Raw genomic sequence first — 144,179 nt, 5'->3', positions numbered from 1 at the left:
GGACATATGAAAAGGGAAGATCAAAGATGGCTGACTAAACTGCCAATCAAAGTCAGTTCAGGGAGTTCCCCTCCCTGCAGAGACAATCGACAGAAACTGCTACTATGTTTACACAAAGGATTAACCACTTGAGACTGCGGTTTCAGTTTGACCACAGGACAATGACTTTTGTTTACACTAACTTTCAAAGCTGTTTACTCAGCAATTATAGAAAGACATGCTTTTTTTCAAACCAAGACAGCTCCATTCAAACTCAGTACGATGAATGGGAATACATTCACAAACCCATCACGATAAATGGGTAATTCATCCAAACCCATCACAGAAAATGGGGACAGTTTGGATCCCTTTTGTTCAGCCCAGATGCACCTGGATCTGGGTGGGAAGGTTTCAGCCCCAATTGGGGTATAAGATAGCTTCTCAAGAAGCCATCTCTCTCTCTCTCTCTGCCACCTCGCCTCCGTGCTCTGCCTATAGAAGAACAGCTCAGAAGCCTGCCTAAAGGAGTGGAATACCAACAGTTTACTTTTAAATACTGGGGTATTTTCTACTTCGGGGCAGTGAAGATCATAGACCACAGGGGGCACGGGGCAGGCATTCATTGGTGAGCATATATTTTTCTGGCCCATTACAAGGCAACTTAGAATCGGTATAGGGGTGGGAATTAAGGGGAATTTTGTTAGAACTGTAATTTTAGTCGATTTTCCCTCGTTTTGTCCGTTCTCTCCTCCCCTATTTAAGTAACAGTGTTGCACTAGCAGAGAAGTGCTGTAGTGAACACTGAGTTCTGTATTAAAAGGGCTGTATTTAAATAAAAGTGTTGCACTAAGCAGGGAAGTGCTGTAGTGAACATTAAGTGATTTGTAAGAAGTAAAGTGCTGTATTTGGGTAACAGTGTTGCGCTAAGCAGAAAGGTGCTTCAGTGGACACTAAGCAGCTGTATTAAAGTGCTGTATTTAAGTAAAAGCCACTAAGCAGAGGTGCTGTAGTGAGCAAAGTGTACTGTATTAAAGGTGTGTTGCACTAGTTAAAGGTGCTGTATTTAAGTAAAGCCACTAAGCAAAAGAGTGCTGCAGTAAACGATAAGTGAACTGTGTTAAGCAAAAGTGCTGTACCAGGCATAGATGTGTTGTATTGATTATTTTTAAGTTGTTTCTTTCTTTTGTTTCAATAAATACTGGTCTGTTTTGCACCCGAACCACGAGTCACGTTTTTCTGTCTACATCGCTACCGAATAAGTCCGGCGGTCAGAACCAGGAATAGGGGAGCGCTTCGAAACTGCACGGGGGTCCCTGGAGCAGCTCAGAGGCTTCTGACTGGCCAGAGACAATAACCATAACCCCAACCCCGCTGTGTTTAATTCCTACAAAATGGCGACCGTGGCAGGGATGTCGGCAACGGTGTGCGATGTAGCAGACGGTAGTTTGAGTCTGGAGAGAGCAGCAGTTATTGGGTTTCTTTTTATCCCACTGGTTTTTTTGTGGTTAGGTTTCCGCAGGCTTGGGGAGGTTACCCACCGGCTTAGGGAAGCCAGAGCAGAGAGTTGGGACAGGGAAAGGGAGGTTGAAGAATACCAGGCCAAGGTAGAGCGCCTGGTGGTCCAGTTTAGTGAGGGCAAAAGCCACAAGAGGCACGAGTCAGAGTACCTGAAGTGCCTAGTTGCAGAGGCCAAGAACAATGAGATGAGGGTGCGGGAACGCTCACCTCATGCAAGAAATAAAAGAGCAGGAGGAAAAGGTTAGGGAGGTAAAGGCAGCATATAAGCTGGCCTGCGAGCAAGTGTTTGAGGAAGCAGATCATGGCCCCTGTAGGGCAGAGATAGAAAGCTTGAATATGGCTTTAAAGAGGGCAAAGGGGATGATATGTCTGATCAGCCCGAAGGCAGGCCAGTCGGATTTTACTGGCAACCCAAGTAAAACCGTCCCACAGGCAACACCCAGGGAAAGGTTGGTTAGGGAATCAGAGGTCCCACCACCGCCACCCACAGCTCCGAGAAACAGGAGGGGTATCGAGATGCCCCAACCCAAGGGAAAAGTCCATGAGGTTAAACCTGGGAGCCAGAGTAAGAGAGAGTGGCACCAGGAGGGGAACCGTCCCTCTCAGGCTAGGTTAAATTGTTACGGGTGCGGGAAAGACGGTCACTGGAGAAAGGACTGTCGGAATCCCTGGAAGGATAGCAAGGGAAAGGATCCCACAGCCCCAGCCCAAAAGGCAGGGCCAGATATCCCTCCCGCTGTGATCGAGTCATTTTTACAGTCCCTACGGTCTCTCCTGGCCAGTCAGGGAAAAATAGCTGCCACCACCGGTGCTGTGGCTCCCTCGGCCCCCTCTGCCGCCCCACTATGACTAGAACCCGCACAGCCTGTCTACCTGTGTGACCTCTGGTATGACGGGTGGAAAAGACCGCTTGTACAGATGGAGGTGGAAAGAGTTAAAGGGACCTATCTGCTGGATACGGGAGCATCATGTACCGTGATCCACGCAGCTAATCCCACCACCTCACCTCTGTCTAGCGGGGTTCCATACACCCTATCGGGGTTCACCGGTAAGGAACAGGCAGGAGTATTCTCCAAGCCGCTCTCAATCCAACTGGGCACGATCCGGACCAAATGGATGTGCATCCTGGCAAGGTGGGAGGCGGAGGGAGGGAAGGGGATCCTAGGAGCCGACTTCCTGGTGAGCCATGGGATCCTCGTGGATCTCCGCAATCATTGCCTGTGGGGAGCCAACACGGGTGGAGAGGGAGGTGCAGTAGTCATCCCCAGCAAGGAAGGGAAGGGGTCCCTGTGTACTGTGAAGCCTAAAGAAGGTTACGACCTCGGGCTCATGGTCGATGGTGTCCTGGGGGAATTTCAGGCAGTCGTGCAGGCTAATCTAGCTGTGTTTGCCACGCATAAACACGACTGCGGGAAGGTCACAGGGTTTGAGGTTAGAGTGGACGGGGACCCCATGGCCCGGCCCCAAAACAGTATAATTTCCCCAAAGAGGCAGAACCCGACATGGAGGCAGCCATGTCCTCTTTGGTGCAGCAGGGAGTGTTGAGGCCCATAGCCACCCATGTTAACTCTCCGCTTTGGCCGGTCAGAAAACCGGACAATACATGGAGAGCCATGGTGGACTATCGGGTGCTTAACAGCAATATCCCAGCCTGTGCACCCACGGTGGCAGCAGTGGCTGACCTGATAGGAAGTGTTCCAGCATCCGCGACCACTTTCACGGCGATGGATTTTTCTAACGGGTTTTGGTCCACCCCTTTACGGAGGGAGGATCAGTACAAGTTTGCTTTTACCTTTAAGGGGCAACAGTACACATGGAACTGCTTGCCACAAGGTTTTCATAACAGCCCCAGCATCTTCCACCAGTGTATGGCAGATAGTTTAAAAGATTTCAGCCAGCCCACACAGTTGGTTCAATACGTGGATGACCTGCTCCTGTTCACTGATTCAGGAGAGGAGCACGGCCCACTATTAGCCGAACTGCTGGAGCTGCTTAGGAAAAGGGGTTTCAAGGTAAACCCAAAGAATGCACAGATCAGCCAGCAGGCGGTCAAATTCCTGGGTCTGACTGTCCGCGCTGGAGAAAGGGCCATAGATAAGGCTAGGAGGGAAGCGGTACAAGAGTTACCGGTCCCTAACACAGTCAGGGGTGTGAGGTCATTTCTAGGGCTAACGAGGTACTGCAGAGACTTCATTGAGGACTATGCAGCCACAGCAGCCCCTCTGCTCCAACACCTACATAAGGGAGTGGAGTGGCTTTGGGATGAGGGTTGCCAGGCAGCATTTGTTAAACTCAAGGGAGACTTGCAGACTGCACCAGCTCTAGGGGCCATAGATGGGGGGAAAGAGTTCTTCTTGGAGGTAGCAGCCAGCGGGGATAGTCTCAGTGCTGTGCTGCTCCAGGAGCGGCACGGCAGGCTAAGGCCCGTGGTCTACTCCTCCAGAGTCCTCACGGATGTGGAGAGGAGCTACTCCAACTGTGAACGGCACCTTTTGGCCACACATTGGGCTGTGAAAAGATCTTTAATTTTCACAGGCACCTCTCCCATCACCCTCCTCACACACCACACACCCACCCAGATGCTTCTGGATGGGAGGATTAAAGATGGGACAGTGAGCAGTGCCCGCATTGCGCGCTCGACCCTCCTCCTCTCGCAGATGGATCTGAGGGTAAGGGGCCTTTGCGAGCCAAAGCTCGCGGCCAATGTGGTATATCCTGGAACAGCCCATCGGTGTTCCATAGAAGGGGTATGGGAGGTGAACATAGGTTTACGGGCCGGGATACATCCCTCAGGCCGTGAGATCTATGTAGACGGTTCCAGCATGGTATCTGTTGGCAAACGACTCACGGGTTGTGGAGTCTATGACCCAACGGCAAACATTGCCTTGGCAATCAAGCTCCCCAACACCATGAGCGCCCAACAGGCTGAACTGTCTGCGGTGATGTACGTGGTTACCCACCCCGAAATCTTCCCTACCCCGTACACGATTTGCTCTGACAGCATGTTCCCTTACAACTCGTGTACGGAATACCTGGCCATCTGGTCCCGTCGCGGGTATACCTCCGCCGACGGGAGGCCCTTAACAGTAAAGCCCCTGCTGGAGAAAATCCTGGCAGCCGTGGGGGAGGAAGGCGAGGTCTTCATCTACAAAGTGAAGGCCCATTCCTCCACAGAACCCCACAGCCAGGGTAACCAGCAAGCCGACATGCTGGCCAAGGAGGGTGCACACACAGGCACTTTCTGGGACCCGTCTGAGTCCGGGCCCGTGGCGGCAGTTAGAGGCAGGGATGGGACCCAAGGGAGCTTAGGGGTAGTGTTAACCCCGGATCTTAAAATGGTCCAAGCCCAGGACCGTGTCCTGAAAGTCGTCATGAGTGCAGTAATGGAGGGCAGGAAGTTAGAAGGCCCTTACGGCGCAGCCCCCCTCTCCATAAGGGAAGGCATGCTGTTCAGAGAGGAACAGTGGGTAGTACCCCAGCAACACCGGAGGGAGTTCCTTCAGCTGGCCCATGAGGGACCGGGAGCGGGACATCCCGGGCATGAGACCACCTGGCAACGGGTGGAACAGGCGGGATGGTGGCCAGGACTCCGGGAGGACGTCCGTGAGTTCTGTGCTAGCTGTCTCGTGTGTGCTGCAAATAACACCGACCCCCACAGAAGGAAGGTGCCCATGGGGCATGTTAGGAGGGTAGAGGGACCATGGCTGTTCTGGACTTATGGACTTTTTACATGCAGATAGCACCCTCCGGTAGTGGTTATTGTGTTAGCAGTGCTTGTATACAGCAGAGGTCAGTTGACCTTTCTTCCTGTTTGAACCCGGAAGTAGTTTCCCAGAAAGAACCTGGCAGTAATGGAGGATCTTCCATGAGGGATTCCATTCTCAATCCAATTGCATCTTATCTCATATGTTAGGCCAGACGCAATATCTGTGAGTATTTTGTTTGTTAACATGATAGCAACTTTGTCAGTGTAGTATTTTGACAATACTTTGTTTATAAAAGGTTAATATTTGGTAGTTACAGAAGTTAGTCCAAATGTTAGTTAGTTATACAATTAGTCTATTCTACTGTTGTAAATATGTTTATATCTTATGTAATATCTAATGTATAGTACTCAGTTTTATGTACAAAACATACTTTGTCTTTGTTTACAGTTTCACAAATTTGTTCAAGTAAAGCTTCAAAACAGCAAAAGGCTTCACGAGGAATTATTTGAATAAGTGTTTAACTTGCTGGATAACTAGATAGGAGCACGTCTAGCGAGGCCAGTACAGTGAAAAGATAGCAATACGGCTCGCTGTGAAGAGTGGAGCAGCAGGAACTCAGAGTAAGCCTTCACCTTGTACACCACACCTACCTCACATCAACATGTCAGAAGACAATTACGAAAATGCTTTGCAGCGAGTAGAAGACCTTAAACAGGCAGACGAAACTGTAGAATGTGACAATCGGTCTATAAGCTCTGGTTACTACAGATCGCAAGCTGGTTCACGGTCATCAGGTGGATCTAGAGTAAGCGTGGCCATCGCCAAAGCACGGGCTAAGCTAGTAGCAGCTCAAGCCAGAGCTGCGCATGCGAACAGAGAAATAGAAATAAAAGTAGAACAGGCCCGTCTCCAAACTGAAGTCCAAGCTGACCAGGCCCGTCACCAGGTTGCATACCAGGCTGAACAGGCCCGTCTCCAAGCCACATTAGACGCTCTGCAGCAACAAAAGGAGATAGATGCTGCATTAGATGAGACACAAGTATTCGAGGCAATTTTGGAGGGAGCTGATCCCAAGACAGCTTACAAACCTTTAATTCCCGTTCTGCGGCAGAGTCGACGACAGCGCACCAGAGATTACGTGAGCGACCATGCCGACATACAGTTTACAGGAGAAAGGGATGAAGGCCCGCACATCTCTACAGACGCAAGCACTTCATATAACATGCCCCAAGTTGCCAACCAAGATCAAAGTAGACAGCGTGCCTCAAGCCGCAGAGTCTCCCCCAGCAGAACGGAAGACACGGTGCAGAGGAATAGAACGCTGACTAGAGAAAGTCAGCAGCAAACCCCCTTTCGTTTCCTTGAGACCCCCAGCAGAGCCCCTACTCAAGGCAACCCTGGCACAGGTCCCAGCACCTGCGATCTTGCCAAATACCTTGCACGCAGCCAGCTGGTGACTACAGGGTTAACCAAGTTCGATGACAGGCTGGAGAATTATTGGGCTTGGAAGTCCTGCTTCCACGATGCCATATCGGGCTTAGACCTGTCAGCAGGAGAAGAGCTCGGCCTCCTTATCAAATGGCTCGGCCCAGAGTCCGCCGGACAGGCATGCAGGATAAAAGCGGTCAATGTGGGACAACCGCCAGCAGGGTTGAAGATGGCTTGGGTGAGGCTGGAAGAAAGCTACGGCTCGCCTGAAGCCATTGAAAGGGCTCTCTTTGACAGGTTGGAGAACTTTCCGAAGTTGACGAATAAGGAACCCCAGAAGCTCCGCGACCTTGGAGATCTGCTGTCGGAACTCGAAGCCGCAAAGCAGGATGGCTACCTACTCGGCCTATCGTACTTAGACACTTCCAGAGGGGTAAGTCCCATCATTGAGAAGCTTCCATTTAACCTGCAGGAGAAGTGGATAACGTTTGGATCAAAGTTCAAGCTGAAGCACAATGTGGCCTTCCCACCATTCTCTGCGTTTGCCAAATTCATCCGTAAAGAAGCCAAAGCCAGGAAAGACCCCAGCTTCAACCTCTTCTCCTCCCACCCAGCACTTGTCAGAAGAGACAAGTTTGACAGACATGGAAAAACACCAATATCTGTCCACAAAATGCAAGTGTCTTCAACTGAGAACACAAAAGTTCTGAAGAAACTTGAGGATATGAGCAAACAATGTCCTATCCACAACAAGCCCCATCCATTAAAGAAGTGCAGAGGCTTCAGGGAGATGCCCCTGGAAGATCGGAAACAATATCTCAGAGAGAACTCTATATGTTTCAAGTGCTGCTCTTCCACGAACCATCTCGCCAAGAACTGCAAGGTAGATTCAAAATGCACAGAATGTGAAAGTGATCGGCACATTTCAGCACTCCACCCAGGCCCAGCTCCTTGGAAATCAGAGTTGCCTCCTCCCGCCTCAGAGCACGGCGGGGAGAGAGAGGGAGCTGCTGGTCCGGAGATTACATCCAAGTGCACCGAGGTGTGTGGAGAAGGAGTGAGCGCAAGAGCATGCTCCAAGATATGCCTCGTTAATGTGTACCCTGTAGGACATCGCCAGGAATCTGAAAAGATGTATGCCATACTGGATGAACAAAGCAATCGTTCTCTCGCAAGATCCAAGTTCTTCAACACCTTCAAGGTCAAAGGAAGTCCGTCACCTTACACGCTGAAGACGTGTGCTGGACTTTCAGAGACAGCCGGCAGGAGGGCCTGCGGTTATGTTGTTGAGTCAGCCGACGGGAAGATTAGCCTCCCCCTTCCTACACTCATCGAATGTAATCAAGTCCCCGACAACCGTTCTGAGATTCCTACTCTGAATGCAGCTCATCATCACCGTCATCTGCGACGCATTGCAGACGAGATCCCACCTCTTGATCCAGATGCAGGCATGCTTCTGTTGTTGGGAAGGGACATCCTGCAGGTACATAAGATAAGGAAACAGATCAACGGTCCACATGACGCCCCTTTCGCCCAAAGGCTAGACCTCGGCTGGGTCGTTGTTGGAGATGTGTGCCTCAAGGGCACTCACAAGCCATCTCAGGTGAGCACACTCAAGACTTCCATCTTGGAGAATGGTCGTCCAAGCTACCTTACCCCATGCAGTAGTCAGATCCGAGTGACAGAGAAGTTCAGTCATACGGCTCAGCCTCAGAAAACCCCAGCGCTGATCTCCGCAGACAGCACACAGATGATGCTCACTGGAGAGAACCCGGGTCAGTCAGTCTTCTGTCGCACCACCAATGACCACAAACTTGCTCCATCGATCGATGACATGAGATTCATCCAGATTATGGACAATGAGTTCTCTCGTGACAGCTCTAACAGCTGGGTTGCACCCTTACCCTTCCAGAACCCCAGACGACGGCTGCCGAACAACAGGGAGTATGCCTAGAATCGGCTTAACTCACTCTGTCGCACACTAGAGAAGAAGCCAAAGATGAAAGCACACTTCCTAGAATTTTTCAAGAAAATGCTTGTCAACGATCATGCAGAGGTAGCTTCTCCACTCCAGGAAGGCCAAGAGTGTTGGTACCTCCCTTCCTTCAGAGTCTATCACCCCAAAAAGCCGGAACAGATCCGCGTGGTGTTTGACTCCAGTGCACCATATCAGGGAGTCTCTCTCAACGACATACTCCTCACAGGGCCCGATCTCAACAACAGCCTCTTGGGGGTACTCATGAGATTCAGGAAAGAGCCCGTCGCCATCACTGCCGATATCCAGCACATGTTTCATTGCTTTGTGGTGAGAGAAGACCACAGAGACTTCCTCCGCTTCCTGTGGTAGCGGGACAACGACTGCAATAGAGACATTGTGGACTACAGAATGCGTGTCCATGTCTTTGGGAATAGCCCGTCCCCTGCTGTCGCCATATACGGACTGAGGAGGGCTGCCAAGGAAGAAGGCGACGACTTTGGCAGTGATGTGAGAGGGTTCATCGAACGAGAGTTCTATGTCGACAACGCACTGAAGTCATTCCCGACCGAAGCAGAGGCCATCAGTACCTTCGGACGAGCTCAGGAACTACTTGCACTATCCATTTGATCGAGCGTGGCATCAAGAAGCCCTAGCAAAACTGAAGTCAATGGGAATCAAGGGGAAAACTCTCCATTGGTTGGAATCATACCTAGCACAAAGGAAGTTGGCCGTGGTTGTTGGAGGTCATTCATCTCAATCACATGACATCACTGCAGGAGTTCCTCAGGGCAGTGTCCTAGGCCCAACCATCTTCAGCTGTTTCATCAATGACCTTCCCTCCATCATAAGGTCAGAAGTGGGGATGTTCGCTGATGATTGCACACTGTTCAGCACCATTCGAGACTCGTCAGATACTGACGCAGTCCGTGTCCATATGCAGCAAGACCTGGACAACATTCAGACTTGGGCTGACAAGTGGCAAGTAACATTCGCACCACACAAGTGCCAGGCAATGACCATCTCCAACAAGCGAGACTCTAACCATCTCCCCTTGACATTCAATGGCATTACCATCGCTGAATCCCCCACTATCAACATCCTGGGGGTTACCATTGATCAGAAACTGAACTGGACCAGCCATATAAATACTGTGGCTACAAGAGCAGGCCAGAGGCTGGGAATTCTGTGGCGAGTGTCTCACCTCCTGACTCCCCAAAGCCTTTCCGCCATCTACAAGGCACAAGTCAGGAGTGTGATGGAATACTCTCCACTTGCCTGGATGAGTGCAGCTCCAACAACACTCAAGAAGCTCGACACCATTCAGGATAAAGCAGCCTGCTTGATTGGCACTCCATCCACCACCTTCAACATTCACTCTCTCCACCACCAGCGCACTGTGGCTGCAGTGTGTACCATCTACAAGATGCACTGCAGCAACTCGCCAAAGCTCCTTCAACAGCACCTTCCAAACCCGCGACCTCTACCACTTAGAAGGACAAGGGCAGCAGACGCATGGGAACATCACCACCTACAAGTTCCCCTCCAAGCCACACACCATCCTGACTTGGAACTGTATCGCCGATCCTTCACTGTCACTGGGCCAAAATCCTGGAACTCCCTTCCTAACAGCATTGTGGGTGTACCTACACCATATGGACTGCAGCGGTTCAAGAAGGCGGCTCACCACCATCTTCTCAAGGGCAATTAGGGATGGGCACTAAATGCAGGCCTAGCCAGCGACGCCCACATCCCATCAATGAATTAAAAAATTTTTTTTAATCCTCAGGCTGCACAAGATAGCCTCTAACAGGCCAGCAGTGATGGAGGCATTCCTCCCTGAAGATCGTGCTAAGGACGTCAAGGATCTAGACCTCTTCACTGATGACCTCCCCCTACAGTGTAGCCTAGGAGTGTCTTGGAACATAGCAACAGACACGTTCATGTTCCAAGTCTTAGATGCCAAGAAACCCTTCACACGTAGAGGAGTGCTCTCTACAGTCAACAGCCTATATGACCCTCTCGGCTTCTTAGCCCCATCACCATACAAGGCAGGCTGCTCCTCAGGGAACTCTCCACATGCGCTGAAGAGTGGGACTCACCTCTCCCTGAAGAGATGGAAGCAGAGTGGGACAGATGGAGAGACTCACTCCAAGCCTTACAGGAGATCCGAATACCTCGCTCCTATACGTCTTTCTCTCCCTTAAATGCCCAATTCAAGGAGCTTTGTGCCTTTGCAGACGCATCCGCTAAGGCCATTGCAAGTGTGGCTTATCTGAAGGTCACCACTCAAGATGGACAAAGTAAAATCGGCTTCGTCTTTGGTAAGGCCAAGTTGGCACCCCAGCCAGACCTCACCATACCCAGATTGGAACTGTGCACAGCAGTATTAGCAGTTGAGATTGCAGAGTTCATAGAAGAGGAGATTGATCTGAAGTTCGACAGCATCACATATTATATAGACAGCAAAGTGGTGCTAGGATACATCCATAACCAAAGTAGACGGTTCTACGTATACGTGAACAACAGGGTCCAACGTATTCGACAGTCCACATCCCCCGACCAGTGGAGGTACGTCCCTACAGACCTGAACCCAGCTGACCATGGGTCTAGATCTGTAACAGCGTCCCTACTCAGCAGCACGACTTGGCTGTCAGGACCTGCTTTTCTTCAGGATCCGTCCCCACACTTCTCCGAAATCAACGAGTCATTCGACCTCCTCAACCCTGTTTCTGACTCCGAGATACGCCCACAAGTCACAGCGAACGTTACTCAAATCTCTAGGGATCTGATGAGCACCAAACGCTTCGAGCGTTTCTCTAAATGGAACACTCTCATAAAGACGGTAGCACGCCTAACCCACATAGCTCATACCTTCTCCCAGTCTACACAAGAGAGTAGCTGCCATGGGTGGCACATCTGTCGTAAGAGTCCCTCTGAAGAGGAGCTCGAGAGAGCCACAATCCTTGTGATAAAGAGTGTCCAACATGAGTGTTACTCAGAAGAGTTGAAGTGCATAGCAGCAGAACGCAACCTACCCCCTCACAGCAGTCTATGGAAGCTGCATCCTATCGTCGACGCCGACGGACTTCTCAGAGTTGGGGGACGCATATCGCAGTCTCAACTAGGAACGAATGCAACCAAACCCATCTTCATTCCAGGTCGTCATCACCTGGCCACTCTGCTTGTGCGTCATCATCATGAGGCTGTGAAGCACCAGGGCAGACATTTCACCGAAGGTGCCATCAGAGCAGGCGGCCTCTGGTTGGTTGGAGCTAAGAGATGTATCAGCGGCACGCTTTTCAAATGTGCCACCTGCAAGAAACTCCGTGGGAAGACGGAGCACCAACAGATGGCAGATCTGCCAGCCGAGTGGCTACAAGTAGCACCACCTTTCACCTACGTAGGCATAGATGTCTTCGGACCATGGGACGTGGTCTCACGCCGCACCAGAGGAGGACACGCCAATAGCAAAAGGTGGGCGGTGATGTTCTCATGTATGTCCACAAGAGCTGTACACATCGAAGTTATAGAAACAATGAGCGCCTCCAGCTTCATAAACGCTCTGAGAAGGTTTTTCTCAATTAGAGGCCCGGCAAAGCAAATACGCTCGGATTGTGGCACAAACTTTGTTGGCGCTTGCAGAGAGCTGATAATGGATGGATCCAGTTCCAGCTCAGAGAGTGTGGAGAAGTATCTCCAAGAGCAGAAATGTACCTGGGTATTCAACCCACCTCACTCATCCCACATGGGTGGCGTATGGGAGCGTATGATCGGCATTGCCCGCCGTATCCTCGACTGCATGCTTCTCCAAGGTAGATCGTCGTGCCTCACACATGAGGTCTTGACCACACTGATGGCTGAGGTCACCGCCGTGATGAATGCAAGGCTCCTCATTCCCGTATCTTCAGACCCAGAATCGCCCCTCATCCTCACTCCGGCCATGCTTTTGACCCAGAAGACAGGTGTTTCCCCTTGTCCTCCAGGGGAGTTTGGGAAAAGAGAACTCTTCAAGGAAGAATGGAAACGGGTTCAGAGTCTGGCAGACACGTTTTGGGGCAGGTGGCGACGAGAGTACCTCAACACACTACAGAGCCGACGCAAGTGGCAGGACAAGAGGCCAGATCTCAAAGAAGGAGATGTTGTCTTGATGCGGGACAATCAGGTAAAAATGAATAAGTGGCCTATGGCTATCATCGTGAAGTCCCATCCCAGCCAGGATGGAAGAGTGAGAAAGGTGGACTTGAGAGTCATCAAAGAAGGAACAGCAAAGATCTTCTCTCGGCCCGTCTCTGAGGTGGTTCTTCTCGTGTCGCCAGAGGACTCCAGTGACAAGTAGAGTTCGGACTATGTGGAGTCGTTAACGACCCCAGATGGGGAGTGTTCTGGATTATGGACTTTTTACATGCAGATAGCACCCTCTGGTGGTGGTTATTTTGTTAGCAGTGTTTGTATACAGCAGAGGTCAGTTGACCTTTCTTCCTGTTTGAACCCGGAAGTAGTTTCCCAGAAAGAACCTGGCAGTAATGGAGGATCTTCCATGAGGGATTCCATTCTCAATCCAATTGCATCTTATCTCATATGTTAGGCCAGACGCAACATCTGTGAGTATCTTTGTTTGTTAACATGATAGCAACTTTGTCAGTGTAGTATTTTGACAATACTTTGTTTATAAAAGGTTAATAATTGGTAGTTACAGAAGTTAGTCCAAATGTTAGTTAGTTATACAATTAGTCTATTCTACTGTTGTAAATATGTTTATATCTTATGTAATATCTAATGTATAGTACTCAGTTTTATGTACAAAACATACTTTGTCTTTGTTTACAGTTTCACAAATTTGTTCAAGTAAAGCTTCCAAACAGCAAACGGCTTCACGAGGAATTATTTGAATAAGTGTTTAACTTGCTGGATAACTAGATAGGAGCACATCTAGCGAGGCCAGTACAATGGCAGTCGATCCAGAGCGACTACATCGGGCCCCTGCCCACCGCCCAGGGAGGCTACAAATACTGCCTCGTCCTGGTTGACGTGTTTTCCAAATGGGTGGAAGCCTTCCCCTGTAAAACAGCCACAGCACTGGGGACTGCAAAGATCTTGGTACGGGAGGTGTTCTCGTGGTGGGGACTCCCCCAGTTTGTGGAGTCCGACCAGGGAAGCCACTTCACCGGCCAGGTCATGCAGGACACCCTCACGCTGCTTGGTATTCAGGGGAAGTGGCATGTAGCTCACAATCCCCAGTCCTCAGGGATTGTGGAGCGCATGAACCGCACCATTAAGGAAAGGTTGAGGAAAAAGACAGTGGGCTCACCCCAGAAATGGGCAGAAGCCCTGCCTCTAGTCCTTATGGGGATCCGGGCCAGCCAGTCCAAGAGTACAGGGTATTCCCCGCACGAACTCATGACCAGTAGGGTTATGAGGACCCCCACCCATGTCCTAGCCCCAGTCCTTACAGAAGGGCAGCTTCGAGAAATAGATTGGGATAAGTTCGCTCGGGAACTCCTCGAGCGCCTAAAACAAATTTATGGGCAGGCAGCAGGTAATATGGGGAAGCAGCATCGGAACAACCGGTTGCTGCTCGAGCCCAACAAGAGCCATCAGTGGGAGATAGGGGACCAGGTCATGGTTAGGAACTACGCCCGGGTGGGGAGTCTAGAGCCACTGTACATGGGACCCTATAGTATAGTCGATAGAGCCAGCCCCATGGTCTATGCGATAAAATTGCCCCGGCGCACAAAATGGTTCCATTTGAATCAGTGCAAGTTGTTTAAGCCGGAGGAAAAGAAACAGGCAGCTGGGAATGAACCTGAGAATAGAAATCCTCAGCCCACAGCGGATACAAGCTCAAAGGCTGCACAGGCAGGCACTGTGGCTTGTGTTAGGGGAGGAGCCATTCATGACCAGAGTAAGTTATTCAAGCAGGGGAACAGGGAAGGAGAGTTCTGGGACCCCTGTAGAGCAGGTCCGGTAGCAGAAATCCAGGACAAGGGAGGCACACAGGGGATAGTTTTGGCCCCGGACTAAAAGCAAGTCCAAGCCCCAGACTCCACCTTTAAGGCCGCCCTGGTAAGAGAAATGGATTCTGAACAGGATTACTGGCAGGCAGCCAGTTATATCAAACAATGCGGTTTGTTTAAGCAAGGGGCAGGGAAACAGGCAGCTGGGATTATACCTGAGGTTAGAAATCCCCAGCCTGCAGTGAGTATGCACACACAGACTGCACACGCAGGTGCAATCGGGTGTATAAGAGGAGAAGTCCCCCAGCACTTGGCCCGAGCGATTCCCCCTCTTTTGTGGGACTCCGGGGAGGAGCCTGAGCCAGGTTTTAGACCTGAAGGGGAAGGCTCTCAGCCACCGGCAGCCAGTGGCAAGGGATTGCCTGTCCCCAGCCCAGGTTTGGGAAGGGAGGGACCCAAAGTAGGAGGTCCCCAGCCAGCAGGGAGTGTGACCCGAGCCAAGGGTCTGCTCGCCGGGGTAGCCCCACCAGCGACACTCCCTAGGAGATCTCTTCGGGTACCCCAACCCAAGAAAGTATGGTCACCCACTTTCCAGTGGAGTAGAGTGGCCTCCCGAGTCAGGGAGAAGCCAAAAGGCAGAGGTCCCCAACCAGCAGCCATAAGCTGAAAGGGACTAGAAGCTGGAATCAATCCAGCCACGCTGCAGGGAGCAGTCTGTGGCAGCCCAACCAGGGATTAGGCTGGCCGCCCGGAGACGGGCAGTGCTTGTATATGGGTTTGTTCAAGTAGTGTGTATAAGGATTAAGGTAGAATGTGTTAATTTTAATTTTTATGTTGCAATTCAGTAGTGATATTATTAGTGTATAAGTTTTAAGTATGGTACCGTTCCGGAATTGTATTGTGAATCGAGGTCGCAGGACCTGATTACACCCCCCCCCCCGAGCCAGGGGACCTGGCGAGATGTTTTTTAGTCCTTTTCAGAGTTCCGGAAGGCACAGAGGACCAGTGTGTCGATGAGTGCTCAAGGAATGAGCACTCCCAGCCCACGAAGGAAGGGGTCTGCAGGAGGCGGATGCCCACAACATTTAAACTGTTACTGGAAATTCAATTTAAGATTAAGACTGGAAATTCAATTTAAGACTAAGGATTTACAAAACTTGTTAATTATTTTACTGCTTGTTTGGAGTTAAGGGAACAAATTGCATATGCCTATGAATTGTCATGTTTGCATTGTGAAAATTTAAAATACATTTATGGCTGAAGGATAGTGCCATTTAATAAAATGCCAGGCAATTGCATTGTAATAAAAAAAAGGGGAAGCTCGTTGTCTTCCATGTGTATTTTTAGCAGATATGTTGGCTGAGTGACAATCCCATTAAAGATGTATCATGTTAAAATTATGTTACAGGTGATGCAGGGGTGTTGGACCCCCTCCATGCTTGACTTATTGTGAATATAAGTGGTGCAGGGGCATTGGACCCCTCCGTGTATTGATTATTTAATTAATCTTGTTTTCTGTCGATAGATGCCTACCGTACTGCGATTCTCTCTGGGCAGGGGAGATGGAGGTGTCGGGAGATCGTAGATAGATTTAGATAAGTATTAAGGGAAGGTTGTTTGTGGGGGGTCAGAAATTATTGCTCACTGTTGGACAGGATACTACAAGCAAGTTTTAGTATCCGATGAGGGACTGTAAGGATTTTACAATCATTTCAAAATTTCCTACAGTTCCGAAGATTAATTTTGATTAAAAAATACCTGGGTAATATACCTTTAATAATCCAGGGATCAAAATGGCCGTCAGACCTCGTGGCAGAAGACAAAAGACATTGAAAAGGCAGCTCGTGTGTGTCTGTGAAAAAGGGGTAATCAAAGATGGCTGCCCGACCTCGTGTCAGGACACAGACTGTGGACATATGAAAAGGGAAGATCAAAGATGGCTGACTAAACTGCCAATCAAAGCAGTTCAGGGAGTTCCCCTCCCTGCAGAGATAATCGACAGAAACTGCTACTATGTTTCCACAAAGGATTAACCACTTGAGACTGCGGTTTCAGTTTGACCACAGGACAATGACTTTTGTTTACACTAACTTTCAAAGCTGTTTACTCAGCAATTATAGAAAGACATGCTTTTTTTCAAACCAAGACAGCTCCATTCAAACTCAGTACGATGAATGGGAATACATTCACAAACCCACCACGATAAATGGGTAATTCATCCAAACCCATCACAGACAATGGGGACAGTTTGGACCCCTTTTGTTCAGCCCAGATACACCTGGATCTGGGCGGGAAGGTTTCGGCCCCAATTGGGGTATAAGATAGCTTCTCAAGAAGCCATCTCTCTCTCTCTCTCTCTGCCACCTCGCCTCCATGCTCTGCCTACAGAAGAACAGCTCAGAAGCCTGCCTAAAGGAGTGGAATACCAGCAGTTTACTTTTAAATACTGGGGTATTTTCTACTTCGGGGCAGTGAAGATCATAGACCACAGGGGGCACGGGGCAGGCGTTCATTGGTGAGCATATATTTTTCTGGCCCATTACAAGGCAACTTAGAATAGGTATAGGGGTGGGAATTAAGGGGAATTTTGTTAGAACTGTAATTTTAGTCGATTTTCCCTCATTTTGTCTGTTCTCTCCTCCCCTATTTAAGTAACAGTGTTGCACTAGCAGAGAAGTGCTGTAGTGAACACTGAGTTCTGTATTAAAAGGGCTGTATTTAAATAAAAGTGTTGCACTAAGCAGGGAAGTGCTGTAGTGAACATTAAGTGATTTGTAAGAAGTAAAGTGCTGTATTTGAGTAACAGTGTTGCGCTAAGCAGAAAGGTGCTTCAGTGGACACTAAGCAGCTGTATTAAAGTGCTGTATTTAAGTAAAAGCCACTAAGCAGAGGTGCTGTAGTGAGCAAAGTGTACTGTATTAAAGGTGTGTTGTACTAGTTAAAGGTGCTGTATTTAAGTAAAGCCACTAAGCAAAACAGTGCTGCAATAAACGATAAGTGAACTGTGTTAAGCAAAAGTGCTGTACCAGGCATAGGTGTGTTGTATCGATTATTTTTAAGTTGTTTCTTTCTTTTGTTTCAATAAATACTGGTCTGTTTTGCACCCGAACCACGAGTCACGTTTTTCTGTCTACATCGCTACCGAATAAGTCCGGCGGTCAGAACCAGGAATAGGGGAGCGCTTCGAAACCGCACGGGGTTCCCTGGAGCAGCTCAGGGGCTTCTGACTGGCTAGAGACAATAACCATAACCCCAACCCAGCTGTGTTTAATTCCTACAGAGTGTTCAAGGTCAGTGAATGCATCTTCAAATGTCATATCCCACCAACTGCACCACTAGCCTTACACACTGCTCAATGCACCACATCCCCATCACTCACCTACCAACAATCTCTAGAAATCATGACTCATACCTCACAATCGAAGCTTCACCTCACCCTCACACACTTACCACTGCTGCAAGCCACACACTCACATCTCACACCTTGCACACACAACCATGACAGGCACATCACCCAAACGCATTGCACCACAGTCACTGACATACTTCTCTTTCTCTTGCAGGCCAAGGTGGCTCATAACAGGAGAGAGCAGGAACAAACAGGTGGGGGGCAGGCACGGCTGTACAACCTAACCCCTATGTAGGAGGCTATGCTGGAGATCATTGGAGGGGCCATCACTGAGGCCATGGCACAGGGTGAGGCTGAAACCATTGATGATGATGGCATGCTCAGACCTAATCCTTCTCACATTCCGCTTCCCCCTCATCCCACAATCTCTTCTCACTTACAAGCTGCTGATGGTGCATGCATGGACATCTTGCTTCTCCCCACCCCACTCACTACAACCCGACCCTTGTGTCATAGAAACATAGGGGGAAAAATTGGGTGAGTAGCGCCACCTGTTAGCGCCTAAAGAGGCAGTCAGTGGCTGTAGCGCCACTGGCTGTGCCTCCTGCGATATTCAGCAGGGGCGCGAATGGTGGCATTAGACATTTGCGCTGCGCCGCCACCGATGACGTCATCGGTGTGTGCAGAGCCCCATTCGTGCCCCGTTCGCGATATTTGGTAGCGAACGCCGCAGTTGCGCCGTTCGCTACCCGTGCCCGGTACACGGGGCCTTACTGTGCCGGCAGAGGCGCAAGTTAAGGTGGAGGTGCGGGGCGGCCGCTTTTTCGGCGGCCGCCTGCCAACACCTCCATCCCCGGCCTCCTGGTCCCCCCCCCCTGTGGCATTGCCGGCTCTTTCCCGAGAGCCTGGCACTTCTCCTTGGTGCTGGGCTCTTTTGCCGGCACTCGCGATCGGGGCTCGCGCTGTTGCAGACCCCTCCCCCTTAACAGTGGGAGGAAGGCCTGCAGTACCGCAGCGTGCCATGCCGCAGCGTGTGGCGCTGCGGCACATAGCGCTGCGAAATTCACTTTCAGCGCCCTAAGAGGGACGCGGAGCGCCTCGAGCCGCGCCCCGTCTCCCTCTAGGGGCACTTCAACTGAATTTGCGGCGATCGCTAATGTGGCGATCGCGGCGCAAATTCCAGCGCCCAGGCGAACTTTGCACCGCTTGGGCACCTCAGGCTAATTTCTAGGCCATAGAAACATAGAAGATAGAAGCAGGAGTAGGCCATTCTGCCCCTCAAGCCTATTCCGCCATTTAATGAGATCATTGCTGATCATCTAAATTCAGTACCCTGTCCCTGCTTTCTCCCCATATCCCTTGATCCATTTAGCCTTAAGAAATATATCTAACTCCTTCTTGAATATATTTAATAAATTGGCCTCAACTGCCTTCTGTGGTAGAGAATTTCACAGGTTCACCACTCTCTGGGTGAAGAAATTCCTCCTCATCTCAGTCCTAAATGGCTTACCCCTTATCCTTAGACTGTGACCCCTGGTTCTGGACTCCCCCACCATCGGGAACATCCTTCCTGCATCTAGTCTGTCTAGTCCTGTTAGAATTTTATAAGTTTCAATGAGATCCCCTCTCATTCTTCTAAACTCTAGCGAATACAAGCCAAATCAACCCAATCTCTCTTCATACGTCATTCCTGCCATCCCAGGTATCAGCCTGGTGAATCTTCACTGCACTCTCTCCATGACAAGAACATCCTTCCTCAGATAAGGTGACCAAAACTGCACACAATACTCAAGGTGTGGTCTCAGCAAGGCCCTGTACAACTGCAGCAAAACATCCTTGCTCTTGCACTCGAATCCTCTTGCTATGAAGGCCAACATACCATTTGCCTTCTTAACCGCCTGCTGCACCTGCATTCTTACCTTCAGTGACTGGTGCACAAGGACACCCAGGTCTCGTTGCACTTCCCCTTTTCCCAATCTGTTGCCATTCAGATAATGATCTGCCTTCCTGTTTTTGCCACCAAAGTGGATAACCTCGCATTTATCCACATTATACTGCATCTGCCATGAATCTGCCCAATCACCCAACCTGTCCAAATCATACTGGAGTTTCTCTGCATCCTCCTCACTGCACACACGCCCACCCAGCTTTGTGTCGTCTGCAAACTTGGAGATATTACATGTAGTTCCCTCATCTAGATCATTAACATATATTGTGAATAACTGGGGTCCTAGCACCAATCCCTGCGGTACCCCACTAGTCACTGCCTGTCACTCGGAAAAAGACCCGTTTATTCCAACTCTTTGCTTCCTGTCTGCCAACCAGTTCTCTATCCAAGTCAGTACCTTACCCTCAATCCCATGTGCTTTAACTTTGCACGCTAATCTCTTATGCGGGACCTTATCAAAAGCCTTCTGAAAGTCCAAATACACCACATCCACTGGTTCTCCCTTATCTATTCTACCAGTTACATCCTCAAAAAATTCCAGTAGATTAGTCAAGCATGATTTACCTTTTGTAAATCCATGCTGACTTTGTCCGATCTTGTCTGTTTTCCAAATGCTCTGCTATTACATCTTTTATAATCGTCTTTCTCCTTTCAGATACCCAAGAACTGCCAGCAGCACAATCTCTTCAGCAAGAAGTAGAGGAGAAGAGTGATGGAGAAGAAGAGGCACCATCACTTGATCTGACACTCCCAGGGCACCAGTTCAGAAAATGGCACAGCACATATTTTAGAGTAGTGTAGGGTCGGGATCTGCACGTGTTGAGTCATCAGGCACGAGTGAGCTGCAACCAGGCCGGGGAAAGGGTAGCGCAGGATCCAGCTCACCGGAGGGCAAGGTCACACGAGTTCTGCTGCACAGGACTCAGATGAGATGGTACAATGGCACGCCTGCCAGAGAGACTTTTGTCACTTTCAAGGAGCATGGAGGAGTCTGCCTCCAACATTGCATGAGGCTTTGCATGGAGCTTGGAGCCCATGATTTCCGGGATGGAAGTGATGGGCAACTGCTTTACAGAACTTGTGGACCCAACCATGATGCTGGGTAAGATGGGCGATGTCGCAGATTCCATTGCAGCACAAGCGGAAGCGACCCAACATCGGAGTGCTGCAGTGAAAGCTCAGACTTCTACCATGCAGGCTCAGCTTGCTGCCACACAAGCTCAGCCTGCTGCCATCGTGGCTGGGTTTATGAGTGTGGAAAGGGTCTCACAGCAGTCCAGCAACCTGTGCGCCAACAGATGGCTAGGAATGCTGAGGTACCGCCTCGTGGGAGTGGCAATGTCTCTGTGGAGCAAGAACCTGCTGTCCTCTCTCAGGATGACAGCATTCCTCCTCCCACCCCTGCCATTCCGCCAGTGCCATTGCAGTTGCCTGTCAGCCAGCCATCCCAAGCTGCTGCCGCCCATGCCAAGGAGGTGCAGTCTACAACTGGGCATCTAGGCCCAAAGCTCCTTGAGGTCACCCTGCAAGGCCATCTGCAGTGTCCCCCACGGAAAGTCAGCATTGCGTAGAAGCTCTGGAATAGGCAAAGGAACATGAAAGACAGACATTAAGGGAATGCACAAGGGTGATTAGTTGACTTTGTAATGTTATATTGGAATTTTAATTTATAAATTATGTTTGGAATGTTTGTTTTGTGATGGCTTTCATTTCAGCATCGTGCCCAAGAAGACGCTGTGATATTCTGTGACAGAGGGATGGTAAGATGGAGAAGTGTTGAGCAACGGGGATCTGGGGTTTCAGTCAGGGGAACCGGAGTCTGATGATGTGTTCAGGGACAGACCGTCCGGAACAGAGATTTGCAGGCTGCCTCCTCCCTTCTCCCAGCTCCTCTTCCTCCTACTCTTCCTCTTCCCCCTCCTCTTCCTCCTCCTGAAGTGGTCCCGCAATCCCTGGTGGCAAGGGCTGCGCCCTCATGATGGCCAAGTTGTGGAGGATGCAGCAGACCACCACGAAATGGGACACCCGCTCTGGCGAGTTCTGGAGGGCTCCTCCCAAGCAATCAAGACAGCGGAACCATTGCTTCAGGACCCCGATGGTCTGCTCGATGATGTTCCTGGTGGCAGCTTGACTGTCATTATATGATTGCTGGCCACGAGTGGTGGGGTTGTGGAGGGATGTCATCACCCAGGTGTAGAGTGGATATCCCTTGTTGCCAAGCAGCCACCCTCAGGTTCAACATGGTGGCTCGAAGATTGCTGGCACAGCGGACTGGCACAGGATGAAGGCATCATGACTGCTGCCAGGATAATGGGCATTCACCATCATGATGTGCTGGGCATGGTCGCACACCAACTGCACATTAAGAGAGTGGTAGCCTTTGTGGTTTTGGAAGATCTCAGCATTGATAGGTGGCGCCTGCAAAACGACATGTGTGCAGCTGATGGCGCCCTGCATTATGGGGAAGTCCGAGAGCTTGACAAAGCCACGTGCGCACTCTTCCCACTTCTCTCTGTTCAGAGAGAGCAGAGTACAGAGCCTCTGTGACCTCCCGGATGCAGCGATGGACGGCGAACTGTGATATGTTAGCTATGTCGCCTGCTCCAGCCAAGAAGATTCCTGTGGTGAAAAGATTCAGGGCCACGGTCACCATGAGGGTCACTGGCAGAGCCGTCGTCACCCTACTTTGAGGTTGCAGGCCTGGTTTCAAGAGGTGGCAGAGCTCTGTGACCACCTCCTTGGTGAAGCGGAGCCCCTGAATACACTGCTCCTGGCTTAGGTGCAAGTAGGAGAAGTGCTCCCTGAAGACCCTAGGTGGGTAAAGCCTCCTCCTGAGAGCCTTCCTCCCCCTCCTTCTCCACCCTCTGCGAGCAGCTTGTCATTGCTGCCTCTGCTCCATCTCCCTGTCATGCTACAGCATGAGGGGGATTGCAAGTACAGCCCCTATGACTGGGAGCAAGTGGTGTAGTCAGAGGCCTTCCTTTAAGAGCCAAAGCCTTCCCAACATCCAGCTGCACTCCCTGCACTCCCTGAACACTTTCTCAATGTTTTAAATGTCTTACAACAAGGCACTATTCAAATAAACTGCACAGGAACCAGTACAAAACCAAAAAGGAACATACCTCAAAGCTGCATTGTGTCCCTTTAAGTAGCGCTGGTCTGTCACCTTACCTGAGGAAGGATGTTCTTGCCATGGAAGGAGTGCAGCAAAGATTCACCAGGCTGATACCTGGGATGGCAGGAATGACTTATGAGGAGAGATTGTGTCGATTGGGCTTATACTCACTGGAGTTTAGAAGATTGAGAGGGGATCTCATCGAAACCTATAAAATTCTGTCAGGCCTGGACAGACTAGATGCAGGAAGGATGTTTATGATGGCCGGGGAGTCCAGAACCAGGGGTCATAGTCTAAGGATAAGGGGTAAGCCATTTAGGACTGAAATGAGGAGGAATTTCTTCACCCAGAGAGTGGTGAACCTGTGGAATTCTCTGCCACAGAGGGCGGTGGAGGCCAGTTCATTAAGTATATTCAAGAAAGAGTTGGATATATTTCTTAAGGCTAAAGGGATCAAGGGATATGGGGAGAAGGCAGGGACAGGGTACTGAATTTGGATGATCAGCCATGATCTCATTGAATGGCAGAGCAGGCTCGAAGGGCCGAATGGCCTACTCCTGCTCCTATCTTCTATGTGTTTCTATGTGTTTCTATGTCGTGCAGCTGAACACATGTGCGTGGTTAGGAGAGGGTGTACACTGGAGTGGTCACGTCCAAAATGGCAGGTTGTGCGTCAAATCAGTATTGCAAACTGATTGACATCACGATCTGCCTCATTTGAATTCTTCCGCCCCACGTAGGAAACGGCCACGCTATCGCCCTTCCTAAGATGGTGACCAGCGCATCCCATGCCGGAAGTTGGCTGAAGCATGGTGAGTGCTATTTTATTCTTCAAACCAGCCATAACAGCCGGCGCTAAGCATGGTGATTTAGCAGCCAGCAACTCCTCATTCATGGTGATTTCAATCTCCGTCCCAGCTCACCTTGCCCTCTATTCCCTGATTTCATAATTTCTATCTCCATCTTTTTCTATTGGTCCCTTTCTCTTGACTCGTCCCCTCTCTGTCATGCTACCCTTCATTTCTCCCCTTTTGAATATTTTGCCCCACAATCCCTGCCCCAACCCATCACTGCTCCTCTGCCTTCCGACTCTCTCGCTAACATTCCAGGCTTTAATTCCTCCTTAAGTAAACCCTTCCTGCCTTTCTCAGCATTCACCGAAGGACCCATTGAGGCTCCCATCGTTGCCTCATTATGAGTAGCAACCTCCACTGCTGGTGCAGCCAGTAGTTAAGAATTCATTTTGATTGTTGATTTCTGCAGAAATTTCAACCTTTAGATTGTAAAATTAAAAACTCTGTGAGCATGTAATGTCAGTTATAGTTAAAATAATAACCTAATTAATCTCTAATGCCAGCATATTGTTTGTTTGTTTTCAAAAGAGAGTTGGTTGAAATCTTTGTGTTGTAAGGTTTCGCAATAATTTCAAAATTTACTACAGTTCCGAAGATTGATTTTTGATTAAAAAATACCTGGGTGGAATATATCTTTAAAAATCCAGGGATCAAAATGGCCATCAGACCTCGTGGCAGAAGACAAAAGGACAGTCTCTCTTCAAAGCACGGGCTGACAAAGAGGACTGAAAAGGTAGCCTGTGTGTCTGTGAAAAAGGATAATCAAAGATGGCTGCCCGACCTCGTGGCAGGAGACACCACACAGACTGTGTGCATATGAAAAGGGAAAACCAAAGATGGCTGACAAAGGATTTAGAAAAAAAAAACAGCCCTTGAAGCAATGGAGTAGTTAAACTGTCAATCAAAGGCAGTTCAGGGAGTTTCCCTCCCTGCAGGACAATCGATGTTTGTTTACACTAAACTGCTACAATGTTGAACCACTTGAGACTGCCAATCAAGTGCGGTTGGGCATGACCACAGGACAATCAGTTTGTTTACACTAACATTCAAGGGCTGTTTACTCAGCCATTAAGGAAATAGACATGGTTTTTCAAACTGGGACAGTTTCATTCAACCCATCACAAGAATGGGGATGCATTCAAACACCCATCACAATGAATGGGTGATTCATCCAAAACCCATCACAGTCAATGGGGACAGTTTGGATCCCTTTTAGCCCAGATGCATCCGGATTTGGGTGGGAAGATTTTGGCCCCAATGGGGTATAAGATAGCTTCTCAAGAAGCCATCTCTCTCTCTCTCTGCAGCCTCACCTCCATGCCCTCTACCACTTGGGAGCCCGCCCAAGGGAGTGGAATACCAGCAGTTACTTTTAAACACTGGGGTATCTCTATCTTCAGGATGGTGAAGAATCTAAGACTGCAAGGGCACGGGGCAGGCGTTCATTGGTGAGCATACATTTTCTGGCCCATTACAAGGCAACTTAGAATAGGTATAAGGGTGGGAATTAAGGGGAATCTTGTTAAACTGTAATTTTAGTCAATTTTCCCTCATTGTGTCCGTTTTCTCCTCCCGTATTTAAGTAACAGTATTGCACTAAGCAGAAAAGTGCTGTAGTGAACACTAAGTAGCTGTATTAAAAGTGCTGTATCTAAGTAGCAGTGTTGTACTAAGAAGTAAAGTGCTGCATTTAAGTAACAGTGTTCTATTAAGCAAACGAGTGCTGTAGTAGACACTAAAGTGTACTGTGAGAAGTAAAGTGCTGTATTTCAGCATAGGTGTGCTGTATTGTTTATTTTCAATTTGTTTCTTTTTGTTTCAATAAATACTGGTCTGTTTTCTGTCTACATCGCTACCGAATAAGACCGGCGGTCAGAACCAGGAATAGGGGAGCGCTTCGAAACCGCACGGGGGTCCCTGGAGCAGCTCAGAGGCTTCTGACTGGCCAGAGACAATAACCCCAACCCCGCTTATTAATTCCTACACTGTCCACTGACCATATTGTTAATAATTGCTAAAGAATTCATGAAAACACAGCGGTGTCTAATTCTATTAGATTGCTGCCTCCAGCCAACATTTATTTATTTATATTCGGCATCAAATTACTAATATCAACAGGGACAAATTTTAAATAAATATTGCCACAGGTACAAACAGTTTGTCTGTAACTCTCACACTGCACCACGAGACTAAGGCTGGGAGCTGTGGATTTTAATAAGAGGGCTGTACTTTGCCTGTGACTGACAATCAGAAAGCGATTTCAGATGCAATGCAGAAAACGGTTGCCCCAACCTTTAGAAATGTGGGAATAACAACAGAAAATGCTGGAAACACTCAGCGGGTCAGGCAGCATCCGTGGAGAGAGAAACATGTGGGCTCTGCTTTGATCAATCCGATCAAGAAAATTTACAATTGATATAGCAACTGTATTATATGTGCCCAGAAGCGATGTTGCCTCTAATCAATGTGGATATGATTCCTGTATACTCACCCCACGAGGACCATTCTGCAACAATCTCAGTAGCTTTAATTCGGCAAGCTTGATCTTGCCATTGATTTTAATGGTGGCAGAGCTATGATAATTAGCTGTACAACTGTTTTCGGTGAGGGAAAGGCATTTTTACTAAAATGTCATTATAAACCAGAGTTTAGTAAAAAAAAACTTTTTTTAACTTTACAACACACACAAAAAATAGCCAAATGTAATCAAAGAACAGCTACAAAAATATAGCAAAAAAAAGGATAATATTTATAAAGCCATTACCTAAAGAGAATAAGTATTACTGTAAAATCCAATGTATAGGTTAAAGCATCATGGAAGTTTTTGTGACCTAGAAAACAGGAGGAATTGGTGCAATTTATAGCCAAGTGCAATTTGAAGATTACATTAGCTAGCAAGTGCAAACAATGTGAGTAGTACTAGAGTCAAAGTATCAGGAAATGTTGGCATGGTGTAAGTAATGGCCTGAGTCAGTCACGCCATAGTTTTCTGGAAATAGTAATGGGATGCGCCGTAAGTACCCAATTACCATGGTGTAAGTTTCCAGCAAATTCTTTATGTCTTTATATTTTTATATTAATTCCTGCTTAAGATCAATTCTTAGGGAGACACAAATCATTTATACATATTACTCATTTTTAGGGAGAGAGGAGCTTTCATATATATATATAATATATATATAGAAATCATAAAATCTTACAGCACAGAAGGAGGCCATTCGGCCCATCATGCCTGTGCTAGTTCTTTGGAAGGGTTATCCAATTAGTCCCACTCCCAAGTATTTATCCAATTACCTCTTGAAAGTTACTATTGAATATGCTTCCACCCCACATTCAGGCAGTGTATTCCAGATTATAATAACTCGCTGCATAAAAAATGTCTCCTCATCTCACCTCTGGCTCTTTTGCCAAATACCTTAATCTATGTCCTCTGGTCAGCAGCGAGCACCTTTGCTTATTACGGGCCATAGAGTAGAAAAGCAAGGAAGATATGTTAAACCTTTATAACTCTCGATGATAAGTTTGCCTTTTTTGACATTCAATTGCTTTCAGTGCTCTGTAATGGGAATTCTAGTGTGATGCCGCTGTGACGTCAATAAGCTGTCTAAGCAGCCAAAGACATTGCAGAATTCTCACCGCCAGGAAACCAGGAAATGAGAAGCTGCTTTTATCCGGACTTTTTAAAAATGTTACAGAGAACTAAATAAAGATTGGGACTCTCACATGGGAATAAGATAGAAGTTGATATATCATGAACAAACTTTAAAAAAAAATTAAAGTTTTTTAAAGATTGTAATTTTTGTCATAATGGAGAAATTTGACACTCCGCAAATATAAAAATTAGTTTTTCAGGGCCAGAACATTTGTTTACCAGTCAATACGCTGTTAAAACCCCATTTACACCTATTCCAACAAGGCATTTAATGGAGTATTTAACAGCGATATTACTGCGGAAAAGCCCATATTTTCTTCCATTTCACTGGCCGGAATTTTAATCTGGAGGTGGGTCGGGAGCAGGGGGGCTAGAAAGTGGTTGGGAAACCTGGAAGAACGGTTTCCCCACAGATCCTGCCAAATTTAACAGCATGGCCTGATTAGCACTTCAAAACTCTGTTTCTCGCCCCCAGCCAGCCAGTTGGAGAGGCCTCAGGGAGGGGAGGCTGCGGGTGATCGGCCGTCACGTGGGGAGTGGGGGAGGGAGCGGTGTTGGGAGATTGGAGGCCTGTGCCTATGTCCTCCTGAAGTCTGCTACTATTTTCCTCATTGTTTACCACTTTTCCACGTTTCGTGTCATCTGTAAATTTTGAAATTATGCCCTGTATACCCAAGTCCGGGTCATTAATATACATCGAAAAGAGCAGTGGCCCTAATACTGACCCCTGGGGGCACCGCTGTATACGTCCCTCCAGTCTGAAAAACAACTGTTCACCACTACTCTCTGCTTTCTGTCCCTTAGCCAATTTTGTATCCACGCTGCCACTGCCCATGGGCTTCAATTTTTCTAACAAGTTTATTATGTGCTACTTTATCATACTTTTGAAAGTCCATCTACACAACATCAACCACAGTACCCTCATCAATCATCTCCAGTACTTCATCAAATAACCCAATCAAGTTAGTCAAACACGATTTGCCTTTAACAAATCTGTGCTGCCTGTCATTGATTAACCTATGTTTTTCCAAGTAACAATTAATTTTGTCCTAGATTACAGTATTATCTCTAAAAGTTTCCCCACCACCGACGTTAGGGTGACTGGCCTGTAGTTACCTTTTTGAAACAGCGGTGTAACATTTGCAACCCTGCAGTCCTCTGGCACCATTCCCAAAAGTAAGGAGGATTGGATGATTGTGGCCAGAGCCTTTGCAATATCCACTCTTACTTCCTTCAGCAACCTCGGATGCATCCTGACATGAATCAGTCATTCATGAAAGAAAGACTTATGAAATAATACTGAGCAGCCTACGGGTGGCACTGTCCAGGGAGAGTATAAATACTCGGGCATGGGCCCAGCTTGTGCAGGACATTCTTAACAGGAACTAGTGAAGGACACAACTAGACCTCCATGTTGTAAAACAGTTGATGAAAGCTTTGTTTAACGCTTAGACCAAGTGCCTAGTAGTTTTCTTAACGTCACATCCCATTTGGACTGGGTGACTTTTCTACTTTGAGCGTTGCCAACCTTTTAAGTACCTCCTCTTTATTTCTATCCCATCTAATTTCTCTACTACTTCCTCCTTTACTGTTACATTGGCAGCATCCTCTTTTGTGAAGACAGATGCAAAATACTCATTTAGTACCTCAGCCATGCCCTCTGCCTCCACAAGAAGATCTCCTTTTTGGTCCCTAGTCAGCCCCACCCTTCCTTTGACTATCCTTTTGCTATTTATATAATTGTAAAATACTTTAGTGTTACCTTTTATGTTACACGCTAATCTATTCTCATACACATGATGTGAGACAGAGAAGTTCATGTGCAGAGGTTAAAACTTACTAAAAAGGATGAACTTTTTCCCCCCAGATCATTCAAAGACAGTAAATTCCATTGTACAGTTGTCATATTTTAAAAAGTTACAAAGAGTTAATTTTGAACAGTTGACTACTTCAGTATATTTGTTCAGAAACTCAGTACTTTATACTTTCCTGAAGAGCAAAAATATATCTATCCAAAAAAAGTACAAAAATGGGTAAAGCAGGCAACACAAATATCACGCTGGTGAGATGAAAACTTTTGCTGGTTGCCAGTAGCAACAAATTTCCCACCAAGCATGTGAACCATGGAACATATCAAAAGTGGAAAAGATTCAGATAACTGATTCAAAAAAAGCAAAATAAACAAACTCAATTTAATCAACTTATTACATCAAATTCTTGCTAAATAGAAACATAGAAACATAGAAGATAGGAGCAGGAGTAGAATAAAGCACAGAGAACAGTTTGAAAGATGTTATAGAATAAGCAGTTGTTTCTGATTGAGAAAGGTTCAAACTGTAGTCAAACATGGTGGCATTTGAGATGAACCTAGGAGTTCAGCAGATCCAATGCAATTACAGGAAACTCTTTGGTATCCGGCACCGACGGGACCGGGATGGTGCCGGTTGATTAAAAATTCCGGATGACGGAGAGGGTTATCTACCAAGGCTATTTTTAACAAACAAAAATCAAAAAATCAAAAAATGTGCAGTATACAGTAATTGGGTACTCACCTACAGAATGTTGTGTTAGATGGATGGCAGATCGGAAGAGACTACCGGCAGCGCGGGAGACACACAGAAAAATGGCGGATCGGAAGAGACTACCGGCAGCGCGGGAGAGTCAGACTCCTGTTATTGAGGTGTTCGGACTTCCGACAGCGCCAAGAAGCCGAGTAGTGGCAGTTTGGAGAACTACCCCCACTGACTAACTCGGCCACCACGGGAGACTCGGACTCGGCAACATTTCCGGTTATTGAGGTGTTGTTTTCGGAGTATGAATTTTGCCAGTTAATAGAGAATCCCGGATATTTAGGTGCCGTTTAAACAAGAGTTTCCTGTAATACCGATGTTAGACTGGCAGTTGTAGACAACCCTTTGGATCAATCCATTTTTGAACTGGCTACGTGTTTGAAATGCTGCGGCATTGTGTGATCCATAAAAAATCTGGATGTCAGATAAGCAGTCCAACAGCACAGAGGTAGTGGAGGGGTAAAGAGAGGTGGTGGAGAGGGAGAGCTGGGTGTCAGCAGTGTATATGTGGAAGCTGACTCTATGTTGATGATGTTGTCAAAGGGGCGACATGTAGAGAAAGGGGCTAAGGATAGTCCTTTCAATCATAGAATAACATTGGTGTTAGAGGCTGTAGAGGTGGTTCCTTAAGCCAGCTCATCAACTTTGTATACCAAGTAATCACAGCAGCAGAGGTAAGGGCTCAAGGATCAAGCAAGATAACAAATACTAAACAAAGCATTGCTACTCTACTCAAAATGAATGGATATAAATTTACAGTGCTTATAAATCATTTAAAGCTCTTTTCTTTAAATTGTGATATAATTTGAATAATGTTCTTCCAGTAATAATATCAGATCAGTTGTTTAATTTGTTTCAGGACACTTTCTCCTTAATTTTTAATAAAGATTATATATTTCTATTATTTTACTACAAATGGCAATGACAGGGGAAACAGAATGTGAAGTTTCTTTAAAATAAAAATATTCAGCTTGAAAAGCAATAGCCTTCTCCAGCGGAGTCAATTTAAGATGAGAATTTAATGCTCAGGAATCCTGCACTGCCAAGAACCCGATAAATACTCATGTAACTAGGTAAGATATAAAATTGTAGAATTTTTTTAAACAAGAGATTTCATGTTTTTTTTAATCAAAATATTCTTTTTTTGTAGGAAAAAGGCAATTGAATCCCATAGATATTGATATTTACTGGAGACATATTTTAAAATTCAATCCCAAAACCATTTCTCTAAACTGGAAAGTGATCTATTTTCTTGATGCCGTTTTATATTCTCACAGACGTAACATGCATGTTCATTCCAGAAACGAGCCATCCTCACTGTGTAATGTTTCCTCCATTTGAAGTAGCGCATGTACAAGTCTTCATTATGATCCAGCATGTGCAGGTAATCTGCAAGCTCTTTAGCTGAAAGAAAATCATCCACGTGAATGAAAGAATCGGCCGGAATGTAATTTTCATAGTTTTCTCTAGATGGCCCCAGGACCACAGGCACAGTGCCTGCAAGCAAAGCGTTGTAGAGTTTTTCAGTTATGTAATCTTCATGTATCGAGTTTTCAAAGGAAAGGTAGAACTTACAATTAGATATTGTAGGGATCAAACTTTTATCGCTCAGGCGTTGCCAGAGAAATTGACCATAAATGATGATTTTAATGTATTTGTAGAGTTCATTGTAATACTTCACTCTGGTATGATCAGAGTTCCAGTTGCTTACAACCCAACACACTAGATTGCTTTTACCAGGCAATTCAAAAGCTAATGGAACTTTGTTCTTTGTCAGAGACCCATAAGGCACTTGGATATCTGAGTCCCGCCGATATGTCAAGGTCAGATTGAAGAGTTGGTCGAGCCCAGTCCTTTTTGGAGTGTGGGTAGGTGACTCCAGATTCATCCAAACCCATTTCTGAAAAGCTGGCCGAGGCTGTGTGGGCAGGTTGGACAAGTCCCGTCTGATATCCCCGTGATGGATAAGGACAGCGTGGGATTTGCTGTACAGGTTCCTATTTACAGTCAAATAACAGTCATGGATGTTGAACTCAGATTCACAAGAACTGAGTTCAAATGGCTGACCAAAAGGCCACAGCCAAATGAGCACAATAGTTTCATTTTCAGTAGGCATGCGTAGAACTGACATGGGACCATAAATCCAGGTGTTAGATGGTTTGATATACAGCAACAACAAGGTTAAAAAACAGCCCAAAATGTAGATGGAAATTAACAGGATGCGTAACATCCCTTTATTAGATGCTGATGTCATAATGTGTCCTGTAAAAGAAAAAAAATAAAGATTGGATTCTAGGACAATACCTCCTCATCTATTTAAACTGCATCAAGAACCACAGCTTCCCTAATACAACTATTTAATTTATTTTCAGGATGTGGGTATCACTGGCAAGGTGGCATTTATTGCCTAGCCTAGTTGTCCTGGGAAGGTGGTGATACAACTGAGTGGCTTACTAGACAATTTGAGAGGGCAGTTAAGAGCCAATCACATTGGAGTGGGACTGAAGTCACATATAGGCCAGACCAGGTATGGACAGCGTGTTTCTTTTCCTAAATGACATTAAAAAAAAAAATGACTTGCAGTTACACAGCGCCTTTCACAACCTCAGGATATCCCAAAGTGCTTTACAGCCAATGAAGTACTTTTGAATTGTAGTCACTGTTGTAATGTAGGAAATGCGGCAGCAAATTTGTGCACAGCAAGATCCCACAAACAGAAATGTGGTTATGACTAGATACCTGTTTTTAGTAGTGTTACTTGAGGGATAAATATTGGCCAGCATACCAGGAATAATTTCCATGTTCTTCTTTGAGATAGTGCCACAGGATCTTTTATGTCCATCTGAGATGACAGATGGGGCCTTGATTGCACATCTCATCTGAAAGACGGCACCTCCTATAGTGCATCACTCCCTTGGTGCTGCTCTGGGAGTGTCAGCCTAGATTTTGTGCTCAAGTCTCTGGAGTGGATCTTGACCCCACAACCTTCTGCCTCAGAGTTGAGAATGCTACCCACTGAGCCACAGCTGACACCTAATTGGCCATACTTAGTGGGGTTGGGGTGGGGGTGGGGTGGTTGTGACAAACTGGCAGCTTCATGGCCACTTTTACAGATATTTTTTTTTAAATGCATTCAAATTCTGATAAACATGATGGGATTTGAGCTCAGATTCTCTAGGGCTGGATTTTGCCAATGGGGAGCTTTTGGAGGTGGGACTCCCACTTGTCGGGTTTTAGTTCCGCCTCCTTCAACTTCTGGTCAACCCACGCTATCTTCCCTTGATTGACCTTGTTAAGCCTGCCCAGTGGGCTTAGCAGGCCAATTAAGGGGAAGCCGGTTACAGAGAATGTCAGCGTATAACGTTTCATCTGTCAAAAAATTTTGACAGATGAATTGTCATCGTTTGACAGCTCTGTGAAGCTGTCAAACACTGACATTCTCTGTAGTTTGATGAGTTCTTGTATTCAAGACTCATCAAACCTCTTTCTTTAATAGAAATTAGATGGTTGTTGCATTCAAGAATGCAGCAGCCATCTGTCATCTCTGCCGCGGAGATGCGAGACTCTCTGCATCCCCAACGATTGAAGCCCGCAGGAAGAAACAAATGTAAGTAAACTTTTTCTAACACTTTCCACTTACCTCACATACTCACGTCTCCACACTTGCACCCATCACTTACCTTCACAGTGCACTTTTGCACCCCTCCGACCCCCACAGACCCAGTGCTCACCTTGGTGACCCTGGCGGGGTTCGCAGCCTTCGGGAAGCCCGCACTTTTGTGGGTAAAATGGGGATAATCCTCTTATCTGCCTGTTAACTACCTGTTAACAGGCAGTTAAGTGACCGTAATCCCTTCCCGCCTCCAAGGAGATGGGACCCGGTGCGGGTCGGCTACCCGCCTTTTGGGAAGATGGCACAGAGGCGGGTTGGGGGCGGGATGGGCACCCGCTCCCAGATTCTACCATTTTCCCGGCAGTCCCGCCTCCATACCCGCCTCCTCAGGGCTGGCAAGATCGTGCCTTATTAGTCCAGACCTCTACATTACTAGTCCCATAACATAACTATTACATTACCATACCCTCTACAGAAGGCACATTTAAACTGTAAGTATGAGGGAAGAGAAAGGAGAGGGAAAGCATTTAAAAGAAGAGTGAAATTTAGGGAAAGAGAAGCTAGATAATTAAGAAATTAAGAAATCAGACAGTGGAAGTCCATAAACAAATACAAGTAGCATGGAATATTATTATTTTGTTAAAATGACATACCCTAAGGAATAAAACGAACAAGAGACTCAAGACTGATGGTTGTCCTTATAATAAGACACTGAATACAACTGGCTTAGTAGAGACCTGGGAGGTAATTTGAACCTAGCTCGCCATTAATGGGCAGGAAACATGCGGGTTCGACTGTAGGATAGAGTGCGCCTGTAGGATTTAGTAAACATTATTAAGATTCTATAACCATTTTTATATAACTATAATATGTGAAATTGTATGTTAAAAACCTAAAAAGCTTGTATAAAATGGTGAATGGCTGAGACCAAAGCAGGATGGGAAATTATGCCAACCTGACTAAAAACCTCTGTCATAAATTACTGAAGTAATGGAATGTTGCATTAAGTAAACCCAGAGATAGTGGGAGGCATGGAATTCGATAATGTTGTGGGAAAGAGATAGAAGTTAGAGATAGCCTTCATTTAAGAAGCTGCAGAATAGACAAACTGTTTAGAAAATACCTCAAGGATGTTCTGTAAAGCTCACAGCAGAAAAGGGGAGGGAATGATCGACCGTACTTGTGAAGGTCAGAATGGTGAGATAGCCCAAGCAGCTGCAAGTTGCCATGTATTTTTGAAGGGAAAAAAGGTATAAAGGAACAGCTATTGAACACTGGAAGCAGTGCGAAACCAGAGGATGAGAAGCTTCAGTCAACAGAACACAGCAAGAGAATAAAGAGGCCGCGCCACAGTCACTCGGAAGGAACGCCGGGGTTTGATGAACAGACTGGGACTATCTTCTTGTTCAGTATTACTTCTTTGTACTGGATGTTTAATGCTTAATAAACCTGTTTTACTGATACACAATATACCTGGACCCAGAGTGGTTTGTGTAGTCACGGACTGTTTTACTGATACACAATATACCTGGACCCAGAGTGGTTTGTGTAGTCACGGACTGTTTTACTGATACACAATATACCTGGACCCAGAGTGGTTTGTGTAGTCATGGACTGTTTTACTGATACACAATGTACCTGGACCCAGCGTGGTTTGTGTAGTCACGGACTGTTTTACTGATACACAACGTACCTGTACCCAGAGTGGTTTGTGTAGTCACGGACTGTTTTACTGATACACAATGTACCTGTACCCAGAGTGGTTTGTGTAGTCACGGACTGTTTTACTGATACACAATATACCTGTACCCAGAGTGGTTTGTGTAGTCATGGACAAATTATTATAAGGAGCTTTTCAGAGCTACACGAGTCCACCACCCATTTTGCACCCCGTCCTAGATTACTTTCCTTCAGTTGGGGTGTAAAACGGGCGCCTGGTCTGATCCCATCAGTTTCTCACTGGGTGGCTTAGGTTAAAATTGTCCGCCTGGTTAAAGTTGAAGAACGACCATTAGCTTGATATTAAGACTTGAGATGCTTAGGTGAGAACTTGGACAAAAGTTCTTGTTGTCTAATGTTGCCCAAGCCCCATCGTGATCTCACTTATCCCTACTTTCATCATTGAACCTTTCCACAGAGTGAAACCTCATCCTCAGTGATTTCAACATTCATTTATATTTCCACTGCTATTTCTCCTCCAATTTCACGGTCTTCCCGTCTTCACTCACAGCCACCCTGCACAACAACTCCCCACCCACACACATGGCTACTCCTTTTACCTTGCCACGCCATGAACCTCACTCCTCCATGTTGAACACCACTTGGAAGAAGCACTGAGGGTAGCAAGGGCACGGAATTTACTATGGGTAGGGAACTTCAATGTCCATCATCAAGAGTGGCTAGGTAGCACCACTACTGACCGAGCTGGCCGAGTCCTGAAGGACATAGCTAATAGACTGGGCCTGCAGCAGGTGGTGAGAGAACCAATACGAGGGAAAAATCTTTTTGACCTCATCTTCATCAGTCTATCTGTCGCAGATGCATCTGTCCATGACAGTATTGGTAGGAGTGACCACCGCACAGTCCTTGTGGAGACAAAGTCCTATCTTCATACTGAGGACGCCTCCATCATGTTGTGTGGCACTACCACTGTGCTAATTGGGTTAGATTCAGAACAGATCTAGCAGCTCAAAACTGGGCATCCATGAGGCGCCGTGGGCCATCAGCAGCAGCAGAACTGTGTTCCACCATAATCTATATCCTCATGACCCGACATATTCCTCACTTTTCCATTAACATCAAGCCATGGAACCAACCCTGGCTCAATAAGGAGTGTAAAAGAGTATACCAGGAGCAACACCAGGCGTAACTAAAATTGAGGTGCCAACCTGGGGATGCTTCAACACAGGACTACATACATGCTAAACAGCGGAAGCAGCATGCTATAGACAGGGCTAAGCGATCCCACAACCAACGGATCAGATCAAAGCTCTGCAGCCCTGCCACATCCAGTCATGAATGGTGGTGGACAATTAAACAACTAACAGGAGGAGGAGGCTCCATGAACATCCCCATCCTCATTGATGGTGAAGCCCAGCTCATGAGTGCAAAAGACAAGGCTGAAGCGTTTGCAGCCATCTTCAGCCAGAAGTGCCGAGTAGATGATCCATCTCCGCCTCCTCCTACGGTCCCCACCATCACATAAACCAGTCTTCAGCCAATTCAATTCACTCCAAATAGCTGAGCGCACTCGATACAGCAAAGGCTATGGGTCCCGACAACATCCCGGCTATTGTGCTGAAGACTTGTGCTCCAGAACTAGCCGCGCCTCTAGCCAAGCTGTTCCAGTACAGCTGCAACACTGGCATCTACCCAACAATGTGGAAAAAAAAAATTTTGTTTCAAAAATATATACTTTATTCATAAAAATTTGTTGAGATACATGACAATACAGTCCACATCACGTACAATACAAATTAACTGTGGTACATGGCACTCAATTTACAGAGACACGTTACAATACATTTTCATTACACATTTTATAAGTCATACAGCCCGAGGGGGTCAAGGTACATTCCAACACTTGTCAAAATACATTACACTACAATCCACCAATCATATTACATATGGCCTAATACAGATGAATGCAGTACATGGTGCTCTATTTACATCAACAGGTTACAAGTGCATTTACAATTAACACACTTCTACATCATACGGCCTGAGGGGGGGTTTTCTACTGGTTTCAGCCCCTCGGTGTACATTGGCGGGAGGGCCTTAAACTGTGGCCCTTCCCCATCGTGCCTTTGCGGTGGCGGCACCAACCTTTAGTGTGTCCCTCAGCACGTACTCCTGGACCTTGGAATGTGCCAGTCTGCAACACTCGGTCGTGGACAACTCCTTGCTCTGGAAGACCAGCAAGTTTTGGGCAAACCAAAGGGCGTCTTTCACCGAGTTGATGATCTTCCAGCAACAGTTGATGTTTGTCTCGGTGTACGTCCCTGGGAACAGTCCGTAGAGCACAGAGTCCTGTGTTACGGAGCTGCTCGGGATGAACCTCGACAAAGACCACTGCATCTCTTTCCAGACCTTCTTTGCAAAGGCACATTCCAGAAGGAGATGGATGACGGTCTCGTCCCAAGCACAGCCTCCTCGCGGACAGCGTGCGGTGGAGCAGAGACGCCGGGAGTGCATGAAGGATCTGACGGGGAGGGCCCTTCTCACCACCAGCCAAGCTACGTCTTGGTGCTTGTTTGTAAGCTCTGGCGATGAGGCATTCTGCCAAATCACTTCGACAGTCTGCTCGGGGAACCATCTGACAGGATCCACCATCTCCTTTTTCCGTAGGGTCTCGAGGACATTATGCGCTGACCACTGCTTTACGGCCTTGTGGTCAAAAGTGTTTCCCTTAGCAAACTTTTCCACGAAGAACAGGTGGTCCGGCACGGTCCAACTGGATGGAGCATTCCGCGGCAGCGTAGCCAGACCCATCCTTTGCAACACCGGGGACAGGTAGAACCTCAGCACGTAGTGACACTTGGTGTTTGCGTACCAAGGGTCTGTGCACAGCTTGATGCAGCCGCACACAAAGGTGGCCACCAGGATGAGGGCGATGTTGGGTACGTTCTTTCCCCCATTCTCTGGAGATTTGTACATCGTGTCCCTTCGGACACGGTCCATTTTGGATCTCCAGATAAAGTGGAAGACGGCTCGGGTGACTGCGGTGGCACAGGGTCGGGGTATGGGCCACACCTGCGCCACGTACAGCAACACCGACAGCACCTCACACCTGATGACCAGGTTCTTGCCCACGATTGACAGGGAGCGCTGCTCCCACATTCCCAGTTTCTGTCGTACCTTGGAGATACGCTCCTCCCAGTTTTTGGTGCACGCCCTGGCCGCTCCGAACCATATTCCCAGCACCTTCACGTAATCTGACCTGACGGTGAAGGGGACAAAGGATTGGTCAGCCCAGTTCCCAAAGAGCATGGCCTCGCTTTTGCTGCGATTAACTTTCGCTCCCGAGGCCAGTTCAAACTAGCCGCAGATGATCAGCAATCTGCGGACCGACAGCGGATCGAGCAAAAGACGGCGACGTTGTCCATGTACAGGGAGGCCTTAACCTGAGTGCCTCCACTGCCTGGGATCGTCACCCCCTCTTATGCCCGAATCTCTCCTGATGGACTCGGCAAAGGGTTCGATACAACACATGAACAAGACAGAGGAGAGAGGACAGCCCTGCCTGACTCCAGATTTGATCGGAAAGCTTTCTGATTCCCACCCGTTGATTAGAACTGTGCTACTGATGTCTGCGTAGAGCAGTTGGATCCAATTGCGGATTCCCTCCCCAAACCCCATTTTGGAGAGGACGTCCATCATGTACGTGTGCGATATTCTGTCAAAAGCCTTCTCCTGGTCCAAGCTGATTAAGCAGCTGTCCACCCTCCTGTCCCGCACGTAGGCGATCATATCCCTGAGTAGCGCGAGGCTATCAGAGATCTTCCTGCCGGGTACGGCGCAGGTCTGATCCGGGTGGATCACCAGCTCCAGAGCAGACTTGACCCTGTTGCTGATGACCTTGGACAGAATCTTGTAGTCCACATTAAGCAGCGAAATGGGCCGTCAGTTTCTGATTTATTCCCTCTCCCCCTTCTGCTTGTAGATGAGGGTGATGATGCCTTTCCTCATCGATTCTGACATGCTGCCGGCCAGAAGCATACCCCCGTACACTTCCAGCAGGTCTGGGCCTATCCAGTCCCACAGAGCCGAATACAACTCGACCGGTAAGCTGTCGCTTCCGGGAGTTTTACTCGTCTCAAAGGACCGGATGGCCTTTGCCAGCTTGTCCAGAGTTAGTGGGTGATCCAGACTCTCCCGCTTGCTGTCATCTAGCACCTCCGAGATAGACGACAGGAAAGACTGGGAGGCCGTGCTGTCTGTGGGCTTCGCGTCGTACAGCCTGACATAAAAGGATTTGCTGATCCTTCGTATGTCAGGCTGCGAGGACGTCATAGAACCGTCTTCTTCCTTCAGGCTGTCGATCACAGAGCTCCCTCTGTGTACCTTTTGGAAGAAGAAACGCGAGCACGTCTCATCCTGCTCCACGGAGCGGACTCTGGTGCGGAAGCTGATCTTGGAGGACTCTGAGGCATAGAGCGAGGCTTGCTGGCCCTTCACCTCTTGGAGTTCCTCCCCGACATCGACCCCCATCGACTGCAGCAGGAGCAGATTCTGCATGCTTTTCTGGAGTCGGGACATTTCCCTCTGTCTCTCTCTCGCCTTCTGAACACTTTTGAGGATGAAGCACCTCTTGATGTTCGTCTTGATCATTTCCCACCAATGCGCTGGGGAATCAAAGAGGGTTTCACGGTTCTCCAACCTTTGTAATCCCTTTTGAGTTCCTCAATGTTTTCTGGGGTCAACAGTTTCACGTTCAGCTTCCATATCGCTCTGCCAACTTTCTGGTCTTCCTGTGGGTGACAGTCGGCCAGTAAGAGGCTCCAACTCGCTGTGTACCTAGCCTCCTTAAATTTAATGATGGTGACTTAAAGCATCGATGGGGCTCCCGCTACAGACAGGCGTGAACCTACTTAACATTCAAAAGTTGCAGCCCAATGACATCATCAGCACTCGATGTAATTTTAACTTAAAGTCAGGGGGAGTTTCGCACTGCCTGCAGCCCAGCAGCAGAGCCAAGGCGGGAGGCTCTGACTGGCCAAAGAGGCCTAGGTAAGTTTTAAAAAATTACTCCTGTTATAACTCCTTGTGGGTCAGGAGGAGCAGGAGTGGCCCCTAACCCCCCAGACTTCTCAAGGAGTCCTTGGGCCTCTCTAGCCCTGACCTCCTCCCGATCGCAGAGGAATGCTCCCCTTCTCCGCCGGTCCTCCATTCCCTGATCGTCTCCAGTCTCCTCATCCAACTGACTTCTGGGGACCGCTCTTATGGGTCCCCAGCTGCCGTCTCCTACCACCAAATTCCTGCTCCCATCCGTCGTCCAGGTTGTGGATCAAGCCAGGTGTCGGGTGAGACTCTGGAAAGGCTTATGTTCATGAGGCCCTGCCATTAAGATTGGCAGGGCCTCCACGTCCCCAAATCTCTGGGTGCACCGCCCACTTTGGGGCTTTCATGTACCATTCCCACACACCACCCCCCCCCCACCCCCACTTTTAAAATTGGGGCCTCTGTCTTTCTCTGCCTCTATTTCTGTTTTTTCCCTCATATGTAAACATTTTGCACCTAGCAAATATTCACCTCTCCCGATTATCCTTTCCATAATCTATATATATAAAGCGGCTCTTCTGTCTGTCCCGATGTCTGTCTGTCCGTTCTCTATACGTTTGAAAGTTACAGAGCGTACCGACGCGCGCGTCGCCTCAAAAGAAAGCTTGCGATTCCGGACCGGCCATAGGCGTATTTACGTTTCGGCCGGACAAAAATCCCGCCCGCGGTATCCCAAGAACGTTCAGCGCTCCGCTCATTAGCATCTCATTAGCGACCGTGTGACGTCAAGGTCCACCAATCGGACAGCGGGTTCCTTCCTACAGTTGAGTGTCGAGTGACTCGACGATTGACCAATCCTACGCTTCGGTGACCTGACCGGTCGACCAATCGGTGCGTGTGTGGGCGGGCCTTATCCTTCTGAACCGAGGTGAGTGGCCGCCATCTTGATTTTTCACGATTTTTTCCCCCACACTTTCTGTGTGTTAGGGAACTAAGGTAAATATTTTAATGATGTGTTAGGGAATTAAATAACAATTTATTTGTGTTTTAAATTGTGTTTAGCAAATGCGCACGCGGTGTGCGGGGCAGTTGGCTCCTCGTTCGAGACCAGGCCTGCGTCCGACCCGAGGGGCCACTTAGTTAACCGGCAGCCGAGCCCTGCCTCCTATTCACATCTACCGTCCTTCTTGCATGGGCCTACCGAGCGACTCCTACTCCCTCCTCCTCTTTTGCTGCTCTCTATTTATTTAATCTCCTCTTACTCAGCGAAAGATGAGTTTATAAAAAAAAGAAGAGGCCGCCAGTTGCGCAGCCGCCTTGACGACGGCACGCATTCGCACGGCCCCCGTTACCCCGGCAACGGGGCACGCCGGTGGTCTTGAAACCACGCATGCGCACGGCCCGCCACCCCGTGACGCCAACACGCATGAGTTTAAAAAAAATGAGGAGGCCGCCAGTTGCGCAGCCGCCTTGACGCCGGCACGCATGCGCATGGCCCCCGTGATGCCAGCACACAGCCTCGGGAGATCGCGGGGGGGGGCCAGCCTCAGGAGATCGCGGGGGGGGGGGGCCAGCCTCGGGAAATCGCGGGGGGGGGGAGAGCCTCGGGAAATCGCGGGGGGGGGGAGAGCCTCGGGAAATCGCCGGGGGAGGAGCCTCGGGAAATCGCGGGGGGGGGGAGCCTCGGGAAATCGCGGGGGGGGAGCTTCTCTGTTCCCCCCAGTCTCTCTCTGTTCCCCCCCGTCTCTCTCTGTTCCCCCCTCCCCCCAGTCTCTCTCTGTTCCCCCCCCCAGTCTCTCTCTGTTCCCCCCCAAGTCTCTCTGTTCCCCCCCAGTCTCTCTCTGTTCCCCCCCCGAGTCTCTCTGTTCCCCCCCCCAGTCTCTCTCTGTTCCCCCCCCAGTCTCTCTCTGTTCCCCCCCAGTCTCTCTCTGTTCTCCCCCCTAGTCTCTCTCTGCCGCCCCCCCAACCCCCCAGTCGCTCTCGCTCTCTCTTCCAACAACAACATGCCCTCGAAAAAGCCTCGGCAACGCCGGGCTCACCCCAGCTAGTCTATATATAAAAGGATACTTCTGTCTGTCATTCCGTCTGTCTGTCTGTCTTGAATTAACTCGAAAGTTATAGAGCGTACCTACACGTGCGTTACGTCGAAAGAAAGCTGACTATTCCAGAACCGTCCTAAGCGTATTTATGTTTCGGCCGGACAAAAATTGTTCGCTGCGTTATGCAAAAAACCTTCAAAATTAAACTTATTATCTGCTAAGTAGCATTGATTGATTGATGTCAAGGTCGACCAATCCTGTGTCGGCACGATTGACCAATCCTACAGTTCAGTCGCCTGATGGTTGGCCAATCGCTGCGTCTGTGGGTGGGACTAATCATTTTCATCTCAGGGATCTGGCAGCCATTGCCTCAAGCTAAAAACCCCATTTACTTGCAGCTCAAAATCTGCTAATCCAGCTTCGAAAAAGTTAGTATCTCTTTTAAAAATAACATAAGATTTACCAAAAACATTTTATAAGTACTTTCACTTTCATCTTTCAAGGTATTAAAAGGTAGAAATGTTGCCTGGCAGCAGATTGAGAGAGGGACACAGAGACAGGGCCCAAAAGCCTGGGACTCGATTTAAAATGTTGCCCGGCAGCAGATTCAGAGGGACACAGAGAGGCCCCAAAGCCTGGGACTCGATTTAAACTGCCCGGCCCAAAACAGCCCTGGCAAAGCCGGGCTCCCCCAGCTAGTAATGTATAACAGGCCACTGATCTGGAACCACATGTTTTACACTATCGCCAAAAGTTAAAATGACCTCTCCAGCTTCCAATTATTTACTATAACCTCTAATTCTACTTTCAACTGCACAACATTATTAACCTTAAGATTATATACTAGCTTAGGACTGGAACCTGCAATAGCTTGAGCTAACTACGTCCCAAATTTTGGTACCAGAGTGCAACTTGTGACAGGCCCAGTGATTGTGACTCAAGGGAAAGTTACAATGCGAATCAGTAAAGGAGTTGTGAAAGATGCAGTAACTGTAGTTATTTGGGAGGAGAAGGTGACTAGAAATGGAATGTCTAGACTTTGTTATGGATATAGAATGTGAACTCCCTTTTATGCAACTATATGTCCCCATAGATGTAGACCTGAGTGGAATTTTTGTACCCTGTAAAGCTCTACTATCCATTATTTCACTAGAATTAGCACAGGGCGGGAAACTGCTACCAATATCACCCCACCCACCCCCCCATCACTACTTTCCAAGGCTTTGACAATATTCTCCACATGTCAGCCAGTCTACTAACCACAACTCTGCTAAATGGTCCCGTCGAGATCTCAGCTCAGCTCGCAGTATGTCCACCATAACGGAGGAGCTTACTTTCCATGGAAACCTTTTTAAGGAATAATCCAATTTGACCTATGCAAAAGGCGCCGATGAAGATGGCTGCCGTCCTTGCGGGCTCCGTGCGTACCAGGCAGCTAAGTGTCCTTTGCTGCTTGGTGTGCTCGGCTCGTTAAGAAAAAAGCATTTCACTGACTGGATTTCACTTGTTGTATTTGGTTATGTGACAAATAAAATTGAAATTGAAATTGAAAAGCTTGATGGAACATGAAACCTGGCAATTAAATTGATTTACTCTGCCTGATCTTTCCACGGTAGCCTAAATAGGAATGCAATAAACTTGAACTCGGTTACCACGGGGTTTCCAAAATTACCTCTTTTGTTTTGATCCTTCATGCAGTGTATTATTTTCACATTACAGTTACAGAATCACGGCCTATCATATGTAGATATTTAAGATTTAAGTCAATTACTTTTAGTCAACTCAGTGCACTATCTCTTTAAAGTTACTCACAAACAGCGAGAATTGTTTGAAGCTACTTGCACTTGAAACAACTGGTGTTGTGGCTAGTTCCGCCCTCTCTCTCATAACAGATGCCTGCAGGTATATTTTTTTACCTCATTCTTGGGATGTGGTTGTCTAGACTTTGTTATGGATAAAGAAGGTGAACTCCTTTTTATGCAACTATATATCGCCATAGATGTAGACCTGAGTGGAACTTTTGTACCTGTAAAGCCCTAATAAGCATGGGAACAGCCCTATCCACATTTCACTAGAATTAGCACAGGGTGGGAAATTGCCACCAATATTACCCCCCTGCCCACTGCCCGCCCCCTCCCTCCACCCCCGCCCTCTGCAATCACTACTTTCCAAGGGTTTAATGGTATTCTCCACATGTCAACCAGTTTACTAAAGCTTATTCTATGCCAGTTGTCCTGTCGGGATGAGAACTACCTATCATCCCCAAAGAATACTACCCTTTGTCAGTCATTAACAACACAGGGGACCTTTACGCTGAATATGAACTCTCGGTCTCACAGCCATTACTGCTGGATGATCTGGTACAAGATATACTTACCAAATCAATTCGTACACATGCCGCCACAGAATTGGAATGGTTGTTGCAGGCATTTTGCATGGATTTGGCCACCCACTGTACTGACTGTGGACTGGCTCACAATACCTCGATTGTTATTCCCAGTCCTGACCACCCCCCACCTCCTCCATTCCTCAGTATCATTTCCAAAGAGAAGCTGAGCTGTAAATTCAGAAAGTTGTTCCCTCACTTTTACAGCCGAGAGTTATTAGGCTATGTTATACAGCCTGTAATAATCCTAAGGCTCATGTAAACGCTTGATCCAACATGATACAAGGCAATTAAATTGATTTAATCTGGCTGATGCTTCCACGATAGCCTCCTTACCTGATGTTTTTGCGCGTCTTCCTCCATCAGCAAAGATTTTCTCTTTCCGTGACATATCTTTCCGTGCACTTTTTCCTGTAGGTATGAATATAAATTATCTTTTACCTTTTTGGGAATGCAATAAACTTGAACTCGGTTACCACAGGTTTTCCATAATTACTTCTTTAGTTTTAATCCTTCATGTGGTGTATTATTTCCACATTAGTTAATTCAGCACATGATCTCTTTAAAGTTACTCACAAACGGCGAGTATTGTTTGAAACTGCTTGTACTTGAAGTGACCGAGCTTTGGCTGGCTCCACCCTCTCTCTCACAGATGCCTGCAAGTCCTTTCTTTAAATTTGTTCTCGTAATGTCAGCGTCACTGACAATTAGCCCACCTGTAAGAAGGTGATACGAGCATACAAAAAATGTCTATCACAATACAGACACTCCCCACCCCATCCCACCCGGAACCATGTGATCTCCTGGAAGAGGCAAAAAAAATAGATTAAAAACCCAGGACAATTTGGGGAACAAAATATGGAAAATTCCTCTCCGACCCCCTTAGGCGATTGAAACTAGTCCAGGAGACAATACTGGCCCAGATCAATGTTATACGAAGTGATCTCCGCCCCAGCCAGAAACAGATCCAGCTCTCGCTTGAACAAATTCAGTGAATTCAGTGTTCCCACATGAGCCGGAAGCTTGTTCTAGACGTCCACTTTTTTCTAGGAAGAGAAGAACCTCCTAACATCTAACCTAGTTCTGCCCTTACATAACTTGTAAGAGTGACCTCTCATTCTCCCTAACCTATTCAGTTTAAACAATTGATCTATACAAGCACAATCTAGTCCCTTTGTCATCTTATAAACCTTGATCAAATCACCCAAAGTCTGTTCTTCTCTAAAGTGTAGAGACCCAGTTCTTTGAGACTATCTGGACAACTAAGATTGTTTAAATTGGGAATTAATCTTGTGGCACTCCTCTGCACCCTGTCCAAAGCCTCAATATCATCCACCAAGTAAGGAGACCAAAGCTGAACATAGTGTAGGGGGTTTCTCTTGCTCTTTCTGGTCTCCTGCCAGGCTTCGTGCAATAATTGCCCTTGAGTGGTTCGACCCACTCCCCCCCTACGGTTCTAGACCTTGGACTTAGGTGCAGAGAACAGTAGTGCAGAGAAAGAACTCAATAGACCAGGTTGAATAGCACGAAATGGATGCTTTTATTTTTAAACAGTTTGAAGCATTACAAAATACATGTCAAAGGCACAGATTAAAGTTACTACAATCATGCACAAATTTATGAACTTGACTCTATGGAAATGGGGAACACACGGCACATCGAAAAAGGGGAAACACATTACGATTTCCCTTAACTCCCTCCCCTATACCTAAACTAAGTTTCGACCTGGGGAACTTGGGATCATGCTCACCACTCTCGAAATCGCGAGAAAGGGGGTTCGCAGCCTTTTTGGCACCGCTTTCCGTCGTCACGTGGATTTGGAAACTTCTGGCGCAGTCGATATTCTCTCCTCCCTCAAGGCGGTGGGGTAGACCCAGCCTCGATGAGCGCTCGTTAAGGTTGAGATCCACCAAGTCAATTTGGGTTCATGGAGCAGACCCAGATGCAGGCTATGCACTTGGGAGAATCTTGTGGCATCGATCGCCGGTTCTCCAGAGGGTTTCTTCTCCGTCGGCCTGGGTCGTCGATGATCTCCCGACCCCAGTACCCGGGCCACCCTCGTCGTCTTCTCGTCGTGGCCGAGCCTTGTTTGGCTGAACACCGACCACGTTGTCCTTTTACCGAAACCGTCCGTCTTTAAAAAAAAACGAAAACGTTTTCATCGATCTGCCAAAGTGGAAGAGGCGCCGATCCGGGCACCGTCCGCCCTTCGTTCGTTCCTCGTAGAAGAAAGTTCTTGAAGAAATGGAAGCCTGAAGTCGCCCAACAAGAAGCCGTGGCAGCGAAGAAGAAGTTGTTCAAGTAACCCGGAGTCCGAAGTTTTTTTTAGATGGACTTTCAATCCATAGTTATACACTTTTGGGACAGTCTTATCTCCCGCCAAATCATAGTCCTGTCTTTGTATTAATTTTGGCGGGCAGAAATCTCTGCAGGGGCGCTTTGTCTTGTAACGGAGCCGGTGATAACTTAAACTGGCCTTCCTGGCCGATAATGTCTTTCAATGTCTTTTGCATTGTCACCGTGGCTCGGTTCGCATATTGATCGGTCCGGACATTTTCCTTGATGGCTGCTAAACGGTTTTTCCTTTGTACGATAAATGGGTATAAGTGTTTTTACATTGTCCGCCCATATCTTGATGGGCCCCATCCTGTACTTATAATCCATTGAATATGTATGCTGTTGCTCTGAGTTTCGGTTCCCAGAGACTGGCTTTCGTGGGCTCACTGTCTTCAATCCACAAGCCTGTCTGGCTTGCAGTAACAGAAATAAAATGGTTCATAAACTGATCACGGGGCCTGGCGGCCATTTTGTATGCCCTTTTATCAAAGGTTTTTCTGTGCAAGCTTACTTTGGTCAATAAACAGTCTTATTTTATCCAGTTTTCTTGCGTGATTTTTGCTGAAAATTGCGAATCTTACAGGCCCCCCTGTGATACTGATAGCTTGCTTAAAGTATCAATAATCCTTGATGAGCAAATTTTCCCTGATTCCCCACATCCAAACATTCCTGGCACTTAACTATCTATGCCCCTCACGACACATGCAGTTCCCATTTCCGGAGAAAAATGAAAATTACCTCATGCACATTTGGAATCATAGACAGCAAATCTTAAACTATAACACCTTCACCTGTCAGATGGGCAGGGGTTGATACCCTTTTGCGCCATCTGCATGCATCTTTTATTAATCCAAAAAAACTTAAGAACAACTAATAACATGACAATACTTATTTCCTTATAACCCAAAACAATCAAAAAAAAATTTTTTTAAATGGAGGGACGCTTAATCTTATACTAGCAGCTTAGAGTGGGGTATCTGCTTCCCCCATCCGCACATAGCGTTCTCTCCATTCTCCTGTGTTCTCGTGCCTCTGGAGGCGTTTGCCTCTTTTGCAATGCACGAAGAGCAAAAATATCACAATCAAAACCTGACATATTACTAGGATATGGGATGCTATTCTAATCCAGGCGGGGACCTCTATGTTGGTGAACAAGTCCCACCATGGTGGGATGGTTATGTCCAATATGTCTTTTCCTATCTCTAAAGTCTTCTGCTCCAGTGTATAGAAATGTTTCTGCGAAACTATAACGGCTTTTAAAACCTTGGTGAGGTGTTCGGGAAGAGGGGGAATGACATAACCAAAATGCGCGACAAATCGTTGTAAGTCTGTGAAATTCTCTTTGATAGTGATGTGTACAGTGGAGGGCGCAGGAATGGGAACAATTCGTTGTTGTGCCACTTGAACCTCGGCCCTGGGTTTGAAACAGAAACTGCTATCACCGACCGAACACCACTCGTGTTGTCCATATCGGTACTGAGGCGCTGCAGTGGTGACGCAGTATGTCCCACCCCCGATATATGCTACCTGTGGGGGCACATGGTCCTCTGCCATTGCCTCCATGGTGCAATTCACCGGCTTCGCGCTAGCGGTTCTGAACCCGCACTGTGGTTTCAAAAAGGCATTCAAGTGCTGGGGACACAGGATGATGTGTGCTCCCCGGCTCCGACATCCCGAGAGGTCGGTGCCTGTCATCGTACGCTCCCATCTGATGACGTAAGGCGGGACCACTGCGTAACGAATGTGTGCGCCCCCCTGAATGACTCCAATGTTCTCTACTCTGTATACCGGGGCGGGCTTTGCTGCGGGACCCAACACCGGCATTCTTACTACTATTCCCATAATAGTGTGATTCGAATGTCCGCAGTCCACTGGAACTGGGTATGCTTCTGCGGCTAGTCTGAGCTGGCACGGGCTTAATGCATTCTCAAAAGGGTGGAGCGCTTGCAAGTGCTTGTTGCTGATCCAGGACGGGACCAAACCCTGTTTTAAATCCTCAAGATTACTGCGGCCCTCGCCCAATAACCACGCCCCGTACAGCACACAGGCCTCGTTTTGCGCAGCTTGATCGGACGCATTCCGATCCTCCTTAATGAGTGCATTTACCGTTCTCGCGTGTTTCTCCAGCTCAGCAATTATGTCCTTAAAGTGTAGTGTCATGGCCTGGTCCTCATGCAACTCAGAACCCACGACCTTGTTTTCGTCTGTCAATATGTTCCTTAACTGGGCTTTTAAACCGTTGATCTGTGTCTGCAGCTCCACGTTATCTAGAGCGTTGACAACAGATGTCCCGGTATTAAAAGCAGTGAATATGTCATTTACAGTACCCCTTCTTTGCCTCCCGACTCGATCCAAAACTTCTGGCGGTGTGGTGTATAATTTGTCTCTGTCGATGTCGGCAAAGTCAAATTCGTAAAATTGTCTAAACATACTGGTTAACAGGACCTGGTATAATTGTTCCGTTTCTTTGGGACACCACTCCGGCAATCTTACCTCAGTGAGATTTAAAATCACTGAGGCCACCGCGTAGTGTACCCCTTGGTACAGCACCTGACCGGTGGGTACCAATACTAAACCGTTCCCGGGTCCCTTGGTGGTGGTTGGGCACCCTCCTTTCTGGGCTAGTGCTACCGGAAGCGTGGGCAGGGGCTTGCGTGGGCGGGTGATGAGTTCAGTGGCGTTCACCGGAATAGGGGAGTATGGGGCTCCGCACGCTCGAGTGCTAACATCCCATCTCATCCCCTTCCCTTCATCCTGCCACTGCCTCTGGAAGAAGATGGACACGCCCTTGGGGCAGACGCGTCTCGAACCCCACATACAGACATATATTCCCTCATCCGGTTCCCACCATTTGTCCCAACACACACGTAATTGTCCGTGAGTTCCCGTAATAGTCCGATGGGTATTATTACCCAGTCGCTCCCACTCGACCGTAGAGTTTCTCATGTCCTTTCCCAGCTTTCGTAGCCACCACCATCGCCTTGGTGGTACGTTCCCATTGCACACCAGACAAATCCTCTTTCCCACGGTGACGCTGACTCTGGGCGCTAGGATCCTCACTCGAGGGCACGTTAATGAAGTCTCTTGGTAGGCAAAACCGAAATTGCTGGAATATTCCGTAGAATTCGTTCCCAGCCAACCTGGCCATCTCCCTTGGTGGAAGTAGGTGGCGGTTTCCTCTACTTCTCGCTCCCCCGTCCCATCCGTTGCGATGGGGGCCGTGTCCCCGGAGCACCCGAAAATGATGACGTCCTTGGTGCGGCCTCGGTAGGCCCACCCGCACCCGATCGCCATGAACGCTACGACAATCCTTTCCATCGTATCCCAGGTTTCTGTAACCAACAAAATGATGTAGCCGGGCTCCCGATAGGTGCTGGCCTAAATTAATTGGACGCGCGGGTTCCTGGACCCCGCTCCCTAACAAACACACATACCGGGCAGACTTCAAAATTGTACTCTTAACACCATATACTTTACATTCCTTAAACTATGACCATAATTACCTATCTTAACTTATGTACAGCGCCGCCCTCCGTGGGGCGGCTTTCCGAATCCCTGTGAGGTCTGTCGTGTGCCACACCCTGCGGTGGGGCTGCATTGATCTTTGGCCTTGATCCCCCGCAGCCTGTCGCTGCTGAACGGGGATCATGTCTTCCTGGGGCTGCTTTAAACCGTGGTTGGGGAGGATGGGGAGAATCTGGCCAAAATTTTCTGGGCTGGGGCGCTCGAGCTGACCTACGAGGGGCTGCTTTGGGTTGGGCTCCCGGGGCCGATGGACCTGGGGTCGTGACTGTTACCGGCACAGCCTGTGGTTCCTCCACAGCTGCCGGCTCCAGCTCCCCTTCCTCAGGCTCCGCCCCCCCGGGGTCGGGATCTGTGGCTTCCGACCCCACCTCACCTGTCCCTACAGGTAACGAGTCTCCACCCCCACTCCCTACCTCCCCCAAGCTTGAGTCGAGGGCGGGACTGCCGTCCTCTGACTCTTCCTCCTCCGTGATTGGGTCTAAAGCGAGGTTGAGCTGTTCGGGCTCTCCCCTGCCTAAATCCCATTCAAAAGATGAGACCTCCCACTCCAATGGGATGGCCTCTCCCTTCACGCAGGCTACTGCTCCAGCCTGTGTGGTCTGTGACTCTGTTACAGGCTGAGGATCTTTGTTCTCAGACCTGGTCCCCTTTGGTGGCCCTGGTGTACCCGGTTTAAACAGTTTACACTGGTTGATGTGAAACCATTTGGTACGTCGGGGCGTCTTCACTGCATAAACCATGGGGCTGGCTTTGTCTACAATGCTGTATGGCCCCATGTACAGTGGTTCAAAACTCCCTACCCTGGCGTAGTTTCGGACCATGACCTGGTCCCCGACTACCCACTCTTGTTGTTTCCGAGGTTCTAACAACAGTTTATTTCCCTGGTGCTGTCTTCCCATGTTCCCAGCCGCCTGCCCATAAATCTGTCTCAGGCGCTCCAAGAGGGTTTGGGCGAATTTGTCCCGTTTCACCTCTCGGAGCTGGCCCTCAGTGAGCACCGGGGCTAGCACATGGGTGGGTGTTCGCATGATCCTTCCAGTCATTAACTCGTGCGGGGAATACCCCGTGCTTTTGGACTGGCTGGCTCGGATCCCCATGAGGACTAAAGGCAGGACCTCCGCCCATTTCTGGGGCGAGCCCATTGTCTCTTTCCTCAGCTTTTCCTTGAGGGTCCGATTCATACGCTCAACAATCCCGGATGACTGGGGATTGTATGCTACGTGCCACTTTCCCTCAATGCCCAAGAGCCTGAGGGCGTTCTGCATTACTTGACCGGTGAACTGACTCCCTTGGTCGGACTCTACAAAACGGGGGAGTCCCCACCGTGAGAACACTTCCCGAATCAAGATCTTAGCAGTACCCAGTGCCGTAGCTGTTCTGCACGGGAAGGCTTCTACCCATTTGGTGAACACATCTACCAGGACAAGGCAGTACTTATAGCCTCCCTGGGCGGCGGGCAGGGGCCCTATGTAGTCGACCTGAATCGACTGCCATGGTCCCTCTACCCTCCTGATGTGCCCCATGGGCACCTTCCTTTTCTGGGGGTCTGGGTTGTTAGCAGCACACACAAGACAGCTTGCGCAGAACTCGCGGACATCGTCCCGAAGTCCCGGCCACCATCCCGCCTGCTCCACCCGTTGCCAGGTGACCTCAGGTCCGGGGTGTCCCGCTCCTGGACCCTCGTGGGCCAATTGCAGGAATTCCCTTCGGTGCTGCTGCGGCACAACCCACTGCTCCTTTCGGAACAGCATACCTTCCTTGACTGTGAGGGCTGCCGTACTGTACGGACCTTCTACCTGTTTGCCCTCTGTGATGGCTTTTAGGACTGCTTTTAGGGCGGGATCCAGGGTTTGGACGGTCTTTAGGTCTGGGGGCGGTGTCACCCCTGTGTTCCCGGGAATTCCCTCCCTGCCTTGGATCGCCGCCACGGGTCCGGGTTCGTATGGGTCCCAGAGAATGCCGCTGCGGGCACCCTCCCTGGCTAGCGCATCCGCCTGCTGGTTGCCCTGACTGCGGGGTTCTGTAATGGAGTGAGCCTTCACCTTATGGATGAACACCTCTCCTTTCTCCCCCACAGCTGCTAGGATCTTCTCCAGCAAGGGCTTAACTGTTAAAGGCCGTCCGTCCGCGGAGGTGTACCCGCGTCGGGACCAGATGGCGAGGTACTCCGTACACGAATTGCACGTGAACATGCTGTCTGAGCAAATCGTGTATGGGGTTGGGAAAATCTCGGGGTGGGTAACCACGTACGCCACCGCGGACAGTTCAGCCTGCTGCGCGCTCATAGTGCTGGGGAGCTTAATTGCCAGGGCAATGTTTGCCGCAGGGTCATAAACTCCACACCCTGTGAGTCGCTTGCCGTCAGCTACAGTGCTAGAACCGTCTACGTAGATCTCGCGGCCCGTGGGATGTATCCCGGCCCGTAAACCTATGTTAACTTCCCATACCCCTTCTACGGAACATTGATGGGCTGTCCCGGGATATGCCATATTGGCTGCGAGCCTTGGCGCGCAGAGGCCTTTAACTTTGAGATCCATCTGGGAAAGGAGGAGGGTCCAGCGCGCAATCCGAGCGCTGCTTACGGTCCCATCCTTAATCCTCCCGTCCAGAAGCATCTTCGTGGGGGCGTGATGGGTGAGGAGCGTAATGGGAGAGGTCCCTGTGAAGATCACTGATCTGTTCACAGCCCAATGCGTGGCCAGGAGATGCCGTTCGCAATTGGAGAAACTCCTCTCCACATCCGTGAGCACCCTGGAGGAATAAACTACTGGTCTTAGCTTGCCGTGCCGCTCTTGGAGCAGTACTGTGCTCAGGCTGTCCCCACTAGCGGCTACCTCCAGAAAGAACTCCTCTCCCCCATCTATGGCCCCTAGGGCTGGCGCGGTCTGCAGATCTCTTTTCAACTTCTCGAATGCTGCCTGGCACCCCTCGTCCCAAGACCACTCGACTCCCTTGTGTAAGAGTCGAAGTAGCGGGGCCGCTGTGGCAGCATAGTCCTCGATGAAATCTCTGCAGTACCCGGTCAATCCCAAAAAGGACCTTACACCCGTTACTGTGTTGGGAATCGGCAGATCTTGTATAGATTCCCGTCTGGCCTTATCTATGGCTCTTTCCCCAGCGCGGATGGCCAGACCCAGGAATTTAACTTCCTGCTGGCCGATCTGGGCTTTCTTTGGGTTTACTTTGAAACCCTTCCTTTCTAACAGTTCCAACAATTCGGCTAACAGTGGGCCGTGCTGCTCCCTTGTATCTGTGAACAGGAGTAAGTCGTCCACATACTGCACTATCTGGTTGGGCTGGCTGAACTCTTTCAAACTCCCTGCCATACACTGATGGAAAATGCTGGGGCTGTTGTGAAAACCCTGTGGTAAGCAGTTCCAGGTGTACTGTTGCCCTTTGAAAGTAAAGGCAAACTTGTACTGGTCCTCCCGCCGCAGCGGAATGGACCAAAAACCGTTCGAGATGTCCAGCACCGTGAATGTGGTCGCCGATGCTGGAATACTCCCTATTAAGTCTGCAACTGCTGCTACCGTGGGCGCGCAGGCTGGGATATTACTATTGAGGACTCTATAGTCCACCGTGGCTCTCCACGAATTGTCCGGTTTCTTTACCGGCCATAATGGGGAGTTCACGTGGGTGGCTATCGTCCTCAATACGCCCTGCTGTACCAATGAAGATATTGCTGTCTCCATGTCGGGTTCTGCCTCCTTGGGGAAATTATACTGCTTTTGGGGTCGGATCATGGGGTCCCCGTCTACGCTGACTTCGAACCCAGTGACTCTCCCGCAGTCGTGCTTGTGGGTGGCGAACGCGGTCAGATTTTCTGACACACGCGCCTGCAAGTCCGTTGGGACATTTGTTATCATGAGCTCGAGATCGTAACCTCCTGATGGCTTCATAGTGCACAGGGCCCCCTTTTCTTCCTTCCCCGGGATTACGACTACCTTACCTAAACCGCCCTCGGCTCCCCAGAGACAGTGATTTCTCAGGTCCACGAGGATCCCGTGTTCCACCAAGAAATCAGCCCCGAGGATGCCTTTCCCCCCCCCCTCTTTCCACTTCAATAGGATGCACGTCCATGTGGTGTGGAGCGCTCCCAACTGAATGGAGAGCGGGAGGGAGTGCGCGCCAGCCTGTGCTCTACCCGTGAAACCCGCTACTAAATATGGAGCCTGGGCGGACAGAGGTGAGGCAAAAGGTTTGTCCGTGTGGATCAAGGTACACGAAGCTCCCGTATCCAACAGGTAACTACCCCTTTGTTTCTCCACCTCCATCTCCACCACAGGTCTTCTCCAAGCGTCATAGCGGAGCGGACACAAGTAGATGGGCTGCGCGGGCGTCAGTCATTTAGGTGTTTCGGCTGGGGTCTCGGGGGCGATAGGGCTGTTAGCAACCGCTACCTTCCCCTGCCAGGTCATCAGAGACCGCATAGTCTCCAAGACTGACTCGATCGCAGCGGGGTCCACAACCGCACCACCCCCTTCATTCGGGGCAAAGGCTACGGTTGGGTTCTGGACTGGTGTTGGGGCAGCGGCCTGCACTTGTGGTTGTGCTGGTGTTGGGGAAACTCTCGGGCCGTTGGCGACTCGGGCTTGGGCTCGATCTTGGGCTGCGGCGAACTCTCTCTCCCTCTTATCCTTCCAAGGATTCCTACAGTCCTTGCGCCAATGACCCTCCTTCCCACACCCGTAACAACTGCTATTTGCTTGGGGATGGCGATTTCCCTCCTGACGCCATTCCTTTTTAGCAGAGGCTGCGGGTCTCACCTCATGCACCTTTCCTTTCACAACAGGCGTTTTCTTGCCCTTGTTGTTTCTATAACTGATCGTGAGCTGATCTAGTACTACTTCCTCCGTGGAGCGGGCGTTAGTGGGGTCAAACCATGCTTTGGCCTGTTCCTTCACTACTGGCAGGCAACCTGCTACCAGGCACCGAAGCCAGTGAGCCCTTTGTTCGCCATCCAGCCCGGCCCGGGCCGGCCGGCCCGGGCAGCTGCGCCGATACACTGGCCACAACCTGTCGGCGAAAACCCGTGGGGGTTCTCCCTCTAGCTGCACTGTCTTTTCTAAACGGAGGAACGGAGTTCCGTCCCCCTCTCCCATGATCTCCAGAATCTCATCCCGTAGCAACTCATAGTCCCTGTGCCCTCTCTTGCTCTCGTCAGGGAGACACTGGAGGAGCGAACTGTCCAGGGAGAACAGCAGCATTTTAGACTGTTCAACCCCGTCGCAGTCATTGACTGCTGCGGTCTGCTCCACGTCCCTGAAATGCACGGAGGGATCTCCTGACTCGGAGAGTTTTGGGATGTGACTTATCATCTCTCTTAGCTGTCGTGCGCTATGAGGCATTATGATCTGACTCTCAAGGGGTCCGTCATCGCCATTTTCTTCATTTGGACCGATCCTCCGGTGTCTCGCTGGACACATTGGCGCCGACCCCGACTCTACTGTCTGGGGTTGCTCTACCTCAGGGCTCTTTTCCTCTACCGTCTCCGTCTCCTGTCCCGGAGTCCAAGACTCCTCATAGGCAGGAGGCGCAGAAGGTTCGGGGGTTGGTACCCCAACTGCCTCTTGTGGAATCGGTCTTTTGGATTCCTTGGCTAGCAACAGCTGACTCGCTGGTGGATTTATGAGACACACCAACCCGTTTGCCTTCGCTAGGGCCTTTCTCAGGTCCTCTAGCTCCCGGCGGCAAGTGCTGTGGTCGGTGTTCTCAGATCTATCCTCCATGGCCATTTTATATGCTGCCCTGGCTCCCAGGAGCTTTTCCTCTTGGGCATCTACTTGTTTGGCTAGACGGGAACACCTCTCTCTCATTCTACCTTCACTGGCCTTGGCCTCCACGACCTGACATTTTAAATATTCTACCCGGGTTTCGTGGCAGCGAATTACAGAGCGGCGTTCCTGGTTCAGCGCGTCAAGCGATTCAATCAGTTTTTGACCTCCCGCAACCTTTTCCTCCATGCCTTTAAGCAAGCCGTTGATCTGGACTGTCTGTGCTGCAACTACCTGGTCCAAAAGCTGGACTTGTTTCTTGTAGCACATCAGCCAGACCGCCTTTTCTACAGATTTCTTATGCTCTCTACCCGCTGTCCACTTGATGGCTGCGTCTAGCGGGCGCCTATCCCTTAGTAGATCAGATATCCATTGTTTTGTGAGGTTGACTTTTCCGAAAACATAATCTGCTATTCTTTCATCCATCACATTTCGTCTATTCAGATCTTGATCTAACACACTACTTTCCTGCTGCCAAGGTCCTGCCGCGGTCGCCATTTCTGTAGGGGGTTTCTCTTGCTCTTTCTGGTCTCCTGCCAGGCTTCGTGCAATAATTGCCCTTGAGTGGTTCGACCCACTCCCCCCCTACGGTTCTAGACCTTGGACTTAGGTGCAGAGAACAGTAGTGCAGAGAAAGAACTCAATAGACCAGGTTGAATAGCACGAAATGGATGCTTTTATTTTTAAACAGTTTGAAGCATTACAAAATACATGTCAAAGGCACAGATTAAAGTTACTACAATCATGCACAAATTTATGAACTTGACTCTATGGAAATGGGGAACACACGGCACATCGAAAAAGGGGAAACACATTACGATTTCCCTTAACTCCCTCCCCTATACCTAAACTAAGTTTCGACCTGGGGAACTTGGGATCATGCTCACCACTCTCGAAATCGCGAGAAAGGGGGTTCGCAGCCTTTTTGGCACCGCTTTCCGTCGTCACGTGGATTTGGAAACTTCTGGCGCAGTCGATATTCTCTCCTCCCTCGAGGCGGTGGGGTAGACCCAGCCTCGATGAGCGCTCGTTAAGGTTGAGATCCACCAAGTCAATTTGGGTTCATGGAGCAGACCCAGATGCAGGCTATGCACTTGGGAGAATCTTGTGGCATCGATCGCCGGTTCTCCAGAGGGTTTCTTCTCCGTCGGCCTGGGTCGTCGATGATCTCCCGACCCCAGTACCCGGGCCACCCTCGTCGTCTTCTCGTCGTGGCCGAGCCTTGTTTGGCTGAACACCGACCACGTTGTCCTTTTACCGAAACCGTCCGTCTTTAAAAAAAAACGAAAACGTTTTCATCGATCTGCCGAAGTGGAAGAGGCGCCGATCCGGGCACCGTCCGCCCTTCGTTCGTTCCTCGTAGAAGAAAGTTCTTGAAGAAATGGAAGCCTGAAGTCGCCCAACAAGAAGCCGTGGCAGCGAAGAAGAAGTTGTTCAAGTAACCCGGAGTCCGAAGTTTTTTTTAGATGGACTTTCAATCCATAGTTATACTCTTTTGGGACAGTCTTATCTCCCGCCAAATCATAGTCCTGTCTTTGTATTAATTTTGGCGGGCAGAAATCTCTGCAGGGGCGCTTTGTCTTGTAACGGAGCCGGTGATAACTTAAACTGGCCTTCCTGGCCGATAATGTCTTTCAATGTCTTTTGCATTGTCACCGTGGCTCGGTTCGCATATTGATCGGTCCGGACATTTTCCTTGATGGCTGCTAAACGGTTTTTCCTTTGTACGATAAATGGGTATAAGTGTTTTTACATTGTCCGCCCATATCTTGATGGGCCCCATCCTGTACTTATAATCCATTGAATATGTATGCTGTTGCTCTGAGTTTCGGTTCCCAGAGACTGGCTTTCGTGGGCTCACTGTCTTCAATCCACAAGCCTGTCTGGCTTGCAGTAACAGAAATAAAATGGTTCATAAACTGATCACGGGGCCTGGCGGCCATTTTGTATGCCCTTTTATCAAAGGTTTTTCTGTGCAAGCTTACTTTGGTCAATAAACAGTCTTATTTTATCCAGTTTTCTTGCGTGATTTTTGCTGAAAATTGCGAATCTTACAATAGTATTCTAACTGAAGCCTAACAAGGTCTTGTACAAGGACAAAATGGTGCACTTTGTTTTATGGTGAACTGTCCTGTGAATACAACCTAGCATCCTATTCGCTGGTGGGTCCTGTTCTTGAGCCATTGCAGTAGAGGTTTGCTAGGCCACCTCAGAGGACAGTTCAGAATCAATTACGTTGGTGTGGGACTCGAGTCATTATAGGCCGGATTGGTTAAGGATAGCAGATTTCCTTCTCTAAGGGATATTAGTGAACCAATGGGTTTTTACGACAATCTGACAGCTTCATGGTCACATTTACGGATACCAGTACTGGCATTAATTAACCCTATATTTCAGTAGGCAGCTTCTAGCTGAGTTAATGCATCAAAATATGTATCAGTAAAAGCAGCTTAAAATTGTATACTTACTTCAATTTTTGATTTTCCAGCAAAAATTCTGTTCAGTCAGTTATGCTTAGTTGGTTTATAAACTACTTACAAGGTAGCAAATTAAATTATACCTTTAACTTAGATGGCAGCTGTGGTAAACCACTGTTGTTAGTACTGTTGTTCACTGTTAGTACTGTTGTTCACTCTTGCATATTGTTGTACTTGTCTGTGCATGCCTCAGCTGACTCTGCCCCTGGCTCCACCCTCATGGCTGGATATAAAGGTCGCTGCTCGGCAGTCCCTGGCCCTTTTGGATGCCAGGCAACCACAAGAGGCATGCTCTGTTCTTTGGTAATAAAAGCCTGTTTATTACTTTCTCAATCTCCAGTCTTTTGTAGCAATTGATAGTGCATCAATTTTATTACCAAAGTTAAATGTTGGCTGCGGATGCTGATCAACCGATGGCGCAAAACGCTGAGCAGCAGGCGCTGCTGCGAGCCCTCAGACCAACATGCCTGGACCTAGACCCCCAAGAAGCGGGTTCGTCGACTAAATTCGCACAATGGCTGCGTTGCTTTGAGGCATATCTGGAAGCCTCGACCGTGGCTCTTGATGAAAATAAACTGAAAATCCTGGCCTCGAAGGTGAGCCACCAAGTCTATACTTTAATCCAAGATGCGACGACCTACGCGGCGGCTATCGACCTACTGAAAGGGCAGTATGCACGCCCGGTTAACACGGTCTATGCCAGGCACCTTTTAAGATCTCGCAGACAGCAGCCCGGGGAATCGGTGGAGGCCTTCCTACGGGCACTGCGGGTACTCGGACGCGGCTGCGACTGCAAGGAAGTATCGGCCGCGGCACATGCGGAGGGACTGATACGAGACGCTTTCGTTGCGGGTCTAAGGTCCGACTACTCCCGGCAGAGGCTGCTGGAGAAGGGTGAAATAGACCTGACAAAGGCAGTGTCCCTCGCGCTCTCGCTCGACGCGGCCCACAGAAATATGGACGCTTTCTCCCCTAATCGCCCCGCGCCGTGGACGCCGCAATCTTGGGCCATGGGACCGCCACCTCCGACTGCTGCAGCGATGTCCAAGGCACAAAAATGCTATTTTTGTGGCCAAGCTAAACACCCTAGAGCACGCTGCCCCGCGAAGAATGCTACCTGCTCCGGCTGCGGGAAGAAAGGTCACTACGTTAGCGCCTGCAAAGGGAAGACCGCTAACGCCAGCAGCGCCGCGTGCGAACCGTGGGCGCAGCCATCTTGCCCGCCATCTTGGGCTCCCCCAGCCGCGTGGGGATCGGGACCGTGGGCGCCGCCATTTTGTCCGCCATCTTGGACGCCTCCGACTTCGGTTACGGGGGACCCGGACTCCACCACCGCCTCATCGGACGACCGCATCGACGCGCTTGAACATACGCTGGCTTCCGTGACGCTGGATCAATCTCTCCCGCATCAACTGTCCAGGTCCATGATGGACATTACGGTAAACGGCCGCGCCACTACCTGCCTTTTTGACAGCGGGAGCACGGAGAGTTTTATACACCCCGACACGGTGCGCAGTTACTCTCTCCCGGTCCTGCCGACGCGTCATCGCATCTCTATGGCTTCCAAAGCCCAGTCAGCGGAAGTCGATGGCTACTGTATGGTGACTCTTTCAGTGCGGGGTACTGAATACAAAAATTTTAAACTTCTGGTCCTGCCCGATCTCTGCGCTGCCGTCCTACTGGGGTTGGATTTTCAGTGCCACCTTAAGAGTGTCACTTTAGCGTACGGTGGCCCCCTCCCCCCTCTCACGGTCTGCAGCCAGCAGTTTTTAAATCGCCCGCCGCGCGCCATTTGCAGCCTCTCCACCCTTAAAGTCTCCCCCCCCTCCTTGTTCGCTAACCTGAGCCGCGACTGTAAGCCCATCGCTACCAAAAGTAGGCGTTACAGTGCCGGGGATAGGGGTTTCATTAAATCCGAGGTAGCGAGACTCCTGAAGGAAGGGATTATCGAGAGCAGCAATAGCCCATGGCGAGCACAAGTGGTGGTGGTGAAGACTGGCGGAAAACAGCGCCTAGTTATTGACTACAGCCAGACGATCAATCGCTACACCCAGTTGGATGCATACCCACTCCCCCGCATATCTGACATGGTCAATCAGATAGCACAATACCAGGTGTTCTCGACGACTGATCTGAAGTCAGCATACCACCAGCTCCCCATCAGGGCTGAGGACCGCCAGTACACAGCTTTTGAAGCTGACGGTTGGCTCTATCACTTTCTCAGAGTTCACTTCGGCGTCACCAACGGAGTTTCTGTCTTCCAACGGGAGATGGACTGGATGGTTGACCAGAACGCGCTCCAGGCCACTTTCCCATATCTAGACAACGTCACCATCTGCGGCCACGACCAGCAGGACCATGACGTTAATCTAGGGAAATTCCTCCGGACGGCCCAGCTGCTGAATCTCACATACAACAAAGACAAATGTATGTTTCGTACTAAGCACCTTGCTATTCTTGGCTGCGTAGTGGAGAACGGAGTCATCGGCCCAGACCCCGATAGAATGCGCCCTCTTATGGAGCTCCCCCTCCCCCACTGCCAGAAAGCATTGAAGAGATGCCTGGGGTTTTTCTCTTACTATGCTCAGTGGGTGCCCAACTATGCGGATAAAGCCCGACCCCTCATCAAGTCCACCTCCTTCCCCCTGACAGCAGAGGCCTGTGCAGCCTTCACTCTCATAAAAAGCGATATTGCGAAGGCCACAATGCACGCTGTGGATGAGTCCCTCCCTTTTCAAGTGGAGAGCGACGCATCCGACTTTGCCCTAGCTGCAACCCTTAACAGGCGGGGAGACCCGTGGCCTTTTTCTCAAGGACCCTCCAGGGCCCCGAGATTCGACACTCCTCTGTCGAAAAGGAGGCCCAGGCCATTGTGGAAGCCGTGCGACATTGACGGCATTACCTGGCCGGAAAACGATTTACCCTGCTCACTGACCAGCGTTCAGTAGCTTTTATGTTTCATAATAAGCAGCGGGGCAAAATCAAGAATGACTAGATATTAAGGTGGAGAATCGAACTCTCCACCTACAATTACGATATCTTGTACCGGCCCGGGAAACTCAATGAGCCCCCAGATGCCCTATCACGTGGTACGTGCGCCAACGCGCAGGTTGATAGATTACAGACCCTCCACAATGACCTCTGCCACCCGGGGGTCACCAGGTTCTTCCATTTTATCAAATCCCGTAACCTGCCCTACTCCATCGAGGAGGTCAGGACCATGACCAGGAACTGCCAGATCTGTGCCGAGTGCAAGCCGCATTTTTATAGGCCAGACAGAGCGAGCCTGATCAAAGCCACGCGCCCCTTCGAGCGGCTGAGCATCGATTTTAAAGGGCCCCTCCCCTCCTCTGACCGCAATGTGTACTTCCTCAATATAATTGATGAGTACTCCCGTTTCCCGTTTGCCATCCCTTGCTCGGACATGACCAGTACCACGGTCATTAAATGTCTGAATGACCTCTTCGCATTGTTCGGTTTCCCTAGCTATATCCATAGCGACAGGGGCTCATCTTTTATGAGCGACGAACTTCGGCAGTACCTGCTCGCGAGAGGCATTGCTACAAGCAGGACCACCAGCTATAACCCCCGGGGTAACGGCCAGGTGGAAAGGGAGAATGCGACAGTCTGGAAGGCAGTCCTTTTAAACTTAAAATCTAAGGGCCATCCGACCTCCCGCTGGCAGGAGGTCCTCCCTGCGGCGCTCCATTCCATTCGGTCGCTGCTCTGTACACCCACCAATGCCACTCCTCACAAGAGAATGTTCTCCTTCCCCAGGAAGTCCACGTTGGGGATTTCGCTACCAACATGGCTGACTTCTCCAGGCCCCGTCCTACTGCGGAAGCACGTGAGGACCCATAAGGCGGACCCCCTGGTCGAGAGGGTGAGCCTCCTCCACGCCAACCCGCAGTATGCTTACGTGGTGTACCCGGACGGGCGGGAGGACACAGTCTCCATTCGAGACCTCGCACCTGCGGGTGCTCCTGAAACACCCTCTTCGCCACCCACCGCTACTCCTGCCTACCCCCAGGACACAGTCCCCGCATGAGACCTCGCACCTTCGGGTGCCTCTGAGAGACCACCATCGCTACCTCCCATTACCCATGCTCTGACCCCTGTAGACGGCATGCAGCAGCCCCAGGGTCCGCCACCTGCTACTCCTCCTCTGAACGAGACACCGGGTTCAACGTTGGATGCTGCACCATCACCGCCGCTGCTGCGACGCTCAGGACGGCTTACAAGGCCTCCTGATAGACTTCAGTACACGAATTTTTAGTGCACTTCACCCCGCCGGACTCAATTCTAAACAAGGGGTGAATGTGGTAAACCACTGTTGTTAGTATTGTTGTTCACCACTGTTGTTAGTACTGTTGTTCACTGTTAGTACTGTTGTTCACTCTTGCATATTGTTGTACTTGTCTGTGCATGCCTCAGCTGACTCCGCCCCTGGCTCCACCCTCATGGCTGGGTATAAAGGTCGCTGCTCGGCAGCCCCCGGCCCTTTTGGATACCAGGCAACCACAAGAGGCATGCTCTGTTCTTTGGTAATAAAAGCCTGTTTATTACTTTCTCAATCTCCAGTCTTTTGTAGCAATTGATAGTGCATCAGCAGCGTGGATACAAAATTGGCTAAGGGATAGAAAGCAGAGAGTAGTGGTGAACGGTTGTTTTTCAGACTGGAGGGCAGTATACAATGGTGTTCCCCAGGGGTCGGTATTAGGATGACTGCTCTTTTTGATATATATTAATGACCTGGACTTGGGGATACAGTGTATAATTTCAACGTTTGCAGATTATACGAAACTCGGAAATGAGGAGGATAGTAACAGACTTCAGAAGGACATAGACAGACTGGTGAAATGGGCAGACACGTGGCAGATGAAATTTAACACAGAGAATTGTGAAGTTATACATTTTGGAAGGAAGAATGAGGAGAGCCAATATGAAGCAAATGGTACAATTTTAAGGTGGGTGTAAGAACAGAGAGACCTGGGGGTGTATACACACAAATCTTTGACGGTGGCAACGAGTTGAGAAGGCTGTTAAAAAAGCATATGGGATCCTTGGCTTTATTAATAGAGGCAGAGTGTACAAAAGCAAGGAAGTTATACAGGTAGACTACCCTTTATCCGGACTTCCGAAAACCGAAACCCTCTAAAAACCGAAGGTTTTTTCGGTCAGCGTAAGTCCAGCGTAAGTCGTGCGCACGACCCCCCGCGGACCCCCGCCGGCCCCGACCCCCGCCGACCCCCCCGCCGACCCCCGCCGGCCCCGACCCCCGCCGACCCCCCCGCGGACCCCCGCCGACCCCGACCCCCGCCGACTTACGCTGAGCGTCAGCGTAAGTCGTGCGCACGACCCCACACCGACCCCCCCGCAGACCCCCGCCGGCCCCGACCCCCGCCGGCCCCCCCGCGGACCCCCGCCGGCCCTGAACCCCGCCGACCCCCCCGCGGACCCCCGCCGACCCCGACCCCCGCCGACTTACGCTGAGCGTCAGTGTAAGTCATGCGCACGACCCCCCGCCGACCCCCCCGCGGACCCCCGCCGGCCCCGACCCCCGCGGACCCCCCCGCGGACCCCCGCCGACCCCGACCGTAAGTCGGCGGGGGTCGGGGTCGGCGGGGGTCCGCGGGGGGGTCGGCGCCGGCGGGGGCCCACGGGGGGGTCGGCAGGGGGGGTCGGCGGGGGTTGGGGCCGGCGGGGGTCCGTGGGGGGGTCGGCGGGGGTCGGGGCCGGCGGGGGTCCGCGGGGGGGTCGGCAGGGGGGTCGGCGGGGGTCGGGGCCGGCGGGGGTCCGCGGGGGGTTCGGCGGGGGTCCGTGGGGGGGGTCGGCGGGGGTCGGGTCCGGCGGGGGTCCGCGGGGGGGTCGGCGGGGGTCGGGGCCGGCGGGGGTCCATGGGGGGGTCGGGGCCAGCGGGGGTCCGCGGGGGGGTCGGCAGGGGTCGGGGCCGGCGGGGGTCCGCGGGGGGGTCGGGGCCGGCGGGGGTCAGCGGGGGTCTGTGGGGGGGGTCGGCGGGGGGTCGTGCGCATGACCCCCCGCCGACCCCCCCGCGGACCCCTGCCGACCCACCTTCCGAAATCCGAAATTCTCCGAAAACCGAAACACGGCTGGTCCCGAGGTTTTCGGATAAAGGATAGTCTACCTGTACTAATCTTTTACAAATCACTGGTTAGGTGTCAGCTTGAGTATTGTGTTCAATTCTGGGCACCACATTTTAGGAAGGATGTCAAGGCCTTGGAGAGGGTGCAGAAGAGCTTTACTAGAATGGTACCAGGGATGAGGGCCCTCAGTTATGTGGAGGGAGGGGAGAAGCTGGGGTTGTTCTCCTTAGGACAGAGAAAGTTAAAAGGAGATTTGATAATCAAAATCATGAATGGTTTTGATAGAGTAAATAAGGAGAAACTGTTTCCAGTGGCAGGAGGGTCGGTAACCAGAGGACAGAGATTTAAGGTGATTGGCAAAAGAACCAAAGGCGACATGAGGAAATATGTTTTTACACAGCAAGTTGTGATGTGGAATACACTGTCTGAAAGGGTGGTGAAAGCAGATTGTATAGTTACATTCAATAGAGAATGGGATAAATAATTGAAGGGAAAAAATTTACGGGGCTATGCGGAAAGTGCAGGGGAGTGGGGCTAATTAGATAGCTCTACCAAAGAGCCGGCACAGGCACGATGGGACAAATGGCCTCCTTCTGTGCTGTATGATTCTATGAATTGGTTAATCCCAGTTTAATAGTGAATCCAAAAATCTTGCGTGGTTCAGTTTCTGTTTCTCATTATTTTGTCATTATTATTCTCATCATGGCGATTAATTTGGCCTTCATATCCAATGCAATGACAGTATTTTTTCCCTTTTAGGTGGACAGTAGTTTCATTTTCTCTGACCGTAAGCCGTATTAAATATGCTTCTGTAATCCTTTATCCTTTCCTATTTTGACCGATTTGGTAATGAACAGGCACTCAAGGGGGTGGAGTTACGGATACCAACAATACGACCAGAAGTGCCCATCATCTCCCGCACACAAGCCACAAGAAGTAAAACAGAGCAAGAGCAGTATGTAGGTCCCAAACTTCCTGGAAAATTAAGCACAAACCGCAGCATAAGAACAGCGATCTTGAGTCCAAAAGATTAAGGAAATTCGGGCATAAGTCACTTATGCCTGTTTTAATGTTACGCCAGTTTCCTTGATCTCTTGTGCCATTTCCACAAGCCCTTCACTGGGAGATTATTAGCAAAAATGAGAGCGCACGGAATTGGAGGTAGGCTTTTAACTTGGGTTGGAAATTGGTTGGGAGGTCGGAGACAGAAAGTGGGGATAAAGGGTAGGGCCTCTGATTGCCAAGATGTGATAAGTGGTGTTCCCCAGGGATCTGTTCTTGGGCCTCAACTTTTCACCATATTTATTAATGTCTTGGATGAAGGAATAGAGAGTTGTATATCCAAGTTTTCAGATGACACTAAGTTAGGAGGGGCAATAAGTAGTGCAGATGGGAGCAAGAAGTTGCAAAGTGATGTAGATTAAGTGAGTACTTATAATTTCTCCATTGCATACTAGTTTTGGCAATTTTACGGTACCATTCTTACATGAAACAATCCCTTGTGCCCAATGATGGTTCGATGGAAAGCATTAGAGGCCATGGATGAGAAATTTGTTTGAATGGGTGGGCCTGGGGCACACCCGATATCATGAAGGAATAGCTAGTATGCAGTGTGTCAGGTGTGAGGTGTGGGAAAGTAAAGATTGCAACATTGGTGAGTGTGTGAGTGTGAAGAGAAGGAGATGTAGTGAAGTGTGAGGCAGTGATTGTAGGAGAGTGAAGGGAAGTGGTGGGGGGGAGTATTGTATGAAGTGAGACTGGAGGTGGTGGAGATGTGAGCAGAGAGTAAGAGAGCAATATTCTTACCTTGACATCTCTGGTAAGGTCATTGAACTTTTTCCAGCATTGCAGCCATTTTCTGGGAGCGAAGCACCTGGCATTTGCTTACTCTGCCACCTCTTCCCACTGGCGATGGAGTTGATGCCTGGAGTGCTTTGTGCACCCTGGGGGAAGAGGATGTCCTCGCCTCATGTCCACTGCTGGACCAGGGCCTCCAAGGTAGCATCAGTGAACCTGGGGCATGATCTGCAGATCTAGCAGCCACTTTTCTCCTTCCAAGTGCTTCCTTCCTTCTGCAGCCAGAGGGAACCCCCCTCCCCCCACCTTTTGTGAGATGTTGGCTGCCTTTAAGCGGCATCAGAGAGCCCTGATAACTGGCCACCCATACAGGCATGCAGCCAATGAATACCCCTTCATGTAACTCAAAAAAGCACATATTCAGTGAGCTTAACAACATGAAGCTACATTGTGAAGCCTGTCATTTGTTATTATCCAGCCTGTCAGTGCCATGCTAACTACTGTCTCTTTTCTGTTCCCTCTAGGTCCTTCTCAGCATCTAGAGCCTCCAAAAGAAGACACTTTGGAGGAGAATCCTTCTGAGGAGGCACCGTCATGCTCTCCATCACTCCCAAGTGCCTGCACAGAGATTGGCACTCAGGGTGGGCTACTGAATGAGTTCAAGGGGTTTGCACATGGTGAAGTGCGCAGCGCTAGTGAGCAGGAACAGGTAATGGTGGCAGGAGAGCCTAGGTGACGGTCCGCTGGAGGACGAGGTCCTCTCCCAGCTCTGTTGTGATGAAAGGTCACAGACCTGAAACGTTAACTCTGTTTCTCTCTCCACGGATGCTGCCTGGCCTGCTGAGTATTTCCAGCATTTTCTGTTGTTATTTCAGATTTCCAGCATCCGCAGTATTTTGCTATTGTATGAAAAGAAAACTGCTTGCCTCACATTAGCAGTTGTGCAAGGTATTGGAAGGCCTGCCAAGATGTTTCAAGTATGGAGGAGTCTGCTTCTAGATTGTGTGGTGTCATCTTGCACTCCGCAGTCTAACTTGGATTGTGTGGTTACCTCCAGGGATGTTGCAACTGGGCCCTCTCAACAGGAGTCTATGTTACCAATGTAGTGAAAGTTCATCTGATAAATGAAAGCCTGATGCTAAATTGGCTTCAACATGTTTGAAGGAAAAGACTTTTAAAAAGACACATTGTAAAAGATCACGCAGCAGAGGATAGATCACCATAGCAACAAGTACGAGTCCAGGCCGGCTGGAGGTCATTTTGAACACCTGCGTCCCAGACCTGAAACGTTGACTCTGTTTCTCTCCCCATGGATGCTGCCTGGCCTGCTGAGTATTTCCAGCATTTTCTGTTGTTATTGCATACCTTGTGTTGTGGACTCTGAGAGAAATCAATTGAGAGTTGTATTTGTTAGAACCTATTGCTGATCAACCCCTCCCACCCCCCTCCACCCCTGCCCCGCCCGAGGTGCGGTTCTAGGTTAAAAAGGTCTTTTAAAACTAGGCAGAATTCAAAGTAAAAATAGATACAGCTCCACCGTAACTGCTCCAATGGCGCATTTCGCTTCCTGGCCGCGCCACCTCACCTGGTGGGCTAAGGTGGACCATGCAGCGCCATGTAAGGTAAAGGGGTTTGCGCGCATGCGCCTAATGACCGCTGGCAACATGCAGATGATGACGCGAATTTTGCAACGATAATTTATAGCCACCACTGCCATTTTCCAGTTCCCCACTCCAGCCAACATACGGAATGAAGGACCACCCACTCCCCCACCAGCGCTATTTGAAGGTATCATGAAATACTTACAGGTTAGTTGCTGGATTGTTTCTTCTGGCTACTGATGCAATTGTACATGCTTTTGGAGGTTTCCTATACTTGACTAAAGTTTGAATACTCTACAAGGATTGGTGTGACTTGCCTTGCAGTACATTTTTCATCATATAAAATATTGTGCTGAAAGAAGTTGCTTCCAGACATGGGTGGCCTGGTAGGGCTTCCTCTGGGAATTGAACATGACTGGGATAATGAACATAGGAACCTAGGAACAGGAGTAGGCCATTCAGCCCCTCGAACCTGTTCCGCCATTCAATGAGATCATGGCTGATCTGCGACTTAACTCCATATACCCGCCTTTGGCCCATATCCCTTAATACCTTTGGTTAGCAAAAAGCTATCAATCTCCAATTTAAAATTAACAATTGATCTAGCATAAATTGCCGTTTGCAGAAGAGAGTTCCAAAATTCTACCACACTTTGTGTGTAGAAGTGTTTCCTAATTTCACTCCTGAAAGGCCTGGCTCTAACTTTTAGACTATGCCCCCTTGTCATAGGATCCCCAACCAGCAGAAATAGTTTCTCTCTATCTACCCTATCTGTTCCCCTTAATATCCTGAAAACTTCGATCAGATCACCCCTTAACTGTTGTGTATGTACCTTTAAGAGAGAACTGCTTTTATACTGCAGTACCGGCAGTGACCACACCTGTATATAAAGCCGTAGCAGGCTTCTGTACTTTCAGTTCCAGCATACCCTCTGTTCAGTAAACACCTGTTATTACCGTTCTCCTGCAGTCCATGTGTTATTGATACGCGGACACTACACTTGCGACGAGCAGGTTCGAACTCACCTGCAGTACTGCATCACCTCACGGGGATCCATCCCTGAAAAGAAGCTTCTTGGAGGTCGAAGTCAGAGCAACGGGCGTCGACGGCGGGCAACCGCCCAGTGATCCATCGGAGTTCAGTGAATCACAGGGGAGGCTGTGGAGAGCTGGGCTTGTCTCCCCAGTCAAGGTGTTCCAGCAAATCGTGCTGGTAGCAGGTAGTGCGCTGACCCTTCCGGACTGCGGCGGGCTTGAGCTCGATCGAGCGGCTCTGCAAGGGGGCCGTGCAGCGTCGTCGGGAAGGAAAAGAGAGAGAGAGGGTGGAGCACACAGGGCGCGGTCGGTGCTCAAGAGCCAGGCAGCGTTAGAGAAAATAAAACGAGGGGAAGGAAAAGAGACACGCAGTGGACAGCGTCAAAGAAGAATAAAACAAAGGAATTTAACTAACAAAAGAGAGATGCGCCGAAGCCGCGGGGCGCCGCCATTACTATTTGGAACGCTAGGAGCAGCATTGGCAGCAAGGGGAAGAAGGAAAAGCACGGGAGGCGCCATTTTAATCCATTGGGGAAGAAAGAAAAGCGCGGGAGGCGCCATTTTAAACCACCCAAGATGCCGAAGAGTGGCAGTATCACTGCTTTCGACAATGAAATAGAAGACTGGACCACGTATGTGGAAAGAATTGAAGTGTACTGCAAGGCAAATGAGGTGGCCGATGGAAAGAAGGCGTCGGTATTATTAAATTTGATGGGCGCGAGAACGTATGGCCTATTGCGGAATTTAATTACCCCAGCTAAACCAATGGAGAAAAGCTTTGAAGAGATTGTCAATATCTTACAGGAACATCTAAACCCTACACTGCTGCTGATAGCAGAAAGATTCAAGTTCCATAAAAGAAACCAGCACAAAGATGAGAGTAATGCTGACTATCTTACGGAACTACGCAAGTTATCGAAGCACTGCCAGTTCGGAGCAGGACTGGCAGATACCTTAAGGGATAAGTTTGTCTGCGGGCTCCAGAGTGAAGGAACCCAGAAACGACTACTTTCGGAAAAGGACCTGACGCTAGAAAAGGCTTTCAGCATGGCAGTATCCTACGAAGCAGCAGCACGGGGAGCTGTGGAAATACAACAGAAACCGCAAGAATATAGCACCAACAAAATGGCATATGCAGCAGAAAAGTGCTATCGCTGCGGCAGAACAACCCATGACCAGAAGGACTGCTGGTTTAAGGACAAAGTATGCAGGCAATGTGGAAAAGTGGGACACATAGCAAGAGTCTGCAGGTCGGGAAAGAAAACCAACACTAAAAGAACTACTAAGGAAAAGTACAAGAAAGTAAAAAAAATGACGGACAGTAGTTCAGAAGATCAGGAGAGTGATAATGACTCCGGGAGCAGGAGACTAAGTTGTCTAAAGTTACACAATGTGATCGCAAAGGAGGATCACCGAACCATTTGGGTCACCCTCATGATAGCAGGGTCCCAAGTAAAGATGGAATTGGACACAGGATCAGCCCTAACTGTCATGAATCGACGAGACTATGAGCGGCTATTCTCACACATACCCTTGAAGGACACGTCCATTGTATTGAAGACATATACGGGGCAAAAAGTCTACCCCAGAGGAAAAATAAGGGTGCCCGTTAAATACAACGGCAAGGAAACACAGAAACTGTATCTATATATACTACAAGATGGAGGACCACCATTATTGGGACGTGAATGGATCCGAAAAATACAATTGGATTGGCATTCCATTCAGGCGCTAACTGTGGCTGACAAAAAGGATGACGATGTCAAACCTGGACGACTGTCAAAAATTTTAACTGACGCGAAAGAGGTGTTCCAACAAGGACTTGGGACTCTAAAAGGAGTAACAGCAACGATAAAAATCGAAGATAACGCAAACCCAAAATTTTTAAGGCCAGACCGGTACCGTACGCAATCCGCCCAGCCGTCGAAGCAGAGCTGGAGAGTCTGGAGTGTTCGGGTGTGCTGTCCAAGGTGGACTGGAGTGAGTGGGCCACACCCATCGTTCCTGTAATGAAGAAATCATTGAGCAGCACGCCTGGGGAGCCGAAGAAGGTTCGCATCTGTGGGGGCTTTAAGGTAACTGTGAACCCAGTCCTGCACACAGTACAATATCCACTTCCACGGATAGAAGATATTTTTACCTCACTATCTGGAGGGAAACGCTTTACGAAGATTGATCTGGCCCAAGCATATCTACAAATGGAGGTAGAAAAAGCATCTAGAAAATACCTCACGTATAAACACTCACAAAGGTCTTTACCAGTACAACCGACTGGTATTCGGGGTAGCATCAGCTCCGGCTATTTGGCAGAGGGCGATGGAACAAGTCCTGCAAGGGATCCCGGGGACCCAGTGTTATTTGGGCGACATCCTGGTTACAGGCGAAAATGACAGTGAACACCTTGCCAACCTGGAGCAGGTGCTCACTAGATTACAAGAATATGGGCTACGAGCCAACCGCCCCAAATGCGAGTTTTTCAGGAAACAAATCTCGTATTGTGGCCACATGATTGATGAGGAGGGGTTACATAAGTCCCCAGACAAGATTGAGGCAGTAGTCAAGGCTCCAGCACCGGAAAATGTGTCACAACTGAGGTCGTTCCTCGGGTTGGTGAACTACTACCATAAGTTCTTGCCAAATTTATCTACAATTCTGCACCCACTGAATGCCCTGCTGCAAACTGGAGTAGCATGGAAATGGAGTGATGAGTGTAAGCGTGCCTTTCAGAAATGTAAATGCCTAATCACTTCAAAAGAAGTATTGGCCCACTACAATCCAACACTACCGATTCAGTTGGCATGTGATGCGTCTCCCTACGGCATTGGAGCGGTGCTGTCACACAAATTCCTTGACGGTTCAGAGAGGCCAATAGCCTTTGCGTCGCGCTCGTTAACCTCACCTGAGCGTAACTACGCCCAGATTGACAGGGAGGCCCTCAGCCTGGTGTGGGGGGTGAAGAAGTTCAATCACTATCTGCACAGGCAGAAATTCACCCTACTGACTGATCATCAGCCTCTTGTCTCCATTTTTAACCCAAAGAAGAGCGTTCCGGTGATGACGGCGCAACGGCTGCAAAGATGGTCCCTTTTTCTAGGGGCACATCAATACGACATAGAGTACAAGGGAATGCTGATGGGCTGTCGCGCCTACCGTTGCCTACGGTGGAGGAAGCACCTGCCGTGGACCCTGTTGAGATATTCCATTCGACCATAGTCGAATGTCTATCTATTACAAACTCAAGTATAGAGAAGGAAACCCGAAATGACCCGATACTCTCTCGGGTCTATGATTTGACGGTGAAGGGATGGCCAGCACATGGCGACTCACTGTTGCCAGCATTCTCGCCAAGGAGAGAACAACTGTCAGTGTGCCGGGGGACCTTGATGTGTGGATCCCGAGTGGTAATTCCACCCAAGTTGAGAGATAGAATGCTCAATGAGCTTCATGAGGGTCATCTGGGAGGGGTAAAAATGAAGAGCCTAGCCAGGGCGTTTGTGTGGTGGCCGGGAATGGATAAAGAAATCGAGGATATGACCAAGAGATGCACAGGATGCCAGAAAGTCCAAAACGCTCTACCACAGGCCCCGCTACACCCATGGGAGTGGAACTCATCTCCATGGCAACGGGTACACATTGATTTTGCTGGTCCATTTATGGACTCAATGTTTTTAATCGCCGTGGATGCACATTCGAAATGGCCAGAGGTCATCAAAATGTCCTCCACCACCACGGAGAAAACTATTGCAGTCCTACGGACCATCTTCGCCAGGAATGGCTTGCCAGAACAGATTTGCTCCGACAATGGACCACAGTTTGTGTCTGAGGATTTCCGGAGATTTTTGAGGAATAATGGGGTAAAACATTACACATCTGCCCCATATCATCCAGCCACAAATGGATTGGCTGAGAGGTTTGTTCAGACCTTTAAAAAAGCAATAAAGGCGATGTATAATGACGACATACCACTACAACACAAGGTGGATAATTTCTTGTTTGCTTACCGGAATGCGACACATGCAGTCACCAACCAAGCTCCAGCCATAATGTTCTTTAACCGAAGGGTAAGATGTCACCTGGATTTGCTCAAACCAAACATAAGACGAGATGTTGAGGATAAGCAATTCCAGCACATCAATGAGAAGCCAACCAGGAGCTTCAAGATAGGGCAACCAGTCTTGGCCCGCGACTACCGAACAGAAAAATGGCAGCCAGGAACGATATGCACACAGCAGGGACCACTAATGTACACAGTGGACGTTGGAGAGAGCATCATGAGACGCCATGCTGACCAGATTCTAGAGTCACAGGAACAAGTCAAACCCATACCACGAGCATGCGCACCTGGTGATGAACCTGAAGTACAGATTGTGTCTACCTCAGAATCAGTGGTATTGGAAGCTGACGAGCCAGCCAATGACAATGAGCCAGAATCGACTCCGCTGCAAGAACAGGATACTCGAGAAAGGTGCTATCCAGACAGGATCAGGAAGCCTCCTCAAAGACTGAATTTATAAATGATTACTTCAGTTGATGTATATAGTACAGAGAAAATTGTAATTGTAATTAGTTATTATTTAATTGTTAAATGAATGTTATGTACTGTTTATCTAAAAGGGGAGGAATTGTTGTGTATGTACCTTTAAGAGAGAACTGCTTTTATACTGTAGTACCGGCAGTGACCACACCTGTATATAAAGCCGTAGCAGGCTTCTGTACTTTCAGTTCCAGCATACCCTCTGTTCAGTAAACACCTGTTATTACCGTTCTCCTGCAGTCTGTGTGTTATTGATACGTGGACACTACATTAACCTTCTAAATTCCAGGGAATACAACCCTAATTTGTGTAATCTCTCCTCATAACCTAACCCTTGGAGTCCAGGTATCATCCTGGTAAACCTACGCTGCACTCCCTCCAAGGTCAATATATCCTTCCTAAGGTGTGGAGCCCAGAACTGCTCACAGTACTCCAGGTGTGGTCTGACCAGGGTTTTGTACAGCTGCACCATAACATAATTAGGCGAGAAGCTGAGGAGCAGAAGCACGAGGAGGAGGAGGAGGAAGTGCAACAGGAAGTGGAGGAATAGGAAGAAGAAGGGAAGCTACAACGTAGATAGCCCCTTTTTGCCTGGACTCTATGTGATCAGGTTATTCATGAGCAATACGAGTAACCTCCATCACACATCCCCATTCACCAACGTCCCATGCTCCTTACCTTTCCTCTATCATGGACCATTACATCATCCTCTTTCTGACAACACAAAAATAAAAACCACCGGAAAATTTACATTCAAATCCAGTTTTATAAATTCACTCATAAATAATGCATACAAAATGAAAGTAATCACCCTTGTGCATTCCCTTAGTGTCTGACTTCTGTGTGCCTTTGCCTATTCTGGTGCTCCTACAAGGTACTTCCCAGTGGCTGCAGCATGGGTGGTGGAAGGCTGCTGACCTTCAATTAAGGAGACTACAGGTGCCCTTGGCGTGTGACCTTGAGCAGCTCTGGGCCTAGAGGGCCAGGCTTCAGACTGCACCATCTCAGCCTGGGTTGCAGCAGTCTGGGCTGGCTGGCTGACAAGCAACAGCAAGAGCACTGGCAGAGTGGCAGGTGTGCGAGCAGGAATGCTGTCATCCTGAGAGAGGACAGCAGGTTCCTGTTCCATGGAGCCACTGCCATTCTCGCAAGGCGGCGTCTCAGGAATCCTATTGATCTGTTGGAGAATATATTGGTGGACTGCTCTGATGCACTGGAAGCCCCTTTGAGCACTGGTATCCACAGCCACAATGGCAGCAGTCTGCGATTCCACTGCACCTCTCAGACCTGTGATGGAAGCTGTTTGTGCTGCAATGGAAGCTGTGATATCAGCCATCAATGACGATTGGAAAGGATGGGCTCCAAACTCTGCGCCAAGTTGGAGCTGGACTACTCCATGCTCCTTGATAGTGTCAGCTGTGACTCAGTAGACAGCACACTCACCTCTGAGTCAGAAGGTTGAGAGTTCAAGTCCCGCTCCAGGGACTTGAGCACATAAATGTAGGCTGACGCTCCAGTGCAGTGCTGAGGGAGTGCTGCACTGTCGGAGGTGCCGTCTTTTGGATGAGACGTTAAAGCGAGGCCCCGTCTGCTCTCTCAGCTGGATGTAATATTAAGGGAATCAAGGGATATGCGGATATAGCAGGAAAGTGGAGATGAGGTAGAAGATCAGCCATGATCTTATTGAATGGCAGAGCAGGCTCGAAGGGCCAAATGGCCGACTCCTGCTCTTATTTCATATGCTCTTATGTTCTAAAAGATCTCATGACACTATTTCAAAGAAGAGCAGGGGAGTTATCCCCGGTGTCCTGGCCAATATTTAGTCCTCACTCAACATAACAAAAACAGATGATCTGGTCATTATCACATTGCTGTTTGTGGAAGCTTGCTGTGCGCAAATTGGCTGCTGCGTTTCCCACATTACAACAGTGACTACACTCTAAAAAGTACTTTGTTGGCTGTAAAGCGCTTTGAGATGCCCGGTGGTCGTGAAAGGCTCTATATAAATGCAAGTCTTTCTTTCTTTGACATTGTGCGCTGGATTTCCAATGCACCAAGCAATTGGTTATGTACACCCATCAGCCTTCTTCTATAAACTGGCCCATCGAAGTCCTCATCTGAGTCATCTGCAGCAGAACTAGTAGGTGACCTTGCCTACCGGCAAGCTGACACCCGCAGTATACGTTTCCCTCCACCATAGCTCCTTTTTTAAAATTTGTTTATGGGATCTGGGCATCGCTCGCAATGCCAGCATTTATTGCCCATCCCTAGTTGCCCTTGAGAAGGTGGTGGTGAGCCGCCTTCTTGAACTGCTGCAGTCCATGTGGTGATGGCACTCCCACAGTGCTGTTAGGTAGGGAGTTCCAGGATTTTGACCCAGCGACGATGAAGGATCGGCGATATACTTCTAAGTCAGGATGATGTGTGACTTGAAGGGGAACTTGGAGATGGTGGTGTTCCCATGTGCCTGCTGCCCTTGTCCTTCTAGGTGGAAGAGGTTGCGGGTTTGGGAGGTGCTGCCGAAGAAGTCTTGGCGAGTTGCTGCAGTGCATCTTGTAGATGGTACACACTGCAGCCACGGTACGCCGCTGGTGGAGGGAGTGAATGTTTAAGGTGGTGGATGGGGTGCCAATCAAGTGGGCTGCTTTTTCCTTGATGGTGTCGAGCTTCTTGAGTGCTGTTGGGGCTGCACTCATCCACGCAAGTGGAGAGTATTCCATCACACTCCTGACTTGTGCCTTGTGGATGGTAGAAAGGCTTTGGGGAGTCAGGAGGTGAGACACTCACCGCAGAATACCTAGCCTCTGACCTGTTCTTGTTGCCACAGTATTTATGTGGTTGGTCCAGTTAAGTTTCTGGTTAATGGTAACCCCCAGGATGTTGATGGTGGGGGATTCGGTGATGGTAATGCCATTGAATGTCAAGGGGAGGTGGTTAGACTCTCGTTTGTTGGAGATAGTCATTGCCCGGCACTTCTGTGGCGCGAATGTTACCTGCCACTTATCAGCCTGAGCCTGAACATCATCCAGGTCTTGTTGCATGCGGGCATGGACTGCTTCATTATCTGTGGAGTTGTGAATGGTGCTGAACACTGTGCAGTCATCAGTGAACATCCCCATTTCTGACCTTATGTTGGAGGGAAGGTCATTGATGAAGCAACTGAAGATGGCTGGGCCTAGGACACTGCCTTGAGGAACTCCTGCAGCCATGTCCTGGGGCTGTGATGATTGACCTTCAACCACCACAACCATCTTCCTTTGTGCTAGGTGTCATAAATCTCATGCTCATAAAGAAACTACTCATGAAATAACGCTGGACGGCCAGCTGGTGGCGCTGTCCAAAGGAGTATAAATACTCGGGCGTGGGCCCAGCTTACCAGGGACATTTTGTAAGACAGAAACTAGTGAAGTACAACTAGCCCTCCATGTTCTGAAACAAGTTGATTAAAGCCTTGCTTTATGCTCAAACCAAGTGCGTAGTGAGTTTTATTACGTCAATTTAATCAAATTGATATTGACCCCACGCTTTGGGTGAATTTGGGAAACAGCTAGCTACGACTCGAACCGTAAAAGGGAACTCAGACAAGTAATTGATCCATCATGGAGAAACTACTCAGACCTGCCCATCTCGACCTGGACCCGAAATCATTTACATCTGCTAAGGTATGGAAACACTGGTATCGTACCTTTAGCAACTTCCTTGAGGAGTGTGGTGAGAATGTTCCAAATAAGTTACGAATGCTTGCTAATTATGTATCCCCTCATGTGTTTGATTATATTGAAGACTGTGTAGACTATGATGCCGCTATCCAAATACTACAGCAGCTATATGTCAAGTCCCGAAATCTTTGCTCGGCATCTACTGGCAACAACTCGACAACAACCCGGAGAATCACTTGACGAATTCCTTCAGAAACTTCGCAGGCTCAGCAAGGATTGTAATCTTAAAGCTGTTACAGCTGAGCAGTACCAGGAGGAGTTAATTCGTGATTCCTTTATTAATGGGATTGCGTCTCCCTTCATATGTCAGCGTCTGTTGGAGAATAAAACCCTCAAGTTACAGGCTGCCTATGACCAGGCATAGTCTCTGGACTTAGCAAAGAGGAATGCAGATACCTATCTTTCACCACGTGCACGGGCTGCTGCTGTCACTTTTAGTGACTCCTTCCATAGGCCTCGGGCGGAAGCCCTCATGGATGATGACTCCAACCTGGCTAATGACAACCCTACCCTAGAAACCTTCACTGATGATGACCCCACCCTAGCGGCATCTTGGCAATCTGGAAGGAAGTGTTTCTTCTGTGGAGGTGCGTTCCATTATAGGAAATTTTGTCCTGCTCGTAACATGACCTGCAATCATTGCAGCAAGAAAGGTCACTTTTCGAAGGTATGCCAGTCAACAGCCGCTGTTAGTAAGAAAGGCCCCCTTTCTAAGGTATACAGGTCAAGTGCTCCTGTTAGTTTTGCAGCTACTACCTATAAAACTGCTCCTCCCCGAAGAGCCACTACTAAGGTTACAGCTGCTATCTATGAAACTGCTCCTCCCCCAAGAACCACTACTAAGTTTACAGCTGTCAAGGGTAAAACTGCCCCTCCTCCCATCACAGCTGTTTCCCCCCAAAGTCTGTCCCATGCAGCCACAAAGATTTCGGTAAATGGACACATTTTGAGCGCACTAATCGACTCATGCAGCTCTGACAGCTTCATTAGTGAGCGGGCTGTCAGTAAGTTAAAACTGCGTATTTACCCCTCGGACAGGGAAATTGCAATGGCTCTGACGACACTGACCACCAATTCTTCTGGCTTTTGTCTTGTCGACCTTATTCTCAATGGCCGCACTTATTTCTCTACCCGGCTCGGGGTGCTCAAAAACCTATGCAGTGATGTGCTCCTGGGACAGGATTTCCAGAAACAACACAAAAGACTCACTTCCGAGTTTGGAGAGTCAAAGCCGGAGCTTACTATTTCCAAAGTAACGTTTTGTGCGCTTTCGGCGGCTTCGCTCTACGAGCCCTCTTTGTTTGCCAATCTTTCCCCCCGATGTAAGCCCATAGTCACTAAATCACGATGTTTCAGCCAAGATGATCGATCCTTTATTGAGGCAGAAATCTCTCGCCTTCTAGCTGATGGTATCATTGAGCCATGTTCATCTTCCTGGCGGGCTCAAGTCGTCGTTGTTAAAAATCCTCTGAAGCAACACAAGAAACATCTTTGCATCGATTACTCGCAAACTATTAACCAGTATACCGACCTGGATGCCTACCCACTACCATGCATCGATGACATGATCAATAACCTTGCCAACTACAAGGTATTTTCAACTTTTGATTTAAAGAGCGCATATCATCAAGTACCGTTAAAGGGCTCTGACAAAAAGTATACGGCCTTTGAGGCCAATGGTCGGCTTTACCAGTTTTGTCGCCTTCCATTTGGGGTCACCAATGGGGTGGCTGTCTTTCAACGGGCAATGGATAGCCTAGTCAAACAGGAGAACTTAACAGACACTTTTCCATATCTGGATAATATCACCTTTGCTGGTCATGACCAGAAGGAGCATGATGCCAATCTCCCGAAATTTTTTGACGTTCTCCGTCGTCGCAACTTAACCTTAAATGAGTCCAAATCTGTGAAATCAGTACCATCAGTCAACATCCTCAGCTACTGGGTGGGCAACAGTGTCATCAAACCTGATCCAGAGCGACTTTGTCTGCTTCAGGAGTTCCCTCCCCCTACGAATCTCGGCTCTCTTCGTCGGGCACTCGGCATGTTCGCCTATTATGCGAAATGGATACCCCACTTCTCCGACAAGATCCAGCCCCTGCTTCACGCAAAGTCATTTCCATTGGAGGCAACGGCTATTTCAGCTTTCAACCTCCTCAAGCGACAACTGGAAAAAGCCACGCTTCATTCCATTGAAGAAAATCTTCCTTTCATGGTCGAGTGCGATGCATCGGATGTGGCGATCTCTGCTACCTTGAATCAAGGTGGTCGACCCGTTGCATTTCTGTCCAGAACTTTGCAGGGTAGCGAGCTCCATTATCCTCCTATCGAGAAGGAGGCTACGGCCATCATCGAAGCTGTACGTAAATGTAGTCATTTTCTCGCTCGTCGCCATATCACACTTATAACTGATCAGCGCTCCATGGCCTTTATGTTGGATAACCGGAAACGCACTAAGATCAAGAATAACAAAATACAACTCTGGAGGATGGAATTGGCTGCCTTTGGATACACCATACATTATCGACCCAGCAAAGAGAATGTGGCCCTGGATACCCTCACGCGGGCATTCTGCTCTTCCATGTCAACTTCGACTCTTGCGGATCTTCATACTGACTTATGCCATACTGGCGTTACCCGTATGTTGCACATTGTGCAATCTAAAAATCTCCCATTTTCTATGGAAGATGTGAAAAGAACATGCTCCTCCTGTCGAATTTGTGCGGAATTAAAACCGCAATTCTTCCGTCCATTGGATGGCTCGCTCATACACGCTATGCAGCCTATGCAGCGACTCAGCATTCACTTTAAAGGGCCATTGCCTTCCTCAACGTGAAACACCTATCTACTTACTATGGTGGACGAATATTCACGCTTTCCCTTTGCTTTCCCCTGTCCCAATATGCTTACTTCCACAGTGATCAAATGCCTTTTCCCTTTGCGGTACGGCGAATTTCATCCACTCTGATTGGGGTCCCTCCTTTATGTCAAGCGAACTCAAAAGTTATCTCTTCCAACGGGGAATCGCCACAAGTAAAACGACACCGTACCATCCCATCGGTAAGGGACAGGTTGAGAGATACAATGCTATCATTTGGAACGCTGTTCGTCTTGTGCTGAGGTCACGCAACCTACCAGACCAGCAGTGGGAAACTATGCTCCCTGATGTGTTGCATTCCATCAGGTCTCTTCTCTCTATGTCCACCAATGTCACACCTCATGAGCGATTCTTCAGCTTCCAGCGTCGCTCCACCCACGGGACGTCCCTACCGTCATGGTTGGCAGCTCCCGGCCCCGTGCTGCTCCGAAGATTCGTTCGATCGTCTAGAAATGATCCTTTCGTCGATGAGGTAGAACTCATGGACGTCAATCCCACGTACGCGCACGTGCGGTACCCTGATGGCCGCGAGTCCACCGTTTCGCTCAGGGACCTGGCTCCCTGTCCAGCCGGTTCCACGGACCTAACTGATAGAGGGACCCACGGTGATGATGCCGACACTTTGCGCTCCCCCGAAGATGATGCCCTACCTGGGACATAGAGAGATTTGCCGGATGCCCCACCGGATCCACTCGGGGAGCCGAGTGCTCCTCGTGGGATGGCCACCCAAGGCCAGGACGCCGGTCAATCCCCGGCTATCAAACAGGATGAAGCCAGCTCTGCGCCTGTGGGGACCCGCACCTGGAGTCACGATCTCCCCAGCCTCCCTCAGGTCGATCAGGGCAACACAGGCCCTGTCGTTCCACCGGTATGGATCAAACGGCCCAGGGACCAAGACACGGTCCGGGGAAATGTGCCTTCTAGCCATAAACAAAGATCTAAAAGACTGCGGCTATTTGTGGTCCGCCTAATCCGTTAAGATGAAGTAGTCGGACTACCAAAGTTTTAGGCAGGAAGAATGTCATAAATCTCATCCTCATAAAGAAACTACTCATGAAATAACGCTGGACAGCCAGCTGGTGGCGCCGTCCAAGGAGTATAAATACTCGGGCGTGGGCCCAGCTTGCCAGGGACATTTTGTAAGACAGGAACTAGTGAAGTACAACTAGACCTCCATGTTCTGAAACAAGTTGATTAAAGCCTTGCTTTATACTCAAACCAAGTGCGTAGTGAGTTTTATTACATCACTAGGTATGACTCCAGCCAGTGGAGCGTTTTCCCCCTGATTCCCATTGACTTCAGTTTTACTAGGGCTCCTTGATGCCACACTCGGTCAAATGCTGCCTTGATGTCAAGGGCAGTCACTCTCACCTCACCTCTGGAATTTAGCTCCTTTGTCCATGTTTAGACCAAGGCTGTAATGAGGTCTGGAGCCGAGTCGTCTTGGCGGAACCCAAACTGGGCATCAGTGAGCAGGTTATTGATGAGTAAGTGCCGCTTGATAGCACTGTCAATGACACCTTCCATCACTTTGCTGATGATTGAGAGTAGACTGATGGGGCGGTAATTGGCCAGGTTGGATTTGTCCTGCTTTTTGTGGACAGGACATACCTGGGCAGTTTTCCACATTGTCGGATAGATGCCAGTGTTGTAGCTGTACTGGAACAGCTTGACTAGAGGCGCGGCTAGTTCTGGAGCACAAGTCTTCAGCATGATAGCCAGGATGTTGTCGGGGCCCATAGCCTTTGCTGTATCTAGTGCGCTCAGCCGTTTCTTGATATCACGTGGAGTGAATCGAATTGGCTGAACACTGGCTTCTGTGATGGTGGGGACCTCAGGAGTAGGCTGATATGGATCATCCACTCTGCACTTCTGGCTGAAGCTGGTTGAAGACGCTTCAGCCTTGTCTTTTGCACTCACGTGCTGGGCTCCACCATCATTGAGGATGGGGATATTCTTGGAGCCTCCTCTTCCCGTTATTTGTTTAATGGTCCACCACCATTCACGACTGGATGTGGCAGGACTGCAGAGCTTTGATCTGATCCGTTGATTGTGGGATCGCTTAGCCATGTCTATAGCATGCTGCTTCTGCTTTTTAGCATGCATGTAGTCCTGTGTTGCAGCTTCCCCAGGTTGGCACCTCATTTTTAGGTACACCTGGTGCTGCTCCTGGCATGCTCTTCTACACTCGTTGTTGAACCAGGGTTGGTCCCTTGGCTTAGTGGTAATGGTAGATTCGGGCCATGAGGTTACAGATTGTGGTGGAATACAATTCTGCTGCTGCTGATGGCCCACAGCACCTCATGGGTGCCCAGTTTTGAGCTGCTAGATCCGTTCTGAATCTATCCCATTTAGCATGGTGGTAGTGCCACACAACACAATGGAGGGTGTTCTCAGTGTGAAGACGGGACTTCATCTCCACAATGACTGTGCGGTGGTCACTGCTGCCAATCCTGTCATGGACAGATGCATCTGCAACAGGTAGATTGGTGAGGACGAGGTCAAGTAGGATTTTCCCTCATGTTGGTTCGCTCACCACCTGTCGCAGGCCCAGACTGGCAGTTATGCCCTTCAGGACTCGGCCAGCTACCGAGCCACTCTTGGTGATGGACATTGAAGTCCACCACCCAGAGTACATTCCGTGCCTTTGCTACTCTTAGTGCTTTTTCCAAGTGGTGTTCAACATGGAGGAGTACTGATTCATCAGCTGAGAGAGGTGGTATGTGGTAATCAGCAGGAGGTTTCCTTGCCCATGCTTGACCTGAAACCATGAGACTTCATGAGGTCCGGAGTCAATGTTGAGGACTCCCAGGGCCACTCCTTCCCGACTGTATACCACTGTGCACCACCCCTGGTGGGTCTGTCCTGCCGGTGGGACAGGACATACCCAGGGATGGTAATGGAGGAGTTCGGGACATTGGCTGAAAGGTATGATTCTGTGAGTATGACTATGTCAGGCTGTTGCTTGACTAGTCTGTGGGACAGCTCTCCCAATTTTGGCACAAGTCCCCAGATGTTGGTGAGGAAGACTTTGCATGGTTGACTAGGCTGGGTGTGCCGTTGCCGTTTCCGTAGCCGGTGCCAAGGTTGATGCTGGGTGGTCCAACCGGTTTCATTCTTATTATTTTGTTTCCTACACACTTATACCTGGTGTGTCACCACGTGCAGATCCCGCCACTATCCTTGCCTCTAAAATACGCATAGTGTCAGTCTCTGAGCTGGTGGCTGAGTGTAAGATCGAGTGATGGTGTCTCTTCATCTTCACTCATTGTCTTCTTCTTCCTCCTCCTCTGACTGGGAAGGTTCCAGTTCTTGGATATCTGAACTGTAAAAGGGACAAGGGTTGGATTGTGGTGAGGTAGAGGAGAAAGTAAGAGGTGCATGCTTACACCATGGGCAATTTGTGAGTCAAAAGAGATTGTGGGATGAGGGAGAAGTTGGATGAGAGAAGGAGGATTAATTATGCAGATACCCTGATCATCGATCGCTCCAGCGCCGCCAGTGGCCACAGCCTCAGCAATGCCTCTTCCCATGATGGCCAGCATTGTCTCCTCCATGGGGGTTAAACGTGAAGATGCACTTGTCCCCCTCCAGTTATTTCCTGCTGCCTCCTGTTATGCACCACCTTCTCCTGCAAGAAAGAGGGAAGTGTGTCAGTGAGTGTCCTGTAATATGTGGCTGTCATGGTTGACAGTGTGTGTGAATTCTGCATTGTGGGTGCAAAGCTTGCAACAGTGCTTAGTGTGTGAGACTGAGGTAAACCATATGAATTTTAGATTTGAGAACTGATTAATAGAGATTGTTGGTGAGATGAAGAATAGATTTGCCTTTCTAATCTAGGCTTTATTAACTTTAAAAACCCAGTAGCACATCTTTCAACACCAGTCTCCAACAATGACTAGAGAGAACTGAATTTAAGATGGCCACCACAAATCACCTGACATCCACTACCAATGAGTTTACAACATATATCTCAAGGTAGAAACAAACAACCAATTACAATACTTCTTACTAATACAGAGAACAACCACCCCATTCACCAATCACAATACTTCTTATTAAACATAGGAAATAATCACCACATTCACCCCTCCTTTTAAAACATGCTCCAACCTAAATAACCTTTACAATTTATAATTAATTTATTTACAACTAAAATACAAATATAATATTTCAACAACTTTAAAACATTACTATCAATTTAAAAGTCCATTTTCAATCGGTCGACCGGATATCTTGTTCGTGTCGACCTTCTTAACCTTGGTGAAATTCCTTGCCCTCCCACACCCGGAGGCACTGAAGTAGCTTCTGCAGACAGGCTATCCATATCCCGATTATCAACGGTTTCCGGATTGGAAATCCCATCAGGAAGTAAACTAGGACGGTCATGAACATCCATCAAAGGCTGACTAATAGAAGTATAATTATCTGCAATAGGATTGGAAACATTCATAGTATCTATAACAACATCCACATTATCTGAATCATGACTATTATTAGTATCCTCGGAAGAGGGCTGGCCACCACAAGGAGCCAAGTCTTTAATTGAAACAGTACTTTCTTTCCCATCTTGGAATCGAATATGAGCATATTGGGAATTTGCCTCCAACAGCTCCACCTCCTCCACTAAAGGATCATATTTTGACAATCTAACATGGCGTCGAAGCAACACAGGTCCCTGCATAGTAAGCCATGAAGGTACCGAATATCCCGTAGTAGATCTCCGCGGGTAATTAAAGAGCCTTTCACGGGGGGTCACATTAGTAGCCGTTGAAAGCAATGATCTAATGGAATGCAGGGCATCAGGCAGTACCATTTCCCACTGTGTATTCTTAAGATTCCGGGATGTCAAAGCCAACATAACTGCCTTCCAGATCACCCCATTGTATCGTTCGCACTGTCCATTACCCTGGGGGTTATACGGGGTAGTTCTACTAGTAGAAATTCCCCGACTCTGAAGGTATTCCTTCAACTGGGAAGACATAAAAGAACTTCCTTGATCCGAATGGATAAACGCAGGCATCCCAAAGATGACAAAAAGTTGAGTCAGACATTTGATAACTGTAGCAGCTGATACATCTGCACAAGGAAAAGCAAAAGGAAACCTTGATAACTCATCCACATCAGTAAATATGTATCGATTTTGAGTCGTTGAAGGAAGAGGCCCCTTAAAATCAATGCTCAAACGTTCAAAAGGAGAAGTAGCCTTTATAAGATGAGCTCGTTGAGGCTTAAAGAAATTCGGTTTACACCGAGCACAGATAGAACATGATGAAGTCATCCGCTTGACGTCTTCAACTGAAAAGGGCAAATTCTTACTGCGTACGAAGTGTATCATCCTCGTAACCCCAGGATGACATAAAGCATTGTGAAGATTAATAAGCGTATCTCCGTGAATCACAGAACAATAAGCCCTCGACAGTGCATCAGCAGCAACATTATCCTTCCCTGGACGATAAACTATATCAAAATGGTAACATGCCAACTCAATCCTCCACCTCATTATTTTATCATTTTTGATCTTTCCAAAATGTTTAACATCAAACATAAAGGACACAGATTTTTGATCGGTTACCAACGTGAAATGTCGCCCCGATAAATAATGTCTCCATTTACGCAGTGCTTCTACTATTGCATATGCCTCTTTCTCTATTGAAGAATGCCTTTTTTCACTATTGTTCAAAGTACGTGAGAAAAAGGCCACAGGTCTTCCATTTTGGTTCAGAGTAGCCCCAATTGCAAAATCAGAAGCATCCGTCTCAATCACAAAGGGAACCTGCTCATCAATAGAATGCACAACTGCTCCTAGGATATCCTTTTTAAATTTATCAAAACATGTCCTGGCCTCCCATGATAGAGGATATGTCGTAACCCGTATAAGGGGCCAGATCTTCTGCGAAAAGTTTGCAATCCAATTAGAATAGTAAGAAAACAGTCCAACAACTCGTTGCAAAGCCTTAGAATTAGTAGGATAAGGTAAATCGATCAATGGTCGCAGACGTTCTGGATCTGGTTTAATCTTATTTCCCGAGATAATATACCCCAGTAGATTTACCTCAGTAGTCGAAAAGATACTCTTCTCTTTATTAAAAATTAAACCAACTTTTTCCGCAGCTTGAAGGAATCTTTCTAAATTAGAATCATGCTCCACCCTTGATTTACCACACACCGTAATATCATCTAAATATGAAAAGGTGTCAGAGAGAGAGTTATCACTTATAAAAGCATCCATTGCCCGTTGAAAACAAGCAACACCATTAGTAACACCAAATGGTATTCGGCAAAACTGATACAGCTTTCCACCAGCCTCAAAGGCTGTATATGGTTGATCCCTCTTAACAATAGGAATCTGATGATAAGCATTCTTTAAATCAATAGGGCTAAAAAACTTATACTGAGATACTTTGTTGATAAGCTCATCAATCTTAGGCAAAGGGTGCGCATCTAATTGAGTATACCTATTAATAGTTTGAGAGTAGTCTATCACCATTCGTTTCTTATGCCTCTCGATAGTGGTGACAACTACCTGAGCCCGCCAAGGCGAACAACTAGGTTCAATGATTCCTTCCAATAAAAGACGTTGGACTTCAGAATTAATAAGTTCTCTATCCTGACTGCTATACCTTCTTGACTTGGTAGCAATTGGCTTACATTCCGGCATCAAATTGGAAAAAAGTGATAATGGAGAAATGGATAAAGAAGTTAATCCACAAATGGATAAGGGTGGCTTAGTCCCTCCAAACGAAAGACTAAGGCCTAGAAATTGAGTTTGCGCTGCGCCGGGGCTTAATGCCGGAAATTTAGCGCCGGTGCTAAGTCGCGCTGTGCACGCCAAAAATTCAGTAGCGCCGCGCCCAAACGGCTGCCGGCGCTACTGAAGGCTGTTTGCGCCTGAAAACTGGCGCTACGCGCCGCATTGCGGCGCTATTCCGGCGCTGTGGCGCCCGATGCGGTGCGGCAGGCTCGGGAAGTGCAGGCCTCCTCCTTCAGTTAAGGAGGAGCTGCCTGCACCCGCCCGCTGGCCGGTTAAATCGCCACAAAAATGAGCCCGGCACCTCGGGGAAGTGCCGGGCTCGCAGCCGAGAAGCATCTGTTCCGCGGGGGGGGGGGTGGGGGAGTCCGGGGAGGGAAGTGCGGGCAGGCGGCCGGCGGGAAAGCGGCCGGCCGCCGGGAAAGCGGCCGGCCGCCGCTCCACCTTTATGCGCCGGCGCAAAGTCGTGTAAGACTCTGTTGCCAGAGTCTTAGTTGCGGCTGCCACGGGCGAGGCGGCCGCAACTGAATTTCGGCGCTGGGGCCCGTCACCACGGCAACCGGGACGCTGCGCACACCGATGACGTCATCGGTGCCGGCGCAGCGCTACCGGTGTAACGCCGATGTTGGGCCCTAGTCAATTTCAAAACCGGCTGTAAGTCCAGCGCAATGCCCTCTAGCGCCGCAAAATGGGCGCTAAGCCCACTCAATTTCTAGGCCTAAGACTCTCGTGTAATTTAAGCACATCATGACCAATCAAAATATCCACACAAAGATTAGGCAAAACAGATAGGCATATATCAGTATACGTATTACCTAGAAGAATCAATTTCACAAGGCAACAACCAGCTACTTGTGAAGTAAGGGTCGTCTGAGCCATACACACCTGATAAGCAACAGGCAAAATTTTCAAACACTTTTCCTTCACAAACTGAAGACTTATAAAACTCTCGGTACTGCCCATATCTATGAGAGCCTTCACTTCTAACCCATTAACTTGGGCCATAACTATAGCTTTGTTTAGGCCATGAGCAAATGCAGCAGAAATTGATGCAATAAACGCCCTCTCTACAGGTTGAATAGTCGCAGAAGAGGAGGTAATTGAACCTAATGATTTACAAACATGTGCATAATGACCTCTCTTGCCGCATTTACTACATACAGCCTCCCGGGCAGGACACTTCAAACGAGGATGCCGGACGTTCCCACAAAAATAACACTTCTGAATCCTAGAGGCAACAGCCGCCGAAGTAAAAGGTGGAGCTGTTGGAGTAGAAACTATTTCAGAATCTAGTAAACCACTCCCATTAAGTCCACCTAATTCCTTTTCATCCAGAACTGCCGAAACCACAGTCACAGGCCGATTAGAAGGAGCATAAGAATCTGAACTTCTCTGAGCCATATCCAATGTAGAAGCTTGCTCAAAAGCACTCTTGAGATCCAAAGTCTTATTTTCTAACAACCGCTGACGAATTGATCTAGACAGTAGTCCATTAATAAAAGCATCCCGTACCGATTCTTCCTTATATTCTTCGGCCGTCACGGCTTTATAATTACAGTTAGCACCAAGGTGCCGAAGTGCTTGTAAATAAGTATCCAAAGATTCTCCCACCTGCTGCCTACGGGCAGATAGAAGGTAACGCGCAAATACCTCATTCTTTGGTTTAACAGAAATCTTCTCCAATGTAGAAATAGCCAATTCGTAAGTTTTACAGTCCAAAATATACTGATACACATCTGGAGCAATGTAGTTGATCAGCATATTCAGCTTATTCAGAGACTCTTGTTCCAACACACCCAAAAAGTTTGTAAATGTACAATACCAATGTTTCCATTTATCATCCACTCCTGCAGAATTAGGGTCAGCATTGAATCGTTCCGGTTGAAGATATCGCTCCATTCTGTAATAAGTTAATAAATTGAGATAAAGAATAGATTTGCCTTTCTAATCTAGGCTTTATTAACTTTAAAAACCCAGTAGCACATCTTTCAACACCAGTCTCCAACAATGACTAGAGAGAACTGAATTTAAGATGGCCACCACAAATCACCTGACATCCACTACCAATGAGTTTACAACATATATCTCAAGGTAGAAACAAACAACCAATTACAATACTTCTTACTAATACAGAGAACAACCACCCCATTCACCAATCACAATACTTCTTATTAAACATAGGAAATAATCACCACAGTTGGTAAGTGGGTGATGGGGGTGTAGTGAATTGAGTAGTGGATGAGGCTAGTGGTGTAGTTGGTAGGATATGCTATTTGAAGATTGAACTCAGTCATCTTTGCAACTCGTGTCAGATCATTAAACTTCTACCTGCGCTGCATCCATGTTCTTCTTCTCACTGCCTCCTGAGCATCTGTGGTGAGGGCTTCCTTCAGCCCCCTTGTGGATACAGGATGTCTCTCCTTGCCACATCTTGCACATCTTGGTCTCCAGTGCATTATCAGAAAATCTTGGTGCACGCTCTCTTGCATGTTTAGCCATACTCCAATCTTTTACAGCACAGATTCTGGTCACAAAGGACTCCCACCACTTCTTGCAGCCACAATGCATTTCCCCTTTAAGAGGTGCAGGCTGTCTTTAAGTAGTGCTACCCACTTGCAATATCAGGTCTCCTGCTGATGTGTGCGGCCAATGAACAGCACGGGTAGTGTTGGCTGCATGCAGCAATCATGCAAAACAGCAGTCAGCACCAATTTAATGTGCTGCCTGCAACGTAATGCAGATCCCCACACCCGTTTTTGGCAGTTATCTAATTTAACCGCCCTGGTATCTTTCTGACTGCTCACAACTTCACAGCTTCATGCCTGTGCAGGCCATCAGATTGTCGTTGAAGCAGATGACCTGGCTATACCATGCTACACCACAATGGTATCCATCAAAATACTTGAAATCTTCCCGACAGGCTTGGGCCAACCATCAGTATATAACTTTCATTATGCGGTTAGTCTAAGGTGGGCATTTGGGGGGGAATTTTAACCTGGAGGAGCGCGTGGGTGTGGGTGCAGGTGAGGGGTTAAATCCGACAAAAATGGGAGCACATCAAGAAGCCAGCTCCAGCCCTCTGACTTCCGCGTTGTAAGGGGTTTTCTCTCCGAGGTCGCAGAGGTTTCTCTCGCCAGAGGCCTCTCTCTCTCTTTTGCACAGTAAAACCTTGAGTGGTTCGACCCACTCACCCCTTAGATTCTCGACACTGGACTTAGGTGCAGGAACTACAATGCAGTGAAGATTCTTGTAGACCAAGTTTAATGAATCAAAATGGAATTTTATTGCATAAGGAAAAACAAATCAAAGGCAAGCAAATAAGAGGGTACATGGGAGGGAAAAACAAATCATAACAATACAATACTAGCTAAAATAGATACAGGCATATTATACTTTACAAAAGTCATCATGAAATGGGGAAACACACGGAACATCGAGGGACAACAACTCATGTTAATTATACCCAAATGACCACCCCCTTTAACCTATCTTGATCCGATTATGAAGGGCCAGAAGCATGCTCACCAGTCCAATGGGAAAAGTATAGAGTTTTGATGTCTTGTGTTTTGATCCTTTCAGGCGTCCTGTCTCCACGTGGTTAGTGGAGCCCCAGCGAGCTGCGCCACATCTCTCTCTCTCTCTCTCCCTCGAGGTGAAGGTCACGGACAGGCTGGACACTGACGGGCCTGGATGTCGGCGGAGTCGAGGATCATCTGCTCGACCCCGGTCAGAGGAGCCTCGGACTGGCCCCCTTTTTCCCTTCTGTAGTTTTTTTTGTTGTCTCTTCTCCTGAGCCGGAGTGGGTCGATGGCCTCCCGTTTCGTCAACAACCCGGGGTTGGTTGATGATCTCCCGATGTTTTACCCCGGGGCGGGACGCCGGCTCGAACTGTCTTCTTCTCCTTCTTCTAGTGATGATGCCACCGATACGATGGTAGCACCACGATGACTATCTTTTTTGCTACCCCCGGGTTCCCCAGATAAACTTCTCAGGAGAAACCTCTTTCTCCCGCCTAAAATCAGGTTAGTCTTTGTTTAACTTTTGGCGGGCTGGGAGCACAGCGGGGTAGTTATTATTTTTTAAAATACTTTGGGATGGCCGGTAAAGGGCCATCTCTGGTCTGGAATGACCTTCATTGTTTTAATGTCCTGTTGATGTCTTTATCGGGTCCTTGGTGCATTCTTTATGAATATGGAACTGTTCCCTTTTGTCTGGGTAAACATTTAGATGGCCTTTATCTCCAGGCCGATCTTGACTAGATCTGCATCCACTCTATATGTATAAGTTGAAATCTGGTTTCGTTATCTCAGAAACGGCTTCCAGAACCTACTGTGGGTTGAATCCACAAAGCTGTCTGAGGACTGCAGGAACCATTTTAAAGTGTCCCAATAAGTTGGCCACGGGGTCTGGTGGCCATTTTGTATGCCCCTTTTTCCTGGGCTTCTTTTAAAACAGTCTTTAAAATCATGGCCTCTTCTGCCATTCGACCCTTATTAATACAATATCAATTTTGCGAATTCTACAGTCCCCCCTGATGATACTATAACTTGCTTGAAGTATCATAATTCTGGGTGAGCAAAATTTTCTGACCTTCCATAATTAAACCATCCCCTGTAATTACCTATCCATGACCCCACGACACATGTATTTCCCATTTCAGAAAACCTACAGTGTACACTAAACATCTATAGATGGCAATACATTGGGTTTAAAATCTGACACACTCATTTCCAGGCGTGGAGGGGGGCCTAATACCCCTACACCACCTGGTCCATACACATTATCATTTATTAATATCAACTTGCTTAATAAACTTCAATAAGAAAGAATAAAATACACACACAACTTACACCTGGCCACACATCAAACAAAAGGAGGGAGATAACAGCAAAAATCTAAACAGGTGTCTCTTCTTCTACCCGCACATAATGCTCTCTCCATTCTCCCCTGTTCTCATACTTCTGCGAATGTTTGACCCTTTTACAGTGTACAAACAGTAAATAAATCACAATAAAAACTTGACACACTACAAGGATGTGGGAGGCTACCCTAATCCAAGAAGGGACTTCTACATTAGTGAACAGGTCCCACCATGGTGGGGTTACTATATCCAATATGTTTGCCCCTATCTCCAAAGTCTTCTGCTCCAGTGTGTAAAAATGTTTCTGTGAAACGACAACGGCTTTTAATATCTTGGTGAGGTGTTTAGGGAGAGGGGGAGTGATATATCCAAAATGTGCAACGAATCGTTACAGAGCGGTGAAATTCTCTTTAACAGTGATGTGAACAGTGGAAGGTTCAGGAATGGGGACAATTCACTCTTGGGCCACTTGAACTTCTGCCTTGGGTTGGAAACAGAAACTGCTGTCACTCACCGGACACCAGCCATGCTGTCCATGTTGGTAGTGGGGCGCGGCAGTGGTGACACAGTATGTCCCACCTCCTATATATGCCACCTGCGGGGGCACATGGCCTTGTGCCATTACCTCCGTGGTGCGCGCCAGCAGTTCTGAACCCGCACTGTGGTTTCGAATAGGCATTCAAGTGCTGGGGACACAGGATGATGTGTGCTCCCTGGCTCCGGCACCCCGAGAGGTCAGTACCCGTCATTGCATGCTCCCATCGAATGACGTAAGGTGGGACCGCTGTATAGCGAATGTGTGCACCCCCCTGAATGACTCCAATGTTCGCCACCCTGTATACCGGGGCGGGTTTAGCTATCTTTCCCATCACCGGCATTCTTATCACTATACCCATAATGGTGTGATTAGACCGTCCACAGTCCACTGGGACTGGGTAGGCTTCTGAAGCTAGTCTGAGCTGGCACGGACTCAATGCGTTCTCAAAAGGGTGGAGGGCTGCGAGGTGCTTGTTGCTGACCCAGGAGGGGACTAAACCTTGTTTAAAATCCTCCAGATTACTGCGGCCCTTGCCCAGTAACCACGCCCCGTACAGCACGCAAGCTTCGTTCTGCGCAGCCTGATCGGACGCATTCCGATCCTCCCTGATGAGAGCATTTACCGTTTTAGTGTGTTTCTCCAGCTCAGCTATAATCTCTTTCAAGTGTAGTGTCATGGCCTGGTCCTCATGTAACTCAGAACCCACTACCTTATTGTCATCAGTCAGTATCTTTCGTAACTGTGTTTTCAAACCATTAATCTGGGTCTGTAGCTCCACGTCATCCAGAGTGTTGATGACGGAAGTCCCTATGTTAAAAGCTATAAAAATATCATTTACTGTACCCCTTCTTTGTCTCCCTACCCTGTCCAAGACCTCATGTGGTGTGGTGTACAATTCGGCTCTGTTTACATCAGCAAAGTCGAATTCGTAAAACTGTCTGAACATGTTTGTTAACAGGACCTGGTACAATTGCTCTGTTTCCTTGGGGCACCACTCTGGCAATCGCACCTCGGTGAGGCTTAAAATCACCGAGGCCACTGCGTAGTGCACCCCTTGGTACAGCACCTGACCTGTGGGTACTAATACCAATCCGTTCTCGGGTCCCCTGGTAGTGGTGGGGCATCTTTCCTTGCGGGCTTTGGCTACCGGAATCGTGGGCAGGGGCTTGCGGGGGCGGGTGATGAGCTCAGTGGCGTTTACTGGGATCTGAGAGTATGGGACTCCGCACGCCCGTGTGCTGACGTCCCATCTCATTCCTTTCCCAGCATCTTGCCACTGCCTTTGGAAAAAGATGGAGACGCCTGTGGGGCAGGCGCTTTCTGAACCCCACATACAGATGTAAATCCCCTCATCTGGTTCCCACCATTTGTCCCAAAAGACACTCAACCCCCCTTGAGTCCCTGTAATAGTCCGATGGGTATTGTTACCCAGTCTCTCCCACTCGACCGTGGAGTTCTTCATGGTTCTGCTCAACTTGCGCAGCCACCACCATCGGTCCAAAGGAACATGTCCAAAACATACCAGACAAATCTTCCCAACGGTAACGCTGACTCTGGGTGCTATGACCCGTACTCGGGGGCACATCAAGGAAGGCTCTCGGTACGCAAACCCGGATTTGCCGGAGTATTCCGTAGAGTTTGACCCCAGCCATCCTGGCCACCTCCCTTCGTGGAAATAGGTGGCTGTCTCCTCCACGTCCCGGGTGCCCATCCCATCAGTCGCAATGGGGGCTGTGTTCCCTGAGCACCCGTAGATTGTGGAGTCCTTGGTGCGGCCCCGATAGGCCCAGCTCCACCCGATCACCGCGAACGCGACGAGAATCCCTCTCGTCTCTCTGGGTCCTGTAACAAAATTAAACGATATAGCCAGGCTCCTGAGGGATTCTGGCTTAGGTGAAGGCATGATCGGGTCTTTCGACCTCGATCCAAAACAACACACATACTGGGCAGATTCCAAACTACTTAACACTAATCACTTTAATATTTACACACCTTAAACTTAATTAACTTAAACTTAACTTATGTACAGCGCCGCCCGTCCCTGGGCGGCTTGCCTAATCCCTGATTGGACTGCAGCTTGCCGCTCCCTGTGGCGGGGCTGCAGTGACCTGTGGCTTGGGTTCCCCACAGCCCTTTGCTGTCAATGGGCTGCGTTTTGTCAGGGATTTCCCAAGTCGGCGTTTACTGAGAATGGGTGAATTGGGCCAAGGTTTTACTAGCTGAGGCATTCGAGTCGACCTGCGAAGAGGTACTTTAGGCGTGGCTCCCTTAGCGAGCAGACCTTCGGTTGGGACTTTAGCCCTCACAGCCCGTGGCCCTTCCACGGCTGCTGGCTTTGGCTCCCTTCCTTCAGGCTCCGCCCCTTTGGGATTTGGGCAGGCTCCCTTAGCGAGTGGACCTTCGGGTGGGACTTCAGCGTTCACAGCCCGTGGCTCTTCCACGACTGTGGGCTTCGGCTCCCTCCCCTCAGGCTCCGCCCCTTTGGGATTTGGGTTTGTGGCAGACGGCTCCTCCTCACCTGTCCCTACAGGTGGAGAATCTCCGCCCCCAATTTCTACCTCCCCCACGCTTGAGTCGAGGGCGGGACCTCCATCCTCCGACTCCACCTCCTCCAGAATCGTGTGGAGGGCGGGGCCTAGCTGTTCGGGCTCCCCCTCGTCCGAGTCCCAGGCCAGTGGGGAAACCTCCCAGGTGGGCGGGACAGCTTCTCCCTCCAAGCAGGCTACAGTTCCAGCCTGTGAGGTCTGTGACTTTTTGCACGCCTCAGGCTGAAGAATTTCACCCTCAGATCTTGCTTCAGTTGCTGGCTCTTTTGCACCCGGCTTAAACAGTTTGCACCGCTTGAAGTGAAACCACTTATTGCATCGGGGTACCTTTACTACGCGACTGGCGGGGACCGGTGGATCTTGCTCCGATTCCGGTTTACCCTGGTCTGTGTCTCTCTCGCCAGTGCGGAGGGTCAGACCCAAGAATTTTGCTTTCCGCCGGCCGACCCGTGCTTTCGTTGGGTTGGCCTTGGCATCCTCTATCCCTTTCACGCTTGCACCCGCTCCCCAGAGACAGTGATTTCTCAGGTCCACGAGGATCCCATGGGCTACCAAGAAATCAGACCCAAGGACTCCCGTTCCATCCCCCACCTCCCACTTCATTAGTGTACACTTCCACGTGGTGCAGAGTGGTCCTAAATGAATGGAGAGGGGAATGGAATGTGCGCCAGCCTGTTCTTCGCCCGTGAAGCCCGACAGAAGGTATGGGACCCCGGTGGACAGAGGCGAGGTGGTGGGGTTATCTGCGTGGATAACGGTGCACGATGCCCCCGTATCCAACAAATAGATCCCTTTTACCTCCTCCACCTCCATCTCCATGAGGGGTCGCCTCCATACATCATATCGCAGCGCACACAGGTAGACGGGCTGCGCCGGCTCTAGTAATTTGGGCACAGGAATCGGGGTTTCAGGAACGACAAGACCAGTGGTGACAGCTATCTTCCCCTGCGCGATCATAAGAGACCGCATTGTCTCCAAAATTGATTCTATCGCAGCGGGATCCATAGCCGCACCGGTTCCCTTTGCTGGGACAGGAGCTGCGCCTTGTGTTTGGGCTGGTGCTGGGGTGGCGGTCTGGGCTTGGGTTTGGGCTGCGGGAAATTTTCCCTTGCTATCCTTCCACGGATTTCTACAGTCCTTGCGCCAATGTCCATCCTTCCCACACCCGTAGCAATTGAGCTTTGCTTGGGCAGGGCGATTCCCCTCCTGACGCCACTCCTTCTTGCTTGGGGTTGCGGGTTTTGCCTCATGCACTTTTCCCTTAGAGGGAGGTGTCTCCTGACCTCTACAATTCTTGTATGCCACGGTGAGCTGGCGGAGCACCGCTTCCTCCGTGACACCGGGACCTTGGGGGTCAAACCAAGACCTGGCTAAGGCCTGTATCTGTGGCAAGCTGTTAGCAACCAAGCAACGGAGCCAATGAACCCGCTGTTCGGCGCTCATTGCAACCCGTTCAGGCATGCCCGGACAACTGCGTCGATACACTGGCCACAGCCTTTCTGCGAAAACCCGCGGGGGTTCTCCAGCTAGCTGTACATTCCCTTCCACCTGTTGGAACGGATTACCGTCGTCCACTCCCATAACTTCCAAGACTTCATCCCTGAGATCCGTATACCCTTTCTGTCCCCCCTTACTCTTGTCTGAGAGGCACTGAAGGATTGTGCTATCCAGGGAGAAGAGCAGCATCTTTGCCTGTTCAAGATCATCACAATCATTGATGGCGGCTGTCTCCTCTACCTCCCTGAAATGAACTGACGGATCCCCCTTTACTGTGAGTCTTGGGAGGTGGCTCACCATGGATCTTAGTTGTGGGGCAGCGTAGGGCACCACGAGCTGGTTCATGTGGGGTCCGGGATCACCATTGTCCTCGTTGGGGCCGAACCTCTGGTGCCGAGCAGGACACATTGGTGCCGGCTCCGGCTTTGCTACCAGGGGCTGTTCCTCCTCCTGTACCATCTCGGATACCCTTCCTTCCACCACCCCCTTCTCGGGCCAAGCCTCACTATAGCTTGGCGGGGCTGAGGGTTCAGTGACTGGTGCCACAACTACCTCGCAAGGAACCGGGTGTTTGGACTCCTGCAAAAAGTCAATCTGACTTGCTTTTGGGCTTACGAGGCATACCATGCCTTTTGCCTTGACCAGGGCCGTCCTCAGGTCCTCGATGGTCTTTTGGCAGTGGCCATGGTCTGCGATCTCAAACCCATGTTCAAGGGATAGCTTGTAAGCTGCCTTGACTTCCACTACTCTCTCCTCCTGCGCTCTTAGCTGTTGTGCGAGGCGGGCGTTTTTCTCCCGTATTCTCGCTTCATGGATCTTTGCCTCAGTAACCTGGTATTCCAGATACTCTATTCTAGCCTGATGTTGGCTGGCTACAACTTGGCGTTCCTGATTCAGCGCTTGAAGCGCTGTGATGAGTTTTTCCCCACCCATGGCCTTTTCCTCTATCTCTGCTACCTGGGCAGTGATCTTGGCCGCCTGTGCTGCAACGACCCGGTCCAAAATCTGGACCTGTTTCTTGTAGCACATCAGCCACACTGCCTTTTCCACTGACTTCTTATGCTCTTTGCTCTCTGTCCACCTGATGACTGCGTCCACCGGACGCCCATCCAGTAAGAGATCGGAAATCCACTGCTTAGTGAGATTTACCTTACCAAAGACATAATCTGCTATCCTCTCATCCATTGCATTTTGACCATTCAAACTTGGGTCTACTACATTGCAATCCTGCTGCCAGTGTCCTGCTGCGGTCACCATTTTCTGTAAGGGGTTTTCTCTCCGAGGTCGCAGAGGTTTCTCTCGCCAGAGGCCTCTCTCTCTCTTTTACACAGTAAAACCTGGAGTGGTTCGACCCACTCACCCCTTAGATTCTCGACACTGGACTTAGGTGCAGGAACTACAATGCAGAGAAGACTCTTGTAGACCAAGTTTAATGAACCAAAATGGAATTTTATTGCATAAGGAAAAACAAATCAAAGGCAAGCAAATAAGAGGATACATGGGAGGGAAAAACAAATCATAACAATACAATACTAGCTAAAATAGATACAGGCATATTATACTTTACAAAAGTCATCATGAAATGGGGAAACACACGGAACATCGAGGGACAACAACTCATGTTAATTATACCCAAATGACCACCCCCTTTAACCTATCTAGATGCGATTATGAAAGGCCAGAAGCATGCTCACCAGTCCAATGGGAAAAGTATAGAGTTTTGAAGTCTTGTGTTTTGATCCTTTCAGGCGCCCTGTCTCCACGTGGTTAGTGGAGCCCCAGCGAGCTGCGCCACATCTCTCTCTCTCTCTCTCTCCCTCGAGGTGAAGGTCACGGACAGGCTGGACACTGACGGGCCTGGATGTCGGCGGAGTCGAGGATCATCTGCTCGACCCCGGTCAGAGGAGCCTCGGACTGGCCCCCTTTTTCCCTTCTGTAGTTTTTTTTGTTGCGTCTTCTCCCGAGCCGGAGTGGGTCGATGGCCTCCCGTTTCGTCAACGGCCCGGGGTTGGTCGATGATCTCCCGATGTTTTACCCCGGGGCGGGATGCCGGCTCAAACCGTCTTCTTCTCCTTCTTCTAGCGATGACACCACCGATACGATGGTAGCACCACGATGACTGTCTTTTTTGCTACCCCCGGGTTCCCCAGATATACTTCTCAGGAGAAACCTCTTTCTCCCGCCCAAAATCAGGTTAGTCTTTGTTTAACTTTTGGCGGGCTGGGAGCACAGCGGGGTAGTTATTATTTTTAAAAATACTTTGGGATGGCCGGTAAAGGGCCATCTCTGGTCTGGAATGACCTTCATTGTTTTAATGTCCTGTTGATGTCTTTATCGGGTCCTTGGTGCGTTCTTTATGAATATGGAACTGTTCCCTTTTGTCTGGGTAAACATTTAGATGGCCTTTATCTCCAGGCCGATCTTGACTGGATCTGCATCCGCTCTATATGTATAAGTTGAAGTCTGGTTTCGTTATCTCAGAAACGGCTTCCAGAACCTACTGTGGGTTGAATCCACAAAGCTGTCTGAGGACTGCAGGAACCATTTTAAAGTGTCCCAATAAGTTGGTCACGGGGTCTGGCGGCCATTTTGTATGCCCCTTTTTCCTGGGCTTCTTTTAAAACAGTCTTTAAAATCATGGCCTCTTCTGCCATTCGACCCTTATTAATACAATATCAATTTTGCGAATTCTACAGAGTTTAACTCCGGTGCGTTAGGCTGGTTGCGTGCAACCCCCTCGGTGAGGCGGGTTGCCTATTAACATATGGTAATCACTCAATTGGGCCGATATTTCAACACAGTTTTAAAATTAACATCGCATCCAAGTGTTTCCCAACCTCCTGAAACTCGTCATTGAAAGCAAGGCGAGATTACAACGGCAATTGAGGGGGCTGATTAAAACTCATGGAAATAATTTATTCATTCCTGGGATGTGGGCATTGCTGGCAAGGCCAGCATTTATTGCCCATCCCTAATTGCCCTAATTGGTGGTAGTGAGCCACCTTCTTAAACCACTGTAGTCCTTGTGGTGAAGGTACTCCCACAGTGCTATTAGAGAGTGAGTTCTAGGTTTTTGACCCAGCAACAATGAAGGAACGGCAATATATTTTCAAGTCAGGATGGTGTGGAACTTGGAGGGGAACTTGCAGGTGATGGTGTTCCCATGCGCCTGCTGCCCTTGTCCTTCTGGGTGGTAGAGGTCATGGGTTTGGGAGGTGCTGCCGAAGTCTTGGCGAGTTTCTGCAGTGCATCTTGTAGATGGTATACACTGTAGCCATGGTGGGCCAGTGGTGCAGGGAGTGAATTTTTAAGGTGGTGGGTGGAGTGCCAATCAAGTGGGCTGCTTTGTCCTGGATGGTGTTGAGCTTTTTGAGTGTTATTGGAGCTGCACTCATCCAGGCAAATGGAGAGTATTCCATCACACTCCTAACTTGTGCCATGTAGATGGTGGAAAGGCTTTGGGGAGTCAGGAGGTGAGACACTCGCCACAGTATTTATGTGGCTGGTCCAGTTAAGTTTCTGGTCAATGGCGACCCCCCAGGATATTGATGGTGGGGGATTCGGTAATGGTAATGCCGTTGAATGTCAAGGGGAGGTAGTTAGACTCTTGCTTGTTGGGGATAGTCATTGCCTGGCACTTTAGTGGTGTGAATGTTACTTGCCACTTAGCAGCCCAAGCCTGAATGTCAACCAAGTCTTGCTGGATTCAGGCACGGACTGCTTCATTATCTGGGGTGTTGCAAATTGAACTGAACACTGTGCAATCATCAGCGAACATCCCCACTTCTGACCTTATGATGGAGGGAAGGTCATTGATGAAGCAGCTGCAGATTGTTGGGCCTAGGACACTGTCCTGAGGAACTCCTGCAGCGATGTCCTGGGGCTGAGATGAATGACCTCCAACAACTACAACCATCTTCCTTTGTGCTAGGTATGGCTCCAGCCAGTGGTGAGTTTTCCCCCCGATTCCCATTGACTTCAGTTTTGCAAGGGCTCCTTGATGCCAGACTCGGTCAAATGTTGTCTTGATGTCAAGGGCAGTCACTATCATTGCAATAAATACTCAGTGCTCACAGCTGCTTTCTTACCGACTTGTCAGAAAGGGTATGTTCGTAGTACTTTTGCTGAGAGTTTACTTTCTACACTTCGGTGGTTTTCTGAATCACATCAGGATGGATGGCGCCTTGGCTGCCTTAGATTGGACCTCAAATGAGGAGCAATATGACCGGCACCAGCAGCAGCCTGCTGTTGAGCAACCTGCACCTCGGCAGCAGAGAGGGGAGCACCACAGAAGGGAACATGGCGAGGGGGAGGGGGGGTTGGCAGCAGAGGAGTGCAGCTCGCAGGAGGCACTACCCATGACACAGGGTGTACAGGCAGAGACTGAGTTTCCTTGACATGTCGGAACAGCTGTGCTTCAGGAGGCTCAGGTTGTCGCACCAGGTGGTGGCAGACATCTGCAACTTCCTAGAAGACGACTTGCTGCCTGCTGGACTTGGCGGCCATGTGATACCAGAGGCTGTCAAAGTGACCACCACCCTCATCTGCTTCCCCTCTGTATCCTTCCAGGGCTCGGCCAGAGATATATCCAGGATCTCCCAGTTGGCAGTCCACAAATGCATAAGACAGGTGACTGGTGGGTTATGTGAACATTGCCTGTGATGACACCAGTCAGAATGAGTGGGCACTCGGGTTTCCATCTCTGGCTGGCTTTCCACAGGTGCAGGGCGTCATCGACTGCACACACGTGGCAATCCACACCCCCCCCCAGATCAACCAGGAGTATTTGTGAACAGCAAGGGGGTTCACGCCATCAATATGCAGCTGGTGTGCAATCACAAAAAGATATTTCTGCAGGTTTGCGCAAGATTCCCGAGGAGCTGCCATGATGCTTTCATCCTATGGAGCTCCAAGCTGCCTGACCTCTTTGAACCTGCGAGCACACGTAAGGTGTGGCTGCTAGCAGGCAAGAGATACCCACTTCAAACTTGGCTTTTTTTAAAATTCATTCATGAGCTGTGGGTGTCACTGCATTGAGAAGGTGGTGGTGAGCTGCCTTCTTGAACTGCTGCAGTCCGTGAGGTGAAGGTACTCCCATAGTGCTGTTAGAGAGTGAGTTCCAGGTTTTTGACCCAGCAACAATAAAGGAACGGTGATATATTTCCAAGTCAGGATGGTGTGTGACTTGGAGGGGAACTTGGAGGTGATGGTGCTCCCATGCGCCTGCTGCCCTTGTCCTTCTAGGTGGCAGGGGTCGCGAGTTTGGGAGGTGCTGTCGAAGAAGGCTGATAACACCTGTCAGAAACCTGACCACTGAAGCCCAACAATGATATAATGAATGCCATATGACCACAGATGTGTGATTGAAGAGGCCATCAGCATGCTGAAGATGCGCTTCAGATGTCCTGACAGATCTGGAGGCGCCCTTCAGTATGTACCAGCCAGGTGTCCAGAATAGTTGTGATGTGCTGCGCCCTGCACAACATTACGCAGCAGCGAGGTTTGGACCCGCAGGAGGAACAAGGCGCAGAGCGCAGATCGTCTGCAGACAAGGAGGAAGAGGAGGAGGACAAGGAGGAGGAAGGTGATTTGGCCAATGCAGCACCAGCTGCTCACATTGCTGCCTGGGAATGCCTGGGATTCCTTTATTAATGCAAGGTTCACTTAGGTTGCACCAGTGGACTGATGTCAGAACCCTATACAATGACCTCTGGGTTTTGGAGCCCGTGAGAACATCGGCAAAGACTGCTCCACCTGCATCTGTGCAGGGGCAGACTCAACCATTAGGACCCGAGGCAACATGCCGGGTACTGACTGAGGGAGGGTAAATCAGTGAGAAGTGGAAGTGCTTTGAGTGGAGACCCCACTTCCATGTCCCCTTTTGGCATCAACCCTCTCAGGGGCCAGCCGCATTTCACTGCTACCATTCTGCAGTCTGGTGCAGATCAGTGAGGCACTGTAAAGTCAAGGCTAAGGTACCTGTCATCCTATTCAAGGCGGCAGACATGTTGGCATCCAGAGTGCGCACAGCCATGGTCAAGGCGTGCATAGACTCATCTGATTGCCGTGCTTGATGTTCCACAGAGTTGGCCACTCTATCCATGCAAGAAGCCATTGCCGCAATGCCCTGCAACATCAGCACACTCATGCTTGAGGCGGACTAGTCCAATCTCTCTGCAATCATGGTCAGTGTGCTTGGAAGGCCTGTTAGTACTTTGCACATTTTCAGGTGCTCCTCAATGATTATCCTTTTCATCGACGACTCCCGGTACAGCATCTGTATCCAGCTCAGCAGAGCACCCTCCAACACAGACTCTCCACTGCAGTCCCTGCCACCACCATCTGCTCTTGCTCACTTGTGAAGTGTGAGTCACCAGGTGAAAACCCAACTACCTGTCTAACTGGTCCCACTGAAGTGTGAGTATCTGATCTGGTGCATGGCCAGCATGGCTCCTGTGACGGTGCACCCTCAGAAGGAATCAGCTCCTTTGAGGATTTGTCGTCCACGAGGTCCATGGACTCCTGCTGCACGTGTGAATTCCTTGACGGAGGTAACAAAATACTGGAGTAGAGATCGTGTCATGTGGGTCCTCATCACGTCCGCTGCCATGTATTGGATGGCGAACCCGGAAGTAATGTGATAATAATGTGCCAGAGTTAAAATGCCAGTGACAGACGCAGTGAACCTCTGGGCTTCCCACACGATATCGGTCCCCCTCCATCCCCAACACACCTCTGAGTTATTATCGGGGCCTTGATTTCTAAAAGATTTTGGGAATTCAGAACATATTGTTGTATTGTTGTTAAGGCAATTCTAATTTGCACATAAACTCAAGATGCTGTTTAAATTCTAATGTTAATTTTCTAGTGTATTAATAATAAATAATTGTTTTCTTTAGAAAGCCATGTTTTGTGCCTGTAGTTTTTTAAAAAAAAAGAGCCCATTAAATTAAAAAATCTAACTAAATAATATGGAGATAAAAAGGCCATTCCCCAAATTAAAGTGCAAAATCACTTTGCACCTTTTTGCTCTGACATATTTTGGTGGAGAATGTGGGACCTCATTTTTCACGTCCTGATTTTCTAATTCTAATTTTGGAAATCTTAATTTTTACAACCTGAGATGTTTTATGTTGCAATTAAGAATTAGGAACTGTTTTATAGAACTTCCAGGCATTTGCTGACTTTTAAAAGAAAACAGATCACCGCCATGTCTAAGGCAAAGAAAATCCATTACCTGAAGTGCTTGCTAGGAAAGCAATGCGTTATAGTAGATCAAAATGTTCCATTGAAGAACACGTTAGCAGGGTAAAAAGGGCTCTGAACGTACCTAAGGTAAATTCAAAGAGAGAAAGTTGAAAGATTTGAGTAGTCCTTAAATGATGAACATAGAGAGTGTATTCGCTGCTCACGATGCAGTCTCCTCTGCATTGGGGAGCAAAACGCAAGAAGGGCTTTCTATGCCATCAAAAAATCAATCCAAATAGAAATCCCAATTAGCATTTGGCTCAAAATTTTCAAATCAGTAATTGAACCAATTGCACTCTATGGCAGTGAGGTCTGGGGACCACTAACACAACAAGATTTTGCAAAATGGGACAAACACCCAATTGAGATCCTACATGCGGAATTCTGTAAAAGTATCCTCCGGACTCGAAGGAAAACAGTAAACAACGCATGCAGGGCGGAACTAGGCCAATACCCATTAATAATCACTATCCAAAAAAGAGCCACCAAATTTTGGAATCACCTACAAATGAGCAACCCCCAATGCTATCACTACGACGCCCTGAAATGCCAAGAGCTGACCATAAAGAAGAATACCCTCAGTCAACTAGTCCTGGGACTCAATAAAGTAACTACTAACAATACTAACAATAACCAGCCCCAGGACAGTGACAGGGTAACACAAAGAATTCGACCCAACACAATCGTCGCTAAGCAAAAGGAAAAATATCTGTCATATTGGGCAGAAACAACAAAAACCCAAAGCAAACTCAATTGCTACTTGGCCCTAAACAGACAATACAACATAGCTGATTACCTGACCATGGTAAAGGATAACAAACTGAGAAGAACCTTGACAAGGTACAGACTTAGCGAACATAGCCTAGCGATCGAAAAAGGCAGACACAGGCAGACCAGGCTGCCAAGAGAAGACAGGATATGCTCTCACTGCAGTCAGGGAGTAGTTGAGACAGAGATGCACTTCCTCACAGCCTGTGGAAAATATCAGGGCATCAGAGAGAATTTCTATCAAAAATTCTCACAAATATGCCCTGAATTCAGAAATCTGACTGACAACCAAAAACTCCCATTCCTACTGGGGGAGGAGAGAAGCTGTGTAACACTGGCGGCACACTATGTTACAGCTTGCCATGAACAGAGGGACAACCAGTAAACTAAGACAAGAATATATATAAACAAGGCGAAAATATATTTATAAACTCAGGGATATACCTGTTTATACACTGTATGAATGGAACCGCGTTTATGTGTTCAACCATAAATGTATTTTGATGCTTTGGCAACATAAGATGTACCTTATCATGCCAATAAAGCGATTTGTATTGTATTGTATTGTATTGATTGCTTTGCTGAACATGTCCATTTGTTCTGCAAGTGTGACCCTGAGCTTCCTGTTGCTTGCCATTTCAATTCTGCATTCCATCCCACTCTGACCTCTCTGTCTTCGGCCTCCTACACTGTTCCAATGAAGCTCAACGTAAGCTCGAGGAACAGCACCTCATCTTTTGATTATGCACTTTACAACTTACTGGGCTCAACATTGAGTTCAACAATTTCAGATCATAAACACTGCTCCCATTTTATCAGAGAGCAGCTGCTGGTAGTGCTTCTGCTGTTGCCATTTACACCTCCTCTGGACCCACCTTTTGTTTCTTTACTTGTCCCATTACCACCTCCTTTTGCCTCGCACCATCATCCCTTTTGTCATTAAATCATCTCCTGCTTTCCACCCTATCACGGAACTTCCCTTTTGTTCTTTCCTCCCCTCCCTTTCCCTGCCCCTGTACTTGCTTAAAAACTTGTTACATCTCTATCTTCTTCCAGTTCTGACCAAGGGTCAGCGACTTAAACGATTACCTATGTTTCTCTCTCCACAGATGCTGAGTATTTCCAGTATTTTCTGTTTTCAGAACATAGCGAACGGGTTGATCAGTTACCACGAGAGGTAAAAGAAACTGTAAAAGGAGCCGGTTATATAATATTGAGAAAGCAATTTGGTACATACAGGAAACTTTCTGCTATCCGGCACCGACGGGACCGAGCTGGTGCCGTTAGATCAAAACTGCCGTAGAAACCAGCGCTAATGTTAAAACGTACGAGCTCCGTGTGAAGCAACAAACCCTGTTGCTTAGCAACAGCTTCAAAACAGTTGGCGCAGCTTGCAAGCGTCTAGCTGAAGCTGTTGCTTAGCTACAGAGACGCTTGCAGAGCCAGGACTGGAGAAAAGAAGCAACGAGAAGAAAATAAATTATCTGAACCGACTCCTGAATTTTGCCGGTAGATAGAGCTTTCTGGACATTTAACCTCCGGATAAACGGAAGTTTCCTGTACTGCAATAGCACTGCAGCAACAAGAGCAGCTTATGCAATATCATGCAAACCTGATGAACAACCGAGGGATTATTTTAATAGACTTAAACATGTGTATTTTGGAGGAGAAGACCACTCTAATGTTGAGGAAAGGCAATTTAAGGACTTATATTTGCACTCCCTGCCATTTAGAACTAAAAGTATACGTACTGGGGATATAGAAAAAGGTACGAACCAAACGTTGAATGAATAATTTCAGAAGCTGAATTTCTTTATGATAATGCTCAAAAGGTAAAAGTGTAAGAAAAGAAAAATTTGAACCCAGGGTAAAAGTGAGTGAGATTAGTACACAGCCTTCCTTTGAAATGAAAGGTGGAGAATTGAAACCTCAACCAATTTGTATTGGGTCGGATTGTCTGGTCAGAATGGGATCCTCTGTAGATTTGATTAACTGTGACTTGTGGTTTCGATTGGAAAATAATCCAAAGTCTCTTAAAGATACAATGGAGTCTTTGAAATCAGGACAACTATACTAGCATGTCAGGTAGTTAATGATGCACAGAAGCCATACCAGGCAATGTAAAAGATTTCTCTCTCTGACTTAACAAAAGTATTACAAGGTCAGGTGATGTTTAATTCAGTAACCTTTAAACCCAATACACAATTTATTGATGTAGTTTTAGAAATTCGAAACCCTTTGTTTCGATGTGAGTAACGATTCCACATTTGCTGATTTAAAATACTAACCCTGAAGCTATCATCTAGAGAAGACACTGAAATTGAAGTGTTAATTGGAGAATCATTTTGAAATTTAAGACTAGCTGTACTAGTTATGGAAATGACCATAAAGATTAACTGGAGAGGGTCAATTTGATAAAGTGCAAACCAACCCTAAAGGTTTTAAACACAGATTGGGTGACTGCTTTGCGGGACACCTCCATTCAGTCCGCAAGCGTGACCCTGTGCTTCCGGTCGCTTGTCATTTTAATTCTCTAGACCACTCACACTCCGACCTCTCTGTCCTCGGCCTCCTACACTGTTCCAATGAAGCTCAACGTAAGCTCGAGGAACAGCACCTCATCTTTTGATTAGGCACCTATGGGACTCAACATTGAGTTCAACAATTTCAGATCATAAACACTGCTCCTATTTTTTCAGACACAGCTGCTGGTAGCAGTTCTGCTGTTGCCATTTACACCTCCTCTAGACCCACCTTTTGTTTCTTTTATTGTCCTATTACCACCCCCTTTTGCCTCGCACCACCATCCCTTTTGTCATTAAATCATCTCCTGTCTTCCACCCTATCACAGAACTTCCCTTCTGTTCTTTCCTCCCCTCCCTTTCCCTGCCCCTGTACTTGCTTAAAAACTTGTTACATCTCTATCTTCTTCCAGTTCTGACCAAGGGTCAGCGACTTAAACGATTAACTATGAGCTGGATTTTACCCGCCCTGAGGAGGCGGGTTTGGAGACGGGACTGCTGGGAAACTCCAAAAAAATGGGAGCGGGTCGTAAACCCGCTCCCAACCTGCCTCCAACCAATCTTCCCAGGAGATTTGCAAAGGGACCCGACTCCTAGCCGCGGGTAGAGGATTATAGCTACTTAACTGCCTGTTAATAGGTAGTTAACAAGCAGTTAAGAGGCTTTTTCCAATTTTTCAACTGCTGCTGCCCGCTTGATTGGCGTGGTTCAAGAAGGCGGCTCACCACCACCTTATCAAGGGCAATTAGGGATGGGCAATAAATGCTGGCCTTGCCAGCGACGCCCACATCCCATGAACAAATATAAAAAAGACTGTAAAAGGAGCCGGTTGCATAATATTGAGAAAGAACTTTGGTACATACTGCAATAGCACTGCAGCAATAAGAGCAGTTTATGCAATATCATGCAAAGCTGATGAACAACCGAGGGATTATTTTCATAGATTTAAATGTGTGTATTTTGGGGGAGAAGACCACTCCAATGTTGAGGAAAGGCAATTTAAGGACTTATATTTGCACTCCTTGCCATTTAGAACTAAAAGTATACGTACTGGGGATGTAGAAAAAAGTATAAACCAAATGTTGAATGAATAATTTCAGAAGCTGAATTTCTTTATGATAATGCTCAAAAGGAAAGAGTGTAAAAAAAGAACAATTTGAACCCAGGGTAAAAGTGAGTGAGATTAGTACACAGCCTTTCTTTGAAATGAAAGGTGGAAAATTGAACCCTCACCAATTTGTATTGGGTCGGATTGTCTGGTCAAAATGGGATCCTCTGTAGATTTGCTTAACTGTGACTTGTGGGTTCGATTGAAAATAATCCAAAGGGGGAGAATTTCAGTTGGTTAGCGCCCCCCATTAGTGCCTGGCAGGGGTGCTAACGGGCACTAATGAAATAGCGACGGGGCGAGGTGAATCCAGCGCAGCATGCCAAATCCAAATCCATCCAAGTGCGCCGATAACAACCTGGCCCTTAACATCAAGAAAACCAAAGAAATCATTGTGGACTTCAGGAAGTCTAAAGGCGGAAGTCACACCCCCATCCACATCAATGGGGCTGTGGTGGAAAGGGTGGACAGCTTTAAGTTCCTCGGAGTCCACATCACGGAAGACCTCTCCTGGTCCCTCAATACCTCCTCTCTGGTGAAGAAGGCCCAGCAGCGCCTATATTTCCTAAGGAGGCTGAAGGGATGTAACCTGTCACCCCTGATCCTCTCTAACTTTTACCGCTGCACAATAGAGAGCATCCTGATGAACTGTATCACAGTATGGTATGGCAGCTGTAGCTACTATGACCGGAAAGCCCTGCAGCGGGTAGTCAAAACTGCCCAACGCATTACCGGCACCTGGCTACCGACCATAGAGCACATATACCAGAAACGCTGTTTACGGAGGTCACGGACCATCATCAAAGACCCTACCCACCCCAGCCACAGTCTGTTCGTCCTCCTGCCATCTGGGAGATGCTACAGATGCATTCGCACCCGTATGACCAGATTTAGGAACAGCTTCTTTCCCAGGGCTGTCATCCTACTGAACTCCACAAATAAACTCTAAAGCCTGCACATCTGCCAATGCACTTTATTATGGTTATGTTTATGTTAATGTATTACAAGCCAAATGTATGTTGAATGTTTAAATGTCTTAATCTAAATGTACACTCTCGGGAGCCGCAAGCCTACATTTCATTGTACTGCACTTGTGCACTAACAATGACAATAAAGTTGATTATTATATTATTATTATTATTATGCTGCCACTAACAGTTAGCGCCTAGGGCTTTAGCGCGAGGCAGATCGTGACATGCAATGCTCACTGAGTGCCCGATCTGCCAAATTGATTATTGCCCCTTGCCTTCGTGCCTCACCCCGACAGTGACAGGACGAGGAGGCATTTAAATGTAACCCCACTATTTAAGAAAGGAGGGAGAGAGAAAATGGGGAACTACAGACCAGTTAGCCTGACATCAGTAGTAGGGAAAATGCTAGAATCTATTATTAAGGACTTAGAAAATAATAATAGGATTGGGCAGAGTCAACACGGATTTATGAAAGGGAAATTGTGTTTGACAAATCTGTTAGAGTTTTTTGAGGTAGAAACTAATAGAATAGATAAGGGGGAACCAGTGGATGTGGTGTATTTGGATTTTCAGAAGGCATTCAATAAGGTGCCACACCAGAGGCTATTAAACAAAATTAGGGCTCATGGGATTGGGGGTGATATATTAGCATGGATTGAGGATTGGTTAATGGACAGAAAACAGAGTAGGAATAAATGGGTCATTTTCAGGTTGGCAGGCTGTAACTAGTGGGGTACCGCAAGTATCAGTGCTTGGGCTTCAGCTATTCACAATCTATATCAATGATTTGGATGAGGCGACTAAATATAATATATCCAAGTTTGCTGATGACACAAGGCTGTGTGGGAATGTAAGTTGTGAGCTGGATGCAAGGAGGCTTCAAGAGGATATAGACAGGCTAAGTGAGTGGGCAAGTACATGGCAAATGGAATATAATGTGGAGAAATTTGAAGTTATCCACTTTGGTAGGAAAAATAGAAAAGCAGAGTGTTTTTTAAATGGAGAGAGATTGGGAAATGTTGGTGTTCAGAGGGACCTGGGTGTCCTTGTACACGAATCACTGAAAGTTAACATGCAGGTAAAGCAAGCAATTAGGAAAGCAAATGGTATGTTGGCCTTTATTACAAAAGGATTTGAGTACAAGAGTAAAGAAATCTTACTGCAATTATATAGGGCCCTGGTGAGACCACACCTGGAGTATTGTGTACAGTTTTGGTCTCCTTACCTAAGGACGGATATACTTGCCATAGAGGGAGTGTAATGAAGGTTCACCAGACTGGTTCCTTGGATGGGGGGATTGTGCTATGAGGAGAGATTGAGTAGACTAGGCCTATGTTCTCTCGAGTTTAGAAGAATGAGAGATGATCTCATTGAAACATACAAAATTCTTACAGGTCTTCACAGGGTAGATGCAGGGAGGATGTTTCCCCTGGCTAGGCAGTCTAGAACCAGGGGTCACAGTCTCAGAATAAGGGGTTGGCCATTTAGGGCTGAGATGAAGAGAAATTTCTTCACTCAGAGGGTGGTGAATCTTTGGCATTCTGTACCCCAGAGGGCTGTGGAGGCTCAGTTGTTGATGATATTAAAGACAGAGATCGATAGATTTTTGAATATTAAGGGAATCAAGGGATATGGGGATAGTGCAGGAAAGTGGAGATGAGGTAGAAGATTAGCCATGATCTTATTGAATGGCGGAGCAGGCTTGAAGTGCCAAATGGCCTACTCCTGTTCTTAAAGGTTCTTTAGTATCAGGAGAGTTGTGGCTACTAAAACTTTGTTACATTTATTCTGACAAAATATCAAAGTGCTACACGTCACTACATTAATTGTGGCCGTACTGGCAGTTGACCTCGCCCTCCAGGATCTACTGTGGAGGGAGAAGAGGCAGCGAGAAAGATTGCAAGATATGGCCAGAGGGAGGAGGAGGGCCATGAGAGCTCTCAACAGGAGGCCTTACTCACTGAGGGTATTCCAACAGCACTTCTCCTACCTCCAGTTAAGTGAGGAGCAGTGTATTAGAAGGCTCCGCTTCAGCAAGGGTGTGGTCACCGAACTCTGCCACCTCCTGTAACCAGACCTCGAGCCTCAGATCAAATCAACCATGGCTCTCTCAGTGGCAGTCAAGGTCACCGTCGCCCTCAATTTCTTCGCCAGCGGTTCATTCCAGTCTGCAACAAGAGACATAGCTAACATCTCGCAGCTCACCTTCCATCGTGGAATCCAGGAGGTCACATAAGCTCTCTACAGTAGCAGAAGGGACCACATTTCCTTCCCCATCACCAGAGAGTAGTAGGACGAATGTGCATGTGGCTTTGCCAGGATAGCAGAATTCCCCATGGAGCAGGGCGCCATTGACTGCACCCATGTGGCTTTGCGGGTGCCGCATAAAAATCCTGAGATCTCCCGTAACTGCAAAGGCTACCCCTCACTTAATGTGCAGTTGGTGAGCGACCACAGACAGCGAATCCTCAATGTGAATGCCCACTATACTTGCAGGAGCCACAATACCTTCATCCTGTGCCAGCACTCTTCCAGCTGCCACATCAAGCTTGCGGCTGGCTGGTCAGAGACAAGGGCTATCCGGTCTCCACCTGGCTCATGACTCCCCTCCGCAACCCCAAAACTCCTGTCCAGCACTCATATAATGAGAGCCAAGCTGCCACCAGGAACATCATCAAGCAGACCATTGGGGTGCTCAAGCAACAGTTCCGCTGCCTTGACGGCTCGGGAGGAGACCTCCAGTACTCGCCGGAGTGGGTGTCCCATTTTGTCATGGCCTGCTGTATGCTCCACAACTTGGCCATCATGAGGGCACAGCCCTTGCCATCAGGGATTGCAAGACCACCTCAGGAGTGAAGAGATCGCAAAGTCTCTGTTTGAAGAATGGACTCAATCGAGAATATTTTTATGCACTTTATGGGATTTTTCTGAGGGTGTTTTCCCTGTGGTGGGATCGCCCTGTGTAGATGCGTGGGGGACTGGTTTGTTAAAACTCCAGAGAATGCATGGCAGTTGGCTATGACAAAAGAACTGTCAGTCATCCGGAATGTATGGGTTCGCCCGACAGTCCTGGAAAAAGGAAGCGGGCCATTGAATTTTAACTTATTAGAAAGCCACTCTAATATGCAAAAGCACTTCTCACCTCCATCTCAGAAGAGAAGCAGAACAATGAACCCACTAGCCTCAGCCAGCCGAAGAGGAGCGAGTTTTTCCCAACACAAAGACCGAAAGATATGTCCCAGACTTAGGGCCATTAATCCAATCACGGAATACTCATGGGCCCGATGATGACCCATCACTGATTAAGCACCGGAGTGCTTAGAAACAAAAGGATTTTAAAGATTGGTGGAAAAGATAGGGGTGCCAGACTCCTATAAAGATAGATCCTTTCCCACCATTCTCTCTCCCTCTCTCGCTCCACCAAGATCGACCTAACAAGAAGTACCAGAGCAAGAAGCCGCTGAGCGAAGCAATCGAGACCGACCGTGTGTGGTGGTAAGCATAGTCTCGAGTGTCCCAAGCCAGTAACCAGATATCCCAGGCAAGCTGGGTGAGGTGGAAGGGGCTCAGGGTTTTTCTCAGAAGTGAAGCTTTTGGGGTATTCTGGGGTGGGAGCTTCGTTTGGTTCAGCCAGGCGAAGGGGCTTATGCGACTGGGTAATTCGTTGGTAGCGGTGGAATTAGAGTCCACCATAGCAACAAGGGAATTACTGCAGGGTGGGCTCAACAAGGTCAATCAAGTGAAAATCGTGTGGGTTGGCCACAACTCGATGCAGGCTGGACTACAACCCCGAAAGTTGTAGTCCCGCCTCCATCATGCCTCCAGTATCAAAATCCAGCCCAGTGATTTCATTTAGTAGTACATTGGACCAAATAAATATAAGTTTGATTTTTCACCGAAGCATTCCTGTCCGTGACTTATTCCATTTACACTCTAAATAATAATTCCCGTGTATAGAACTTTTGTAAGGCGGGGGCGATTCAAACCGTCTGTCTAGCAATTGGGCTAGGATCAAAAACTGCTTACATCTCTTGGCGACCAGCGGCAGGACCTGTGTTAAAGGAGTGTAAATCAGTCATGGGCAGCGCTTCTGGCGAAAGATCCCAAATGGAGGAAAGGATTTCTTCATATGTGTTTAAGAAGGTTAACGTCACTAAGAACTAGGCTTGTTGCGTGCTGAGCGTCCGGTGGACGCAGCGTCAGAATGGACGGAGGGCAAGGAGCATAGGCGCAGCATTGAAAAGGCGATATGGCTCGTCTGTCTACAAAGACAAGTCCACCTGCTAGATAAGCAGGTTGCGAAGTTAGAGGCAGAGGTCAGGGAGTCTGAGGCACAGTCAGACGCAAGGGCTGTAGTAGGGAGTAGGTTATGCACGGAGCTAAGGGATGAGAAGCAGGGAAGAATAAGCCAGGAGAAAACATTCCGTAACCATAAGGAGTTCCTGCAATGCCAGGTAACTGAGGCAAAGGGGAATGAGAGGGTGGTTAGGGAGGAGAACGCTCGCTTGTCGAGTGAGGTAAAGGTGCTGGGAGAGCAGTTGAAGGATATTCAGGTGGCATACAGAGTCGCCAGCACTGGAGGGTTTGATAAGGGTAATCATGGTCCTTGCCAGGAGCAGATCCGGAATTTGACCGATGCTCTATCTAAGGCCAAAGGGATGGTCTGCTTGGTAGCTCCAGGAGTGGCCTGGGTAGATGAGGAAGAGCAGGAGGGAGATAAGGAGGACTGTGAGGCAGAGGAGGACGCTCGACCATCGCCCGAAGTGCCGGGACCAGGACCCATGTGCCCTGTCCGGCAGCGGAAATACGATGCGCCCGTAGACGGTCAAGAGCAATGAGCACTGCAGAATGACTTTGTGGTCCCGTATACGACCCCCCAGCTGCAGGCAATGGTCTCTAACCTGACCAGCACAGGGGACCCATCTGTCCATTTTACGGATGTGGAGCAGGTGGGGGGGATCAATAATTGTAATGAAGCTGAGACAGCCAAATTACTTTTATTTTCCCTGGATAGTAGGTTGTACCAGTCGCTCTTAGCGGGTAGCAAGAGGGGACAGGGTATGTTAGAGGGGATAAAGGCTGACATCCTAGAGGCTATGGGCCTCAATGATGGAAGTCCCTTCTCCTGGTGGAAAGGACATGGCAGTCAGCTGGGGAGGCACCGCGGGCTTTCGCGGACAGGCTTTGGCCCGTCTACCGGAGTGCCTGTGCGGGGGTGCCCGACCGAGCGCAGCTGCAGGGGGAGCCTAGGGCTCATTGGCTGAGGACCCTGGTGGCGAACAGCCTGCCCAGGATCAAGGCCAAAGCAGAGGGGTGGTTCGATCAGGGATCCCCAGACCACAGAAGAGAGTGTGATCTGGCAGTTAACTCTCTTTTTTAAGAATGGTAAGTGTGAGGATGACAAACCAAAGGGCAGAGTGACATGAATCTTGTCATTCATGTGGAAATTACTGATGAAATGATACTGGGCGGCCTGCTGGTGGCGCTGTCCAGGGAGAGTATAATACTCGGGCATGGGCCCAGCTTGCTCAGGACATTCTTTAACAGGAACTAGTGAAGGACACAACTAGATCTCCATGTTGAAAAACAGTTGATTAAAGCCTTAATAACAACAGAAAATGCTGGAAAAACTCAGCAGGTCAGGCAACATCCGTGGAGAGAAATTTGAGTTGACGTTTCGGGTTTGACCCTTCTTCAAAACTGGAGAGAAAAGGAACTAGATCGAAGGCAGGGCTGCGATCGGACAAAAGAATAAAAGAACCAAAAGAAGTAAAAGAGATTAGAAGCTAGACGAGATGGTAATAGGCTGGGATTAGGTGTAAAGTGTACTGGCAGGGCAAAAGATAGCTGCCAGGTGTGAGAGAGAAACAAAAGGAAAGGGGGGGGGAGGAAAGGTGTGGAAAAATATAAGTAAAAATGAAATAGGGGCCGAGGTTATGATCTGAAATTGTTGAACTCGATATTGAGACCGGAAGGCTGCAGAGTGCCTAATCGGAAGATGAGGTGCTGTTCCTCGAGTTTACGTTGAGCTTCCGTGGAACAGTACAAGAGGCCAAGGACGGTGAGGTCCGAGTGGGAATGGAGCGGTGAATTGAAATGACAGGCGACCAGAAGCTCGGGGTCACCCTTACGGACTGAACGGAGGTGTTCCGCAAAGCGGTCACCCAATCTGCGTTTGGTCTCCCCAATGTAGAGGAGACCGCATCGTGAGCAGCGAATACAGTATACTAGATTGCGAGAAGTACAAGTAAATCGCTGTTTCACCTGGAAGGGGTGTTTGGGGCCCTGGACAGTGGGGAGGGGGGAGGTATAGGGGCAGGTGTTACACCTCCTCCGCTTGCACGGGAAGGTGCCAGGCGAAGGGGAAGGGCTGTTTGGGGTGATAGAGGAGTGGACTAGGGTGTCTCGGAGAGAGCGGTCCCTGCGGAATGCTGAAAGGGGAGGGGAGGGGAAGATACGTTTGGTGGTGGGATCACTTTGGAGGTAGCGGAAATGCCGGAGGATGATCCGTTGAATGTGGAGGCTGGTTAAAGCCTTGTTTAATAATTAGACCAAGTGCCTAGTAGTTTTCTTACGTCACAGAGTACACGAATTAAAGCCTAGTGGAGGCAACGTTAGAAGAGAGTGGCGCCAGGAAGGAGGTAGCTCAGAGAAGAAGCAGGGTTGTTATAGTGCGGGAGTAAAGGGCACTGGAGGAAAGACTGCCCAGTCTCTGACAAAAGGAGTGGGAAAGGGGATCCTCCAGCGCCATTGCAGAAAGCCGCAGCTGTGGCAGGAAGCAGCACTGATCCGTTCGCGGTATTAGTGGTTGCTCTCCGCGCAGTCTTTCCGGCAGGGCAGGGTGGGGTGGACGCGGCAGCGGGCAGCATACTCCCATCTGCCCCGAACAATCCCGACCCATGACTAGGAGCTTCTCAGCCCGTTTACCTGTGCCCACTAAGCTATGATGCTTGGAAGAGACTGTGCGTGAAAATGGGGGTGGAGAAGGTGCAAGGGACCTATCTGCTGGACACTGGAGCTTCAAGCACCATTGTCTATGCGGATAACCCGACCACATCACCTCTATTGAGCGGGGTCACATATAATTTAGTAGGGTTCACCAGGAACGAACAGGCTGGGTCTTTCTCCATCCCGCTAGCCATCGATCTGGGCACATTCCATACAGAGTGTAAATGTGTCCTGATGCGGTGGGAGCGGGAGGGAATAGGCATTTTGGGGGCAGGCTTCATATTGGCCCACAAGATATTGGTGGATTTCTGGAATCACTGGCCTAGAAATTGGGTTGAGGCGCCAAAGTGGCGCCAAGTTCGCCTGGGCGCTGATTTTTGCGCAGCGTTCGGAGCATTAATGAACGTCAGAAATTCAGTTTCAGCGTCCCTAGAGGGAGACGGGGCGAAGCTCGAGGCGCTCCGCGTCCCTCTTAGGGCGCTGTAACTGAATATCGCAGCGCAACGTGCCGCAGCGCCACACGCTGCGGCACGGCACGCTGCGGTACTGCAGGCCTTCCTCCCATTGTTAAGGGGGAGGGGCCTGCACCAGCGCGAACCCGATCGCGAGTGCCGGCAAAAGAGCCCGGCACCGAGGAGAAGTGCCGGGCTCTCGGGAAACAGCCGGCAATGCCGTGGTGGGGGGGGGTCAGGAGGCTGGGGACGGAGGTGCTGGCAGGCGGCTGCCGAAAAAGACGGCCGCCCCGCACCTCCACCTTAACTTGCGCCACTGCCGGCACAGCAAGGCCCCGTGAACCGGGCGGGGGTAGTGAACGGCGCTACAGCGCCGTTCGCTACCAAATATCGCGATCGGGGCGCTAATGGGGTGCTGCGCACACCGATGACGTCATCGGTGGCGGCGCAGCACAACAGGCTAACGCCACCATTAGCGCCCCCGCTGAATATCGCGGGAGGCGCGGCCAGTGGCACTACAGCCACTGACTGCCCTCTTTAGGTGCTAATAGGTGGCGCTACATACCCAATTTCTCCCCCACTGTCTTTGGGGGGCAGTATGCATGGGAAAGGAGAAGGAGGTGGTAGTTATACCAGGAAAGCAAGGCAAGGGAACCGTGTGTACGATGAAGCCCGAGGGTAGTTATGACCTTGAACTTTTGGTCACTTCTACCCTGGCGGAGTACATAGCGGATGTGCGAGCCAACCTCATGGCATTCGCTACACACAAGCACGACTGCGGGAGGGTAATAGGGGCGGCGGTCAGAGTAGAAGGAGACCCCATGGCTCGACCATAGAAACAGTACAACTTCCCCAGAGAGGCAGAGGCGGATTTAGAGATGGCATTGGGATCACTGGTTGAGCAGGGTGTGTTGAGACCCATAGCGACCCATGTGAACTCTCCGATTTGGCTGGTTAGGAAACCGGGCAATTCGTGGAGAGCCACTGTGGACTATTGGGTTCTTAACAAGAACATTCCAGCCTGTGTCCCCACCGTCGCAGCCGTAGCCGACCTGATCAGGAGTATCCTAGCATCTGCGAAAACATTTACGGTGCTGGACATTTTGAACGGATTCTGGTCTATCCCTCTCAAAAGGGAGGACCAGTATAAGTTCGCATTCACTTTCAAGGGTCAGCAGTACACATGGACCTGCCTTCCCCAAGGGTTTCATAACAGTCCTTCTATTTTCCACCAATGTATGGCCAACTGTTTAAAAGGGTTCAGCAGACCGCAGCGGCTTGTGCAGTACGTGGACGACCTGCTTTTGTTCTCCAAAGAGGGGGAGGAGCATGGCCCACTGCTGGCTGAACTGCTGAGTCTGTTAAAGGAAGCTGGGTTCAAGGTTAATCCCAAGAAAGCACAGATTGGCCAGCAGGAAGTCAAATTCCTCGGGCTGACTGTGCGTGCTGGGGAGAGGGTCATCGATGAGGCGAGGAGGAAGGCGGTACAGGAGCTACCTGCCCCGTGTGGTAAACCACTGTCGTTCACTGTGTTCACTATTGTTGTTGTTGTTGTTGTTGCTGTCGTTCACTCTTGTTTCACTGTTATACCTGACTATGCCTCAGCTGACTCCGCCCTTGGCTACCTGGTATAAGGACGGCTGCACGGCAGCTCTCTGCCATTCGGTCGTCCACTAGAGGCATAGTCCTGATCTGTTTGTAGTTGCATTCAGTAGTTAATAAAAGCCTGTTGTTCTGAACTCTACTCGGCCTTTTATTAGAATCGATAGCGCATCAATTTTATTAACTACTGACAAAAAAAAAAAATAACGATGCTGCAGATACTTAAGATCAAGTGCCTGGAACTCGACCCGCAAGAACCGGACTCGCCTGCTAAGTTCTTACACTGGTTGAACTGTTTTGAGTCTTTTCTGGCTGCATCAGGCGAGACCGTCGCCACCGACGCCGACAAGCTCAGGGTGCTGAATTCGAAAGTAAAGCACCGAGCTTTTGCCCTTATCCGGGACGCTACGAGCTACCAGGGGGCTATCGACATTTTAAAGGAACAATATGCACGCCCGGTCAACTATGTTTACGCAACACATCTCCTGGGGTCCCGCAAACAACAGCCCGGGGAACCCACAGAAGCATACATACGGGCGCTGAAGGAACTCGGCCGGGCCTGCGAATGCAAGCAAGTATCAGCCACGGAACATACGGAGGAGCTCATCCGGGACGCCCTCGTTGCGGGCCTCAGGTCCACTCACACACGGCAGCGACTGCTGGAAAGTAGCGAGCTCGACCTGAAGAAGGCGATTTCACTCACCCTTTCGTTGGACGTAGCCCATCGGAACATGGAGGCCTACTCCCCGGACCGCGCGGCCGCCTCGTGGATGTCGCGGCCGCTGCCATCTTGGGACGTGGCGCCGCCCCGGGCCCCGGCCCCAACTGCTGCAGCGATGTCCCGCCGAGCCAGAAATGTTATTTCTGTGGCCAAACCAAACACCCCAGGGCGCGCTGCCCGGCGAAAAACGCTGTCTGCTCTGCCTGCGGTAAGGAGGGACACCACGCTGGCGTCTGCAGAAGTCAGAAGACCCCTACCTTCAGCAGCGCCGCTTGCGATTCGTGGGAGTGGCCATCTTGCCTTCCTCCAGCCTCGTGGGGATCGGGATCGTCATGGGCGCCGCCATTTTGTCCTTCTTCTCCGACGCCGCCATTTTGTCCGCCATTTTGCCAACAGGCCCCCGACTCACCCACCGCCTCACCGGGGTTTTACAGCGACGCTCCCGACTCCACAGCGGCCTCCATTACGCTGGATCAATCCAGACCCCATCAGCTAGCCAGGTCCACGATGGACATCCAGGTAAATGGCCGCGCCACAACTTGCCTTTTTGATTCCGGGAGCATGGAGAGCTTCATACACCCTGATACGGTACGGCATTATTCCCTCTCGGTCCTGCCAGCGCGCCATCGGATCTCCATGGCCTCAAAATCTCACTCAGCAGACATCGGCGGCTACTGCGCAGTGACCCTTTCGGTGAGGGGCTCCGTTTATAAAAATGTAAAGCTCTTCGTCCTGCCACATCTCTGCGCTGCCGTTCTGCTGGGGTTGGACTTTCATTGTCACTTTAAGAGTGTCACCTTGACATACGGTGGACCTTTTCCCCCACTCACTGTCTGCAACCAGCAGTTTTTAAATTGCCCACCGCGCCCCACCTGTAGTCTCTCCACCCTCAAAATCACACCCCCCCTCCCTGTTCGCTAACCTCACCCGCGACTGCAAGCCTATCGCCACAAAGAGCAGGCGATACAGCACCGGGGACAGATCCTTTATAAGATCTGAGGTGACGCGGCTCCTGAAGGAGGGGATTATTGAGGGTAGTACCAGCCCCTGGCGAGCTCAGGTGGTAGTCGTTAAGACCGGCAACAAGCAGCGCCTGGTCATCGGCTACAGCCAGACAATCAACAAGTACACCCAGTTGGACGCATACCCGCTCCCCCGCATAGCCGACATGGTTAATAAGATAGCGCAATATCGCGTTTTCTCGACCATTGACCTCAAGGCAGCATACCACCAAATCCCTATCCGCCCTGAGGACCGCCAGTACACAGCTTTCGAGGCAAACGGCCGTCTTTTTCACTTCCTCAGGGTTCCTTTCGGCGTCACCAACGGTGTCTCCGTCTTCCAGAGGGAGATGGACCGGATGGTCGACGAGAATGCGTTACAGGCCACGTTTCCCTACCTGGACAACGTGACCATCTGCGGCCATGACCTGCAGGACCATGACGCCAACCTTGATAAGTTCCTTCGCACGGCCCAACTCCTAAACCTCACGTACAACAAGGAAAAGTGCATATTCCGCACAACCCGCCTCGCTATCCTTGGCTGCGTGGTGGAACACGGAGTCATCGGTCCTGACCCTGACCGGATGCGCCCCCTGATGGAACTTTCCCTGCCCCACTGTCTCAAGGCCCTCAAAAGGTGCCTGGGCTTCTTTTCCTATTACGCCCAGTGGGTCCCTCATTATGCGGACAAAGCCCGTCCACTTATCAAGTCCACTTCCTTTCCCCTGACGGCGGAGGCCCGCTCAGCCTTTCACCGTATAAAGGATGACATTGCCAAGGCCACCATGCACTCGGTGGACGAGTCCATCCACTTCCAGGTGGAGAGCGATGCATCCGACTTTGCCCTGGCCGCTACCCTTAACCAGGCGGGAAGACCCGTGGCCTTCTTTTCACGAACCCTCCAGGGCTCTGAACTCAGACACTCCTCTGTGGAAAAGGAGGCCCAGGCCATTGTGGAGGCGGTGCGCCACTGGCAGCACTACCTGGCTGGAAAACGATTTACCCTGCTTACTGACCAGCGTTCAGTTGCTTTTATGTTCAATAATAAGCAGAGGGGCAAAATCAAAAATGACAAGATTTTGAGGTGGAGAATTGAACTTTCCACCTACAATTACGACATCTTGTACCGGCCCGGGAAACTCAACGAACCCTCAGATGCTCTATCGCGAGGCACATGCGCCAACGCGCAGATCGATAGACTACGGGGCCTCCACAGCGACCTCTGCCACCCGGGGGTCACCAGGTTCTTCCACTTCATCAAGGCCCGCAACCTGCCTTACTCCATCGAGGAGGTCAGGACCATGACCAGGAGCTGCCCAGTCTGTGCAGAGTGCAAGCCGCGCTTCTATATGCCTGACAGAGCAAACCTGATCAAGGCCACCTGCCCCTTTGAGTGCCTGAGTGTCGACTTTAAAGGGCCCCTCCCCTCCTCTGACCGTAATGTGTACTTCCTCAACATAGTTGATGAGTACTCCCGTTTCCCTTTCGCCATCCCCTGCCCGGACATGACCACCGCTACGGTCATTAAATGCCTGCACAACCTCTTTGCTTTGTTCGGTTTTCCCAGCTATATTCATAGTGACCGGGGCTCGTCCTTCATGAGCGACGAACTCCGTCAGTACCTGCTCATGAGAGGTATTGCCTCAAGCCGGACCACCAGCTACAACCCCCGGGGGAACGGACAGGTTGAAAGAGAGAACGCGACGGTCTGGAAGGCGGCCCTCCTAGCCTTAAAATCTAGGGGCCTTCCGACCTCCCGTTGGCAGGGTGTCCTACCTGATGCGCTCCACTCCATCCGGTTACTGCTGTGTACTGCCACCAACGCCACCCACCATGAGCGAATGTTCGTTTTTCCCCGGAGGTCCACATCCGGTACCTCACTACCACACTGGCTGACGTCCCCAGGGCCCGTCCTGCTGAGGAAGCATGTAAGGTCCCACAAAACGGCTCCCCTGGTAGAGAAGGTTCACCTCCTCCATGCCAACCCCCAGTACGCCTACGTGGCATACTCGGACGGGCGGGAGGATACAGTCTCCATTAGAGATCTGGCACCCTCGGGGTCCACTGACCCGTCACCATTGCCCTCCACCACGACCCCCTTCGACACGGCCCAAAATTCAGTAGACCCAATTCTCACCCCTGTCCATTCCACCCCAGTAGATGGCATGCCGCGACCCCAGGACCCGCCGGAGTCCACTCGCCCACCCAACACCAAAGGGGACGATACGCCGGTGTTCGATCCCGTTCAAGACGCGTCGTTGGAAGCTGTACCATCTCAACCGTCGCCACGAAGATCTCGACGGCAAACGAGGCCGCCCGACAGACTCACCTACTTGAACTTTTGATACACTTCACCCCGCCGAACTTAATTTTAAACGAGGGGTAAATGTGGTAAACCAGTCGTTCACTGTGTTCACTATTGTTGTTGTTGTTGTTGTTGTTGTCGTTCACTCTTGTTTCACTGTTATACCTGACTATGCCTCAGCTGACTCCGCCCTTGGCTACCTGGTATAAGGACGGCTGCACGGCAGCTCTCTGCCATTCGGTCGTCCACTAGAGGCATAGCCCTGATCTGTTTGTAGTTGCATTCAGTAGTTAATAAAAGCCTGTTGTTCTGAACTCTACTCGGCCTTTTATTAGAATCGATAGCGCATCACCCCGACCACGGTAACGGGGGGTAAGATCCTTCCTGGGACTCACAGGGTACTGCAGGGATTTCATAGAGGACTATGTCGCTACGGCAGCTCCTCTACTCCGGCTCCTCCACGAGGGAGTGGGCTGGGAGTGGGATGAGGACTGCATGGCAGCTTTTAGTTGTCTGAAGAGAGATCTGCAGACTGCACCTGCTTTAGGAGTGATTGATGGGGGAAAGGAGTTCTTTTTGGAAGTAGCTGCCACAGGGGAAAGTTTGAGTGCAGTGCTGCTCCAGGAGCGGCATGGCAAGCTGAGGCCTGTGGTATACTCATCAAGAATCCTCACAGATGTAGAGAGAGGGCACTCCAATTGCGAGAGGCACCTGCCTGCCACACATTGGGTCATGAGGAGATCACAAATCTTCATGGGGGCATCCCCGATAACTCTCTTAACCCATCATACGCCCACTCAGATGCTTCCGGATGGGAGGATAAAGGACGGCACGGTGAGCAGTGCACGCATTGCTCGCTGGACTTTATTGCTCTCTCAGATTAATTTGAGTGTGAAAGGTCTCTGTGAGCCCAAGCTCGCCGCAAATTTGATCTACCCAGGGGTGGCCCACAAAGGGGTATGGGACGTAGACATAGGGTTTTGGGCTGGGATCCATCCCACGGGCCGCAAGATCTATGTAGACGGGTCCAGTACAGTGGTGGCCGGGGAGCGACTCACTGGATGCGGGATTTTTGACCCAAAGGCAGGCATTGCCAAGGCCATTAAACTCCCGAGCACCATGAGCACCCAGCACGCTGAACTGTCGGCGGTGGTGTATGTGGTTACCCACCCCGAAGATTTCCCTACACCCTACACAATTTGCACGGACAGCATGTTCACTTGCAATTTGTGTACAGAATATTTAGCCATTTGTTCTCGTCGCGGGTTCACATCTGCAGACGGGAAACCCCTAGCAACCAAGCCATTGTTGCAACAAATCATAACATCGATAGGAACCCAGGGGGATTTCTATATCCCCAAAGTCAAGGCCCATTCTAAGACAGAACCCCGTGCGGAGGGCAATCAACTCGCCCTATCCACGATACTGTACGGTCCCATGTATAGCGGTTCAAAAGCCCCTACCCTGGTGAAGTTTCTAACCATTACTTGATCTCTGACCTTCCACTCGTGGTGCCTCTGAGGCTCACGCAATAAACGATTTCTACGATGTTGCTTCCCCATGTTACTGGCAGCCTGTCAATGGATCTGTCTGAGATGCTCAAGCAAATTCTTAACAAACCTGTCCCGGTTCACCTCTCTCAACTGACCATCCGTGAGAACCGGGGCCAGTACCTGGCTGGGCGTTCTCATGACTGGGAAAGACTAAGTAATGACACGTACCGGACGATCACGGGTTCTCAGGGAGGAGTGATTGTGTGTTGGGATAAGTGGTGGGAATCCGAGGAAGGGATTTATGTGTGTATGTGAGGGGTCGGAAAAGATCTGCCCAGCGGGTGTGTCGATTGCGTTTAGCAGGCGATGGCAGGACGCCGGGGGTGGGATCTGTTGGGATCGGAGTGTGGACTCCTGTGTGATCCCAAAACCCCCGAGCACCATCAATGCCACAGAGCTCATCTCATACACCAGGAAGCCCCCGCCCAGAGCCCCGACGGTACAGACGACTGTAGCTGGGTGTCCCACCACCACCAGGGTTCCAGGGAATGGGTTGGTGTTAATCCCGACTGACAAAGTGTTGTTTCAGATCGTGCACTACGCTGTGGCATCCATGATCCTGAACCTGACTGAAGTCCATCTGCCTGTGTGGTGTCCAAGGAAGACAGAGAAGCTTTATGAAGCTCTGTTAAAAGCGATGTTTCAGGAATTTTATGAACTGGACTATGGAAATGTAGAGAAAAAACAGCTTTATAACCTGAATGTTGGGGATAGTGTGGGGTCCGGGAGGCAGAGAAGAGGGACCTGTGTAGAAGTGCCTTACTTCTTAGCTCTGGGTAATGACTCAATACACACTTGGATTCGTCAGACGGACAGGCCTTTTATTTTACTTCTCTTGCAAGGGGAATCAGCACCTCCACTCAAGGGGTGAGGCTACTATTCCAATGATACAGCGTAAGCGTTCCATATTTACTTCTCTTGCAAGGGGAATCAGCACCTCCACTCAAGGGGTGAGGCTACTATTCCAATGATACAGTGTAAACGTTCTATATTTATACAGTGTAACAAACAAGTTTGATTGAAATCCCTTTGTTCCTCTATCAGGATACATTTTAGATTAATCATCAGGTAGAAATAACATATTGACAGAAGGATCCTGGACACATAAGTCAACCGTTAATCTATAACAGGGCATGAATCGTGTAACCGGAGGTCCTCTTTAATCATATATAAGGGAGGCAAGCTTTGCTTTCGGTCACAAGTTATCAGGTCATTGGTACATCAAAGAAACTCATTATTCCACTTCTACATTCTCATTAGGTGGGCAGGCATCTGTTCTTGGCTGTAGTTCGAGTACGTGCAATAGCTCTAGTTACACATCGACACTTGCCCAGTGTCAAGTCTGAAAACTTTTACCCAGCAAGCACTTGAAATTAACCCCTTATATCATGTAGATTTCCTCATTCCCCCCTTTTGTCCTTTCTAAGGACAATCTATCTCGCTAAGTTTAAGAAACTCTACATCAAAGGTCTCACCCTTAATATCCTCATATTCAGACATCATTGGTACTGGAGGAGTTGACGCTAATAAGGAAAGGACTTTTGTACACAATAATTTTAAACAGCCAATCAATAAACTAATTAAAATTATTATCATCACAATTGCGATAAAAGCTTCCAAAATTTGCTTTCCCAATGCTCCTCCCCATCCTGAAATCCAATCCCACATTGACCATGGTTCAGGTTGATGTAGTTTCTCTACGGCCTTCTTTATGTGGTTTACCAGATTGGTGATATTTTCTGAGCTATCTGGGATATAGGTGCAACATTCGGTTTTTATGATTGCACATGTGCCCCCTTCTTTTGCCAACAAATAGTCCAGAGCCATGCGGTTTTGTAAGGCAACAGTGCGCAAAGCCACCATTTCTGCGTTTACATCACTAAGAGCATCTGCAGTATCATTGGCTATTTGTTCCAACACTGCTGCCATGTTTATAGATTCTCTTGTTAACTTCCCTGTTCCATACCAGGGAAATGCTATAGCAAAGAACCTTTCAATTTCTGTAATGGCTCGTTTTGCTCGTGTCCCAGGGTGGCTATCCAAAGATGAAATGTGATGTATATAAGGCACTACATATCCCAAATAACATGACCCAGTCCAATTTTGTGGTAACCAGGGGTATGCTCTATGCCCACAGATGAAATAGGTGTTATTATAGGCTTCAAATTTGTTCCATATCTGGTGCATCATTCCTATTCCGTATTCTCCTTTCCAGATTTTTTTGCTAGTCAAATTTTGTACTGTGGACAGATTCCACCATCCCCAATAAGGCCATTCGATTGCACCTGGTGGTTTAGTAGTAGTTTTAGTCAAAGTGTAGTTACATTTGTACTCACTCCATCCAACCATCAATCCTTCTCCATTGTCGTTTACAAGACAGACTTCTCCTTTTGTTTTATTTATGGTTCCCATTGACGTAACTAATAGACTCTCTGGATTCCTTCGATTATCATATAGGGGATGAAACCACCCTTCAAATTTTATAAGGTTGTATCCTGCATTTTTCCATTCATTTTCCAACTGATCTGGGTTTAAACTATTTTGGGTCTGAAATGTACTGGCTGCCTCCTTATTCCAGGTGGTATTAGACTGTAATAACCACCCTACCATCTCTTCTATCTCGAAGGGAATGGGCCTTAGAGGTATTCCACCCTCTGCATGCACAGGGATGTGGCTGCATATCCAGCATTTGGCAAGGTTCTGTTTTTTAGCATACAGATAGCTCATGTATACAAAGGTATTAACTTGATGATAGTTATGCTTATTTAACAGTCTTCTACTTCTCCCTCCTTGTTTCCTAGCGGTCCTATTAATTTTTCTTTTCTGAGTAATTGATGTTGAAACGAGGGGTTGTGTAAAAGGATTATCACAAAACATTAACTTAGCTGTCAGGGCCAGTCCTCCTCTTGAATTACCATTGCAGAAAACCCCTCCGTTCGCAGTTTTGTCACTTGGTAATACAGTATCAGGGCATGTGACCCACAGCTTATCAAGCCTCTGTCCACTATCTTCTTCTACTATCTTACCCTGTCTTACCCTAAGATTTAGGGGTTGATACGGGGGTACCTGCATAGTATGGTCCTGAAGCTGAACTTTCATGGTCTCATTATAGCATATAACATAAAAGAGATTTTTGGTTAAAAGTACACATTCTTCTATACATGGTTTGCCTTTCAGAGGATCTGGGTAAATCCATATGGCAGTTTCAATTATCGTTAACAAAAGGAACAATCTCATCAGAGTCCAAATCCAGTTCATCTTGGTAGTGTATTGTCTTCAACTGATGCCTTCTTACAATGGGACGCGTGTATCCATGTTGGTCGCTCCTTTACTTTTACAGCGGTGTTTGTGGTCAGGAGTACTTGGAAGGGTCCCTCAAATCTGGGTTGAAGGCTATTCTTTCGCTTGAAGATTTTTATATAGATGTTATCTCCTGGCTCGAAAGTATGGCACTTTCCTTCAGTGGGATCGACCTGGGCTTCCTTCACCTGTTGATGGAAACTAGAAATGCATTTGGTTAGTGCAATGCAATAACTCAACATATCTTCCTCCATTTTATGAATGTCCATTTGTTTAGCTGTTAAAGGTGCCGAAAAAGGCAATCTTTGTGGTCTTCCCATGACGATCTCGTGAGGCGACAATCCTGTAGTTCTGTTGGTAGCAGACCGCATTGTCATTAAAGCTATGGGTAACAGATCAATCCATTTAAGTCCAGTTTCTTTACACAGTTTTGCAAGCTTGTTTTTCAGCATCCCGTTATATCTTTCCACTAGTCCAGCCGACTGTGGATGATAACTGCAATGGAGGTGCTGGTTAATCTGTAAAGCTTTGCATAGTTCCTTAATCACTGTTCCCGTAAAATGGGACCCATTGTCACTTGACAGTTTTGCTGGTATCCCAAAGCGAGGTACAATGTCCTTCAATAAACATTTAGCAACAGTAGTAGCGTCATTCTTTCTGCAAGGAAAAGCTTCAATCCATCTTGAAAACATATCAATAATAACTAATACATATTTAAAGCTCATACATACAGGTAGTTCAATAAAATCCATTTGCAAGTGTACAAAAGGACCCATGGGGTTTGGATGGGATGCGGGCTGTACCTTCTTTATTTTTTTTTTTGCATTCATGTTCTGGCAGATAATACAATTTTCACAAATTTGTTTTGCCAATTTTGAGATTCCTGGTGCATACCAGGTCTTAAGGATATAGTCCGCCATCCCCCCTTTGCCCGCATGGGTGAATTTATGAACACATCGGGCAATTGGTGATAGTAATGATTTGGGTGCCACCATGCGGCCGTCATGATGAACCCATAAGCCGTCAGTGTTTTTAAAACAATGATTAACAACCCATTCCTTTACTTCATCAGAACTGGCCCTATCTTGATGGGTCAGCACATCATCTAAGGACGGGGGCTGCGGTATCTCTGGCTTTTCCCTAACAGGGAAGGCTGAAACTTGTCGTTCAGTACTTGATATAGCTACTGACTTAGCAGCGCTATCTGCAGCAGCGTTTCCAAGCGCAACCTTGTCCAAATGCCCCGTGTGCGCTTGGCACTTAATAATTGCAATCTGTTTACGTCTCTGAATAGCTAGTAAAAGATTTTTCACTTCTTGTGCATTTTTAATCTGGGTTCCCGAGGAAGTCAGGTAACCGCGAATTTTCCAAATTTGTCATGCTCATGTATTCATTGTCTACAATAGCCAGTCATTCCTAGAAAATGCTTCATTTCTCTTTTAGTTTTTGGCAACGATGTGTTGCAAACAACCTTTATTCTATCCGGCGTTAACTCCCTGTTTTAACAATGATTCCATCACTGGCTCAATTCCTTTTTCTGCTTTCTCTGACAATGGATACTGTGACCTTTTGGGTAATGGTGCAGCTGGATTAATTGTAACTTTATAGGGCTGTGCAGTCTAATAGTTAGGAGGTATTTTAAATCTTGTCCTGTTTTGTCATAGCAGGCCGTGCAGTGCAATTTTGAATGCCATTTGCCTAGTTTCAGGGATTCCTGGTATTGTTTTATGGAGCTTGTCCCCACGCTCCTAACAGACTGACGAGTTTGGGACTCAAACTTGGGTCGGCAATTTCCCATGCGTAAAGAACAGGGTGTTTTATTTCTGTTACTGGGTACGCATATGCCTTATCTACTTGGATTTCTACCGTTACTCCTGATGGGGAGCAAATGATTGTAGCATTCATTTTGCACAGCAAGTCTCTTCCACATAAATTCATAGAGACATCTCCTGATAACAGAAAGGAGTGTTCTTCCTCAAATTCTTCTACTTTTACTGTGGGGGGAGTCGATTGATTCAAGCATTGTAGTATTCCAGCCAATCCAGCTATCGGGGTCTTTTTCCCATTAATAGGCATTCCTTCAGAATATCCTTTCCCTAACACCGAAAAGGTTGCTCCTGTATCTACTAAAATGACATAGGTCTCCCAGCTATTTGCATTTTAATTTCAGGTTTGCTGCGTGAATTTAAAGAAACAACGGGCATTTGGTGGTCTGTGGCGCCTGGGGCTGCTGGTGTCAGTCAGTAATTCTGATCTCTATTTCTCCTAAATCCCTGTCCGTTTGTAGGGTAACCTCCTGACTGGTCCAAAAAAGGGTTATGGACAGTGAAATTAGGACCTTTATTCTCTAACGGAGGTCCATTATTGGAGGTTTGGTTCTGACGATTTTTCGCAGGGCATTGGTTTGCCCAATGTCCGGGTTGTCCGCAATTGTAACAATTACCAGATCGTCCATACCCTCTTACTCTACCACGTCTTCCTCTATATTCCCCTCTATTCATCCTTCTATAGTTACCTTGTTATCCTACCATAATAGAGGAGAAAGGTGTTTCTTCGGGGTAATTAATTTTTTTTTTCTGACTCAACAAACATAGAGGCAGTCTTTTTATCTGGCTGTTCTCTATTTCTCTCTTGTCCGTTAAACATTCCTCGAGGCAAGTAATTCTTTCTATGTTAAATGACTATCTGAGGGAAAGGGTCTAGTCTTATTTACAGTCCATTTGGACCAATTTGGTAGGTGATCAATGGATGATTGACCAGTTCTTTAACATAAAGGCTGCTGGCGTGCCTTTCTCGGGTGGCTTACTGGTGCTAGCACCCATTTTAGCAGCTTAAATGGTTCACTTAAAACAATCTAAACTCCCGTGACAATCCATGATCTGCGTTGTACGCCCCTACAGATCAGATTAATAAACTATACATACGTATAAAACTCGCGGGTTCTCAACCCTCGTGGAAGGTATTTCTAACTGGGGAAAATACTGAATCCACAATAGCTTAGTGGATCATGTAAAAGACATCACTATTTTTTCAACCATACATTCCGCCGCGGGACTCACTTCCCCGGCTTGGGTCTTTTCCAACCCCTTCTGCAGTTTTTTTTTCAGCTTAAATATTTTAGTTAAAACATACAACAATTCCGTAACACTCTATGATCTGCGTGGGACGCCTCTACAGATCAGACATGACTAAACATTAATACATATAACAATAAACAATAAACAATACACTTGTTAAACAACAACCAAAGTGTTACTAAATCCCCAACCTATGCAGCCTTACTGGACAAAGCTGCAAAGTTGATTGATAATAACAAGTAGTTAAATACTCACTCTCATAAACATTAAACATTGACACTGTGTTTCAGACATCCGCCCACTCTTCTCTCTTATTTTTTACCCTATTCCCTTTAGCCAAATCTTTAGCAAAAAGGGCCTTCAATTTGTCCCAGCTAACTTCAAGCTCTTCTCTCCTTCTACCCTACTCCCTTTAGCCAAATCTTTAGCAAAAAGGGCCTTCAATTTGTCCCAGCTAACTTCAAGCTGGAACCTTGCTAGTTCAATTTCCAGTAAATCGCTAGCTCCTTAGTTAATCAAATTCCTGACTTAACCTTCTCTCTCAGCAAGCTGGAACCTTGCTAGTTCAATTTCCAATAAATCGCTAGCTCCTTAGTTAATCAAATTCCTGACTTAACCTTCTCTCTCTGGTACCTTTATTTCAGCGCTTCCTACAGTCCTTTTCTGCACGATCCTGTTCGCGGGGCGTCAGCGCCTCATGGCTGGTCCTCTGTTCCGTTTCTGAAAGGGAAGCAGTCACAACGGCAGTTTAACCCCCGAACCTTGTGAGTCAATTACCCGATGGCAGTGCTGTCCAATGGAATAAACAGACTGTGCGCAGCTATGCTTATGGCAGGGAAAGTCCCAAAAATGTGGCAAAACACCACCTTCGGCCGATGGGATTTTCCCAACCGAGCAACGTACTCGGCGTCTGTTAACTCACCAATTGGTACAGCAAGCCATCTCGGTGGAACCTCCAAATTGTAGAAGTGCCTTACTTCTTAGCTCTGGGTAATGACTCAATACACACTTGGATTCGTCAGACGGACAGGCCTTTTATTTTACTTCTCTTGCAAGGGGAATCAGCACCTCCACTCAAGGGGTGAGGCTACTATTCCAATGATACAGCGTAAGCGTTCCATATTTACTTCTCTTGCAAGGGGAATCAGCACCTCCACTCAAGGGGTGAGGCTACTATTCCAATGATACAGTGTAAACGTTCTATATTTATACAGTGTAACAAACAAGTTTGATTGAAATCCCTTTGTTCCTCTATCAGGATACATTTTAGATTAATCATCAGGTAGAAATAACATATTGACAGAAGGATCCTGGACACATAAGTCAACCGTTAATCTATAACAGGGCATGAATCGTGTAACCGGAGGTCCTCTTTAATCATATATAAGGGAGGCAAGCTTTGCTTTCGGTCACAAGTTATCAGGTCATTGGTACATCAAAGAAACTCATTATTCCACTTCTACATTCTCATTAGGTGGGCAGGCATCTGTTCTTGGCTGTAGTTCGAGTACGTGCAATAGCTCTAGTTACACATCGACACTTGCCCAGTGTCAAGTCTGAAAACTTTTACCCAGCAAGCACTTGAAATTAACCCCTTATATCATGTAGATTTCCTCACCTGGAACGATGTAGCCACAGCGTTCAGTACAGGAACGGGTATTATTAATAGTATGGCACAACTCCAGATGCAGATCACTGGGTTAAAGAACCAACTGCGTAAGATTCTAGGGGAAGAGAATACAGTGGTGGGTTCAGAGCTTCATGAGGACCAGGCAATGACCGTTCATTTAAAGGAGGTCATTGCGGAGCTGGAGAGGCATGCAAAAACTGTTAATGATTTGATATGGGAGGACAGGAACGCCTCGGAGCAGGCTGCACGGAATGAGGTGTGTGTGTTGTATGGAGCATGGTTGCTGGGCGAGGGCTGCAGTAACCTGGAGGACCTGAGGCAAGGTCGCGTCCCTTCATGGTTAAGCAACAAGCATCTCGCCGTGCTGCACCCGTATAGCAATTCGTTGAGCCCGTGCCAGCTTCGTTTAGCCTCTGAAGCCTACCCTGTCCCTGTAGATTGCGGGCGGTCCAACCATACAATGATGGGAATTGTAGTGAGGATGCCGGTAATGGGCGGGTCATCCCGGCCGGCACCGGTATACAGGGTTGAGAATATCGGGGTCATTCGTGGAGGAGTGCATTTTCGTTTTAAAGCGGTCCCACCGTATGTCATAAAGTGGGAGCATGCTATGACAGGCACTGACCTCTCCGGATGCCAGAGCCGGGGTGCACACGTAATACTGTGTCCCCAGCACTTGAATGCTTTTGCGCAACCAGAATGTGGGTTTGCTTCTGCAGGCGCGGAACCTATCAATTGCACCATGGAAGTGATGGCCCCAGATCACGTACCTCCACAGGTAGCATACGTAGGGAGTGGGACATATTGTGTCACCACAAGTGCGCTCCGCTACCGGTACAGCCAGGCCATGTGGTGTCCGGTGAGTGAGAGCAGTTTATGCTTCAAACCCAAGGCTGAGGTTCAAGTGGCACAAGAGTGAATTACTCCCATCCCCGAACCCTCAACCATTCACCTCACTGTGAACAACACCTTCACGCGTCTCCAGGACTATGTGGAGCATTTCGGGTACCCGATTCCTTTTCTGCCAGAACACCTCACTGAGTTAATAAAGACCGTTGAGCTCTCCCAGAAACATTTTTACACTTTAGAGCAAAAGACAATAGAAGTGGGGGAGGAGATCAAGGGGATTATCTCGCCACCATGGTGGGACATCGGCCTGAGTATAGAGATTCCTCCCTGGATCCGCATCTGTTCCCATGCATTAGTTATCATACAATTGTTGCTTGTAAGCTACTTGTTTTACACCAGCTGCAGGCGATGGAGCCAGATGCTCCAAGCACGGTGGCAAGGGGTGTTAGATCGATCTGGAAAAGTGTAATTGATTTATGTTGATGATGGTTTCTCCCTGCCAAAACTTGTAATGTACTAAAGTTCTGTAAGCAAGTTTATTGTATTCTGGTTATAGTTTTACACTCTGTATTGCGCGATGTGCGCTGTTGCATTTTTTGTAATGTGTTACCACCTGTCAATGCTGTACTGTGTGATGTGCGCGGTGGCTTTTTGGTAATGTCCTGTGGATCTTATTAATGTTCTGTATTTTGACTTGAAATTTGTCGGTGGGAATTGGAACCCAGCTGTTTGAATGGGTTAAGCTGTTTCGCTGATGTTTTGACTCGGTAGAAGGGAACTATGGCACGCAGTAAGGCATACAGTTCTGGGGTTTAAAACGTAAAATCAGGGAGACAGCTTCACTTGTGGGAGACTTTGGCCTTTGCTCTCTCGTCGAGTGATGCTTTGTGGAAAGAAAAGCATCAAACGGGGGACTGAAGAGATCGCAAAGTCTCTGTTTGAAGAATGGACTCAGTCAAGAATATTTTTATGGACGTTATGGGGTTTTTCTGAGGGTGTTTTCCCTGTGGTGGGATCGCCCTGTGCAGATGCGTGGGGGACTGGTTTGTTAAAACTCCAGAGAACGCATGGCAGTTGGCTGTGACAAAAGAACTGTCAGTCATCCGTGTGATGAAATATTCCATTCATCACTCATTGGTATTCTCTGCCTGTGACTGTGGTTGGTTTCAGTTTCATTTCCCTTACCTCAGTTCCGTTTCCTCACCATTGTATTTTACTGTGTGTAGGGCTCCGCCCAAACCTGGCCCCTATGTAAGCTGGCCCAGCCTGCATCACATCCAGTACAGCAGACCTCTGGATGGAAAATACCTCTCCTCTGTGTGTTACCTTCTAAGTCAATAAAAGCCTTGTTTTGTTTCGCTAACATCGAGTCTCGGATTTATTGAGGCACATCAATTTTATTGACTTAATTTTCAACACAATGGATCAACTCTTGAAACCCGAACGTTTGGATTTGGACCAGCATGCTTCGGACGCATCGGCACGCTTCGGACACTGGTTTATGTGTATGGAATTCTTCCTGGACAATTCCGCAGCCGTCAAAGACGCTATGGACGCTGCGAGTATGAAACTCGGAATTCTGCGGAATTGGGTAAGCCACCGGGTTTACCCCCTCATCCAAGACGCCGACACGTACCCGGCCGCCTGCGACATCTTAAAGGCGCATTACCAGCAGCCTACGAATGAGGTGTATGCTAGGCATCTGCTCGCTACTCGCGCACAGCGACCTGGGGAATCGGTGGAGGAGTTCCTAGGCACCCTGAAAACGCTTGGCAAAGACTGCAAGTGCCAAGATGTAAAAGCCGCAGTGTACACTGATGAGCTTGTTCGCGATGCCTTTATCGCAGGCCTCAGCTCCGCTTACATCCGGCAGAGACTGCTGGAAAAAACGGGATTGGACCTGAAACAGGCTGCGGACACAGCGCGATCCCTGGATGTGGCCCAGAGAAACCCGGACGCCTACTCTTCAGCCCGCGCCGTCCACACCGCCACGTGTGCACCAAGGGCGCCGCCATCTTGGAAGGCATCTTCCCCGCCCGGCAGCCCAACACCGTCGGGGCCCCGCTCTCCCCCCAGAAGCCCTACGACAGCCGCGACGCGTCGGGGACCCAACTGCTACTTCTGCGGGCAGCCGAAGCACACCAGAAACCTGTGCCCGGCGAAAGGCACCACCTGCTTTAAGTGCGGTAAGAAGGGGCACTTCGGGAAGGTGTGCAGAGGGAACCCCGCCGGAAAACCCGCCACCGCCACGTGTGCGCCGTGGGAGCGGCCATCTTGGACGCCATCTTGCCCGACCTCGTGGGGTCCGCCATCTTGTGAGCAGACAGCGTGGACGCCATCTTGTCTCGATCAGGACCCTACAGTGGCATCGGTCACAGTGGACCAGACCAGGCCGCACCCGCTATCCAAATCAATGGTGGACATCGAGGTAAACGGGTGCGGGGTTAAATGTTTAATTGACAGTGGAAGCACAGAGAGTTTTATCCACCCTGAACTGGCACAACAACTCTCCCTAAAGGTGGTCCCTACTCGGGGTACCATCTCTATGGCTGATAAAACCCAGACATCGACCATTATGGGTTACTGCACGGTACAATTGTCTGTTAACGGAACTGTATACGATAATTTTAAAGTACTAATCATGAAGAATCTATGTGCGAGCGTGATCTTGGGCCTGGATTTCCAGTGCTACCACCAAAGCATCACGCTCAATTACGGTGGGTCCCAGCTGCCCCTCACAGTGTGCGGTCTGGCTACCCTGAAGGTAAAGCCGCCTTCGCTATTCGCGAACCTTACCCCTAACTGCCGGCCAATAGCGACCAAAAGCAGGAGGTACAGCTGGGAGGACAGGCGGTTTATCGCGACCGAGGTAGACAGGCAACTGAAAGAGCGCATTATTGAACGCAGCAACAGCCCGTGGCGCGCCCAAGTGGTAGTGGTAAGGGGTAGCGAGAAGAAACGGATGGTGATCGACTATAGCCAAACGATCAACAGGTACACCCAACTAGACGCCTACCCGCTACCCCGCATATCAGAAATGGTGAACCAAATCGCCCAATACCGGGTGTTCTCCACCATCGACCTCAAGTCAGCGTACCACCAGCTCCCTATCAGACCAGAGGACCGCCCGTACACCGCCTTCGAGGCGAACGGACGCCTCTACCAATTCCTCAGAGTCCCCTTTGGGGTGACGAATGGGGTCTCGGTCTTCCAGAGGGAGATGGACCGCATGGTCAATGACCACCACTTGCAGGCAACCTTCCCCTACCTCGACAACGTCACCATCTGCGGTCACAACCAGCAGGATCACGACTCGAACCTCGAGAGGTTCCTGAAAACCGCACAAAAACTCAACCTCACCTACAACGAGGACAAGTGCGTTTACAACACCACGCGCCTCTGCATACTAGGCAGCGTGGTGGAGAATGGGGAAATCGGACCAGACCCCGACCGATTGCGCCCCCTACGGGAGCTGCCCCTGCCCAACACTCCCAAAGCCCTGAAAAGGTGCCTGGGGTTATTTTCTTATTATTCCCAATGGGTCCCCAACTACTCCGACAAGACCCGCCCCCTCTTGAAAGCATCCTCTTTTCCGCTCCCTGCTGAGGCCCACGCCGCCTTCAAAAGCATTAAGCGGGATATTGAGCGGGCCACGCTACCAGCAGTGGACGAGAACACTCCCTTTCAAGTGGAAAGTGATGCGTCTGACTTTGCCTTGGCGGCCACCCTCAACCAGGCGGGGCGGCCCGTAGCTTTCTTCTCGAGGACCCTCCAAGGGCCCGAGATCAGACACTCCTCCGTGGAAAAGGAGGCCCAAGCCATCGTGGAGGCAGTGCGCCACTGGCGCCACTACCTAGCCGGCAAATGCTTCACCCTACTTACCGACCAGCGGTCGGTAGCGTTTACGTTCAATAATAAACAGAGGGGGAAGATTAAAAATGATAAGATTCTTAGGTGGCGGATCGAGCTCTCCACCTTCGATTATGACATCATTTACCGGCCAGGGGCCCTTAACGAATCCCCCGACGCCCTCTCATGAGGGATGTGTGCCAGCGCCACCGGGGATCGGCTACAGACCCTCCACAACGACCTCTGCCACCCAGGGGTCACGCGGCTGTTCCACTTCATAAAGTCTCGCAACTTACCCTACTCGATTGAGGAAGTTCGGTCTCTGACCAGGAACTGCCGCACTTGCGCTGAGTGCAAGCCTCGGTTCTACCGCCCAGATAGAGCCCACTTAATCAAAGCTACACGGCCCTTTGAGCGGCTCAGCTTAGATTTCAAGGGCCCCCTCCCGTCCGTCGACCGCAATGTTTACTTCCTGAACATTGTGGACGAATACTCCCGTTTCCCATTCGCCCTCCCCTGCCCAGACATGACCAGCGCCACGGTCATTAAATGCCTCAACAGCCTGTTCTGCCTGTTCGGTATGCTGAGCTACATCCATACGGATAGGGGGGCGTCCTTCATGAGTGAAGAGCTACGCCAGTACATGCTGTCCAGGGGGATCGCCACAAGCCGTACCACCAGCTACAACCCCCGGGGTAACGGTCAAGTGGAGCGAGAGAACGGGACAGTATGGAAAGCAGTCACTCTAGCTCTAAGGACCAAGGGCCTCCCTATCTCCCGCTGGCAGGAAGTCCTCCCAGATGTGCTCCATTCGATACGGTCGCTATTGTGTACTGCCACTAATGCCACGCCTCATGAGCGAATGTTTGTCTTTCCCCGGAAATCCACCTCAGGCGTATCCATGCCGTCATGGCTCTCCACCCCGGGTCCGGTATTCGTGCGAAGGCATGTGAGGGGCAACAAGACGGACCCTCTCGTGGAGTCAGTGCACCTACTCCACGCCAACCCCCAATACGCGTATGTCCGGCACGCCGACGGAAGGGAGGACACCGTGTCCATAAAAGACGTCGCCCCAGCCGGTAACGACAACAACCACGACAACAGCAGCAACAATGATCACAGCAACTCTTACCCACCCACTACTCTTTCATCACCCCCGGAAGAACATCGACCAACGGCACCCCCACCAACTACCCCTTCAACAACCCTGGCGGCACCCCCGGCAGAGACCCAGGAGGCCACCGGGGACACCCAGCCGACACCCGCAACACCACAACAGCCACGTCGGTCGCAGAGGACTATCAAACCCCCGAACAGACTAAATCTATAGAAGGGATGAATGTGATGAAATATTCCATTCATCACTCATTGGTATTCTCTGCCTGTGACTGTGGTTGGTTTCAGTTTCATTTCCCTTACCTCAGTTCCGTTTCCTCACCATTGTATTGTACTGTGTGTAGGGCTCCGCCCATACCTGGCCCCTATGTAAGCTGGCCCAGCCTGCATCACATCCAGTACGGCAGACCTCTGAATGGAAGACACCTCTCCTCTGTGTGTTACCTTCTAAGTCAATAAAAGCCTTGTTTTGTTTCGCTAACATCGAGTCTCAGATTTATTGAGGCACATCAATCCGGAATGTATGGGTTCGCCCGACGGTCCTGGAAAAAGGAAGGGGGCCATTGAACTTGAACTTATTAGAAAGCCACTCTAATATGCAAAAGCACTTCTCACCTCCATCTCAGAAGAGAAGCAGAACAATGAACCCACTAGTCTCAGCCAGCCGAAGAGGAGCGAGTTTTTCCCAACTCAAAGACCAAAAGATATGTCCCAGACTTAGGGCCATTAATCCAATCATGGAATACTCATGGGTCCGAGGATGACCCATCACTGATTAAGCACCAGAGTGCTTAGAAACAAAAGGATTTTAAAGATTGGCGGGAAAGATAGGGGTAGCCAGACTCCTATAAAGATAGATCCTTTCCCACCTTTCTCTCTCGCTCTCTCACTCTCTCGCTCCACCAAGATCGACCTAACAAGAAGTACCACAGCAAAAAGCCGCTGAGCGAAGCGATCGAGACCGACCGTGTGTGGTGGTAAGCTTAGTCTCGAGTGTCCCAACCTGGTAACCAGATATCCCAGGCAAGTGGGTGAGGTGTAAGGGCTCAGGGTTTTTCTCAGAAGTGAAGCTTTTGGGGTATTCTGGGGTGGGAGCTTCGTTTGGTTCAGCCAGGTGAAGGGGCTTATGCGACTGGGTAATTTGTTGGTAGGGGTGGAATTAGATTCCACCATAGCAACAAGGGAATTACTGCATGTTATAGTCCCCAGTTGTGTATTGTATGTACTGTATGTTGTTTGTAACCTGGATTTTGTTTAGTAGTGCATGTTTTAGCCAGTGTATGTTAGGCCAAATAAATATAAGTTTGATTTTTCACCGAAGCATTCCTGTCCGTGACTTATTTCATTTACACTCTGAATAATAATTCCCGGGTATAGAACTTTCGTAAGGCGGGGGTGATTCGAACTGTCCGTCTAGCAATTGGGCTAGGGTCAAAAACCGCTTACAGGAGGAGGAAGAGGGAGAGGAGGAGGAGGACGATGAGGAAGAGGAGGAGGAGGATGAGGAGGAGGAGGAACAGGAGTGAGGGAGGAGGCAGCCACTCAATCGGCCTTCTGGAAGGGCGGTTCGTGACCACCTCATCAGACTGTGGTTCCAATAAATTAAACTTCAGACCCCCGTTGCTCACCACATGCCCATCATTCCATCCCTGTCGCAGGCCATATCACAGTGCAAAGCTGGAAGGCGACGCACCACAAAATCATCCAAAGCCAATTAATACATTTATCAATAATCAGTTAACACACATTTACAACAACAACAATATTAGCTATTCACCCATGTGCAATCCCTTAGTGCCTCTTGTTACTGTGCCTTTGCCTACTCTAGTTGGCCCAGTGGCTGCAGCAGGGCTGGTGGTAGGCTGCTGAGTGTCCGTGCGGGAGACTTCAGATGGCCTTGCAGGATGCCCTCGACCAGCTCTGGGCCTGGAAAGCCCGGCTGTAGACTGCACCAACTCAGCATGGGTGGCAGCAGTCTGGGCTGGCTGGATGACAGGCAGTGACAAGGGCAATGGCAGAGTGCCAGTGGTGGGAGCGGGAAAGCTGTCATCCTGAGAGAGGACAGCAGCTTCCTGCTCCACTGACCCACTGTCCTCCCCCTCTTCTCCCGCCTCGCTCTCTATGGTGCCCTCAGGGTCAGGCTGCTCAGCTGCTTGCTGGTTATCTGAAGGCATAAAAACACAAGAGTTGGGTTAAGGTGAGGGGAGGGGGGCAGGAAGGGAAAAATGCATGCATACAGCATGATTAGCTAGAAAGTGGGAAAGGCTTGTGTGGTGAGGGGGAAGTGGGATGTGAGAAGAAGGAGTAGGGGTGAACATGCCGTTATTGTCCCCAAGGGAGTCAACGTTGCTGGTGGCCACGGTGCCCACCACCTGGCGCCCAATGATTTGCAGCACTCTTTCCTCCAGCTCAGAAAGTGGTTGGGTGTCAGGCTGTCCCCCAGCTGTGCACTCCTGCTGCCCCCCCCCGCTGCCGTTGTGAGCGACCTTGGCCTGCAAGAGAAAGGAAAGTTTGTGAGTGAGTGTGGAGTAATGTGTGGGTGATGTGCCTGCCATAGTCGAATAGCTCTCATTGTGTGCAAGGTGTGAGATGTGGGTGTGAGTGTTGGTAGGTGGAGTTTGTTGGTGGGTGAATGCTGGGGGCGTGGTGCTTTGGGCAGTGTGTGCAGACTGAGGTTCAGATGGTGGTATGTAGCATTTGTTGAAGCATTGACTCACCCTGACCACCCGAGTCGGGTCGTTAAATTACTTCCTGCACTGTGTGTGGGTCCTGGGGACCACAGTGCTGCCCGAGACCTGCTGGGCTACCTCCCGCCACATGGTGCGGAAGACTTGTGGCGAGGGCCTCCTGTCACTTGCCGGGTACAGCACTGCCCTCCACCTCTCGAGGACCAAGGCCTCCAATGCTTGGTTGCAGAATCTGTGAGCTCTCTCCCTGGGCCGTTGATCTGCCATAATGACGCCTCCTTCAGTGGTCTGGCTCTTCTCCTTGGCCTTCTGCTGTTTGCTGAGACAGCAGCAGAACCAGCAATGCTGAGAATAAGGTTCTGCAGCATGATTGAACCTCCCCTTTAAGAACTGGAAAGAGCCTGTGGCAATGATGACTAGCAATTAGACTGCACCTGAAATTGCTTAGTGCTTTGAGTCTGACACCACTGGGCTAGATCATTAGCAACAGAAAATGCTGGAAAAACTCAGCAGGCATTAGCACTTGATTTAGCGCTCCAGTCCTTTCTTTGAGCGATGACACTGAATTTAGCATGCGGTGAAATTCATTAGAGCCTGGCGCTAAATCGCAAACTTTTCAGAAGTTAGTGCCCATTCCTGGGCTATAATGAATTTCTCCTCCAAAGTCTCTTAAAGGTAGAAAGGAGTCTTTGAAATCAGGACAACTATACTAGCATGTCAGGTAGTTAATAATGCACAGAAGTCATACCAGGCAATGTAAAAGATTTCTCTCTCTGACTTAGCAAAAGGTCAGGCGATGTTTAATTCAGTGACCTTTAAACCCAATACACAATTTATTGATGTAGTTTTAGAAATTCGAAACCCTTCATTTCGATGTGAATAACGATTCCACATTTGCTGATTTAAAATACTAACCCTGAAGCTATCATCTAGAGAAGACACTGAAATTGGAGTGTTAATTGGAGAATCATTTTGTGATTTAAGACTAGCTGTACTAGTTATGGAAATGACCATAAAGATTAACTGGAGAGGGTCAATTTGATAAAGTGCAAACCAGCCCGAAAGGTTTAAACACAGATTGGGTGACTGCTTTGCGGGACACCTCCATTCAGTCCGCAAGCGTGACCCTGAGCTTCCGGTCGCTTGTCATTTTAATTCTCTAGACCACTCACACTCCGACCTCTCTGTCCTTGGCCTCCTACACTGTTCCAATGAAGCTCAACGTAAGCTCGAGGAACAGCACCTCATCTTTATATAATAATAATACTAATCAACTTTATTGTCATTGTTAGTGCACAAGTGCAGTACAACGAAATGTAGGCTTGCGGCTCCCGAGAGTGTACATTTAGATTAAGACATTTAAACATTCAACATACATTTGGCTTGTAATACATTAACATAAACATAACCATAATAAAGTGCATTGGCAGATGTGCAGGCTTTAGAGTTTATTTGTGGAGTTCAATAGGATGACAGCCCTGGGAAAGAAGCTGTTCCTAAATCTGGTCGTACGGGTGCGAATGCATCTGTAGTGTCTCCCAGATGGCAGGAGGGCGAACAGACTGTGGCTGGGGTGGGTAGGGTCTTTGATGATGGACCGTGACCTCCGTAAACAACATTTCTGGTATATGTGCTCTATGGTCGGTAGCCGGGTGCCGGTAATGCGTTGGACAGTTTTGACTACCCGCTGCAGGGCTTTCCAGTCATAGTAGCTACAGCTGCCATACCATACTGTGATACAGTTCGTCAAGATGCTCTCTATTGTGCAGCGGTAAAAGATAGAGAGGATCAGGGGTGACAGGTTACATCCCTTCAGCCTCCTTAGGAAATATAGGTGCTGCTGGGCCTTCTTCACCAGAGAGGAGGTATTGAGGGACCAGGAGAGGTCTTCCGTGATGTGGACTCCGAGGAACTTAAAGCTGTCCACCCTTTCCACCACAGCCCCATTGATGTGGATGGGGGTGTGACTTCCGCCTTTAGACTTCCTGAAGTCCACAATGATTTCTTTGGTTTTCTTGATGTTAAGGGCCAGGTTGTTATCGGCGCACCACTTCACGAGATGCTGGACCTCCTCCCTGTAGGCTGACTCATCGTTGTTGGTGATCTGGCCTACTACCGTGGTATCATCCGCAAACTTGATGATGATGTTGGAACCATGAACAGCCACACAGTCGTGGGTGAAGAGGGAGTAGAGGAGGGGGCTCAGCACACATCCTTGTGGGGCCCCCGTGTTCAGGGTCGGGGGGGGGGAGGTGTGGTTGCCTAATTTGACAGACTGGGGTCTGTTTATTGGGCACTTTACAGCCTTCCGGATTCAACATTGAGTTCAACAATTTCAGATCATAAACTCTGCCCCCATTTTTTCGGACGGCATCTGTTGCTGATGATTCTGGTATTCCCATTTACACCTCCTCTAGACCCATCTTTTGCTTCTTTACTTGTCCCATTCACATCTCCTTTTGCCTTGCACCATCATCTTTTTTGTCATTTAATCTCCTGATCTGCTGAGTATTTCCAGGATTTCCCACATTACAACAGTGACTACACTCCAAAAGTACTTCATTGGCTGTAAAGCGCTTTGAGACGTCCGGTGGTCGTGAAAGGTGCTATATAAATGCATGTCTTTTTCTCCTGCCTTCCAACCTATCACAGACCTTCCTGTTTGTTCTTTCCTCCCCTTCCTCCTTTCCCTGCCTCTGTATTTGCTGAAAAGCTGCTACATTTGTAACCTTTTCCCGTTCTGATGAAAGACCATCGATCTGAAACGTTAACTCTGTTTCTCTCTCCACAGATGTTGCCTGACCTGTTGAGTATTTCCAGCATTTTCTGTTTTTAATTCTAAAGGTTTAATCGGAATCCAATTGATCTGGCCTAATGATATGGATCATACTTACCATTGTAAAATTGAACCCGTTTATTTCATTCTGTTTGAAGGACTGGGAAAGGAAGACCAGTCAGACAGAGGAACCAAACCAATCCAGTATTGCCAACTCCCACGAATCAGTCGCAAGAGATGCGATTTCTGAGTGAAATAAAGCATCACTCATGATCTCACAATGGAACTCCGAAATCTTGGGATTTTTTTTTGGATTTGCGTCGAATGCCTGATGATGTCAATTCTGTTGTGTCCGTCAGTAGTAAGACACAAGACTGCAGGAGAACGGTACAACAGGTGTTTACTCAACGTGGCTCACTCTGGAACTGAACTGTACAGATTACTACTCAGTGCTATATACAGGTGTGGTTACTGCCGGTACTGCAGTATACATGAGCTGTAAAAAGTAGATCCCCCCTTAAAGGTATATACATTACAATTCCTCCCCTTTTAGATTAACAGTACCATAACACTCATTTAACAATTAAATATCAAACTAATTACAATTAACACTTTTAACATACAACGTTAGCTGAAAATAGTCCATTTATATATTCAGTCTTTGGGGGGGCTTCCTGATCCTTTCTGGATAGCGCCTTTCCCGAGTGTCTCGCTCTTGGTGCGGAGGCGATTCTGGCACCCTGTTGTCGGTTGGGTCATCAGCTTCCGATGCTACTGTTTCTGGGGTAGATGCGACCTGTACGTCGGGTTCCTCACCAGGTACGTATGGGCGAGACATGGGGTTGACTTGTTCCTGTGACTCTAGGATCTGGTCAGCATGGTGTCTCACGATGTTCTCCCCAACGTCCACTGT

The 144,179-nt window shown here is 48.9% G+C and overlaps 2 protein-coding genes across 2 annotated transcripts; both read right to left on the bottom strand.

Annotated features, from left to right (window-relative positions):
- Positions 1-30,980: 30,980 nt before the first annotated feature.
- LOC147112796 (4-galactosyl-N-acetylglucosaminide 3-alpha-L-fucosyltransferase 9-like) lies at positions 30,981-32,400 on the bottom strand. The gene has a single exon (XM_085996238.1). The coding sequence runs from the start codon at positions 32,304-32,306 to the stop codon at positions 31,260-31,262; it is 1,047 nt and encodes a 348-aa protein (XP_085852364.1). The 5' UTR covers positions 32,307-32,400; the 3' UTR covers positions 30,981-31,259.
- Positions 32,401-37,442: 5,042 nt separating this feature from the next.
- Positions 37,443-102,898, bottom strand: LOC147112795 (uncharacterized). Its single transcript, XM_085998223.1, has 4 exons — positions 102,763-102,898; positions 69,137-69,220; positions 57,418-57,427; positions 37,443-38,118 (listed from the first exon to the last, which is right to left on the bottom strand). Exons 1-4 carry the CDS (start codon positions 102,896-102,898, stop codon positions 37,443-37,445), a joined length of 906 nt encoding a protein of 301 aa, XP_085854349.1.
- Positions 102,899-144,179: the final 41,281 nt, after the last annotated feature.

This window comes from Somniosus microcephalus, chromosome 9, assembly GCF_052327205.1.
Source record: "Somniosus microcephalus isolate GS21.2 chromosome 9, FLI_Smic_1.0, whole genome shotgun sequence".
Lineage (NCBI taxonomy): Eukaryota > Metazoa > Chordata > Chondrichthyes > Squaliformes > Somniosidae > Somniosus > Somniosus microcephalus.
This window is presented reverse-complemented; position numbering and strand designations above follow the sequence as displayed.

Coding starts and splice junctions, on each gene's coding strand:
- LOC147112796 (XM_085996238.1), bottom strand. CDS start 32,306: ATGACATCAGCATCTAATAAAGGGATGTTACGCATCCTGTTAATTTCC.
- LOC147112795 (XM_085998223.1), bottom strand. CDS start 102,898: ATGGCTTCTTGCATGGATAGAGTGGCCAACTCTGTGGAACATCAAGCA. Junction 69,221..102,762: donor CGCCTTGAATAGGATGACAG/GTACCTTAGCCT, acceptor ATCTGATCGAAG/TTTTCAGGATATTAAGGGGA.